Raw genomic sequence first — 144,179 nt, forward strand, 5'->3', positions numbered from 1 at the left:
CATTTTCATCTAGGAGCTTCCAAGAATATTATATAGAGAGGGAGAGAACTTCTAGGCTAAGAAAGCCATTTTGGTCAAAATCCGAGTCCCGAATCCTGAAGCTCATGAAGAGAAAAGCATTGTACGTCGCGTTGCCTACAGTTTGAGCTAAAAATAAGCCAAAATGAAGAGTGTTGACATGGTTTATGCATACATTAAGGTAAGATTAAGGTCCCGTTTCATTATTAATATGTTTATTTAGAGTTTTAACGGATTAGAACGGAGAAAATAGCGTTATAAACTCGTTTGTTGTTTTGTTGAGATTTATGGATCGGCGGCTGTTTTAGTTGGATTAAATAGATGGAATCAGCTGAGTTAGGATGTATAATAATGGTTGGTATTGTTGTTGATGTTGTTGATGATTCAATTGAATTGGATTTTCGGGATTGTCCAGTTTATCGAGGAAATGCTGCCCGAATTTCATTAAGTTTCGTTCGTACACAAATTAGATAGCAAGTGGTGTAAATGGTCTAATCGTGATATTATTGTTGTGATTGTAGACATACGGACTCGAGGAGTTGACGTTGGGTGATTAGGTAGATTGTCAGGTATGTTAAGGCTATCCCTCTCTTTCATTTTGGGATGATCCTTATCATATGAACGAACACAGTGACAAAGCGAGTTCCAAAGACTCTATTCTTATATAGTGTAGAGACATTTGTATCCTTGGCCTCCTAAGTTTTATGTCCATAACTCCCAGAGACTTATCATACTAGCTTCTTATGCCACCAGAGGAGTTTGGAGTATTCTTTTCTGAGTCTTACATGCATTTATGTATATTCTAATATATATGGATCGGGCCGTACGTTCCTCGGCATTATTATATTATATATGGATCGGGCCGTACGTTCGTCGGCATTATTATATTATATATGGATCTGGCCCGTACGCTCCTCGGCATTATTATATCATATATGGATCGGGTCGTACATTCCTCGGCACTATTATATTATATATGGATCTGGCCGTACATTCCACAACACTATCAGTTATATTATAATCTATGCCTATCATATGCCATAGAGTCAGTTTCAGTCATACAGAGTTACGCAGATAATCTCAGATATTAGTCATAGATGCATTCAATTATTGATACTGGTTTTCATGATTCATCTGTACTTGATGTTCTTGCGCTTTACATATTCAGTACATTTTTCGTACTGTCCTCCTTTCTTCGGGGGATGCGTTTCATGCCCGCAGGTACAGACACTCAGTTTGGTGATCCTCCAGCCTAGGACTTCTGCTCAGCTGCTTGGAGAGATCCATTGTTCCGGAGCTTGAGTCATTTTGGTACAGATCCTTTGATATAGACTTATGCATATCCAGGGGTACAGCGGGGCCCTGTCCCGTCATATTTTATTGTTTTACTCTTAGAGGTCTGTAGACATGTGTAGGTTGTATATGGGCCTTGGTCATCTATATCGACATAGTCCGTTTTGGATTATCCTGTATATAGTGGCAGCCTTGTCGGCTAGCATATTTTGGTATGTTTTTGTTAGCTATGACACCTCAGGAGACAGATTCATTCTGATATGTGACGTTGTGAGTCTATGGCTTGCTTTTACAAATTTCCTTACTGTCCTTAGTTTCAATCTGATTATATCTAGCAGGTTCGTATAAGAGTGTCCAGCTCGGGCACTGGTCATGGCCCATCGGTTTGGGTCGTGACAAGATCCAACTCTACTAGGCTAGGTGCCACCTCTACCAGATGTGTGGCCACCACTCCCAGTCTGAGCACGATCCCTACCATAAGATCCTCCTCCTCTAGCTAATGAAACTAGAGCCCTGGGAGTTTTGTACTGAGAACTCTAGCCATTATGCCTGAGTCAAGGACAATTCCTCTTGAAATGCCCTAGCTTGCTATACTCGAAACATCCACAGTCTAGCATAGGTCGCTGAATAGAAGCACAAGAAGTAGAATAACCACCATGGTCAGAAATTCTGGAATATGAACCCCCTGGCTGACTCAAAGAGTAATGATCGGCCCTGATGGCCCTCCAACAAAAACCTACATAGCCGATTGGATAGGGCGACCCGAATAAACTTGGGAACTCTACCCATACTGACCCTGACCTTGGGAGAACATAGCACTGAAACTACCATCATTGCGGGCCTTCTTACCTATATAGTTGTCCTGTCTCGCACCCTCAACTGTAGTGACATGATCCATCACATCCTGGAAAGAAGCTCCTGTAGTTACAAGCTGTAAAGCAGGGTTCAACCATTTCACAAACCTACGAACTCTCTTAGCCTCAGTAGGCAATAACAGTAGAGCATAACGAGATAAATAGTGAAAACGAGCCTCCACCGTAACTTGGTATCACCCAAGAGCTGGAAGGTCACAAACTCCACACCATGGCTCTCAATCGCCCCTAACTTGGGGAGCCTCTCATGACAATGAATAATAAACTCATAAACATCCTCGGACTCGGTATCGTAGAAGACGGGAGGCTTCATCGTGGTGAACCTCCAAAATAGATCATGCTCCTCACCGGTCATCACCCAGCTTGCCACTGGTCTAGGGAAAATCTCTGGTCCTGGAGCCTCATTTAAAAGTGGAGCCACAGCTGCAGCGTGCGTGCTCCTGGAATATGGAATTTGTTAGAAATCTGGTCTGCTAATCTCACACCCTGGCCATCTAGAGTAGCCGGTAATACACCCATCTTAGTCAATCCGTTCAACAAGTTCAACACACAAACCCTAACATCTAATCACACTGGAGTAGCTATAATATTTGGTTGAGCTGGTGCCGCTGTAAACTCTACCATCTCATCCAGAACTACCGGAGGTGCAGTGGAAACTAATATAGCATGAGCCTGACCAGCTGCAGGAGCCTCTCCCCTGGCTGGTTGCTCCCCATCCTCTACCAGATCCACGGACTTTAACCTGGCCTCTACCACGAGCTGCGGCCCCGAGGGCTGTCTTGGGTGCCTCATCAATGGCTGCCCTAGCACAAGTCCTCACCATCTATGAGAGAATAGAATGAAAAGTCAGATACCAATTTGAATCATCCAGATACCAATTGTAATTAATTAGCACAAACGAAAGAAGGAGTTTAAGTTTTCCTAGTGTCCCATAGCCTCTCTAAGATAAGTAAAGAACTCTCCGTACCGATCCACAAGACTCTACTAGACATGTCCTTGTACAATGAGATTGACGAACCTAAGGCTCTGATACCAACTTTGTCACGACCCAACCCATCATGATGGCACCCACACTAACCCCCTGGTGGGCCAACCATCCCTTTAACCGATTAATCATTCATTTATCAAAATATTTATCCAAATACAACTTAAAGAATAACAGAATCAATAATAATATGTCTAAGTCATGTCATACACACTAAATAAGTGCTGAATACTACAAATTACAACCTCAAGAATGAAAGTCATCATACAAGGACTCTAACCATAGTATTTTCTAAGAAATACATAAGTGTATGAATATAACAATAATGTCTGGAAATTGGATAGACATCAACTAGGAGAGATCTCCAGGCGGCATGGCATGGAGAGAAGCTTGCCCTCATATCTGGTCAGGAAGTAGCCTCAGGTTATATGCGAGTTCTAAAAGAGGACTCCGGAATGCAATCTGCTCTCAAAAAGGGTGCAACATGGTAGTATCAGTACAAACACTATGTACTCGTAGATGTCATAGGCCGACTAACATTAGTATCATGCATACATTCATAAAACCAGGAAGATAGATAGATAGGCACAAAAACACGACAACAACAACATTTCAACAATGAATCACAGGAAAGGATGGTATCCAATGCAATGCAACCAATTATAAGTATCATAACTGTACACACATACTAAAGGCCTTGTTCAGACGATAGTCATGACTCGCGAGGGCCCATGGTGTCCATGTACCACTCGCTCCTAAACTGGCCTCGGATCACGAGCCCATAACTAGGCCACATCCTCATTCCATGTCTTATATATATATATATTGTTACACCTCAAAAACAATTTCGTTGATGTACAAGTGAACAGACTAGTGAAGAGTACGAGCATACGTTAATTCAATAAGTGAGAAACGACATTCGATGACCCTAGTTAAGATTTCCAAGATGATAGAGATAGGGGAAGAAAGTTGGCCAAGAGAAGGCAAGGCATACGATAGGTATCGGAGAGGAATTACGAGTAACGAGTTAACGAGGACTTAATGATGTCTTGGATAAGAGTGATAACGTCCCTTAGATTGGTATTGAGGTGTTGAACAAGTGCTAAGAAGGTTCCATAAGGATTGGAGATCAAACGAGTCGACAAAACGAGCTTCGGAATCACTGGGGGTTATACGGCCAAACATACTGGCCGTATAAATTATACGGTCCGTATGTTGGGACCGTATAATCATCCCAGAATGTCACACCTTTCTGGACCAAACATACGGCCAAACGACCGTATGTTGGTCCGTATATATGGTCGGGGACAGTTTTGGATCATTAAATAAGGGGCCAAGTCTTATTTCATTTCACTTCCATATCACACCCCTTCTCTCTAAAACATCTCTCTATATTTATTCCACAAGAATTCCAGGGTTATTAGTGATCAACAACATAAATTAAGTGCATCAAGTGTAAGAAAACTCATTAAAGATCATTCAAGTCAAGAAATCTCATTGGAGATGAACTAGAGTTTTTGCTCAAGTGAAGTATTACCATCCAAGGCTTGTTCCTACAATATCTAAGGTAAGATTTATGATATTTCTATGTTGTTTAAGGTATTTGAGAGTTGAAATACTTGGATTGTAGAAGGATATAGAAAAATGGGTCATGAATATGGAATAGTGCCATTTTGAGAAATAGTTTGAATTGAGTCATGATTCTTGATGTGTTGTGATATAAATACGTTACAAATGATGTTGAGAACATGTGATAGGCAAATGTACATGAATGAACATAGTCATGTGTTATGACCATGGATACGGGTGATTGAAAGTAAATTGAGGAATGTGGGTAATGTGGATGAATAATGATCATTGTTATAGTATTGTGAATGTATTATTGACGTTTGGGAGTTGATGTACGCTATGGAGGAGTGTCGTATAAATAAAGGAGATGCTGTCCGATTTTCTCTAGTTTTAGTCATGTATGCTAGCTATCGATTCTAATGATAGTATGACTTTAATGAAGGTAGAAACGTGAGCTTCAGAGGAGAACGTACAAGTGGTAAATAGTTGAACGGAAAGGTATGTAAGGCTAACCCTTCTTTCATAAGGCATGGTTCTTTGGCCAGACGTCTATATCTTCTATAAGTCTATGATGTCCTTCAAATAATTCGATCTTCCGAGCTAGTAAGCTCACGACTCTTAATATGCTACGATTGTACTAAGTTCCTCAAATGACGAGTAAGCCTATAAAGATAGAGGTAACGAATGACGATAATAGTGATAATTATATTGATAACGACTATAATGGTAATAGCGATGACGATAACGATGACAATGATGATAGTGATGATAATAGTAAAGATGCTTATGAGCTAATATGTATGTGTGCCTATGTATGGCTATTATGAAACCCCGAGCTTGTATGGCCGGGTAGAATATATAGATGTATATATATATGTATATGACGATGCGCGCGCACCACTGCAGTTGGGTACGGACAACACTGAGCCTTGGTAGGGCCAGGTATGTGTAACACTGAGCCTTAGTTAGCCAGGTATGTATGATCACCGAGCCTAGCTATGGTCGGGTACGTGAAACACCGAACCTTCGTGGTAGGGTATGCTATGTAAATAATATATGTATGACATGGATATGTATGTGCTATGGATAGGTATATGAAATAGAGATGAGTATTAATACGAATATGATACGATTACGAATAAGAATAGGTACATGATATGAGTGTGAATAAGGATATGTAAATGAGTACGAATACGAATATGGATATGGGAACAGAGGTATGTACACAAATACGCATTAGAAATGGAAAGTTCCTATTAAAGGAAAGTAAGTGCTTATGACGATGATATTACTATCTCCCTTCCTATGCTATTTCTCATATTGCTTATTATGCTTCTATATTGATGTTGATCATGCTTTACACACTCAGTACATTCTTCGTACTGACGTCCTTTTGTTTGTGGACGCTGCGTCATGCCCGCAGGTGCACAGACAGACAGACTTGATCCATAGCTTCGTTCTCAGGGACTACATGGCGGGGCTCTATTTCATTCGGAGCTATAGCTTTTGTGTACTTATTCTTTTCTGTACATAATTATGGGCATAGAGGGGTCCTGTCCCGCCTATATGATATGTTATACTCTCCTTAGAGGCTCGTAGACATGTGTATATGGTTAGATATGTTTGGCCTTGTCGGCCTATATTTTGGTACATCATTTTGTTGGTCTTGTCGGCTTATGTACATTGATATGGCATAGATGCCAATGTTGATATAAAGGTGTTGTTGTCCAATGGGACTAGCATGACGGATAAATAGAAATATATGTTTAATTATGTGGCTCACCTAGATGTAAGTGTAAGTGTAAGCCAAGGGGTGCCCTGGTGGGCTAGCACCGGGTGCCCGTCGCGGCCCCCTAGTCGGGTCGTGACATATATATATATATGTCCGTACACAAGATGAATCTCAAGATATGGTTCAAGTCTTGAACCCAATATGAAGCACCACACCAATCTAAGCATGATCAATCAATAATATCAGTGCCAATGAAGTATAAGTCACAATGCCATAAGTCACAACAAGACTCAGATAAATCAACTCAACAATAGCATGAATCATACGAGCTATCTCAATGTTGACACTCAATTTTCACCTCATAAGATGCGTATTTTAGTTTTCAAGTTTCCCGGGTCAAAGACGGAGCAAAAGTACACCCTTGAAAAATTAAAATTTTAAAATCCCAAGAAAATTGCAAAAATTGACATTTTATTATTATTTCATAAAAATTGACAAATACAAGAAAATTACGAGTTATTTACTTTCACAAATATGATTTGAAAATAACATATGCATCCCGCTCCATCTAATTCGGGAAAATTGCTAATTAAAACGACGTATGAATTACGGCTCATTTTGACCACATTTTTCATATTTAAAATAATGCCCGGAACTATGTCGATATTAGGCTTGTTTTAAAGCTAATATTTTGAATCTTCGAGTTTTAAATTTTAATTAGCCTAAATAATTATTTTACTTAGTAATACGCGGTATTTATAATATGTAGTCTTTAATTGATTCATTTGGGGGGGGTTACCTTAAATATTTTTAAAACTTAAAGGGTGGGGATTTTTTTTAAAAAAAAGGGATGGAAGCTTATTAAAAATAAACTTCCACCCCCCCCCCCACTTCATTTCCCTTCCCCCGACCCTTCCACCTTTGTGAGAGCCGATTTTCAGGCGATTTAGGGTTCCGCCTTTGGTGGCTGTTCCATGGCAATTCACGGCCATTTTTGGCGGGATTTGAGAGGGCTTTCATGCCCATTCACGAGTTCTCGTGATTCCCATGTTTAATTTCATTTGAATTTTATTTTTTAGACCCGAATTGAGCCATTTTTATGGATGTTGCTCGAGTCACCCATGCGGGTGGTTGCCATGGGCGGGACCTCGAGTCCTTTACCAACTTATGCGCCACACGCAATTACATGAGCTCCTAGGTAATTTCCATGATGGTTCGTCGGGGTTAGGTACGAATTTGAGGATTCTTATCCTCTTGGTACAAAGTTGGTACAATTGTACAATATACGTGGTTCATGCTGGCATTTGTACTATCCTCGTATTTATCTGATTTTTGTGGATTTTGAAATTTAGGGTACAATTAGTAAGCATCTCATTTTGTCCTATCTGATTTGATTTTGAAATATAGATAATGTACGAATTTTGCGAAATTTTAGGGGGGAAATAGTTGTCATGTGTCCTTCTATTTTGTCCTAGGATTCCTATAGATTTGGTGCTATAAATACCAAGTTTGTAAACGAGTTATGGGTCCAGATTTTATTCCCTAAAAGAAAAACCTATGTTTCATCTACACTAGCTATACAATTGATAAATATATAGAAATACAATAAATATATAGAGAAGAATATAAAAATATAAGAAGAAAAAGGTGATTTTAAGGATTGAAGAAAGGTTTCGTGGCTTGGAGTGTTGAATCAATCCACTTTTGATCTTTAGGTTTCCCCAATAAAAGGTAAATTCTTGTTTCAATCCTTGTTATTATTTCAAGTTATGATTACCTATTGTTTGTGATGTTTGTTGGTTAGAAAAATGATTACACATTGGTTTGGTTTCTGTTTAAGTGATTAAGTGAGTATTCTGTGTCCTTATTGTTATTTTGAAATAGAAAAATGAATTAGGAAACCTACACTTGGGTAATGTTAAGTAATTTTTGGTTGCTTATGTTAATAAAAATGAAGAAAAGATAGTTTAGGTTAGGATTCTTGATATTAAGTTAAGTGGAGTTGATATTTTTGATCTAAAATAGCTGCTTTTGATGTTCTTATTAGATAACCTTGGTTGTTTGAATATAGGCCTTAGTTTGTGCTCTTATATCACCTTAAACTTTGTTTGATGGTTTAAAATTATGAGTTAGATTGGAAAACTGTTTGGAAGGTTTGAAAGGAAAATATGATTAATGAAAACACCTTTAAGTCAAAAAAGTGTCCCTTTTTAAGCCTGTTTTAGTCTCAAGTATTGAATAAAGACTTCTTCCTTCATTGTTGGGTAACTGTTTATTTGTTTCAAAAGCTTGATTTATTTAGAACTACATGATTGCTACTAAGAATGTTAAAACCTATTCTAAATAAATAAGATTCTTTCTGAAAATAGATCCTGGAGTCTTGTTTGAAGTTTAAATGCAACTTATGAAAACTTGGGTGTCTTATATGAGTTTGAGTGTGATAAATAGGACTTACAAGTCATTCTTGATTTTAAAACTGCTAAATTTGATTGAAGGTCTTATAACCTGATTTGTGATCTTGTTAGGTTCTTGTTTTGACAGAAAAATGATTTTATAGGAGTAAAAGGTATACTTGAGATGTAGTATAAGGACTTGAAGTTTAAAACTGTCTAAGTATGATTTATGGTTTAAAAGGAAGTTTGGATGCCTTATTAGTTTTTAACTTTGTCAAAATAAATTAGAAAAGGTTGTAAGTTAGTCTTGTTTGTGGATTATAAATTTGTTGAGATGCTAGACTTAACAAAGTGGGTGATAAGCTTAAGATTTTAGAACCTGTTTCTTCCTAAACTACAAGTCTTATAGTCATGTGCAGTTTTCTAGTTGTTCTTGTCTTGAAACTGTGAAAATTTTAAAATGAAGTAGGCCAGAAATGGTCTTGTTTTAATATCTATCCTGTTTTGAGGTCATTTATGTTGTAAGAAATGGAAAATTGAATTGTGTCTTTCAGAAATAGGTGTAAGAGGTCCAAACTAGTTTTAAAGATGAGTGTAGTTCCTAAATTTGTAGAAGTTGTTTTTCCTTTCTTTGTGAGCCATAATTTGTGCAAAACTGTTTGTTTTATTGCTTGAGTCCTTAAAAAACCAATTTGGCTTAATCACAGATTCTAAAGCATTCAGTTTTAGGAATTTTAACAGTCAAAAGCCTGGGAATTAAGAGAAACTGACTTAAAACTATGTGACACTTTTGCTTGTTCAGTCTGTCCTTTTTTGTTCCAAATAAATCTGAAAGTGTGTATTGTCTATCTTGTTCTGTGCTGTCTTGACTGTGTAAATCATTATCTACCCTGTTGATTCTAGAATAGGTACTATGTATCCTCTAGGAGTTCCTTCTAGTTCCTTTTGAACTGCCGAATCATTTGTTTGTGACTGCCTTTGTTGTGTGACTTGTAATGTGATAAACTTGACTTAAAATCTTTCCTAGACTAGACTATATCCCTCATTAGCCTTATTAGACACTGTTAGATCTCTTGAAACCAATATAGTTTGGAATACCTCTGTGTGTGATATTATTTATAACTAATACACTGTTTAGAGTAGTTTCACCTATTTTTGAAGGAAATGGACCTTTGTAGATAACTAGGGTCTTTAAAACTTATGTCTTTTAAAAGAAAAGGTGAAAACTTATTTTGGCATTAAAACCAGCAAATCATGAATGCAATTATGTTAAGCTGGCATTTTGTTCATTTTTCCAAATCTGAAAAGTTGAGTAAAACTATTTCCTATGCAGAGTGCCTTTGTGATTCTTGCTAAGTGATTAAGGTACACATTAAACCTAGCATCATCAATTTGTACATAAAATTTGTGAGTCTTACCTCTGTTTACTCGGATCCCGTTTACCTGGAGTCATATGGCATTTTTGTTAGCTTAAATGTGCATTACAATCTGATTTAGAGACCAAAATTTGATTTATAGGAAAGAAAAAATCTTGTATTAGTGCTTCATGTGAACTGTCCTTTCTTTTTTTCAAAGCTAGACTGGATTACTTGTTTGCTTGCTCATCTTGATTCGTCCTTCTTGACTGCCTTTGTAACAATTGGACTTTAAAATATCTTGAAATATGATTGACAAGGTGTTAAGCACAAAGACTATGAATTTTTTCTGAAAATGTGATTGTGTTAACTATAGAAGTTTAAAAGAAGGCCATGAATGTCATTGAAAAGCTAAACTGCCCTTGCTTGTTTTTTTTCACTTGGTTGTTTTCCCTTTTCTTGGCTGATGTATGATCCCTTATTGAACTTCAATAACATTGCTGAGATTCCTTTTTATGAGCCTTGTCTAAATTGGTACACTTAACTGGTTGGGGAATGGATATGAAGTTGTTATGATTCTGCCCCCCCCCCCCCCCCCCCCATGTCTTTCTTTTCTTGATGGATGTTGTTTTGTCTATGAGTAAAATCTCTTCATGATCACCTAGGTCTAAACTTACGTTGGAAACTTCTGCCCATGCCTATTTGGTTCATATTTGAAGCTGTCTGAAATCTATGTAAGTATTTTTTATCTGGAGGTTTGTTTCTAGGACCATATGTATAACTACCATTTGCCTCACTAGTATAATTAGGCAATCTTAAAATATGTTCAAAATCCAAACATTTTTCAAAACTCTTGTGAACACTCTATAGGATCTGTCACCTGAAGAAATGTCCCTTGACTTGTTTGAAGACCATGATTGTGACTCATTTTGCCTCTTATTTCTAACCCGTCAACCACTCTGTATTTCTGGAAAAAGATTTAAGATTGGACTTGTATTTTGGGATTTTGTTTGTGACTTGTTAACTGTCTAAATAATCTTTCAAAACTTGTTTAGTATAAATCTGGAAAATCTGAGAATTGAAAACTTCATTGATACTGTTTCACTTATGTTTGAATTTGCAACATGTTGGTTTTAGCTTAGGTGGTGATTCATATCTATGCTACTTTCTTGCATTAACAACTTTTAAAAAATTGTTGGACTTGGCACATGTGTAATTTGTTTGCCTATAATTTCTTGGTTTTCCCTCTTTAACCAGTTGAGTTACTCTATGACACTCCTGCTTTTGAACTTGTTGATAACTATCCTTGTAGTTACGCATTATGAGGAACTTTTTCATTGTTTGTTTAGTGTTAATTAGTAGCTAAACACCTAAGCTGGGAACTATAGCATTTGTTGGGTAGATTTGAAGTTTCTTTATGATTTAATTGTGGTGTTTGGGAGTTGATATCAGCTGAGTATATAGTGTATATTGAGGTGTTGTCACACCCCGACCTTACTAGGGTGTGATGGGCACCCGACCCCATATCTGGAACCGAGCGAACCCGCTGACTCTTGTTACATACTTAACTTTCTTAGACTCTTATATCAATAAAAATGGAAAACATAGTAAAACTTTCAAGAGATTTTTTTTTCCATCGTACTCAAGTCAAACAGAATCTGCAATCACATGGACTTTATGATACAACATATTATCGACACTCTATACCCACGACTCTGTCTGCAAAGTCTCTAACATCAAACAAACATCATGGCTCAGACACTCTGACTCGGCAGCACTCCAGAACAAGTGGAGCCTGCCAACTCCGCTGGAACATCTTCTATGATAGCTGTGGCTCATCTGGTGTACCTGCGCGGCATGAACGCAGCCCCCGAAGAAGAGGGGTCAGTACGAGTAATGTACTGAGTATGTAAGGCATGAATAGTGACATAATAAAGGAATATACAGTATGATTAATAACGGAATAGACATATGGAGATTATCTTGGACAGAAGTAACCTGTACATATGAATGCCTTTCAGGCAGTTGCCATGCATGCTTAGTCCCTTTTTCAGAAAAACAGTACTTCTTACTTACATGTACATAAAACAGAACATTTCAGAAAACGGTATCCTTTATTCACATTTACAGACGCCGAGTACATCGGCTCTCCCACCCCCCTCCCCAACAGTGTCCCAACATATTATATATAAATATATATATCACATATAAAGACGCCGTATCCGGATCTCCCATATCCCGCGTCCGGGACGAAATCCAGCTGAATCAGGTGGTGATATAACAGTGGCCCTTCCCCTTTCCCCATATACATATACATATACATGTTCATATTCATATACGTATGTCATACAATTGGCCTGCATGAGAGCCCAAAGAAAGTCATGTGTCCATCGGGGTGACGTAAGGTCGATGACCTCCGATTACATTATGGAATAATCATGGTCGCTTTGTCTCACGTTGAAGGAACGAGTATTTTAAGGCGAGACTACCAACGGAAAATAGCCTTAAGAGAGAGCATAGAATGAAATCATGGACATTATAACCGCCAATTCATATGTTTTGAGGTCTTTTAGAAACTAGTGCCATAGCTAAGGAATAGAATTGAGGTTCAAGAACTAGTATAACACTTTCACATTCACATTAGATTCTTAGCTCAAGACTCTTAGTCATGGAATCGTTCTTGTCGTACTTATCATAGGCATATTCTCTTTCTTAACATCATCATTATCATTATCATCATAGGAGTATCCTCGTTAGCATAGTTACAGTACTTGTCATTCGGTGAACGGAATAAGGATCAAAAGTTTTCTTTGGATTCTGCTTCAAACTAGATCAAACGGAACAATCAGGAAAATCCGGGGACAATGGGCCCACCTCGGATCAAATAAGGCGGCGTACCGAATTTACATGGCGTTACTTGTGAGGGCTTTTAGGGTCATCGGGTCCTATTTATGCGAGTCCTAGAGGTTTAGGACATTCTTCCAACATTTTGCACACTTTTTAATTCAATTCTACTGATTGAAAAAGGGGAAACATTAGATGCGGATTCTGGAGGGTAGACGGGTCCCCGAGGTTCTTATCCAACATATTACGTCTAAGACATGCCATAGAAAGAAGGGTGAAGCCTTACATACCTTTTCTGCTTCTTATGCGACTCCAAATTCACGTTCCAAATCCGCCAAAATCTACAAATTGGTCATGTTTACCAAAACTTGATTAGAGCCTTTAGAAGTTGATTCTTTAAATTAACACTTTGTCTGCCGAAATTTCGGCAGCATTTCCCCTGTAATATGCCACCCCCGAGAATATGGCTCGGCCCAATTCAACAGCAACCCAACCAACAACCAAGCTATAACGTCAATAATCAATTCAAGAATACATTCTAACATTAAGCGCTCTTCCTACATAGTCTGACAACATTCACAATGATTTAATACTACCCGAAAACTTCAACAAAAGTGTAACCACACATTTTTATTCTAGATTCATAACCCACATTAAAACCATGCATTGCTAACATCATATTCATACAAACATAAAGAAACATACTAATATTACATTAACTTCTCCACCAATCTACAACCAATTTCCATTTCGTTCCAACCCTTTAAACCTTCATATAATATCATAGAATCCGCAATGACATCGACTAGAATATTACATGAAATCAATTCATCATAGCTTACCACACAATAACATTCTCGGCCACAACAACTACACCCCTATTTTCATGAATTTCCATCCTTTTCCATACATTGCAACACCAACTAACATACTACATAGAATTAATCCATTCTCTTCCAAATCACACTATGACCACACGGCCACAATTACATATACACGGACAACTATTCAACATCCATATTTTCAAAATATTCATGAGTTCCATTCACGCCCACACACCACAACATATAAAACCATACATAAAATATAAAAGAAGATTAAGTTCTTACCCTTTTTCTTCAATTTCCCACTTGGCTAGAATGTTGATCTTGCAACAATAAATGTTCTACTTGTTCCAATGACCTCTTCTCCTTGCTAGGGACCTTCCAATTAGTAGAGAGTAATTTTTGAGAAATTTTTCCAAGGTTCTTGTTTCCTCCAAGCTTGGCCGAAATTGGCCCTTTGTTTTTCTTCCAAAGTGTCTTCTTTTTTTCTTTGTTTCTTCAACTCTCCAAATTGATGAATTAGTCCTCTCCTTTTATATATATATATAGTCTCCTCCAATCTTATGTGGCCACCTATCCATCTCTAGATTATTCTTAATTTGGTGGCAAAGATGACTTATTTGTCATTTTTTGTTTTCTAGAGTTTTCTTGAAATTTTAACAAAGAAGACTAATGTCTTCTTTGGCAAGCATTGCCCCTTATGTTGTTATAATTTACCATTAGCCCTTATTAATTAATAAAAATGTGGACATATAGGGGCATGCCACACGGCCAAGGGCCCTTCAAGAACATTCTTGATATTTTTTATGAAATTCCCATTTTTCCCTTAGTCCTTCGCAATATTTTCCATGAACCCTTTTCGCGAATTTTCTTTTTTACCCTTAGTCTTCCTCACTATTTCCATACTACCAATGTTCGTAAATAATATTCACAACAACTTATACATTATAATAAATTTTTGAAAATGGTCATTCCCTTTACTTCGTCACGACTACTTTGGGATATCCGAACGTACGAAATACGGGATATAACATCCTCCCCCTCTTTAGAACATTCGTCCTCGAATGTTCAACTGGTCTTATGGAGTGTCATAATATTTCGGGAGGGTCCCTTTGTAGTCGTCCTTTCCTTCACGCTCACTCCTTATCCTTTACCTCATTCCTTTTATAATCGAACTTCTCGGTTTTTACATGAATCTTCTTCCCGTGTCGTGGATTTTCTGCTTTGTTGGGCCAACGTATTATCCCTGTCTTTCTCAGATCATCTCTTTTCCGTTACTGTTTCGTGACCATATCTTAACAAAAGCCACACCTTTGGATTCTTACTACAATTCTTCTTCAGTCTCCTTTCGTACCTTCTTGATACAGGTGTACTTGTCTTTGACTTCATGTGTTGGTGCTCATTTCATTCATCGTTATTCCTTGTAAGCCTGATATGGCCTCCCCCCCCCCCCCCCTTTAAGGGGTTCCTTATATGCTGATAGTCCTTTATGAAGTCTTCGCTTATACCTTATTCCTCACCTCCTTTTCCAACTTTGTGCCTACATATCGAAAACTTCTTATCTTAAGCTCTTCTTTTACTTCCTGTCTAGGTCCTCATTTGTCCACATTTCCATGCCTTTCTATCCTTTATTCGTCCTTTCACTTGCTCAGCTCTCTTGCTCGTAATTCTTTCTTAACTACGTGTTCGTATTGTAGTTGTGCGTCCATATTGCTTAAACGTTCCGTTACTCTCTTAAACCTCTAAGCATATTACTATGGCTACATACTTGTCCTTTTACAGATCTGTCACCTCAACACCATCACCATCCTGAGCATTCCTTTTCTTACTTCACATTCCTCTACCCTGGTCACCATTCTCTTAGACCTACTTGTTGAAATCAACTCTCAACCGCTCCACATTTCTCCTTGTTTCCTTTTACCTCACTCTATCTCGTCTCACATGCCTACTTGAATTTTCATCCTAGTGGTCTCGTACTTTTACCATTAATTTCTCGCGGGGGTTTCACTTACTAAGGTTTTCTTAACTTTCCCCTTTTCCGACATTTAAGCTTCCTATCTTCCATTTACTCACACTCTCTTTCTTTTCCGAGTATCGTTATATTGGAATTTCCGACCTCAACCTATAGTAAAATAATAACAGTTCACTTGCCGCACTTGTACCATTTATTCTTGTTGTCACTCGTACTTAGGCACCTTTGCGTAATCAATACCTTTCCTCCCGTAGTCTCGGTGTTTGGGGCTCGCACGCCACCGATACAGTCGTGTGCGGGATATCTTATACATACATATTCACTGTCAACTAGTTCACCAAATACTTCCAAGCGTTGTTCAAGCCTATCCTCATCCCGGGACTGTGGTGCACTTTCTGTCCTTTCACCGAGCTAGTCTGCTTTGTTTCACGCGTCTTCTTATGGTTTCCAACCGTCCCATATACTATAGTTTTCCTTAGGTTACTCTATCTACTCATTTGTCTCTTATGTCCGCATATGTAGAATTTCCTGTAAACTTCCCACGGGGTCACCCATCATGGAATTGCTCCCACCTGAGCACGCTTAACCTCAAGACTTCACTGGAATTCGATGTCTTAATGCTGATATATTCGCGTCCGCTTCCTCACATGACCTTTATTACATATTCTGAAGCAAACCGAAGTATTACAAGCTCCGGGACATTTCCGTAACACGTCCGTTCTTTCTTAATTACCATTTTACCCTTCTTGGTTCCCATTGTTCACCTTTCACCTGTGTGTATGGCTACCTCCTGTCCTGGAATGGCTACCTCCTGTCCTGGACTTCCAGATTCCCGATAATAGCGACCCCACCTTCGTCGCCACGTCCAAGGCCATAACCTTTCTGAACTAACACATTTCAATTATTACCTATTCACAGTATCTCTTTCCCATACCTCTTCCTGTGGGACGTACCCGTTCTGGCAGAACCTCTTTTACTGTTTCTATTATTCAAAACCTGCATGCGGCCAATGTCATCAAGGCCTCACAGAACGTACGACTATATGGCACATCCCCGCCATCCAATACTTCCAGTTCAGGTAACAGAACAATTTCGTCGGGACTTACCTTCATAAGCTTCCGCAGCCTTGCTCGTTTTCTTTCGTTATACATATAGCTCATATAGGGAAACCTTATTCCTTATGACTTGGCTCTATCGCACGATCTAAGACAGAAAGAAGGTCAATATTTCCTAGATGTCCCGCAGCCTCCTGTTTATAAATGTGGCCGGCTTCACACCCATAAACAGGACTCTACTGGACACGACTTTGCAGACAACCCCTTGGACCAACCTGGCTCTGATACCACTTTGTCACACCCCGACCTTACTAGGGTGTGATGGGCACCCGACCCCATATCTGGAGCCGAGCGAACCCGCTGACTCTTGTTACATACTTAACTTTCTTAGACTCTTATATCAATAAAAATGGAAAACATAGTAAAACTTTCAAGAGATTTTTTTTTCCATCGTACTCAAGTCAAACAGAATCTGCAATCACATGGACTTTATGATACAACATATTATCGACACTCTATACCCACGACTCTGTCTGCAAAGTCTCTAACATCAAACAAACATCATGGCTCAGACACTCTGACTCGGCAGCACTCCAGAACAAGTGGAGCCTGCCAACTCCGCTGGAACATCTTCTATGATAGTTGTGGCTCATCTGGTGTACCTGCACGGCATGAACGCAGCCCCCGAAGAAGAGGGGTCAGTACGAGTAATGTACTGAGTATGTAAGGCATGAATAGTGACATAATAAAGGAATATACAGTATGATTAATAACGGAATAGACATATGGAGATTATCTTGGACAGAAGTAACCTGTACATATGAATGCCTTTCAGGCAGTTGCCATGCATGCTTAGTCCCTTTTTCAGAAAAACAGTACTTCTTACTTACATGTACATAAAACAGAACATTTCAGAAAACGGTATCCTTTATTCACATTTACAGACGCCGAGTACATCGGCTCTCCCACCCCCCTCCCCAACAGTGTCCCAACATATTATATATAAATATATATATCACATATAAAGACGCCGTATCCGGATCTCCCATATCCCGCGTCCGGGACGAAATCCAGCTGAATCAGGTGGTGATATAACAGTGGCCCTTCCCCTTTCCCCATATACATATACATATACATGTTCACATTCATATACGTATGTCATACAATTGGCATGCATGAGAGCCCAAAGAAAGTCATGTGTCCATCGGGGTGACGTAAGGTCGATGACCTCCGATTACATTATGGAATAATCATGGTCGCTTTGTCTCACCTTGAAGGAACGAGTATTTTAAGGCGAGACTACCAACGGAAAATAGCCTTAAGAGATAGCATAGAATGAAATCATGGACATTATAACCGCCAATTCATATGTTTTGAAGTCTTTTAGAAACTAGTGTCATAGCTAAGGAATAGAATTGAGGTTCAAGAACTAGTATAACACTTTCACATTCACATTAGATTCTTAACTCAAGACTCTTAGTCATGGAATCGTTCTTGTCGTACTTATCATAGGAATATTCTCTTTCTTAACATCATCATTATCATTATCATCATAGGAGTATCCTCGTTAGCATAGTTACAGTACTTGTCATTCGGTGAACGGAATAAGGATCAAAAGTTTTCTTTGGATTCTGCTTCAAACTAGATCAAACGGAACAATCAGGAAAATCCGGGGACAATTGGCCCACCTCGGATCAAATGAGGCGGCGTACCGAATTTACATGGCGTTACTTGTGAGGGCTTTTAGGGTCATCGGGTCCTATTTATGCGAGTCCTAGAGGTTTAGGACATTCTTCCAACATTTTGCACACTTTTTAATTCAATTCTACTGATTGAAAAAGGGGAAACTTTAGATGCGGATTCTGGAGGGTAGAAGGGACCTCGAGGTTCTTATCCAACATATTACATCTAAGACATGCCATATAAAGAAGGGTGAAGCCTTACATACATTTTCTGCTTCTTATGCGACTCCAAATTCACGTTCCAAATCCGCCAAAATATACAAATTGGTCATGTTTACCAAAACTTTATTAGAGCCTTTAGAAGTTGATTCTTTAAATTAACACTTTGTCTGCCGAAATTTCGGCAGCATTTCCCCTGTAATATGCCACCCCCGAGAATATGGCTCGGCCCAATTCAATAGCAACCCAACCAACAACCAAGCTATAACGTCAATAATCAATTCAAGAATACATTCTAACATTAAGCGCTCTTCCTACATAGTCCTACAACATTCACAATATTCACAATGATTTAATGCTACCCGAAAACTTCAACAAAAGTGTAACCACACATTTTTATTCTAGATTCATAACCCACATTAAAACCATGTATTGCTAACATCAGATTCATACAAACATAAAGAAGCATACTAATATTACATTAACTTCTCCACCAATCTACAACCAATTTCCATTTCGTTCCAACCCTTTAAACCTTCATATAATATCATAGAACCCGCAACGACATCGACTAGAATATTACATGAAATCAATTCATCATAGCTTACCACACAATAACATTCTCGGCCACAACAACTACACCCCGATTTTCATGAATTTCCATCCTTTTCCATACATTGCAACAACAACTAACATACTACATAGAATTTATCCATTCTCTTCCAAATCACACTATGACCACACGGCCACAACTACATATACACGGACAACTATTCAACATCCATATTTTCATAATCTTCATGAGTTCCTTTCACTCCCACACACCACAACATATACAACCATACATAAAATATAAAAGAAGATTAAGTTCTTACCCTTTTTCTTCAATTTCCCACTTGGCTAGAATGTTGATCTTGCAACAATAAATGTTCTACTTGTTCCAATGACCTCTTCTCCTTGCTAGGGACCTTCCAATTAGTAGAGAGTAATTTTTGAGAAATTTTTCCAAGGTTCTTGTTTCCTCCAAGATTGGCCGAAATTGGCCCTTTGTTTTTCTTCCAAAGTGTTCTTTTTTTCTTTGTTTCTTCAACTCTCCAAATTGATGAATTAGTCCTCTCCTTTTATATATATATATAGTCTCCTCCAATCTTATGTGGCCACCTATCCATCTCTAGATTCTTCTTAATTTGGTGGCAAAGATGACTTATTTGTCTTTTTGTTTTTCTAGAGTTTTCTTGAAATTTTAACAAAGAAGACTAATGTCTTCTTTGGCAAGCTTTGCCCCTTATGTTGTTATAATTTACCATTAGCCCTTATTAATTAATAAAAATGTGGACATATAGGGGCATGCCACACGGCCAAGGGCCCTTCAAGAACATTCTTGATATTTTTTATGAAATTCCCATTTTGCCCTTAGTCCTTCGCAATATTTTCCATGAACCCTTTTCGCGAATTTTCTTTTTTACCCTTAGTCTTCCTCACTATTTCCATACTACCAATGTTCGTAAATAATATTCACAACAACTTATACATTATAATAAATTTTTGAAAATGGTCATTCCCTTTACTTCGTGACGACTACTTTGGGATATCCGAACGTACGAAATACAGGATATAACAGGTGTATAGAGGGTATGCCCTTCATGGGTTCTTCTCTCGATTTTAGTGAGTATATCGGCGGTATATCGTGTATATCATAGTCTGACACTTAGAAAATTTTGAGGAGAGGATAATTTTGGGCCACAATTCTGGGCCTGTACTTAGTTTTGGTGATTTGATAATTATAATATTTGGCCACTGATGGGCTTTTTCATAAATTATCCACTATTTTTTTAATATAATAATTGTGGGCTTGGCCCAAAAGCATTGTAATTCATTTTTGGCTTCGTAATTTAATTACCATCCTCGATTACATCACTAATACTATGTATACTTATTTGTTGTGATTACCCCTATATGTTGGTGGGTCCATCGAGGCCCGCTAACAATTCTAGATCGAGTCTACCCATAGCATGGACGGCATAAGCATTGGAACACATTATTGGAGCGAAAAATATTAATTTGTGCATTTTATGTTGGGCTTGGTCGGCCCAACTCTGTATCCTATTTAGTTTTTGTACTTCAATTCATTTTTGTGTATGATTTGTTGGAACCTTTTAAATTATCGCACATTTAGAGTCGCAAAAACCATTTTTTGAAATATAAAAACTGTCTTTGGAAAACTCTTTTGTAAAATCGGCTTTTTGACTAATTAATTATCACTTGTATAAAGTTGAGATTTCAATAGTAGTTAAATTATGATTTTTGGGACAAAATTTGATAGACTTAATCAAAACATTATAAAGGACAAAATGATTTGGACCCGTTGATTGATTGGACCGTTTTGGCCAAAATTGGATTTGGACTATTTAAGACTAATTCCGTCAAAAAATAGCTAAAACTCTAAAGAATATAAAAATATGGTTAACAATAGTATGCCAAAAAATGATTTTTCTTAAAGCTTAACTTAAAATCTAAAAAAACTCATTTTCTAAAACTCGGGTGGGCTTACGTAGTGTTCTACTTAGGTTAACGCCTTCGGATTTTAACCTAAGTGTTCTAGGCCGAAACCCAAAACGCCCAACTTTGGGCAAAACTTTACCACTTTTATTTCTCGAAAGTGTTGTATTTAGCATGAATGACTAACCTTTATTTGCGGGAATATAAAGCAGAAACAGTTTTTATCAAAAACAATTTATATCTATAAAGCATACTATTAGAACCCGTAGGTCAACCGTATTTTACGGATTCTTTATACTGGGATGCCTAACACCTTCCCCGGGGGATCACTAGAATCCTTACCTGTACGTTGATACATATTGGTTTCTTTTAAAATTTAACCGTTTTTAATGAACCCTTTCGAAATGGTTTTCCTAACTTACATATAAGTTAGGTGGTGACACTAAAACGATGTCCATTTAGAGCACCATCCACGTAGAAGTTTATTTTTTACTTTTTCCCGGTACAATTGACAACCGTACTTTCCCGGGATACTTTCCTTTTTAAATGTGCCTGTCATGACCCAACCCCGTGGGCCATGACTAGTGCCCGACCTGGACACTCGTATACGTACCAGTTGGATATAATCAGACTGAATCTAAGAACAATATGGAAACTTGCAAAAGAACTCCAAGGTTCATAACGTCGTCAAGTATATATATCCAGATAAACTGTCTCCTGAGGAGTCACAATTAATCAAATCATAAAATGATACGCAAGCCGACAAGGCTGCCACGACACATCAATATCATATGCAAGCCGACAAGGCTGCCACTACAGACGAACATCGTATCATAGCACATCGTATAGACACAGCTGAACAAAACTTATACACAACCCACACATATGTCTACAGACCTCTAAGAGTATCGATGGTGAAATATAACGGGACAGGGCTCCGTCGTACCCCTGGATAAACATATATATACATCATAAGATCTGTACCAAAAGTCTAAACTCCGGAACAACGGAGTTCTCCAAGACAGACGAATAGGAGTCCTATGCTGAAGAGTCACCAAACCGACTATGTGTACCTGCGAGCATGAAACGCAGCCCCCCAAAGGAAGGGGGTCAGTACGGAATATGTACTGAGTATATAAAGCATGAAATACAGTAAAGAGGATCATAACTGAAATAGGGAGTACAGGAGACAAGTATAACATTCTGAATACCAAAACTCTTGCCTTTTGAAACATAAATCATGCATGTCAATATCATATATCATACCCGGCCCATTATGGGACTCGGTGAATAAAGTCATCATATACCATCCTGGCCACCATAAACATGTCATCATATCATCATATATATATATACCGTACCCGGCCATCTAGTGAGGGACTCGATGAACATTGCAGTGAAACTGTGCACGATAACATACCCGGCCCGGGACTCGGTGAAAGACATATTGAGGCATGCACGAGCAGAGTAGTGAGCAACCATATGCAAGTTAAAACACATCTAAGACTTGATAGAATAATCAAAACGAGCTATCATTTTAAAATCAAGACAATAATCACATCAAGTACCTTTCGAATGTCACTATGGATTATATCAAAATAGAATTTCTGGAATCATATACACGTATCAAGTCATAATGAAATAGCATCTGGAACTCAAGAACATTGGCCATCCTAGTGGCTCTAAGAATAGGAACTTCTTTGGAATCATATACACGACGTCTGTTTGTTTCATAAAGATCATGCCAAAAAGAAGAAACGGTTAGCTTTACATACCTGTCGTAGATCTACCATAACCAAGCTTACTTTGTCGCTTCTTTAGCCTATTTAATATGAAAGTAATGCTATCGTTAGTAAACTATACTTTCTAGCTTATAAATCTACGATCAATCGCTTATAGGAATCATTCTTTAGTTCCTACTTCCTTGGTTAGGATTTTTATAAGTTAAGAACTTAACGGAAATCGGACGGCATTTCCCCTATATAACTTGCCTAACCCGAACTTCCAATTAACCTCCTGTTATCACAGCAATACCAACAATGATAGTAATAGTAATATCCATATCAAATCCTTATAATCCAGCCCATAAAATCAACAATACAGGCAAGTGCCACTTCACTCTCTTCTCTCTCCTACGTTCCCATGCAACCCTAGCTACTAAACCCTAACTAAACCATGGCCACCTTGGCCGCTGGCCAGCCGTCACCAGTGGCTGGTCAGCCTTCACCAACGATGAACATTGTAAACTATCCTCCCCTCAATCACCCTCAATCCCACGATATTCAACCAGCTCTCCCATCCACTTCTTCTTCTCCAAATTATGCTCAAACCCTTGTGCATGGAACAGTTCCCACGTTCAAAGCCAACTGTGATCCCATACCAATGAAAGAGGTATCGTCCGTTGACGGTATTCCTGTGGTGCGTTGGGCAACTGCTGAAGTGTCTAGAATTGAGCAGATTGAAAACCTACAACATGCCATTGTTGGTAAGTTTTCTTATGGATGGCCGGAGTTGCAAGAATTAAGAACTATTATCCCTCAATAGTGTGGCGTGAAGGGAAAGTGTGATATTGGTCTCTTGAGAGATAGACACTTATTGATAAGATGTTCTCTCATGGAGGATTTCATTAATATGTCCTCGAAGGGTGCTTTTTGGTTGAAATCTAAGGATGGTTTTACGTATCAAATGAGGCCATTAATTTATAATTCTAACTTTAAGGTTGAGGAAGAAACGTCAATAGCCATGGCTTGGATTTCTTTCCCAAATCTACTTCCCACGTATTTTGTGAAAGAATCTTTATTTACTTTGGAATCTGCAGTTGGGAAACCCTTAGTATTGGACATGGCCACCATAAATAAAACTAGACCTAACTGCGCAAGGGTTAAGGTTCAAGTGGATTTGCTATCTGATCTACCTAAGTTTGTGCTGATGGAAATCGAAGATGAGAAGACTAACGATATTAGGGTGGAAAAGGTGCGCATACAATACGATTACTTGCCAAAGTATTGCACATAATGCATGTTGCAAGGTCATTCAAATGATGATTGTCGAGTACTGCATCCTGAACTGGTGGAAAACATAAATGAGGATGCAAAGAAAGAGGAGAAGGAGCATGAGAAGGGGGATGTATCAAACATGGCTACAACATCTATAGTTGGAAAAAGCAGAAGAAAGCAGGGATGGAGATATCCTATCCAAACATATGTCCCTAAAGTTCTATCAAGTGGGAAGGTTGTTACTTATCCTGGAATAAATGACAAAGGAAAAAACAAAACTAAGATGCCTGTTGAGACTGGGAACAAGAGTTTCATTGCAGTTTCTACACATAATAATTTTGATGTGTTAGAAAAAATCATAGAAGAAGTTGATAACAATGTAGAGGACAAGGGAACAGATGACAAGGTCAAGGAGGTAGAAAAGGGTAAGTTTGTTGATGACAAAGGAATGAAGGAGAATGTTCAGCATTTACTATCAAGTGTGGCAGTCAGTGATAGAGATGATCCCAACAAAATTTCAGAAACGAAGATGGACTCAAATGAAATAGGTCAGACAACAAAAGATGTGCACGAAAGTGAGGGAGATATGGTTGAAGAAGGTCTCATTGTTGTTGAGGAAATTGAACCTAACAAGAATTTAGATGGCACAACTACATGTGTGGGGTACATTATTCATGAGGATGTAACTGGTGTTGAAGCAAAAGATCCTGACAAGGATTTAGAAGACACAAGTGCAACTGTTGGACACATGATTAATGAGGGTGTCAGTGCTGCTGAGGAGAATTTTCTTTCTAAGTATGGACATGCCTCAGGATTTAGTATGGAGCAGATAGAAAAGGTTCCAGATGGTGATGATACATATGAACAGATGGAAAATGTTAATGATGTGCATGGTATAGAATCATGTGGGGTTGAAATGCAGAATGAGGCTGATAGTTTGACAAATGCCAAAGGGGATTTGGAGTTTGTAGACACAGGTCAAACATCAAATCTTCCATCATTGGATCAGGTCCAGGAATTCGGTCCTAATAATACAATGAAGGAGGGAGAGTTGAGCATTTCAATTAATGACAATGGCATTGGTTAATTTCCTCCTCAGAGGGAAGTGATCAAGGATTTGGCAGTGGCACAAGTGGAAATGGACAATGCTCAGCCACTGATTCATCAGAGAAAACAATCTCCTTTGAAGGAACTGCATGATCTGATCTCATATAATATTAATGTGGGAGCTAAGGTGCAATATGATGAGGGAAAGAACAAATTCAATGAAAGTGAGGAAGAGGTTTCTGTGGAGCAGGTTTTTAATAATGTGATCAAAGAAGCTGACATCTCACGAAGATCTAGGCAGAAAAGCTCTAAGAAAGGAAAGAAACAGGTAAACACAGATACTATTCCTATAAGAGTGGTACTAAGGAGAGGTTGTAAGCCTATTTTTAAATGATGATGAAGACACTCTTTTGGAATATCAGATCTGTGAACACACAAAAAGCTTTTCACAAAGTCCAAATGCTGTACAGACATCACAAATTTTCCATTATAGCTTTAATGGAGACTTTTCAACACTATAGGCATATTCAGGGATATAAAAGGAGATTAGGCATGCCATATGCCCACTACAACTGCAATGGTAAAATATGGTTCTTTGTAAATGATAATGTGGATGTGGAGATACTGCAGGATCAGGAACAACAGATTACTATAAAGCTATTTTTCCAAGAATGGGATAAGTCACTTATGGTAACCATGGTCTATGCAAAGTGTGATCAACTGGAAAGAATCAGTTTATGGGATAGTCTGTATAGTTTGGCTGATCAAATGGAATTGCCTTAGTTGGTAGGTGGTGATTTTAATGTCATTATGAATGAAGATGAGAAGATTGGTGGTTTACCTGTATTCCCATATGAATATGAGGATTTTGGATTTTGTATTAATTCATGTGAGCTGTTTGATATAAATTATAAGGGGAGTCTGTTTACTTGGTGGAATGGGAGGGCAGGTAGTGACTGTATTTTCAAGAGACTGGATAGAATGATTGCAAACTCAAAACTACAAGATTGGTTTGCACATATGGAGGTGCAACATTTATCCAGAACTGGCTCAGACCATGCTCCTTTACTACTTACTTGTGGTGAATCTTCACATCACATGAGGAAGCCTTTCAGATTTTTAAAATTCTGGACAGAACATGAGTCCTTTTTAGAGGTGGTTAATCAGGCATGGATCACAGATTTTGAAGGGGATGATTTTATCAGATTCAAGCTGAAATTGAAAAATGTGAAATCTGCTTTAACGGCTTGGAGTAAGGAAACTTTTTGTGATATTTTCAAGCAACTAACAGTAAAGGAAGAGGTGGTGAGAATTAAGGAGCAATGTTTTGAAGAGGATCCTACTCCTGTGAAAAGGATGGTGTTGCAGCAAGCACAAGCAGCATTGAAAAAATATGTTCATTATGATGAAGAATTTTGGAGACAAAAGTCACATATGACTAGTGTTGCTGAGGGTGACAGAAATACAAGGTACTTTCATAGTATTGTGAATGGTAGGAGAAAGAGATTGCAGATCAGAAGAATTCAGAATCAACAAGGTGTTTGGATAGAAGGGGAGTCACTGTTGGCAGAAGAAGATTGTAGATTTTATCAATAGCAGTTTTCTCAATAGGTTGACCCTTCAGATTTTCAATTGCTATAACATGTTCCTAGTATGGTGGATCAGGATACTAATGATCAGCTGGTAAGCATGCCAACTTTAGAGGAGGTGAAGAAGGCAGTATTTGAATTATCTGCAGATAGAGCTGGTGGCCCAGATGGTATGATTGGAATTTTTTATCAGGTGTGTTGGGACATTGTTGGTGCTGATGTATACAACCTAGTGAAAGCCTTTTTTGATGGCCAAACTCTTCCTAAGTCAGTCACACATACCAACCTTGTACTGATACCAAGGAAGAACAACATTGTGACTTTTGCTGATATGAGACCAATCAGTCTCAGCAATTTCATCAACAAGGTGATTTCTAGAGTGGTTCATGATAAGCTGGAAGGAATTCTACCTTCTCTGATATCTCCTAACTAGTCTGGATTTGTTAAGGGCAGATGTATCGTTGAAAATGTCCTACTAACTCAAGAAGTTGTGACTGACATTAGACTAAGAGGAAAACCAGCTAATGTGGTACTTAAGCTTGACATGACTAAAGCATATGATAGAGTATCATGGAGTTATTTGATCAGAGTCTTAAGAAAGATGGGATTTGCAGAAATTTTCATAGACATGGTTTGGAGGCTGATAGCAAATAACTGGTACTCTATACTCCTTAATGGTCAAGCACATGGTTTCTTTCATTCCACCAAGGGGGTCTAAACAAGGAGATCCTCTCTCTCGTGCCTTGTTCATCTTATCTGCTGAAGTTTTATCTAGAACATTGAATTCTTTATTTGAGAATAATGAATTTAGAAGTTATGGAATGCCCAATTGGAGTGCAAATCTGAATCATCTAGCATATGCAGATGACACATTTTTCATCTGCTAATGCTAGATCTTTGTAGTTAATTATGGAGGTACTACAAGCATATGAGCAGGTATCAGGCCAACTTTTAAATAAAGGCAAGAGCTCTTTTTATGTACACAGTAAGGTGTCTAATGGGCTGATACAACAGGTGGAGACTATTACTAGTTTTAAAAGAGGCACTTTTCCTTTTACATATTTGGGTTGTCCTGTCACACATCAAAGGAAAAGGAAGGCTGATTATAATGATCTGATCAAGAAAGTCAAGAATAGGTTGCAGACTTCGAAAGGAAGATTGCTATCATTTGGAGGAAAAACTGTTCTGATCAATAATGTATTAATGAGTATGCCAATACATCTGTTGTTAGCCATCAAACCTCCAAAATGTGTTATCAATGATATGCACAAAATCTTTTCAAGATTCTTCTGGAATAATAGTGAGGAAGGCAGAAGAAGACACTGGTCATCTTGGCTAAATCTGTGTAAGCCAAAAGAAGAAGGAGGAGTAGGATTTAGATCTTTGTTTGATGTGTCTAAAGCCTTATGTGCAAAACTGTGGTGGAAATTCAGGACAACAAATACTCTATGGGCAAATTACATGTGGATCAAATATTGCAAAAGGCACAGCCCTCAGACTGTGCAGTGGAAGGGACGTTCTCAAGTATGGAAGGCTATGATAGAGGCTAGAGATAATATAGAGCAAGAAATATGGTGAACCAAGGAGTGGAACTGCAAATGTATGGTTTAACAACTGGACAAAATTAGGGGCTCTATATCACATCATACCAGAAGATTTTGTAATAGATGAGGGTGTTCAAGATGTAAAAGAACTAATGATGCAGGGTGGTTGGAATTTAGGAAAATTGCAGGAATTGTTTCCTGTGGATATTGTGGATCATATACTAGAAGAATTGCACCTTCATGAACCAAAAGAAGAGTGGGATATGCCAAGATGGATGATGACAACATCAGGAAAATTTACTGTAGGCACTGCATGGGATTTACTGAGGAGCAAAGTAGTCAAGTCAGATGTCTATAACAATATATGGATATCATGGGTACCTTTTAAGATATCTTTCTTTTTCTGGAGGTTGTGGAAGTACAAAATACCAGTTGGAGAGGTAGTAAGAAGGATTGGGATAGATACTGAGGCAACCTGCTGTTGTTGTGATCACAGGCAATATGAAACTGTGGACCATTTGTTTGTTACAGTAAATATTGCTACAAAAGTGTGGACTTATGTTAAAACTGCTGCTGGCATCACAACACAGTTTCAACAAGTCAGGCAACTCCTTCAAGTCTGGTGGAATACAGATTGTCCCTCAAAGTTCAGACCAATCTTTAAAGTTATTCCAATGGTCACCATGTGGCAGATATGGAAGTGGAGGAATACAGTTCTACATGGAGGGAGGATGTCCATCAACAAAGTGATTTATGAGATAAACATGATCATATATCAAATTAGTAGAATGAGGTTCCCAGGGCAGCAAAACTTACCAAGATGCATACCTCAAATTCTACAAATATTTGAAGCATACAGGCCAAGAATTGTAAGCAGGATAGTGAAATGGGACTTTCCTAAGCCAGGATGGTATAAATGTAATTCTGATGGAGCTTCTAGGGGAAATCCTGGACCAAGTTCTGTGGCCTTTTGTATTAGAAATGCAGTAGGTAATCTCCAGTATGCAGCAGTAAGAAGCATACCAGATGGTTCCAATTTGATAGCAGAAGCAAGGGCACTACATGAGGGTCTTGAATACTGTGTTACATACAGTCTTCTACCAGTGGTGCTGGAAACAAATTCAATGACTATGAAAATGATCTTAACTGGGCAGTGGGAGACTTCATGGAGCATATCAATGATCATAAATGATATCTCAAGGTTGACGAGGGATAAGGAAGTGAGGGTGGAGCATGTTTTGAGAGAAGGAAATGGGCTGGCTGATTTTTTAACTAACTATGCTTTTGATTTTGCAGGTGATCATCATTTTTTGAATTTTACTTCACTTCCTATGAAAGCAAGGAAAATACTAAATACAGAAAAGTCACATATACCATACATGAGGATTAGACCAGCTAAGGACCATCACATACCTGGAGATTAATAACAATCTGGAGAGCAGCAGCAGCAACAAGTTTGCATCTCAACATGCCATGAATAGCATATGGACCTGTATGACACTATCTTTGGCAGGAGTACAAGAGTGGTATTAGCTTCTTCAAGCTCATTCTCTTGTATGACTTCTAAAGATTGTTTCAATCAGGCAATCTGAGACAATGGCAAACAATGGTTAACATTAAGGCAAGGAGATAGCAGCTACATCTGAAGGAACATGGAGGATTTCTACTCCATCCTGGAAGCCTGAATATGTATTTATTTTGACTTTGAACCATAGCACCTGGTGAGAGCTTGTAGGTGTCTGAAATGGTATCAAGGCAAGGCTAGAGGATCTGCAGCAGATTAGGCTCCATACTATTTTGGATGTAGTTCATACTTCAGCATTTTTGTTTCTTTTTAGGATAGTTTCATTTGGCTTTCTTTTCTTTTCTTTCCTACACTTGTGTACAGAAAACTTATTATTTTTAATAAAATACTGCCAAACTTGGTTTGGTGGCTTTCATGCAAAAAAATAATTAAATCCAGCCCATAAATAACTCAAACAACCCAGTAACCTTTCTTAATCCTTTTCCAATCCAAATCATTAACATTTAAGATTATACACCAAACAGACCAACATACGCTTTATATACGATACATTATACATTTCTTTATTCCAAATTTAGAAGCCACATAAACGGCAACACGACAACAACACGAACAACAACACATGCACATAATCACACTTTTATTCCCTCAATCTCAACAATTACATACAACATCCACAACTCTTAATATCAACGAATTCATGCAATTCTTACTTCCAATTTCACCTAATGCAATTTTAATCTTTCCATTATAACACCATTAATCCAATTATACCATGAAATGAGAAAATCTTACCTTAATTTAACCGGAGCAAATTCTACACTCACTTGCACCAATTGCACTTCTTCTTCTTTCTTAATTTAAATACCAAGGTTGCCGCCTCCTTGAACGTGTAGAACATCTTTGACGCTTAATTTTTTTTTTATAGAGGGCTGCCATGGCCGAAAGCAGCCATGGTCGTATGCTTCATATTTCCTTAAGCGTTCTTTTACTGAATTATACTCTTCACATGACTCTTTCGTTGGTCTATTTCCTTCAATCTATTATAATGCATTTCAGATCTGTATGTAACCATTCCCGTAATATTTCCTCCCTCTGTTGCTTCTCGAGGTAATTATTCCACGTCGTTGTCTTTACTCTCCTCTTTATTTCGCAGTCGGTTGTCAGTTGTATCGCGAGCTCTTCTACTGAAGTGTTACTCTTTCTAGTGCACTTAGTCATACCTCGACTCCTTCTTCTTCTTTAAGTTCCTCCCTTAAGATGTATCATTCAATTCGTCTCACCTCTTAATCTTTACATAAGATTTTATACCGCACAGACGTCCCTCATCGATTTATTAGACTTTACAATCCTTGGAGTATTTCATGCCTCCGGTAACTAGTAGACCCTTCGCAGACTCTACGAATAAAATGAGATTTTCCAAGGTGTAACATTATTTTACTTTAATAACCTTACATTGCCCTGCTGTTCCAGTCTATAGTCTGGAATCTTCAGCCTCAAGTATCATTTCTCAACTTTCTTTTTAACTGTCATTTTGCTTTTAGCTCTTAATCTCGATCAATAGAGTTGGCTACCAAGTAGCGCTGGAGTTCCCTCATTGTATAACTTAACATAGCCGCTCTGTGCTCTGTCTATTATCAATTGGTATAACTCCGAAAGAGTCCTTGATTTTACATATAAATTCACTATCTTCCAATAACTGGCTCGTCCTGCTCGTTTCGTTTAAGCTATTTCACAATTTCTCTTAACCCAACTTGTAACACTTTAGGCATATTCTATTGCCCCTTTACTCAGATTTTGTTTCTAATTTTCCTGTCACACATTATGTTGCAATCTTTACACGAATATGTGAAGGTGCTGAAATTAGCCCGGGAAATACCTTAGTACCATTTCACTAGTCTCTATGATTTACCTTGCAATCTTCTCTCATACATTTCAATGGTATCGGGGCTCAACTATGGCCATGTCCTATTTGCCCTTAGTATTAATCCTATCTCAGTACTTGGCTGAAACCATCTTACACCTTTCCTTAATGTATCCAAAATATCGTGACCATATTGTTATTACTGGATCCTTACTCTTCTTATCAAGTACTCACTTGGTCTTATTTTTAACATACAAATATGCCTAGATCGCATAACTATTCTTGTATAACTTGTACAAAGTACATCTAATCTTAGTCATAGTCTTTCCTTCTCCTGGTTCATTCTGCTTTACATATCTTATTTGTACTAAAACTCACTTGTTGTCTATCTTGTCGTACTCCTTTCCCTTCCTTTACTTACCATTTAATTTCCTCATATTCTACTATAGAAGATTTTCTATCCTTTCTCTTTTGCTACTTATAAGTCACAATATCATTAACGAACAACTCCATTTCCAACATCTTAGCCTCTAATCTAGTATAGCATCGCTATCCTTCGTAGTATCACTTAAGTTACTCATTACCATTCTCTTGTCGCACTCTTTCTTTTTATAGGCACCCACTTTGTAATGCCATATCATTTAAGATTTTTACCGACGCTTCTCCGCACCATCTCAAATACCTTCCTGACTTCTATCCATTCGTTGCTGGCTTTCAGATTTGTCCCAGAGAGGGATCTCACTTAAAGTTTAAGCATCCATATCAAATATTTTGCAGTACCAATTGTTTTCACCTTACACTTGTATTTCTCTTATCCGCTTCCCCCCTTTTAGGGTGTACTTATATCATTATCTATTTCTATTCTGCTCTATGTCCCCATTTCCAATTTTCAAATTCATATGATTCTTTTTCCAATACATTTGGTATACTGCACCATATCCATGTCTATTCTTTATCATCTATAACTTAGATTACCCATGTACAAAACCTTAACACAATCACGAGGCGATGAGAACTTTTCTATGTACAGTACAAATCTCATCTAACCATCTATACTCGAGTAATGCAACCCATGTAGGAACTCATCTAAGGCCACATTCCACTTACTCCAATTCGTAATTAATCAGGACTTATAGTCGTTCCAAACGCTCAATTGGTTAGCACTTATGTTCCGATGATAAGTGTCCAAAGTTCTCTTGTAGTATTATCTTTATCCCAACGGATATCATCTGTTTCCTCTAATAAATATACAATACATTATTTGTTCCTTAGGCCTACCATCCTTGTCGTTTAAGGATTTCACTATTTTCGAGGTGAAGTCATATACACGCAGTACTCCTTTATGCCTTATGCTCTTACACCCTTGTGGTGTACCCAAAACTGACTTCTAACTTACTCAAATTCATATCGAGTTCATCTAAATGACAATCTCATCTTATAACCTCACCGTTGTGCTATACTTTTAAGCTCGTAGTTATATATTTACCTTTCGTTCTATACCTATATTCAATTAATTGCATCTATCTTGGGTGCTTCCTTTAGAATTTTCTTATCATTTCTCCAGTCTATACCCATCTTTTATTCTATGCACACGAAATCATACGCTACCATTATATCCTTCGGAAAACACTACCTCTGCATAATCCCTTCCTCATTCTCAAAATATATTTTGTTCATCCCTATTTGTTCTTACCATCCCAGTCATTTCTGGCACTCATTCTGCTTCGTTGCTCATCTTTCTTTCGTTTAGTCATTCACTGTTCCGCCACTTATATTACTCGTGTCCTCGGCCATACATGTTATAACCTATTACTGCACTATTGTCTGGCTCGCTTCCTTCTTATTTCCTTCTTTTAATTAACTCCTTTTTCCTTTTTTTTTTGTGCTCGCTTTCGTTCCCGTTATCGCATAATCTTTATTCTGAACTTTCCCTATAGAACCTTATAAGTCTTTTTCATTCTTTCCATACCTTGCCGATTTCACATTTTCCTTTACACTTTAGTCGCATAGATCACGTCATATCTTTTAGCCACTTCCTCGCTAGGCTTTACTCATTTTTATAACAATCCTTATTATATTCACGTAATATCCTGTTCGTAATCAATCCAATAGTGTAACACTTCTTAACCTTATTCGCGATTCTTACTATGATTTAATTACACTCTGTGGAGTAGGCGTACATAACCTTTCACCCCTTCGGATCAATCTTATCCTTACTGTCTCGCAAGCTGTCTTATCAATATCGTCATATTTGTCGTAATTCTTCCTCCTTCGTACTTTTATCTCAATCATACTATTACTCCTTTTAACTGCAAACTCGTCGTAATTTATCTCTACTTATCAGTTCACTCGATACCTCAATATAATGTTCTGTTAAGATTTGCCACCTTTTTCTACATCATCCCTTAGTGTCACAAGCTCTTTCCAATTTATGCTAGCATTTCATCAACAACGCATGAAACATATGATCTAAGACAGCCCACAAGTTTGAGTTTTCCTTCTACAAATTCCATCTCCAATTAGTTGATTAAGAACTAATAAACTCAAGGACATAAAGATATGATGAAATGTTACCTCAAGAACACAATAACGCTCCAACTCCAAAATTACGTCACCATGAAGCATCTTCCAAAACCACCACAAGAAGAAGAACAAGAATCCGACAAGCATCACGGGACTTCTAATGCTTGATTCACATAGTTCACTTCCAGATTTATTCTTGGGTCATGAATGAACTATTTAGTTCATAAACTACTTGTTGTATGCTTTGTACTCTTCAAATAAAAGTGAAACTTAATTGTGGACGTTTTTGCTCTTCAACATGAGCCTCTCCTAAGGTGACATGTGGCTGGAAAGTATCCTGGTCCATTCAAATGAATTCCAAACTTTGCTGCTCATATATGCTTCTTCGAAATAAAATTTCCCAAATAAGAATGATGCCTCTTACGGATGACATGGAGGGTATCTCTTAAAGCTTTAATCCAACATGATAAATTTACCCTATAGATATCGACCTCATACTTACTATTGCTATCAATTCAATAGTTAACTTTATTTCTCGAAGTCAGACTTGCAACTTAGTCAAATGCTATTATTACTGTTGACATATCTTTTCAGGACATATTACAAACTTATATCTCATCCTCTTTTTATTTCTAGGAAAATTTTGGCAGAGTTTCCTATGTATTTCTTACTATCCTAGAACCTGCACGCAGGAAATACCAACAATGACTCACAGGGCCAACATATATACGTATGTATCATATCATATCATGGCCACACAAGGCTCCTAATTTCAAGTAAAAGTATAAAGATGTCGAAACTTACCTCACATATCACACCTCGAGACGTACCTGATCCTTTAATGATCTATCCTGTTATACCTTCCTATCTACCTTCATTTTCATTCTTCAACTTTACATTTCAATCATACTTCAATATTCTTACCTTATCCGACATGCATCTTTCGCACCGTTGCTTACCTGTGTACTTTGTAACTTCCAATATCATCAGCCACTTTCTTCTGTCGATGCCGTTCTTCAGCTGAAATCAACCGTTAGTATAAGGAATTTTGTTTCCTATGGCTAGGCTATATCGCACAATCTTAGATATGAAAGAAAGGTAACATCCTAAATGTCCTGTAGCTTCCTATTTATAGATGTGGTGCACAACACACCGATAAACAAGACTCTACTAGACACGGTCTATAGACACTCTGAGGATGAACCACTCTTATACCACTTTTGTCACGACCCAACCCCGTGGGCCATGACTAGTGCCCGACCTGGACACTCGTATACTTACCAGTTGGATATAATCAGACTGAATCTAAGAATAATATGGAAACTTGCAAAAGAACTCCAAGGTTCATAATGTCGTCATGTATATATATCCAGATAAACTGTCTTCTGAGGAGTCACAACTAATCAAATCATAAAACGATACGCAAGCCGACAAGGCTGCTACGACATATCAATATCATATGTAAGCCGACAAGGCTGCCACTACAGACGAACATCATATCATAACACATCATATAGACACAACTGAACAGAACTTATACACAACCCACACATATGTCTACAGACCTCTAAGAGTATCGATGGTGAAATATGACGGGACAAGGCCCCGTCGTACCCCTGGATAAACATATATATATATACATCATAAGATTTGTACCAAAAGTCGAAACTCCGAAACAACGGAGCTCTCCAAGACAGTTGAATAGGAGTCCTATGCTGAAGAGTCACCAAACCGACTATTTGTACCTGCAGGCATGAAACGCAGTCCCCCGAAGAAAGGGGGTCAGTACGGAATATGTACTGAGTATATAAAGCATGAAATACAGTAAAGAGGATCATAACTGAAATAGGGAGTACAGGAGACAAGTATAACATCCTGAATACCAAAACTCTTGCCTTTTGAAACATAAATCATGCATGTCAATATCATATATCATACCCGGCCCATTATGGGACTCGGTGAATAATGTCATCATATACCATCCTGGCCACCATAAACATGTCATCATATCATCACATCATCATATCATCATATATATATATATATATACCGTACCCGGCCCTTTAGTGAGGGACTTGGTGAACAATGCAGTGAAACTGTGCACGATAACATACCCGGCCCGGGACTCGGTGAAAGACATATTGAGGCATGCACGAGCAGAGTAGTGAGCAACCATATGCAAGTTAAAACACATCTAAGACTCGATAGAATAATCAAAACGAGCTATCATTTGAAAATCAAGACAATAATCACATCAAGTACCTTTCGAATGTCACTATGGATTATATCAAAATAGAACTTCTGGAATCATATACACGTATCAAGTCATAATGAAATAGCATCTGGAACTCAAGAACATTGGCCATCCTAGTGGATCTAAGAATGGGAACTTCTTTGGAATCATATACACGTCGTCTGTTTGTTTCATAAAGATCATGCCAAAAAGAAGAAAGGGTTAGCTTTACATACCTGTCGTAGATCAACCGTAACCAAGCTTACTTTGTCGCTTCTTTAGCCTATTTAATATGAAAGTAACGCTATCGTTAGTAAACTATACTTTCTAGCTTATAAATCTACGATCAATCGCTTATAGGAATCATTCTTTAGTTCCTACTTCCTTGGTTATAATTTTTATTAGTTAAGAACTTAACGGAAATCGGGCGGCATTTCCCCATATTACTTGCCTAACCCGAACTTCCAATTAACCTCTTGTTATCACAGCAATACCAACAATGATAGTAATAGTAATATCCATATCAAATCCTTACAATCCAGCCCATAAATAACTCAAACAACCCAATAACCTTTCTTAATCCTTTTCAAATCCAAATCATTAACATTTAAGATTATACACCAAACAGACCAACATACGCTTTATATACGATACGTTATACATTTCTTTATTCCAAATTTAGAAGCCACATCAACGGCAACACGACAACAACACATGCACATAATCACACTTTTATTCCTTCAATCTCAACAATTCCATACAACATCCACAACTCTTAATATCAACGAATTCATGCAATTTCTTACTTCCAATTTCACCTAATACAATTTTAATCTTTCCATTACAATACCATTAATCCAATTATACCATTAAATGAGAAAGTCTTACCTTAATTTAACCGGAGCAAATTCAACACTCACTTGCACCAATTGCACTGCTTTTTCTTTATTAATTTAAATACCAAGGTTGCCGCCTCCTTGAACGTGTAGAACATCTTTGAGGCTTAAATTATTATTTTTTATAGAGGGCTGCCATGGCCGAAAGCAGCCATGGTCGTATGCTTCATAGGTTTCATCCTTTCAATTCAATTGAAAGTGAAAGACGAAATGCATAACTATAAGGCTAATCATCCTTTATGACTTCAGAGGTTGCCTCACATGTGGACACGTGTCCACCCCTAGTGACTCATCAAAATTCTCTTTATCTTTTTTTTTAATTAGTAAATCGGGTGTGGCCCACTTTAATTACCTAATTAGTTACTTAATTAATAATTAATCTCCACTTAATAATCTAATCATGGTTAATTAATTCCCTAATCTCCAATAATATTTCTACTCTAATTATAATTAATTAGTAAGCCGAGCAATAATAAAATCGGGAATTAAGAGCCCCTGTCTCATATCCCAAAATAATCTTTTCCTTAAACTTATGTCGATTATCTTACGAATAATTTGACGTACAAAAATACGGGGTATAACAGTGCCAAGTGCAAATACAAATCCAAAATCATACGACCCGCTACACTCAATCAACACGAAGAGTATATATCAGCCCTTTCCTTCCAAACACAACAAGTACACCCCATGGTTCAATATATAAAGTAACAGCTACTAGCCCACATAATCAGAAGTCATACCAGCCAAGGTATATCAAACCAGACGTTGTGTCCGAAGACCTAATCATGCTTTCTCCCGTCAATTCTACTATATATACAATCTACTAATCAAAGTCTAACTCAAGTAACCCGTAACCTACCTCGAATGCAGAACTAGAACGCGAGCTACTCCAACTGAGCTTTCCCTTTGTGTAATGCCTCGGAATGCTCAAAGTCTAGCAAGAGCAATGCTAAGTAATAAACCATCTAATTGGAAGAACAATTGACTTGGGGAAGAATACCCAAAATACCCCAAACGAATCATATGTGTAAGACCGCAAATTAAGGGTAAAATTACCCTACCCTTAGTCCCAACAATCATAATCCTCAATTTCATGGGTTTCTAATCACTTTAGACCCTTCAAATCCATAAATTGGTCAAAACCACCAAATTTGGGTGAAACCCTAAGTCTCATAATTAGATTCTTAAACTATAGAGAAATTCCATCCTAGAATTTGTTAATCTACACTTCTAGATGATATAAACAGTAAGCTAATCAACAATAAATAATTTATACTAAGGGTTTCATGGTTAAGAGTCTATGTCTCAATACCCAACACTCTAGGACCTTAAGCCACCATGGAAACTCAAGTAAGGAAAGTAGATATGCAAGATAACGGTTTAGAACTTACCCTAAAAGATGATTCAACCAAGTCTCTTCAATATTCACCTCCCTAAGCTCTTAGAATTAGGTTTTAGAAGTGTCAGACCAATGGATCGAACTTAGGAATATAAAATGAGTTTCTTGTCCCGTCGATCCTCTACAGCGGTCATTAGGATTGTTACACCCTAGAAAATTTTGTGTTACTAAGGCTACATACGGCTTAATGTGTGCTCGAGGAGGAGAAAATATTACAAGTATAAAGAATGAAATTCTACTGTAGTATCATAAGGATAGCATGAGTATGATATTTGGAATTCATACAATATGATTGGAATGATACTTTAAAAGATATATAGCCCTCGTAACCGTAAGTTGAGGTGGGGCCCACATGATGGGATTTTTATAAAGGACATATGATAAGTTATATGGACAATATATGTGAAGTTAAACACAACTCAAGAAGGACCCTTGAGCCAGAGCCAAATCCAAGTGTAAGCCCTCTAAAAAGATGTTTTTAAGTTACATTTTCAGGTGATCTGACTTCGGGAGACCATAACCCCATCATTATTTGGGAATTTGGGAAAACTCCTAAACTGAAGGTTGTATATAATTGAATTATCTTTCCAACCATAGGTCGTGGGAATTTATTCGATATCGGAATCAAGAGATATGACTGTTTTACTGAACAAAGGCGCTGGCCGCAAGTAGAGAGCCTGGCACGTGGTGGACACGTGGCAGGACCACTCCACCGCCCTTTGTCACTATAAATAGACTCCAAAAAAGCCATAAACAGCATGATAATGTGATATAAAGTTCAGCAATCTTATGGAAGGTTAGAGAGAGAGGGAGGAGAGATTAGAGAGAGAAAGTGAGAGTTTGATCAAGTTCGAGGCCCCAAATCCCGAGGCCCGTGAAGAGTGAAGTGAAGAACAAGTGAGAGTTATTGATTTTAAGGATATATATTGGATGGATTGTTTCTGTAAATTAAGTATATTTTTGTGTTTTTGAGATTCATTTATTATTGTTGGGCTATTGTGGTGATATACCGAATTGGGAGATACTAATGATATAGGGGAGATGTTGCCCGTTTCGTTTTAGAATTAAGTTATTTATTAATACATATGATATACGAAAGCCTTCTTACGTCACGTGCATATTCTTACGATTATAGGTTTGGCATACTAATTGTGAAAAGTTCGTGATTAAGTTGAGTTCCTTGGACGACGTAAGGTATGTAAAGCTAACACTTCCTTCTTTTTGGCATGATCTTGATGAAACAAATAGACGACGTGTATATGACTCCAAAAAAGCTCCTATTCTTAGAGACACTAGGATGGCTAATGTTCTTGATTCCCAGGACTTATTTTATTATGTCTTGATACGTGCCTCAGATTTCAGGCGTCCTATTTTGATATAATCCATTGTGACATTCGAAGGGTACTTGATATGATTATTGTCTTGATTTTCAAATGATAGTTAATTTTGATTATTCTATCGAGTCTCAGATATGACTTAGTTTGCATATGGTTGCTCACTATTGTGCTCGTGCATGCCTCAATATATCTTTCACCGAGTCCCGGGCCGGGGTACGTTTTCTTGCACAGTTTTACTGCATTGTTGACCGAGTCCCTCACTTGAGGGTCGGGATACGGTATATATATATATATATATATATGATATGATGATATGGTGATATGATGATGTGATTATGGCGCCAAGGATGGTATGTGATGAATTTATTCACCGAGTCCCATAATGGGCCGGGTATGATATATGATATTGATATGCATGATTTACATTTCATAAGGCAAGTGTATCGGTATCTTGAATGTCATACTTGTCTCCTGTGATCTCTATTTCAGTCATGATCCTCTTTATTGTATCTCATGCTTTATATACTCAGTACATATCTCGTACTGACCCCCTTTCTTCGGGGGGCTGCGTTTCATGCCCACAGGTACATATACTCGATTTGGTGATCCTCCAGCTTAGGACTTCTGCTCAGCTATTTGGAAAGCTCCATTGTTCCAGAGCCTAGACTTTTGGTATAGATCTTTTGATGTATATACATGTTTATCCAGGGGTACGGCAGGGCCCTATCCCGTTATAATTCACTATCGATACTTTTAGAGGTCTGTAGACATATGTGTGGGTTGTGTATAAGTTTTGTTCAGCTGTGTCTATGTGATTTGCTATGGATACGTTCGTCTGTAGTGACAGCCTTGTCGGCTTGCGTATTGTATTACGTTTGATTAGTTGTGACTCCTCAGGAGACAGGTTTTCTTGATATACATATGATGACTTTTATAGCCTGTATTTTGTACGTTCGGATATTTCGAGATAGTCGTGGTAAGTTAAGGGCAAGACCATTTTCAAAAATTATTTTAATGTACAAGTTGTTATGAATATTATTTGTGAATATTATTAGTATGGAAATATTTAGAAAGGCTAAGGGTAAAAAGGGAAATTCACAAGAGGGTTCACGGTAATATTGTGGAAGGCTAAGGGCAAAATGGGAATTTCACAAAACTTCTTGAAAGTTCATGAATGCCTCTTGGCCGTGTGGTGTGTGAGAGTGGGTCCCACCCATGGCCATTTGTCCATATTCTTACTTGAGGGGCTTAAATATATATATAGTATAATGGTGGGAAAAAAAATAGAACATATTCATCTCCCCCAAATCAAGAAACTTCAAGAAAGAAAGAAGAAGTAGAAAGAAAGAGAAGGGTTCGGCCATGGCTCCCAAAATTGAGCCATGGAAAATTGACCAAGAAAAATTATTTTCTTCTAGCTTTTCTACTAATTGGAAGTTCCTCTTTAACATGGAGAGGTTGTTGAAGCAAGCAAACCATTCACTTGTGCAATTTCAACCCTAGCCGAGCAAGAAGATGGATGGGAGAAGGTATGGTTTAAGCTTCTTTTCATATGATATAGATGGTTTGTATATGTTGTAGAATGAATAAATGGATGAAATTCATGAAAATATGTGTGTGGAAGTGGTGGCCGAAAATAGGGGTGGTGTTGTGAGATGTGATGAGTTGATTTTATTTAGCATTTTGATTGTTGTTGTGTTGTGGATTTTATGATGTTAAATGAAGATTTAATGGCTTGAAATGAAGTTGTAATCGTTTGTGGATTATGGAAGAAGTTAATGTGATATTAGTATGGTTCTTTATAATTACAAGAATAGAGTTGCTAATGTGTAGGTTGTAAATGTAATTCATGATTTTGAAGGTGAGACATGTGGTTGGAAGATTGTAAGTTGGGTTATTATGTTTGAATTTGAAAGAAGGAAATGTGTTGTTATTGTCCTTATCGAATTTAGAAGGTTTCGGGCGAAGTAATGTGTTGATTGGGTTGTTTGGAACATTATGTGAATTGTTTGAAGTATTCTTGAATCATGTTAGAATGATCTCGGACTAACACTTGAATATGAGATCATTGGTATTGGCTTGATTATATGCGATTGAATTGAATATAAATGAAATGTCGTTGGATTGTGTGACGAAGGTTGTTAATGTTAGAATATATTTTGAAATAATTGTTGAAGTTGGAGATGTGATTGTTGATATTGTTGTTGATAATTTGGCCGAGTTGAATTCTCGGATTGTTGTTGATAAAATTGGCCGAGTTAGAATCTCGGGGATGGTGTATTTACAGGGGAAATGTTGCCAAAATTTCGGTAGAATATAAATAAATTCATTTGAAAGACTTAGACAAGTATATGTCAATGAATCTAATGATTAATAGGACGTGGGACAGGTATGTAAGGCTTACCCCTTCTTTCTTTTGGCATGGTCTTTGTGAAATCAATATGACAAAGTATATGTATATGTACGATTTCAAAGAAACTCCTATTCTTAGAGCCACTAGGATGGCTAACGTTCTTGATTTCCATAAGCTATTTCATATGGTTTTGATGCGTATCTATGATGTCCGAAGTTCTGTTTGATATGTTTCCGAATGGCATCCGAAAGATAATTGATATGACTAAAGTTTCGATTTTTAAATGCTAGCACGTTCGATTATTCCACTCAGTCTTTGATATATTTTGATACGTGCATATGGTTCCAAAAGCTCTATTTGATTTGATCCGTAACGATATCTGAAAGGTACTTTATATGATTGTTGCTTTGATTTTCCAAAAATGGCTTCTGAAACGTTCGTAGAAGGCTCTGTACTTCAAACGCTCATAACTTTCTTATACTAATTCGGATTGACCCGAAACTTGTTTCTGAGCCTTCAGGTGTCGGTAAGTATACTTGTCTATCGAGTCTTGATTTATATGCATATGGTTTCGCACTACTCCGTTCGTGCAAGTCTCAGTATGTCCTCCACTGCGTCCCGGGCCAGGGTATGTTCTCGTGCGTACTTCTCTGCATTGTTCACCACGTCCCTCTCACTTGCGGGCCGGGGCATGTTATATATGATATGATGACGGGGTGGTGGCCAGGATGGCATATGGTGACTCTATTCACCGCGTCCCGCAATAGAGGGTTGGGGCACGTTACATGCATACATGATACATGACATTGGCATATATGATTTCATTCACCGCGTCCCTCACAAGTGGGCCGGGGCACGTTATATGCAAATATGATACATGATGATGACATACATGATTTCATTTACCGCGTCCCTCAATGGAGGGTCGGGGCACGTTATATGCATATATGATATATGGTAATGACATGCATGAATTTACTCACCGCGCCCCTCACTAGATGGCCGGGGCACGTTATATGATATATGATGATGGCAGACATGATTTTCATTTATGATTTATGATGCCATACATGATTTTCAATTCAAAAAGGCAAGTGCTTGATGTCTTAAAAGTTCGTACTTGGTTCTGGTAAATCTCTGTTTCAGCTATGATTCTCTTTTCTGTATTCCATGCGTTACATGCTTAGTACATATTCCGTACTGACCCCCTTTCTTCGGGGGCTGCGTTTCATGCCGCGCAGGTACACCCAGATGAGTAGAAGTCATTACAGAAGATATTCCAGCGGAGTTGGAAAGCTCCATTTCCTCCTGGAGTATTGCCGAGTCCGAGTATATGTGCTATGATTTCTGATCGAAGTTAGAGACTTTGCAGTCAGAGTCGTGGGTTTAGAATGTCAATGTTGTAAGCGGCTCCATCAGCCGATGTGTCATTCTGTATTATGTGATAAATTCCATATGATTACAGATTTTGTTTGATTTGAGAACAAAGAAAAAAAACATTTCTGAAAGCCTTACTATGTATTTCATGTTTATTTGATTTAAAGGTCCAAAGAGGTTATATGTGTATTAAGAGCCAGAGCGTTCGCTCAGCTATAAATAAGGGTCGGGTGCCCATCACACCCTAGCGAGATTAGGGTGTGACAAAGTGGTATTAGAGCAGGTTGTCCTAGGGGTTGTCTGCAAAGTCGTGTCCGGTAGAGTCCTGTTTATGGTGTGAAGCGCGCCACATTTATAAACAGGAGGATACGGGGCATCTAGGGATTGTTGACCTTCTTTCTGTCTTAGATCGTGCAATAGAGTCAAGTCATAGGAAATGAAATTCCTCATATAAGCCTAACATACGACGGAAGAAGTGAGTGGCGATATGGAAAGTCACAGGGGTAAGTATTGATATATTTGTTCTGTTACCTGAAACTAGAAGCTCTGGATTGCTGGAATGTGATATATAGCCGTATGCTCTGTAAGGCATTGTTGGTATTTATTGCGTACAAATTTGAATGGTAAGAATTTGTAAAGGAGACCCGGTCAGAATTTTTCAAAATTAGGTTATTTGATCTAGAACACCTAATAGGAAGAGCGTGGAAAGGAAATATCGTAAAAGGATAATAATTGGGATGAGTTGTTTCAGAAAGGTTATAGATTTGGTATGACATGAAGAATAATAGTGAGAAAGACGATTAGCAGCCCAGAGGATTAAAATGGATAACATTCGAGGTTTAGTAAGAACAAGGTCTACTGGAGGATTCAGGGAAGGTCGACAATCAGTTTTGCTGTACATCATTATGTAAGGATGGTGAGTGGAAAATCCGAATAGGTTGATACCTAAAGTATTCATAAGTAACGGCGATGAAGGTATATTTGCTACCATCGGGAATTTGGGAATCTGGGACGAAGGATAGTTATACACATAAGTGAAAAGTGAACACTGAAAATTGAAAAGGGTAAAATAGTAATTATAATGGGAAAGACGTGTTACGAGAATGTCTCGGAATCTGTAAGACTTTGATTTGCTCCAGATCATGTAATAAAGGTCATATGAGGAAGTGGACGCGATTATATCAGCATTTAGGCACCGGATTCCATCGAAGTTTCGAGGTTAAGCGTGCTAAGGTGGGAGAAATTTTAGGATGGGTGACCCCCCTGGGAAGTGTGCAAGAAATTCTATATATTCCGACATAAGAGACAACTGAGAAGTTAGAGTGGCCTAAGGGAAACTAGAGTATACGGGATGGTTGGAGACCACAAAAGGCCATATAGGACGAGAGAGGCTAGACTGGAGAAAAGACAGAGAGTGCATCACAGCTCTGGAATTTGGATAGGCTTGAATAGCGTTTTGAAGTATTTTGTGAACGAGTTGGCATTGATTATATGAATACGCATGATATCCCCGATGTGATTATATTGACGGGCATGTGATGTGTCTCCCAGCAACCGGTGCTACGATATGGAAGACATCAATCGAATAAGGGTGCTGAAGTTCAAGTGACAGCAAAAATAGATGGTATGAGTGTTACAAGATAAGCTGCTATTATTTTTTTTTCGCTAGAGGTTAAGATGGGAAACTTTAATACAACGATATTTGGAAAAGAAAGAGTGTGAGTAAATGGAAGGCAAGGAGATCAGATGTCGGGAAAAGATGAAAGTTAAGAAAACCTTAGTGAGTGAAACCCCCGAGAGAAATTACCGGTAAAAGTACGAGACTATTTGGATAAAAATTCAAAGGTAGGCATGTGAAAAGGATAAAGTATGGTAACATGGAACAAAAGAGGAATATGTCGAGTTCGAAAACCAATTTCAATAAGTAGGACTGAAGGAATAGTGACTATGACGAGGGATGTGAAGCAAGAAAAGAATGATTAGGCCTCGCGACGATGCTAGGAGATTTAGGTCCTTGAAAGGGATATAAAGGAATAAAATGTGCAGTTATATTAATGTGGTTGCCTCGGACATGGAAACACTTTCTTAAAAGGATGACTTGAGAATAAGATGGATTTGCGCGTTTAAGGCAAAATTTCACGAACTTCAGAGCCGATGCCACAAATGGCAAAAGAAGAAAAGTGTCGAGGAGGAAGGAAAGTAAGGAAGGTTAGGGATGAAAGTAGGAAAAATATACTAACAGATTAGTCGAAGGAAGAGGAGAACCTTTGGGAGCAAAACAATTGGAAATCTTTAATTATAGGAGTACGAAGGATACTTTGACAAGTTAGTAATAGGAACCCGATTACGTATGGAGGAAAGAATAAGGATGATGGGACGACATTGTTGATTGGGAAAATCAATGGTATGGAATGGGAATTCATGTGAGGTCTGAGAGATTTGATCTTAAAGGAAATGGAATGAAATATAAGGGACGTACATGGGAGACCGCTCGGTCATAGCATCATAAACGCAGTTAAAGGTTCGATGAACAAGGATAGAGAGAGTGTAAACAGTAAGGCTTTTGTGCGAAGAACAAAAGCAGCGAAACGCTTGAGAAATATGGACGCACGGTTATAACGCGAGCGCATAGTTAAGAAGACTTACGAGTAAGTGAGCTAAATGTGCGAAAGGATTAATAGTGGATAGGAAGATATGGAAATATTGACAAGAATGATGATATAGGCGCAAAGGAAAGAAGAACTTATGGTAAAAAGTTTCGATATGTTGTGCACAGAGTTGGAAAGAAAGATGAGAGGTAAAGAAGAATCGAAGACCCCAAAAAGGGACATAGTAAATCTCAACGTCTCGATGAACTAGTGAGTCCAAGACACCGTTAGTCACAAAATACAGAAGTATGAAAAGACGAAAAGAAGGCATCGAAATTGGATGCCATTATCAGTATTCTGGTTAAATACGAGGGTGTAAGCAGCAAAAAGATAGACAGGCCAGACTATACAATAATGGAACTCAGCCTTGAGAAGAAAATGAAGGGCGGTAGGTAATTATCGAAGACAAAGATACTCGGAGATTGTGGCGTATAAGGAGCCCCATAAAAGGGGGGGGGGGGGGGGGAGAGACCATATTATATTAGGCTGAAAAAGGAATCACAACATTTTTAAGCGCCAAGAAAGGAAATTTATTAGCTCGGGACCAGAGTTCGAAATATGTCGGCACATCAAAAGGATACATTGAAGAAATAGAAACGAATTGACAATGAGTGTACCGTGTGGCCGACATAAAGGGAAAGAATGAAAGATACCTTAAGAGAATGCTTCTTGCCAACATGAATTATGATATGTTTATGTCATGATTTGAATCCCTCATATCGGGCAAACTGGCATCGTACCTAAGTACGCAGTGATATGTTTTAAAGGGTAACAAAGACAGTAAGAAAGGTCTACAAGCTAAGTGCACAAAGAATAAGGGAGAAAATGATAAGATCCAAAGGATATTTCGGACAGCAACGGCAATTATAACGAAAGTATCAACAATTGGTAATCTGGAAATTTTTGATGGAAAGAAAGAACGCGGTGCCTGTGAGTGAAATAAAAGAGGTCACCGGATACTAGAAAATAATTCATGGACCTTTAATTATACAGAACATGAAGATATACGCTATGAAATCATATGAACCATCGACGTGAAGCGGTGCTCGATTATATTTGTAAGGAATCCACACCGGAAAGCCAACAAGGAATAACGATGGCTGAAACGAGCGCCAATACGAAGGCGCAAAAGACAAGTATACTTGTGTCGAGAAATGCGAGGGAAGGAAGCAAAGAAAAAGTTGTAATAAGAACTTAGAGATGTTGCGAACTAAGAAGTTAAGTGAACTCGGATCATAACCTACCATAAGGACAACTGGACTGCGAGTCTGTCCCGCCACCAAAGTCGTCAACAACTGTACGACCTCCCTCAACGTCCTATCCTCCGCCCCTGGCTGAGGAGCTGGAGGCTCGGGCGCTGGAGCGTCTGGAGCTAATGATGGACCTGCTCCAGGCTCCTCCGGTGGTGTAGCAGAACCCTCCGACTGGGGCACAACATCGGGCAAATCCTGAGCACGAGCCCGGGTAACTCTCTGTACCTGACTAGTCTCTCCTACCACCGCCTTGCCCTTCTGGGCAGCCGTTGCCTTCTTCGGAGGCATCACTGAAAAACACAACAACCGGTCAGAAAAGAGTCATCCTAATAGCACAGCTCTATCGCACGATCTAAGATTCAAAGAAAGGTAATACCCTAAATGTCCTGTAGCCTCCTGTTTATAGATGTGGTGCACGAAACACCGATAAACAAGACTCTACGAGACACGGCCTGTAGACATTCCGAGGACAAACCGCTCTGATACCCCTTCTGTCACGGCCCAACCCCGTAGGCCGTGACTAGTGCCCGAACTGGGCACCCCAACACACTCATCCAATCCGAATCACATACAGATAGCGTATACGGGCACAAATATCACACGCTACCTCAAATTATATCAAACTGTCTTAGACACATTTCAACAAAACCATATATATATATATATATATATATATATATATCACTACAAGAAAAGTGACTTTTAGCGAAGGGATAAGCGATCGTTAAAAGTCCAAATCCGGTCGCCATTGGTCAACAACGACCAGAAAAATTTCAGTCGTCGCCGGTCACTAAAAGCTCTGTCGTTAAAACTTAATGACTGGATTTCTAATCCGGTCGTTAAAGATCCTTTAGCGACGACAAAAAATCCGGTCATTATACTTCCTTTTAGCGACTAAATTTTCCCTTCGTTAATTTTCATTGCAGTCATCAAAACCTATATAGGTGACATCAAATGTTGTTGCTATAAATGCTTTAGCGACAGGATTTTACCTTAGCTAATTATCTGATAACTAAACTATTTTGCAGATCATTATAACCTTTGCTAAAAGCTATATTAGATAATTATGTACAATTTTCTTGTATTCATATCAAAATTCAAGTCAATACAAAGAATTAACGTCTAACATTATAAAAGTATATCCCTTCAAATCATATGACATTGTATTTGTCAACTCCTACCAAAAGAGAAAATAGAATTAAAACATGTCTAAATAGGAACATCTTAAATAAACCCGTAAACAGTAGCTTTCTCCTGGGCTTCAACTAATTCTTGACATTTTTTGTGCTTCAAATTGCTCTGTACTTTTGACATTTTTTGTGCTACGAATTGCTCTGTACTTTTGACATTTTTTGTGCTTCAAATTGCTCTGTACTTTCTTAAGAGGAGATGCTCTTCCAATTTCAAATTCTTCATACTGTTAAAAAGACAAGTTCATGTCAATTTAGTAACAAAATCCAACTAGCTACTACTTCCCTTTTTAAAAATTAGGCCTTAGTCTGTGCCCTATTTCCTACAGGTATTAAAATGCAATTCGAGAATCAACATTCACTATATGACAACCCACTTAGCAACTTGTCTAATTGGAATGGTCAGATACTATTATTCAGGCCTCTTATATATGACTCATCATTTAATTGAGGAAAGCAAATTAAAACATCAAAATTTGGCAGCGCTAATGTTATAAAACTTGAAATTGTGCAATGCATGAACCAGAATAAAGCTTTTATAAATTTTACGAACAAATCAACTGATCTTACCAAAACCATTTTTAGAGTTAGCAACAAAGAAATATAAAATAATTCCATAAAAGTGCTTCTCAAAGCTAAAGAACCACCAGATAGGTAAAATTATTCTAATAACAAATCACCTTCTCCCAATCATGATTTTGAAAGCTACAACTAAAAGCTGGGCTCATGGAGAATGCAAATAAAGATATCAAATACTGCTAGCAGTGAGTTCTTCAAATTATAGGAAGGCTTTATCCTTAATAAAATATATGAAAAAAAAGCATGTGTTGATGCTATCACCTGAGAGAATTATACAAGGCTCAGTAGATGGAATAGGATAAAATTAGAATTCTTGAATTTTTTTTTGTTGTTGTTGTTTAAACAAGATATTTTATTTATATATCAAGTAGTGGGTACATGCAGATTGCTACCAGCTATGGATCCTACATCTAGGCCAACCATATCATTAGTATATTTATAGTAGAGCTACTACTAGTCTTGAAATTATTAAGGAGAACTAACAGAAAGAATGTACCATCAGAAAATTTAGCAATTGTGTTTTATGTATTATTTGATGCATTAAACCAATATCGATCAACTACATCTCAATCTAAAATCATTTAAAGCCAGCTATATGAACACACTACAATTTTATAGTAGAAAAGAATAGATATGATCTGATAAGTACCTGCAAGTCTCTGCGACTCTCAGATCTGCATCTCATAAAGCTTCCTAGTGTATTTTCACTCGTCGACCGATCCAACTGTCCTGGCATGGAATGAGTATCACCAAGCTGTAATCAAGTACCCAGAGACGCTGCAATCACATGATCAAATGTCAATCACTTTTCTTTTGTTTGTCAGTAAAACACATTTCACGTATATATACATGCTTTTTTATTTCAACAGTGTCATATCTATTTGAAGGAAAATATTAATCATCCAGTTACTCTATCAAATAAGTTGAAATTGTAATTCAAACAAAAAATACATACAAGGACGAATACCGAACCATTCAACTTTAAAAACTAGTAAGAGGTCAGTAGGGGCCAACACGAAAATAGTTCAACATTTAGTTGAATGCTGATTAAAAATTGATAGAAACAGCACCACAAAGTTTAGTAGCTAAAAATTGGCCAAAACACCCGTAGAGTTGTAGACTTGCAGTTAACAGAGTTACATTCAACCAAAGAAAAATAGCTGCATTAAGTGCCATGGTAGTTTATATGTGAAGTGTAAAGCTAAATAATAACAAAATGTTGGTAGTTCATCACCTGTACAAAGGTAGAAACTGTAAACCCAGATCTTGAATTCTGTCTTTTTATCCCTCTTCTATCAGTGGAAATTTTAGAATATGTAATAAAAAATAGAATGAGGTGGAGATCACTGCCTGTAAATGATCAACATGTGATATTTAACTTTAGCAATTTCCTAAGTTTTGTGAAAAAGAGCAAATGCCTAAAGCAATCGTTCAACAACATCTGTTCATTTATATAAGGCTATGGAAAGGCACTTTCAATAGTTAGTCCTGCAGCTCATTACATGAATACTCCAGCATGACATTTGCCTCACCATAGAGACACGGAATCAGAAACTTCAATCCTAGCCACGAATAAATACCTTCAACTAATCACTTGAAATGCATAGACTAAATTCTAAAGTGATGAGGTGTCAACATGTGGCTATTCTATTGGATGTCTGCCAATTCTAACCAAAAAGAAATTGGAAGACTAAATTGATATACAGAGTAAATGACCTCTCCCTAAATTTGCAATGACAAACCGAATTAAAACATTTATAAATGAGAGAAAAGGGCCCTTTTTTTCTATCTTACATGTCATTTGCTTACTTTTGTTGCTTCCCCCTTCCTTTTTGTTGTGCCCTTCATCCCAATAGCACCTTTAACCACACTCAATTTGAAAACAAGTTAATTGGCACATTATTATACTTTGGAACAAAAGCACATGGAGAACACTAAATTAGGTAATAAGTATGAATAGGACTTGGACCCCGAAGTAAACAATAGTTAAGTAGTTGAATGAGGATTCCAGGTGGAGATATTATGTAGATCAGCAAAGGTTAACAGACAAAATGAATATGGAGGTCACAATGAGAGGTGGAGTTTTTCGGCACATATTAGATTTAATAATGTACCATTTGTGGTGCTTGTCGTTACTCATGATTGGTGAATCTGCCTACTGTGTCAAGAAATCAACACAAGATAAAACAGAAATAAACTACCCACATACATCTTGCTTAACCAGATAACTCATTCTCTAACATCACATAAATACATACAACATCATATGAATAAGTAGATTCGTCAAAGGAACTTTACATAAGCCTCCTTACAGGTGAATTGAAAGCCAGAAGAATAATCTGCAGGCAATAAGAAAAAAATTAGCGCAGAAGTTGCAATTTCAACACTCAAATCATAAATAAAGATAATTCAAAATAAATAAAACCTCATCCCTGCGAGGTAGTCCTATAGAGAAAGATGAGCAAAAAAAAAATAGCATAAAGAAAGAAGATAAAGAAATAGAATGAAGAAGTAGAAATGGCCAAAGAACGGCTGATTAGTTTCTCACGATACATAGCATGCCTTATTGAAGATGTTCTTTATAAGACGAGCATCATCCCAAATAATCAAGATATTCTTCAAGGCCTGACAGTCGAACAAAAAATATACTGCAATACAAACAATTTGATATAAAATATAATCTCATCTGTGAAGGGTCATTTTTTATCAGTTGTTCTATTGCCTGAATTCATACTTAAAGCCTGGATAATCACAGACAGTCTATTAGTATTTTCAAATGGATACAAAGAAACATAAGGACATGAAGCAGCTTAATCCATTAAACGACTATTATGCATTCTCACATGGTTCAAAATAGAAAGCAGAACATTGTAGTTTTACAAACCTTCAGGACTCAAAATAGGAAATAGAATAGTGGAGTTTTACAAAACATCAAGAATTCTTTTCTTTTTCATCTGTGTAGAATTATCTAACTCCTTTAACTCAACATCCTTTTTTGCACGTCAAAAGAATCACGAGGACAAAACTTTCAAACAACATGCCAGCCTTCGTTAGAATGATCATTAGCATAAAATATTTCTGATGCTTGGTTGGCTAATACAAATGGCTCATTTGTTTTCAAAATTCGCTGCTGATTAACATTTTCGAATCCATATCCAACATCAATCAGATACCTAAAACTAAGAAGACATACCTTTATATGATCAGTGTTTCCGGAAATGCGAATCAAGAAAAAGCGACAAGGTCCCACTTTGCTTAAAGTGTGAAGCAAGAAGCGATAGATGGTCGCTTCTCCTCGCTTAATAACACCGACAGTGATCTTCGGTATAATTAAGAATATCCAAGTTTGAGGCAAGATTCAAGAAACAATAGTCCAGCAATGCAGGGACACAGACCAAAAAATTGAGTCACTCACTTCAATAGTAGACAAATCAAGATAAATTCAAGATAAAGAAGTCTTAAAATGTCCCATTTCCTACGCTACTAATAATTTGCCTGATTGCTTTCCTTGTTGGGTAATGTAAATAGCTCATAGAGTAAAAACAAAATGCACATTTTATATTTAGGCCCACTATTACATAGAATAGAACTATCCATTTAAATTTAGCCTTCACACAAACAACAAAAAGATCAAGGAATGATCACATTAGGGAGAAGAAAGAACCTATAAGATGTCACCTTTTTCATAAGAACTGAAAAATTCTCGAAAAGAGATTGTGCAAAATAAATTAAAGCATGACAAACCATCTTATGATGTGTTTCAACAAGTTGTAAACATGAAACATAATAATTCAGTGAAGCTAAAACTCTGAAATCAAGGATACCTAAAATGCAATAGATATAATTTTATATGATACTTCCTCCGTCCCATAATACTTGTCCACTTCCTTTTTTAAAAGTCAAACTATATAGACTTTGACCAACATTTTGAGATATATTATTTCACCATATTAATATGAGAAGAATTGTAACTTATAGTAGTACTTTTCGTGTAGTTTTTGAATATCTAAACTATAATTTTAAAATATTGAGTTGATCTAATCCAATTTAGCTCCGAAAATTAGTCAACTTGACTCTCGAAAAGCGAAACAGGACAACTAATATGGGATAGAGGGAGCAGCACCCAACTAGTTAAGCTTCCAACACCAAAACCACTATCCAATTATAAGGAAAATGTGCTTTATTCCTCTATAAGACACTAAATTTTTGCAAACCCAATTGGAGAAAAACTTGATTTTTTAAAACTTAGCATGAAACCAAAAGTCACTCCTCCATGAAGAAGTAGAAATCAAGAGTATAACACAACTAAAAAGCAGTAAGATAGAGATGATGATATGAGGATTGCACATTGAATCGACCATGCCACAATTCTTGTTTCCTACGCCCAAATTCCGAAAACCTAAATTAGGATAATTGAAATCGATAATGCCGCAAATTGTTGAACACCAACATCACCAAAGCAACACCATTATCCATATCTCTACAAGTGTGATCATAACCCTATTAATTTGAACCAAAATTAACATATGGAAAGGGTATATTTTGAATCTCACCTTGAGAAGAATCTCTAAGATGGATGCCGACATAAGTGAACCATCTTTTCTTCTCCCACACACTTATGCAACGGGTTGGTGATAAGCAGATCTCATTCTTTTACTCTTCGGAAGTAATCAGAAATGTGTGTGTTTTGACCGACGGTTAATGTTTTATTTTGGAGTGGGAGGGGGTGGGTCAGGGGAAAAGAAAAAAAAGGGAAAAAGAAGCGCGTATTTTTGTTGATTAAAAGTATTAACGACTGGTTACTATGCCTTCTAACGATGGAACATTATCCCCACGTTAATATTGAGCTAAACATTGGGTTTAACGACCGGATTCATGCCCCTTCGTTAAGAAGTGGTCGTTAAAAGTCATATTTCTTGTAGTGTATCAGAAGCCGACGAGGCTATCAAATGGCGCAACGGCCCAAAACATATACAAATGCCCGCCGACAAGGCTGCCATGGCGAGTGGGATCATACAAACACATCTGTACAGAAGTAGGCACAAACCTACATATACGTCTACAGACCTCTAAACAGACCAAGCGAATCATATGGCGGGACAGGACCCCGCCGTACCCCTGCACAAATATATACATATGCAACGAACGAATATATATACCAAAATGTAGGCTCCGGAATAAGAGGAGCACTCCAAACAGCAGAAGAGGGTGTCCTAAACTGGTGGATCACCAAACTGTGCGTCTGTACCTGCGGGCATGAAACGCAGCCCCCCGAAGGAAGGGGGTCAGTACGAAATATGTACTGAGTATGCAAATCAGAAGATACAGAAAACAAATCTGAGGCATAAACGAAATAGAAGTACAGAAAATAAGTGCAAGCCCAAAATATCAAAATGTTTACTTTCGAAATATAAGTCATGCATAGGGCACATAAAATATGGTCGCCCGCCCGTCGATGGCGCCATAACACAGCATAACACCAGAAGGCTTCAAATCTCCGTATCCCCGTCACACATCATAACACAGCATAACGCCATACACAGCATAACGCCAAATATAAGTGGAACCCGACCCTCTAGCGAGTGGCTCGGTGAATCATAAACACAGCATAACACCGGAGTATATCAAAGTGCGCACGACAACAGAACCGGTCCGGGACTCGGCGAAAGATATAACAAAACGCACGAGCAGAGTCGTGAGTAACCATATGTATAAAATCATTATCATGGACTCAATTATAAGTAAAATGACCATACTTGAGAATCGAAATAATAGTCATACCAAATTCTTTCAAGAGTCCTCCGAATTACATAAAGGAAAGTCGCGGGACCCACGGACGGGTATCGACCCGAGCCGGGCCCGCCTGTGGAAAACATACTCATCATACGCCATGCAAACTCCTACGAAAATATCGGAGCAATCCGAGCCTTTCTGTGAAAGATACGGCGTCCATAGTTACGGAATTCTTTAAAACAAAACTTTTTGTGCAACATTTGGAAATCAATTATTTCGAAGACATAAGGGTTCGTATTTCATCACATCAAACATACGAATGCCAAGAAATATATATATAAGAGTCATAACGTGCTCGGATTGCGAATTTAGAATTTCCTCGAGGCTCGTGACATAGCCTATTTATAACTAAGGCATGCCAAAAGAAGGAAGGTTTGAGCTTTACATACCTCGTACGCACTCCAAGCAAGCCCAACTCAAGCTAATCCCAACCTACGCCTCGGGCTCCTCACGATCTACAAATACGTCAACGAATATCAAACATTAGCCATAGGCACTTAGGCAATTTATTCCAAACTAACACTCAATTCTACAGAAATTTGGGCTGCATTTCCCCTGTAAATAGGCCAACCCCGAGAATTTAACTCGGCCAAATCAACAATAACAACAACAATAACCAACCTAGCAACCCCAATGACCAATCCGAAAGGCAATATAACATTAATAACTCTCTTTTACATCATTCAACAACATTCACAATATTCAATTCGACGGCTTACATTCAAGCCACATCACCGCTCATACATTTAAATACCAACCCGAACCCATACCAACAATATTCAAGGACATTTTAAACAATTTACACAATATTTCCAACAATCCAACAATTGCTCCAATTTTCCCGAAAACAGTCCCAAACCCGAGAACACAACCATAACCCATTCTTGTCATGCAATATGACCTACATTCGGCCAGACTACACATATACATATATTGATGATTCTTATTCTTTTCTCCACACTACACAACTAAATATGCTACATAGAATCAATTCATCAACTCAATCACAACACACACATCTACACGACCATACACACCATACACGGCTCACCTCTAACTTACTATATTTCACAAATTTCATCCATATTAACATACTACAACATGCATAAAACATTCACAACACATAAAACAAGATCAAATCTTACCTTTCTTCTTCAACTCCACAAATAGGCTAGGGTTTGCGATCTACTAGACGGATGGTTTGATCGCTCCAACAACACTTCCACGTTACTTAGGGACCTCCAATTGGTGGATTTGCACCAAAGAAATATTTTTGGGATGGCTAAAATTGGACTTGGTTTTTCTTGGGTTTGGCCGAGAGGTTGTTGTTGTTGCTCTTCAACTTCTTGATTTTTTTTTCTAAGTGTAGAATGATAGAAGATGACTTAGAAGTCATCTTTTAAGCTCCTAGATGAACTCTCCTAGTGTCCATGGCCCACACATGTGTTGGACCATTTAAAATTTGCCACAAAATGTGTGGGACCAATTTCAAAGCCACACGGCCAAACGGCCTATTTTTGCATGATTTTCAACTTCCAAGTATATGACTTTTGGTCCCAACTTTTCCTAAGTGTTCCATGCAAACAATTTCATGTACAACTTATGTCTCAAAATAAAATCGAAGGTCAAAAGTCCCGACTTCATGTCCCGGAATGGTCTTGGCCCTAACTTATCATAGTTAATTCGGATTGTCCCAATGTATAAAATACGGGACGTAACAACAAGTACTTAGGAATTCAATCCTAAGCTAGCATTTGTCTACAGAAATTTTGGCAGCATCTCCCCTGTAAATACAACAACCCCGAGAATTCAACTCGACCAAATTTATGAACAACCATATCAATAATTATTCCAACAATACCAACAATCAATTTGAAACATATTCTAACATTAGTAACCTGCTTTAACATAATTCAACAGCATTCCGTTTACATTCACCTCAACTACATACAATCAAACCAACGCCAATGCTCGCATACTCAAATACTAATCCAAAGTCATTTAAACAAGATTCAAGAACATTTCAAACAATCCACACAATATTCAAACAATCCAACCAAAACTCCATTCCACCCGAAACCTTCCAAATGCAACAAAAACAACAACAATACATTTCTTTCTTTCAAATTCATGAACCTCACCAACAATTCACATGCTAGCAACATTATTTCCATAAATACAAGAAATGATATTATAGTCACATTGGCTTCTAAAAGCACTCTCCAACACTTACAACTTCATCTAGAATCATCAAACTTTCATTATCAACATAGAATCCACAACAACAACAACCAAAACATTAAATAAAATAATTGAGTCATTATTCCTACACACAGACATATACACAGCCACCATACATACATCCATATTTTAATGAATTTTACCGATTTCTACATACTACAACATACACAACCATCCATAACATATAAAAGAAGATTAATTCTTACCTTTTTCCCTTAATTTCCCTCTTGGCTAGAATTATGGACTTGCAACAAAGAGAGGTCTTCTTGCTCCAACAATTATACCACGTTAAAGAGGACCTTCAAATTAGTAGGAATACTAGAATGAGTTCTAACTCTCATCTTTTATTTATCAAAGTTGGGCTCCCATGTGGGCCTTGGCCCACTTCATGTGGCCGACCACTTGGCCCCTTTTATTAAGCCCACTTCTTTTTTTTTTGCACTTCATGAAAATTTATTTTCCAAATTTCAAATTTTCCCTTAGCCTTCCTCCATATTTCCATGAGTCATCTTGCGAATTTCCCTTTTTACCCCTAGCCATTCTTAATATTTCCACATCAAAAATTTTCATAAACAACTTATGTATTAAACAAGATCAAAATATAGCCTTGTCCTTAACTTGTAGCAATTACCTTAAAATATCCGAATGTACAAAATACGGGATATAACAGTAAATCTAACCCTTCCTTCTTTTTTGCATGATTTTGATGAAACAAACAGACGACGTGTATATGACTCCAAAGAAGCTCCTATTCTTAGAGACACTAGGATGGCTAATTTTCTTGATTCCCAGGACTTATTTTATTATGTCTTGATACGTGCCTATGATTTCAGGCGTCCTATTCTGATATAATCCATTATGACATTCGAAGGGTATTGATATGATTATTGTCTTTATTTTCAAATGATAGTTCATTTAGATTATTCTATCGAGTCTCATATATGACTTAGTTTGCATATGGTTGCTAATTACTCTGCTCGTGCATGCCTCAATATATCTTTCATCGAGTCCCGGGCCGGGGTACATTTTCGTGCACAGTTTTACTGCATTGTTCACCGAGTCCCTCACTAGAGGGCCGGGATACGGTATATATATATATGGCTGAAGAAAAAAAAGCCTATGCCACTGCTATGGCGGTCAAAACCCCGCTATGGCGGTTTTTCGTAAGTCTTTCGCAAAATCTTGAAATCAATCTGAGCCCTCCCCCCCCCCCCCTACACAAACCACATATGCACACATATGTAAAAATATGCTACGGACTCACCCGTGGCTTAGGAATTTCTAACGGAGGTCTAATTTGCCAAGTCAACCCCCAAACGGATAAAATCAATTTTCTAACCAAGTACCGAAAATGCAACCAAATGCCTCAGGAATCAAACCATCCACCCAAACACGTCATAAACGACCCTCCTGATCTCACGGAATTGACAAAAATTCGAAAAATGTCCATTTACTCGAAAGTCAACTATTGGTCAAATACTTTCCCTTAAGGATTCTAAATCCTTCAGTTTTCACTGGAATCACTTATAGTCAAGGGAATTGGTCAACAGGGGTGTTATATCCCGCATTTTGTACGTTTGGATAATTCAAGATAATCGCGGGAAGTTAAGGACAAGGTTATATTTTGATTTTGTTTAGCACACAAGTTGTTCATGAAAGTTTTTGAAGTGAAAATGTTAAGAAAGGCTAGGGGTAAAAATGGAAATTCGCAAGATGACTCATGGAAATATGGAGGAAGGCTAAGGGCAAATTTGGAATTAGGAAAATTAATTTTTCATGAATTGCAAGACAAAACAAAAAAAAAAGAATAGTCTTGAATAAAAAAGCCAAGTGGGCCGTTTGTATGGCGTGGGCTTGGCCCATATGGAAGCTTAATACATAATTATAAAAGATGACAAGCTCATCACATTTTTCATCTTCAACTTAGAAAGTTCAAGAAACTTGAGGAGAAAGAGAAAAGGAGAAGGCCTATTCGGCCAAGGAGAAAAAATTGGGGTTCAAAAATTGATCAAGGAAAAATTATTTTCTTCTTGTATTCCAACCAATTGGAAGGTCCTCTTTAACATGGAGTGGTTGTTGGAGCAATAAAACCATTTATTTGTGCAAGTTCACAACCTTAGCCAAGTCAAGAAGTTGAGTGAAAAAGGTATGTATTCAATCTTCCTTTTCACATGTTATGGATGATTTGTGCATGTTGTGGTATGTGGAAATTAATAAAATTCATGAAAATATGGATGTTGTGTGGTGGCCGTGTGTGTGTGGGGTGTTGGCCGTGTATGTATTGTAATGTGTAGGGATGATGAATTAATTTTATCTAGTATTTTGGTTGTTATTGTCATGAATTCTATGATGAAAATGAAAGTTAAATGATTCTAGTGAAGTTGTAATGGTTGGAGAGTTGTTTTAGAAGTTAATGTGATTTTAATGTCACTTTTTGTAGTTATGGAAGGTAATGTTGTTAATGTGTGAATTGTTAGTATAATTCATGAATTTGAAAGGAGAAAATGTGTTGTTGTTGTTGTTATTGCATTTGGGAAGTTTCGGGTGGAATGGCATATTGGTTGGATTATTTTGAATATAGTACGAATTGTTTGAAGTATTCTTGAATATTGTTTGAATGGTGTCGGATTAATACTTGAATATGTGAGCAATTATGAATTGAACGTAAATGGAAAGTCGTCAAAGATTGTAGAAAGAAGTTGTTAATGTTAGCAAGCGTTTTGAATCGATTGTGGATTGTGATGCTTCCGGTGTCGGATTGGGATGCGTATTGATGCAGCATGGTAAGGTTATTTCATATGCTTCGAGGCAATTACGGAAATATGAGAAGAATTATCCAACTCGTGATCTCGAACTGGCTGTAGTCATTCATGCCTTAAAGATGTGGAGACATTATTTGTACGGTGTGCACGTTGATATCTATACAGATCATAAAAGTCTTCAGTACATTTTCAAACAGAAGGAGTTGAATTTATGGCAGAGGCGGTGGTTAGAATTATTGAAGGATTATGATGTGAACATTTTGTACCACCCCCGGAAAGCAAATGTAGTAGCCGATGCGCTTAGCCGACGATCGATGGGTAGTTTATGTGAAATCCCTCCAGAAAGGAAAGAGATGGTTCAAGAACTTCACCAACTAGCTAGTCTTGGGGTACGTGTAATAGATTCGGGTGATGTAGGGATTAGTATCAATGATTCCACAACCTCGTCCTTGGATACGGAAGTGAGGGAATGGTAGTATGAAAATTCTCAGTTATGTCGTTATAGAGACGCATCTCATGGGAAAGAAAAGTATCCGTTTGAAGTTTCCATTGATGGAATTCTTAGATACCGAGGCAGGCTATGTGTGTCGGATGTGGCGAAATTGCGCCGACGAATTCTAGAAGAAGCTCATTGTTCCCGGTATTCTATTCACCCAGGTGCGACCAAAATGTATCATGATCTCAAGATGATGTACTGGTGGAATGGCATGAAAAGAGACGTAGCAGAATTTGTAGCATAATGTCCAAATTGCCAACAAGTAAAAGTTGAACATCAGAAGCCAGGAGGCATATTGCAAGCAATAGAAACCCCCACTTGGAAATGGGAAGTGATCAACATGGATTTCATTGTAGGATTACCCCATTCCCGTGGCAGGTATGATTCTATATGGGTGATCGTGGATAGACTGACCAAAGCAGCCCATTTTCTTCCAGTTAGGACCACGTACTCAGCAGAAGACTATGCAAGGTTGTATCTCAAAGAAATTGTGCGAATCCATGGAATCCCATTATCTATTATCACAGATAGAGGAGCACAGTTTACAGCTAAGTTCTGGAAGTCTTTTCAAGAAGGTTTGGGCATGCAAGTGAAGTTTAGCACGGCATTTCATCCGCAAACTGATGGGCAGGCCGAGCGTACCATTCGAACCTTAGAAGATATGCTACGGGCGTGTGTGTTGGATTTCGGTGGTAGATGGGATGATCATTTACCCCTTATTGAGTTCGCATACAACAATAGCTACCATTCGAGTATACAAATGGCTCCATATGAAGCTTTATATGGAAGGAAATGCAGATCTCCAATCGGATGGTTCGAAATAGGAGAAGCGCAATTAGTTGGCCCTGAATTGGTCCAACAAGCAATAGAAACAGTTAAGGTGATCCAAGATCAGTTGTTGACAGCTCAAAGTCGCCAAAAGTTCTATGCGGACAACCGCCGACGAGACTTGGAATTTCAAATTAATGATTGGGTATTTTTGAAAGTGTCACCCATGAAAGGAGTGATGATATTTGGTAAGAAAGGGAAGCTAAGTCCCAGATACATTGGACCCTACAAAATCATTCGCAAAGTGGGTCAGGTAGCCTATGAATTGGATCTACCTTCGGAGCTTGAATCAGTCCACCTAGATTTCCACGTTTCAATGCTCTGCAAGTGCATTGGAGATCCCACCAATATTGTCCCGATAGCCGATGTGCAAATAGCGGAAAAGCTAACCTATGAAGAAGTGGCTATTGCCATCCTGGATAGGCAAGTGCGAAAGCTTCGAAATAAAGAGGTAGCGTCAGTCAAAGTATTATGGCGAAACAACAACCCGGAAGAAATGACTTGGGAAGCGGAAGAGAGTATGAATTCCAAGTACCCACACTTATTCCAACCCCCGGGAGAGATCCAAGACGAAACGTCGACGATATGAGGTATGTACGTTTTATTTTTATGCTTTTAGTCGTGTGTGGCCACGGATATGTTGATATTGTGATGTAGCCCTGTGAGGCGATGATATTATGGGTTGTTGTGACAGGTTGGTAGTGTCAAATTATAGGGGAAACTCTGGTGAAATTCCGTAGAATCCCGAGTGTTTAACATTCGAGGACGAATGTTCCAAAAAGGGGGGAAGAGTGTTACACCTCGGAAATTTCTCCGCGAACGTACAATGAAAAGTTGCAGGTTGCACTTTGACCCAGTTGGTCATAAAGTGGAATACGACCCGTAAAGTGATTTACAGACCGTAAACTGCTATCGTCCTCCAACCTTTCTAAAATTTCAACTTTCTGTCAAATGCCTCAAATGGTTAAAAACAACTTGGAATACAGACCGTAAATTGAAATACGGCCCGTAAAATGAGTCGTAAATTGCCATGATCTCCAGTATACCTTTCTGGTTTTGATATGCTTAAATACGGTCGCGAAGGACGGACCGTAAACCAGAATACGGCCCATAAAGTGGGTTTACGACCACTGTACACCTTAGTCACTGTTCATTCCGGAATAAATTTTAAGTCATCAAAAAGAGACCCAAGCCCATTCAAATCATTTCATCTTCACGATATTTCTCTCTAGAAACTCCTAGAATACCCTCTACTCTTCAATTACAAGAACTCAAGGGAGATTGGTGATCAATTACATGAGACCCACGAAATCAAGTGTGAGAATCACACTAAAGTTCATCCTTCTCAAGAAAACCCAAAAGGAGTGAAGTAGGATTTTGGTGCTAGAGGATTAAATCCATTCAAAGCTTGTTCAACCATCATCTAAGGTAAGCTTCATGACCATTTCATGTTTTTTAAGGTATTGGAAGGTTAAGATACCCGAATTGTAGAAAAGCATAGCAAATGGGTCATAAATGAGTGAATAGTGCCATGAGTGAATGGTAGTTGAATCGAATCATGAATGTTAGTGTGTTGTGAGTATGAATACATTATAAATGACATATAGACCATGATATAAGTGTGATACATGAGAAAATACGATAGCGAACCCAAAACCATAAATGTGGGATAAATGAAGAGAAAGGGTGGATCATGGTCATTGTATATGAATGATGATTGTTGATTGCTATATTGTAATTATTGTTGTGGGTGTTGGAAGTTGATATGAAATATGGGAAAAGTAGTATAAACAAAGGAAGTGCTGCCCAATTGTCTCTAGACATAGTAGTGCATTCTTATAATTGATTAACAAATGTTAGTGTGAATCCTCTTTTGAAGGTAGAGGCATGACATTGAAGGAGAATAAACGAACGCTAGATTGCTTAAACGAGAAAGGTATGTGAGGCTAGTCCCATCTTTCTAATGGCATGAATCCTATAGTGCAACTACTTTCTTATCCACGAGCCTATGTCTATAGTTAGCTACACAAGGTAATGAGTTAAAGTATAGAAAGTCTAATGACGTTATTTATCTCTTACCCTCACCTCATATGCTAATTCCTTCGAGGTGAGGCAGGATGTCAATGATTGTTCCATAATGCAATCGGGGGATCACGACCTTACGTCACCCCGATAGAGTATGGTTGATCTTGAGCCTTATGTATGTATTATGATAAGCTAAGAATATTGTGATGAGCATATGATGATATTACTATTACACCGTGCCTATTTAGCCGGGCAGTCACCGCCAAGGCGGGCAGCTATATGATACACCATAGCCAAATGGCATGGGCAGACACCACTAGTGGGCGGCATGAGATGTTACCCCGGACACGGGAGGCCTGGATGCAGGCTCATGTTATGATTATCACACCGATCCGATACGGACGGGCAGTTATACATGATGCATATATGATATGATATAATGATGAGTATGAGTAAGACAGTATGATTTGTTTTTCTCATACGTGGCAGTTAGATTCTGATGTTCCATATGAGTGTCTTCTTTACATCATTGCTTATGCCTCTCATACTCAGTACAATATTCGTACTGACGTCCGTTTTCTTTGGACGCTGTGTTCATGCCCACAGGTAGACAAGGAGGAGAGTTCGATCCAGATTCGTAGTAGCTGTCAGCTGACTGGAAGCCCTCCATTGTCCCGGAGGTGCTTATGATTATTCTTTTGTATATATATATATATATATATATATATATATATATATATATATATATATAGCCATGTATATGCATTTTTGGGCATGACGGGGTCTTGCCCCGTCCCTATGTTCAGTACTCCAGTAGAGGCTCGTAGATACGCAGTGCGGGTTAGATGGTCTCACGAGGTTGCCACTGTATATATATATATATATATATATATATATATATATATATATATATATATATATATATATATATATATATATTATTTTGATAGCCTAAAGGCACATGTATGTGAAAGTATTTTGTGTTTTCATATGAAATTTGATTTTCCTACGCTAAGAGTATACAGATGATAAAAAGAGCATTAAATGAGTAAAACGAGCGACAAAATGAGTGGTGCTCGGCGATTAGCCCCGGGTACCCATCGCGGCCCCTAGTTGGGTCGTGACATATTCGGTGCGGTGCCTCTGGGAAGATCTAGTTTTTTTTTAATACAGATATATATGTGGATATTGTGTCGGATGATTCTCAACAAATTTCTTGTAAGCTTACTTTCCAACGGATTAACAAGATCATGTTTGTCACCATGGTCTATGGAAAGTGTGATGCAATGGAAAGATTAGCTTTATGGAATAGTCTTTATGTTCTAGCTGATGGGATGGTAGCTCCTTGGCTGATAGGGGGTGATTTTAATGTGTTCTTGAATGAGGAAGCGAAGATTGGTGGACTGCCAGTATTGCCAACTGAATATGAAGACTTGGTTTTTTGTATTAACTCATGTGAACTAATTGAAGCAGGTTTTAAAGGAAGCCCTTTCACTTTGAGGAATGGGAGATCTGATGGGCAGTGTATCTTCGAAAGGCTTGATAGAATGGTATATAATAATTTGATGCTGCAATGGTATGGTCTCATTGAAGTGGACCATCTTGCTAGGACTGGTTCTGACCATGCTCCTTTGTTGTTATCCTGTAATGAACAACAACAACAATTTATTAGGCCTTTCAAATTTCTGAAGTTTTGGGCAGATCATGAATCTTTCCAATGAGTCTTAACTCAGAAGTGGCATGCAGAAGAGGAAAAGAAGGTATTCTTATCTTTTAAAAAGAAAGTGAAGAAAATTAAAGCTGTTTGATCAGCATGGAGCAGGTAGGTTTTCAGGGACATATTCAAGCAGTTGACTATTAGAGAGGACATTGTGAGAATTAAAGAACAGTTGTTTGAAGAGTCTCCTACTGAAGTTAATAGAATGGTGTTACAAAGAGCTCAAGCTGAACTTAAGAGATACTTGCACTATGAAGAGGAGTTTTGGAGACCAAAGTCTGGCTATGATTGCTTTGCTGAGGGGGATAGAAACACTAGAATTTTTCACAATATTGTCAATGGTAGGAGGAAAGAACTCTAATTAGGAGAATTCAAAATGCTGATGGTAACTTGAGAGAAAGTGCTAATAAGATAGCTGACTAGGCCATCTCCTTTTATCAGAAGCAATTAACTCAGGATTCAATACAGAACTTTCAACCTAAAATGGCTATATTGGATCATATTTCTAGTATGCTTTCACAGGAGGAAAATGCAGACATTGTTGCTATCCCAACTAAGGAACAGATCAAACAAACTGTGTTTGAACTAAGGGGATAGTGCTAGTGGTCCAGATGGACTCACAGGTATTTTTTATCAATGCTGCTGGGAAACTATTGGTGTAGATGTATTTAATATGGTGAAGGAGTTATTTGAGGATTAGACTTTGCCTACGTCTATTACTTATACAAACCTGGTTTTGTTGCCTAAGAAGAATGAAGTGGAAAGCTTTTCTGACATAAGGCCTATTAGCCTTAGTAACTTTATCAACAAAGTTATCTCTAGGGTGGTGCATAACAAATTGGAGAAGGCCCTACCTAGAATTATCTGCCAATCAATCAGGTTTTGTAAAAGGCAGAAATATCATTGAGAATGTTTTGCTAAACCAAGAGATTGCTTCTGATATAAGGTTAAGAGGCAAGCCAACTAATTTAGTCCTCAAATTGGATATGACTAAGGCCTATGATAGAGTCTCTTAGGTATTTTTGATGAAGGTTATGAGGAGAATGGGATTTTTTGAGCAGTGTATTGATATAATGTGGAGGATACTAGCTAACAACTGGTATTCAGTACTAGTAAATGGAGAGACTCATGGTTTTTTCCATTCATCAAGAGTAGTTAAGCAGGGGGATCCATTATCACCTGCCTTATTTATACTATCTGCTGAAGTACTAACAGGGGCTCTTAATGCATTATTTGATGATCAAGCTTTCAAAGGATATGGAATGCCAAAATGGAGGGCCAATCTTAATCACTTGGCTTGTGCAGATGACACCATGGTTTTTGCTTCAGCTTATGTAAAATCATTGGAGTTAATTATGGATACTTTGAAGGCTTATGAAGACAACTATGGTTAGTTGATTAATAAGAGAAAAAGTTCTTTCTACATGCTTTCTAAGATCTCTAATGTATTAGTGCAGCAAGTTGAGCAGCTCACTGGTTTTAAAAGAGGGAATTTTCCTTTTACTTACTTAGGCTGCCCAATAACTCATGCAAGGAAAAGGAAAGTTAATTATACAGACCTTGTTAAGAGGAATAGAGATAAATTGCAAGCCTGGAAAGGTAAGCTTCTTTCACTAGGAGGCAAGGCAGTATTAATCGAGAGTGTGCTTCAGAGTGTTCTTATCCATATTCTATCAGCTATAAGGCCTCCAAAGTGTGTGATCAAGGTTACTCATCAAATGTTTGCTAAGTTTTTCTGGTCTAGTAAAGAGGATGTGAAGGCTAGACATTGGGCTGCCTGGTTAAAGATGTGTTTTCCAGTTGAAGAAGGTGGATTGGGATTCAGGTCCCTTTTTGATTTATCCAAGGCTTTGAATGCTAAACTATGGTGGAGATTCAGAACTTCCAATTCTCTATGGGCAAATTTCCTTTAGAATAAATACTACAAAAAGTAGTATCCACAATATGTTACATGGAAAGGAGGATCTCAAGTGTGGAAAATGGTGCTAGAAGCTAGAGATAGCATTGAACAAGAGATCTGGTAGGAAACACAGTGGTACTTCCAATGTCTGGTATGATAACTAGACTAATTTAGGAGCATTACACTATTTTGTTCCTAATGACTTCATTATTGGTGACAGTATAGAGGATGTGAGTCACTTTATTACTGAAGATGGATGGAATGAGGAATTGCTGCATCATTGTTTTCCTGAGGAGATTGTTAATCATGTTGTAAAGGAGTTGAAAGTCCATATTAAAGAATGTCAATAGGATAAGCCCTAGTGGATGATGACAAGCACTGGCAAATTCACAGTTTCTAGTGCATGGGATTTATTAAGACAAAGAGCAAACTACTCACAGGTTTATAAGCAGATGTGGATAAAATGGGGTGCCTTTCAAGATTAATTTCTTGCTATGGAGGATGTGGAAATTCAAGACACCAGTTCATGAGGTTTTGCAAAGTATTGGTATTCCTTTGATTTCTAGGTGCTACTATTGTACTGCACATCAACAAGAAACAATTGATCATTTGTTTCCTAATGGAGAATTAGCAAGCAAAGTGTGGAAATTCTTCTCTGATGTTGCAGGGATATCCATGGTACGTTATAATGTCAAGTATGCTATTCAAATCTGGTGGGAGGCTGATTGTCACTATAAGCTGAAGGTGGTGTTTAGAGCTATTCCTGCCATGATCTTGTGGCAGATATGGAAATGGAGAAATACTACCATGAACGGGGGGACTTTGTCATTATATAGAGTATTGCATGAGATCCAGGAAAACATTCATAGGTTCTGTAGAGTTAAATTCCCTGCATGGCAGGACATACCACACAAATGGCCTGATATAGTTTAATATGTTGAAATTTTCCAACCTTGCATCACCTGTGTTGTTGTAAGATGGGACTTTCCACCTACAGGATGGTTTAAATTGGACACTGATGGTGCAGCAAAAGGTAATCCTGGTCCCAGTTTAGCTGCCTTTTTTGTGAGAAATAACTGTGGTGATCTTATATATGCTGAAGGAAAGAAACTTAATAATGATGGATCAATTTTGATTGCATAAGCTGTGGCTCTAAGGGATGGTGTTGCATATTGTGAAAGTCATATTATGTGGCCATTAATAATTTAGACCGACTCCTTATCCATGAAGAAGTTTATATTTAGTGAATGGGAAGTGTCTTGGAGCATTATCCTAATAGTTAAGGAGATCAATAGAAGAAGGAGGAATCAGACCTCACTGATTCAGCAAATATTCAGAGAAGAGAATGCAGTGGCAGATTTTTTGACTAACTGAGCTTTTAATTTTGCAGGTACAGTTCAGTTTTATAATTTTCAGGAGTTACCTAGTGTGGAAAGGAAGTTAATCAACATGGATAAAGCTCAAGTTCCTCACTTGAGAATCAGATACACAAGGGATAGAAGGACTTGATACCATAATTGCAACAAACTACTAGCAGTGCAGCATATCAACAACAGCTTAAAAACTATGTAGGCTGTGCAGCAGATTCAACAGTTTGAGTAGCTTTGCCACTTCAAATACTTATAGGGTGGCATGGCATTGATGTTGCAGCTAATCATACAACAATTTAATCAAACTTGCAGTCTTCTAGATTTGCATATTTTTTCCAGAATTCCTATGATATCCCATATCATCTCTTGTACGTTAGTTGACAGATTTCATAGAGGGTGGTATTAGTGTGTTGCATGCTCATTCCCTATGTGAAGGATGCTAACTAATACATGAGCGTATTCTTGCTTGGCATTCCCTCTTCTGAGTGCAACTTGACAACCTTAGAAGCTTGATGAAATACATACCTGGATTCTAGAAGACAATTCATAGACTAAAATCCATACACCTGGTGAGAGCTTTGAGGTGTGAATATTGGAGGAAAATCAAGTATCCAGGATTTTCTAGTTGATTAGCTTGGTTTGGTTGTTATTTCTTCATGTTTTGATCTTTTTATTTTTTTCCTTTCTTTTTCATTTTGTACAGACTCTTTTTTTTGAAAAAAATGCCAACTTTGGTGGTTTTCATTAAAAACAAAAATCGATGCAGTGTTCGGTGTCCACTTTCAAAAAATAGAACCGAAGTTTGAAAAATCCTAACCGAAGAGCCGAATGCCCACTACTACTCATGGTTCGGTTTGGATCAATTTTTATGTAAAAAATAACCAAATCAATTTAGTCGGGTTTTCAAATTGTTAAACCAAACCAAACTATTTCGGTTTTTACTATTCGATTTTTGTCGTGTTTTTTCAATTTTAGTCGGTTTCTTAAAATACAGTGTAGATACTATCTGAAACCAAACTCATTTGAAATAGAAAACTGGATATTGCCACAAAATCTTGCCACACCTTTACTAGTTATTACCTATCTAAAAAAGAAAGCTTGTCACACCTTTACTATGCCAAAGCAGCTAACAGTACTAGCTATTTGCTACTTTGAGAAGACCATTTTCAGACCATACCGCGACTGATATAGGAAACACACCATACATATGAATAAAACAGGGTTCAACACATGAATAACCTTTAAAAAGAGGGCTCAACACAAACAGAAAATAGTCATGTCATTTTCTTCATCCAACTTTAAAAAGAGTTGTATTGCAATAACAAAATCATAAGATGGTCCTGGAAAACACTCTTTCACATAACAAATTAAAACAAAATTCATTAAAAACTTCAAGCAACGAGAATATAGTAAAAGGTACTTCCATCATCCGAGCTAATCAATGCTCAAAACGTCATCGGGATATTCTGACAGAAAAGAATTAAAATATTAAGATTAAATGAATTTAGAAACTTAAACATATTCACAAAGAGTTAAAGCCATAAAATTACCTTTTTCAATTATTTCAAGTTTTTGAATTTCCTCTAGAATATCTTCATTGTTGTATCTTTCGGAGTTGAACTGAGCCATTGTTGAGTGCAAATTAGAGATTCTACAGTCTTTAGGGATTAAGAACTTTGATACGAATCAAGAATCCACCCTCCATTTCTAAAAGATGATTCGAAAGCAATAGTAGAAATAGGAACTGTAAGAACATCTTTCGCAATCCTAGAAACAATTGGATACCTTTTACTTGCATCTTTCCACCAAGCCACTATATTTAAATCTTTGGTGAACTCCATATCATCTATCAAGTACCTCTCAAGATCATTCATATTTCCAACATTATCTTCCTCTTGTAAATATTTTTCCCATTGTGATTTACATATCTCACCACTATCACTTTCAGTCAACATGTTAAATTGACCTCCCAAATTCTCAGCAGAAGTCCTAGAAGAAGAATCTTTGAAATGATTAAACAAGCGAGTTAAAGTATTCATCACTTTCTCCGATCTCAAATTTCCCACCAAAATACCATAAGAGTTGACAAAAATGAACTTCACATACCTCATCTTGTACCGGGGATCCAATACTACAACGACAAATATTAAAATATTCATATTATCAAAGTCTCCCCAATATTTATCAAACTTGACTTGCATCTTATCAGCCATATCAATCAACACCACATCATCACCATGAGAATTTTTTGTAATAAAACTAAGATTAAAAAGCTCATGGAAGAAAAAATTTGAAGTAACATAAAAAGTTCCCCAAAAATTCAATGTAATCTGATAGAAAATGTCAAGAAACTTTGTAAAACCTTTTACCTTCTTCCAATCATCCCCACTTGGATGCCCTCTGCTCCTACTCATTTCAAGACAATGCTTTTGGTACTTGTGATCATCAATATACATCCTTGAAAAGGCCTTTTCAAATTTAATAGTTTTACTTAACATCATATATGTTGAGCTCTACCTAGTTTCCACATCTAAACTCAAAAGACCATTACTATCTATTTTTACCTTGTCAACAAACAACATAAAGGAAACAAATCTTGCAGGAGAGGACTTAACATACTTCACAAAATTCTTGACCCGAGAAATGGACTCATTATGATTACTTAACATTTCTTTTAGAATTAAATTTAGAATGTGAGCATTACATCTTACATGTAGAACGTCATTTGCCAAGATGATTCCTTTCCAGTCATCAATCCTCACCTTCAAGTGTCTAATTTGTAGCATCATTGGCAGTAGCATTATCTAGGGTCACAGTGAATGGACTGTCAACCTCCCAATCTATCAAACAAACCTCGATCGCCTTTGCAACTGTCTCACCCTTATGATCTGGAACTTGAAAAAAGTTAAGAATTTTGCTTTGGCAAGTTCCAATCATCATCAGTCCAGCGGGTAGTTATAACGATATAGTTTAGGTTTTGAAGCAATGTCCATGTATCGCTAGTGAGACATATATGTTGGACTTTAATAAGCTTTTTCAGCTTTTCTTTCTATCATGACCCAACCCGCCATGACTGGCACCCATCGAAATCCTAGTGGGCGAACTAGCATACAAGACACCTATTTATTCAATCCGGTTTTATATTAACCAAGCTAAACAGTTATTACTCATTCAAACATCAAATGAACAAAATAAGTCTTGGCACAAAATACTGAAATAAGTGCGGAAGTCTAACTATTACAACCCCAAAATCCAAAATTCATCATACAAGACTCTGATCTAAAACATGTTTAAGAAACTGAAGTCTAACAATTAAATAACCATAATGTCCAGAGTACGAAAAGACATCATAGCAGGAAGATCTTCGGGCGGCCTGGCATGGAAGGAGCTCACCCTAAAATTTGTCAGCAAATGTCCTCCACGCTAGATGTGAGGGTGAGTAGCGGTCTCTATACCACAATCTGCACTCAAAGAATGCAACAAGGTAGCATAAGTATAAACACTATGTACCGGTAGATATCATAGGCCGACTAAGGTTAGTATTATGCATATTTCACAAAATCAATATAATAAAACAAGCTAATCAACAGACGTGAATATCAATAAATCACAGCAAGTCAACCAAGGACAATCATAATCAATCACCAAGATGTCAGGCATCACAATCACGTAAGCCACAACGAAAATAAATTTTCCACAATAACCTCACATGCTATCTGATGTCATAGCTCAGTAGTCATGACCTACAGAGGACCTATAGTGTCCATGTACCACTCGTTCCGGAATACTCCTCAGACCCGAGCAGAAACCTTTGCTCTGGAAAGAACCTCGAACGCGGGACATATCAACGTACCTCTTGCTACTGGAACTCACCTCGGACCACGAGCCCATAATCTAGGCCACATAAGTGCCTTTCCTTACCTCTTACAGAACAATGTTTCTTACCTTCTCCATATCAACATTCAACTTATCATTTCATGTCACAAAACCCTCGAGAAGATTATATTAGCTTCTCATCACAACATATCCACTGCAGATTCAATCACACACGAATAATGGCACGAAGCCTACACAATCACTCAATGACTTTCATATAGGAGTTTTACCACACAATATCATGTATGAAAGCTAGACATGCTTTCTCCTAAGGACATCACAAAACATACAATCAACTAACCAAAGTCTAACTCAAGTAGACCGTAACCTACCTCAAACTAGAGCTGGAAATTTGCTGGTCACTCTGCTACAACCTTTCCTTTCCTTAACGCCACAGTTCATTTATGGTCTAGTAATAGAAGGCTTAATGAGTCACATTGCTCAATTTACAAGTACCAAAGAAAGAATACCCGTCCCTTATCCCAGTCCAAGGGATGGATAATTTTCTAGGTGATAAATAACCTATCAAGGCCCCTAGTATTCATTAATCATTAATTCATAACAACATTCTATCAAATAATCTCATTACAAATAGTTTTTAGGGTAAAGACACCATTTTTATAGAACCCTAGGTCTCCAATCACTTAGTTTATGATTCTAAATGTTCAATTATGACAAATAGCAACTAACCAACACATTTAAATGATAACTAAGCGATAATAGCCATAACCCATCAAATTTAGAAAGTTTATTAACATTCTAGGGTTTCTATTTCAATTTCACTATTAAAGGCCCATGTAAAGGATTACAATAATTAAGGAGAATGGAATGATAGAATGAAAAGCAATGGAACTTACCTCATAAAGTTATCTTGCCCTATCTTGAAAATTCTCTTTAGGTGCTTGTTGGGAAGCGTGTTGCGTTTTCTGAAAAGGGAAAATAAAACTGAGTATACAAAAGTCGGGCTACTATTTCACGTCGACCGCTACAGTGGTCATCACTCCGCTGCAGCGGTACAACTGTAGCGGTCAAGTGACCACTATAGCAGCCTACCCCAAAATCGTTGTGACCGCTATAACGGTTCATCTACCGCTATAGCGGTACCGCCATAGCAGTACATTTCCCGCTATAGCGACCACCAATGAAAATTGATAGCCACTAGAAGCAGTCCGAGTACCGCCATAGCGGTACAACCGCATCAGTACGGCTGCAGCGGTACTCCTACCGTCACAGTGGCTCATTTTGGGTTGTGAGTTTGATTTTGTGCAGTTTTTACCCCTATCACCCCACATTTCATCCAAGGCCTAAAAAACGTAACACAAAACAAGCCTACATACAACAAGGCGCCCTCGAATCCACCCGCGGCCCTAGAATTCCCGACGGAGTCCTAATTTTCGATAACGACTGGAAGGGTCATTATACCAGATACGAATTAAAGCACCGTTCATCCTAGAATTGACAAGGATGAGAATCTAGGGAGGAATTACCTGACTCGGCGAAAAGCTGAGGTTATTTGCTACGCATATCTCATTCTGTTTCCCAAGTAGCTTCTTCCACAAGGTGATTCTTCCACTAAACCTTCACAGAAGCTATTTCCTTGGACCTCAACTTGCGACATCCCCGTATAAGATAGAAACGGGCTCTTCCTCATACGACAAATTCTCATATAATAGAACCGAATCCCAACGGATGATGTACCAACCATCACCGTGGTACCTCTTTAACATCGATACATGGAACACCGGATGAACGCTTGATAGACCCGGAGGTAAAGCCAACTTGTAAGCCATTTCTCCCACACATTTGAGTATATCAAACAAACCAATGTACCTCGAGCTAAGCTTGCCCTTCTTCCCAAACCTCATCATTCCCTTCATGGGTTAGACCTTCAACAACATTTGCTCTCCTTCCACAAACTCAAGATCTCGGACCTTTCAGTTCGCATACTCTTTCTGCCTACTCTACGCTGCCAAAAGCTTGACATGAATCAACTTCACCTTTTCTAGGGACTCTCTCAGAAGATCAGTACCCTACGACCTCACCTCAAACGCATCAAACCATCCAATAGGAGACATACACCTTCTTCTATACAACGCCTCAAATAGGGCCATATCAATACTCGAGTGATAGCTATTATTGTAAGTAAATTCGGCTAAGGGCAAGAACTGATTCCAATGTCCACCGAAATCTATCACACACGCATGAAGTATATTCTCAAGAACCTGAATAGTCCACTTAGACTGCCCGTCAGTCTGAGTGTGGAAGGCTGTGCTAAGATCCAACTTCGTATCTAACTCTTTATGCAAACATTGCCAAAACCTGGATGTAAAAGTGGTGCCCCTGTCGAACACAATGGAGATAGGGAGCCCCTGAAGTCTAAGTACCTCACGAATATAGATTTTAGGCAATTTCTCCGCATCATAAGTTATTTTCACCAGGATAAAGTGGGAAAACTTAGTCAACCTGTCAACAATAACACAGAGAGAGTCAAACTTCCCTAACGTCTTCGGAAGACCCACTACGAAATCCATGGCTATTCTTTCCCACTTCCGCTCAGGATTGAGCATCCTCTGCAGCGTACCCCCAGGTTTCTGATGTTCATACTTCACCTATTTGTAATTTAGACACTGAGCAACAAATCCTACTATATCACGCTTCATCCCAGTCCACCAGTAATGTTACCTCAGATCACGATACATCTTCGTGGCACCAGGGTGGATAGAATACCTCTAACTATGAGCCTCTATAAGAATGGTCTTAATCAAGTACCCACACGTGGCACACACACTCGCCCTTTTATTTGCAGCACACCTTCCTCATCTATCATGGCCTCTTTGGCCTCACCACACAATACCCTATCTCGTATTTTACAAAACTTAGCATCCTCAAACTGCTTAGCCTTAATCTGCTCTAGAAATGATGACCGAGCCTTTACACAAGCCAACACCTTGCCTGTGTTAGAAATATCCAGTCTCATAAAAATGTTAGCTAGAGTCTGAACCTCTCTAGCCAACGGACCCTCAGAAGAAATCAAACGAGCCAAACTTCCCATACTAGTCGACTTCCTGCTCAAAGCGTCAGCTACTACATTCACCTTACCAGGGTGATACAAAATGGTGATGTCATAGTCTTTAAGCAGTTCCGTCCATCTCCGCTGTCTAGAGTTCAAATCCTTCTGAGTGAACACATGTTGCAAACTGTGATAGTCTGTGTACACCTCACAATAGACACCATACAAGTAGTGCCTCTAGATTTTTAACGTAAACACGACCGCTGCCAACTTCAGATCATGAGTAGGATAGTTCTTCTCATGCACCTTCAACTGCCGAGAAGCATAAGCAATCACTTTCTTTTCCTGTATCAAAATAGCACCCAAAACAGAACGTGAAGCATCACAAAAAATAGAACGTGAAGCATCACAATAAATAACAAAATCCTTTCCCTCCACGGGCAATGCCAGAATTGGTGTTATAGTCAACAATATTTTGAGCTTTTGGAAGCTCTCCTCACACTCGTCGGACCACTGAAATAGTACCTCTTTCTGAGTCAAACAGGTCAAATGAGAAGCAATAGAGGCAAACCCTTTCACAAACTGACGATAGTAGCTAGCCAGACCCATAAAACTACGGATCTCGGTCACTGATGTGGGCCTAGCCCATTCCCTGACTACCTGAATTTTCTGAGGATCCACTATAATACCCTTTTTCAAAATAACATGCCCCAAGAAAGACACAAAAGACAACTAGAATTCACACTTGGAGAATTTAGCATACAACTCCTTCTCTCGCAATATCCTAAGAGCAATCCTCAAGTACTTCTCATGTTCTTCCTTACTTCTAGAGTATACTAGGATATCATCAATGAACACTATTACGAATGAGTCTAAATAAAGCTGAAACACACTGTTCATCAAATTCATAAACGCAGCTGGGGCATTTGTAAGCCCAAAAGACATAACCAAGAACTCATAGTGCCCATACCTGGTCCGAAAAGTGGTTTTAGGAACATCCTCTGCCTGAATCTTCAACTGATGGTACCCTGACCTCAAATTGAACACAGAAGATCCTTGTATGTAATCAAACCAATCATCAATACGGGGGATGGGATACTTATTTCGAGCAGTTACCTTATTCAGCTTAAGGTAATCAATACATATATGCCTAGACCCATCCTTCTTCTTAACAAACAGCACAGGAGCACCCCACGGAGTGGCACTCGGGCGAATAAACCCCTTACTCAGAAGATCTGACAACTGCTCTTTCAGTTCCCTAAGTTTTGCTGGCGTTATCCTATAAGTTGGGATAGGGATAAGACGAGTCCCTAGGTCTAAGTCAATCCTGAAGTCAATGTCACGATTCGCTGGCATACCAGGAAAGTCTGCAGGGAACACATCTGAAAACTCGCGTACCATTGGAACCGAATCAAGGGATGGAGTACGTGCACTTGTATCACGGATATGTGCCAGATAAGCCAAACAAACCTTCTCTACTAGCTTCCTAGCACGAATAAAAGATATTACTTTCTTGGGGAGGGGACTAAGGTTACCCTTCCACTCGAGTCTAGGAGCCCTGGGCATAGCTAATATAACAGTGTTAGCATGGCAATTAAGAATAGCATAATGAGAGGACAACCAACTCATACCCAAAATAACATCAAAATCTGCTATGTCTAAGATCATCAAATCTGCCCAAGTACTATACCCCATAAAAGAAATCGTACACGAAAGGTAGACGCTATCCACCACCACAGAATCGCCAACAGGAGTAGATATATAAATAGGGGTATCACACATCATATCCAGACCCACAGCAAAATAGGTAGATACACAGGAAAAAAGTAGAACCCGGATCAAACAAAATAGAAGCCATACAGTCATAAACGGAGATAGTACATGTGATAACTGCATCAGAGGCCTCAGCCTAGGGTATACCTGGAGAGGCGTACAAATGACTGCGCCCTCCTGTCGCCTGTGAACCACCGCGATTACCATTACCAGTCTAAGCCCCGCCCCTGCCGGGGTACTGGCAGCCTCTACCTGCCTGAGGACCGCCTTGGGTAGGCTGGGCACCACCCCCTACCGGCAGTGTGCCCCCCCCCCCCCCCCGCGCCCTGCCAGTGTGCTATCCTTACCCACTCAATCTGGTGAAAATGGAGCTCGGGGAGCCTGATACTGAGTCCCCTGCCCACTCTGTCTAAATCTGGGGCAATACCTCTTAATATGCCCTATTTAACCACACTCGAAGAAAGAATGGTCCAGTGTAGGCCGCTGAACAGAAGCTGATGAGGCAGTGTAGGCCCCATACTGACCGAAAGCCTGATAATTTACCCCTGATTGGCCTCCAGCTGACACCTGCATCGCGGACTGAACCGGACGCCCTGAATATACTTAAGACTTCTGCCCCTTGAGAAGGAGATACTGAACATCCCACCCTTACGGGCCTTCTTCTCAACCTGTTTTGCATAACTCTCCTGCCTAATCCCCTCAACGATACGGACAAGCTCTACTATCTCTTGAAATGAAGCACCAGTGGCTACAAGTTGTAGAGTCGACAATTGAAGTCCTGTGTATAACCTCTTCATGAACCGCTGTATCCTCTCCCCTTCAGTGGGCAGTAACTGAAGAGTATGATGGGAAAAGGAGTGGAAACGAGACTCATACACAGCAACTGACGAGTTCCCCTAATAAATTGTAGCGAACTCATCCTTCCTTCGATCCCTCAGAGTACGCGGAACGTACTTGTCCAAAAACACAGAGTAAAACTGAACCCAAGTCAACGGAGGAGACCCAACTGGCCTACACACCACATAAGCCCTTCACCAAAGCTTGGCATCACCCAAGAACTGGAAGGTCACAAATTCTACCCCGCACTTATCCACAGCCCCCATCTTATGGAGCTTGTCGTGATAGTCGATGATGAACTCATATGCGTCCTCCGACTCAGTACCAGAGAAAATAGGAGGCTTCATTTTAGTAAACCTCCAAAATAGATCATGTTCTTCACCATTCATCAGTGGCCCTATAACTGGCCTCGGGAAGGCCTTAAAACCCGGAACCTCATCCAAGAGAGATGCCACCACTGCTGCATGCTGAACCCCCAAAGCCTGTGCTCTTTTCGGACCTGGGGCCACTGCTTCTGCGCCCCTACCTGCTGGACCCGCTGGTATAGCTCCGGCCTGTGCTAACCCATGCAACCAATGCAACACTTGTGCCATAGCATCTGGTATACCCTGAGCAGCTACAGCTCCTGGTGGAACTGGTACTGCTCCTGGCTGGGCTGGTGCGGCTACATCTCCTGCTGCCTCTTTAGGAACAACTGGAGGCACGGGGTCAACCACTATGACGCGGCCCCCAGCTGGGGCCGCCCCTCTGCCTCTACCTCTACCTCTGGCGGCTGTCGTGCGTGTTCTCGCCATCTGCAAAAGAATAAAGGATAGTTAGAATCCAATTTGAATCAGCAGATATCAATTGGAATCAAGTAGCACGAAGAAAGAAAGAAAAGAGAGGTTTCCTAGTGTCCGGCAGCCTCTCAAAGATAAGTATAGACGTCTCCGTACAGATCTACAAGACTCTACTAGACATGTCCTTGTATGATGAGATCGACGAACCTAAAGCTCTGATACCAACTCTTTCACGACCCAACCAGCCATGACTGGCACCCATCTAAATCCTAATGGGTGAACTAACATACAAGACACATATCCATTCAATCCGGTTTTATATTAACCAAGATAAATAGTTGTTACTCATTCAAACATCAAATGAACAAAATAAGTCTTTCCATAGAATACTTGTCATGACCCAACCAGAGGGCCATGACGGGTATCCGGAGCTAGCCTACCGAGCACCACTTGCCATACTTCTTCCAATCTATCTCAGTGGACCACTCCTCTAATTATCAAATAACTCAACCTGAGTAAATGCCATTCTAAAAAATAAAACTCATTACGAAGCATTCTTCGATTCCACCTCAAACATATATATGAACAAGCCGGTAAGGCTACAAAATGGTATATAGAATATATACTAATAAGGTCATGAAACATCTACTATTCACACATATCTACGAGCCTCTAACTGGAGTACTGAAAATCATAAGGACTGGACAGGACCCCGCTATGCCACAACATGAACACAAAATAATATACCAATAAGTTGTAACTCTGGGGTAGTGGAGTGCTCCTGTATATCTGCTGATAAAGCTCCTAAGGATGTGGACCGTCTCCCTGTTTACCTACGGGCATGAATGCAGTGTCCACAAAACAAAGGACGCCAGTACGAACAATGTACTGAGTATGTAAGGCATGAATAATAACATCATAAAGAAATAAAGAAATATGAGATAAAAAGATAACCTGTAACTGATTGCCTCTGAAGGCAGATATCATGCATGCTAACTTTTACTTTTAAAACATCATAAACATATATATAAATTTCTTGTCATCATTAGCCTGCGTCCGGGGTAACCATCTCATGCCGCCCACTAGTGGTGACTGCCCGGCCAACTAGGCACGGTGTTATCCATAAGCCGCCCACTACGCCCAGCGTAGTAGTGTCTGCCCAGCTAATTAGGCCCGGTGTAATCATACATAAAAATAAGCATGCATGAGAGCCCAAGTGAAAGCGATAATTCTATCGGAGTGACGTAAGGTCGGTGACCTCTGATTTATATTATGAAATAATCATTATCGCTATATCTCACCCCAAAAGAACAATTCATAAGGTGAGATCAACAACAATGAACAAAATCAAGGAATTCATGAAATAGCTCAATAATCTCATAATGGCATCACAATCATAAGCTTTGGAATTTCTAGCATTAAAATCATCATCATCATGTTCATCATAGAAAACATCTCATCTTTGGTATCATAAGAAGCTTTTAAGAATCAAGAACTTCTAACTTTTGGGCATAAGGAAGTTATGGAAAGTATGGATAGAATCATAACATATGAATCATGCCTTTGAAAGAAAGGGACTAGCCTTAACATACCTTCACATCTCCTTAATGATTAAACGTCCTCCTGTCAAGCTCGGGACTCTACATTCAAGAGAATTCGTACTAAGGTTAGGTCATTAAAAGCATGATTAAGCTTAAGCTAAAGTAACTAAGAGCTAACGGAATTTGGGCAGAATTTCCTTTGTTTCATCATCTTTCTCCATATAGTAAACAACTCCCAAACACCAATAGCAACATCTATAATAACATAATCAAGAGGCTTCTTTCAAGTTAAATATTATTCAATCCTCAAAACTCTTTTTTAAGGTCATTCATAACCATAGCTACAACACAACACTATATTAACTTACATACAATACTTCCTCAACATCATTAGTACCACCTACAACAAGATTATAATCATAGCCTACTAAGAATCATGATTCAAATTAGTTTACTACTAAAAAATATCATTAAATTCATGTTTGAGCTTCATCTCCTACTTTCTTCCCTTATCCAAGTTATTCAACAACCAAATACTCTTAATAACATGAAATAGATGTAGAACTCACCTTTTATTGTGTAGGGATGAACGTTGGATTAGTGAATCTCACTTGAATGAAACTCCAACTTCAACACCAAAGGAAATCTTAAATTCTACAAACCCTAGAAAGTCTCTCCACACTTAATTCTCTTGGTTATTGCTACATAATATTTGATTTCTCTTGGGTTTGTGTTAATATGGTAAGGGGAAAGTTCTAGAGCCTTCAAGACTTAGGAAAAATGTAGGAACTGAAAACATAGAACAAGGGTCATATGTATACAAAAAGAGAAAAATCTAAAAATATTACCCGACCCGATTATATGGATACTTATACGGTTCGTATAACTTTATATGGTCCATATAAGTGGTCGTATAATCCCACCAGGGATTGACCCTTCTCTGGAATGTTATACGGACCGTATAAGTGGTCGTATAACCCATGTTTTTCCAAAACTTTCTCTCGTTGATTCGTCTGACTTCCAATCCTTGAGAAACCTTCTTGGCACTTATACAACACTTCATTAACCATCTAAGGAGCCCTATAGCTCTTCCTCAATTATTACGAAAACCTTCCTAAGCACAACTTATATTTCACTTCGTTCAACGAACTTAGTTCCACCGATTCATGTGACTTCAAAATCTTATAGTACACACTTTAAAGCTATCAAATACTCTCCGTAACTTCATAAGGACTTCATGTTCACCTTAAGCTCACATTAGTTTATTCACAACGCAACAACTTAAAATTTTTTAGATGTAACAATACTGAAATAAGTGCGGAAGTCTAACTATTACAACCCCAAAATCTGAAAGTCATCGTACAGGACTCTAATCTAAAACATGTCTAAGAAACTGAAGTCTAACAATTAAATAACCATAATGTCCAGAGTATGAAAAGACATCATAGCAGGAAGATCTTCGGGCGACCTGGCATGGAAGGAGCTCACCTTATAATCTGTCAACAAATGTCCTCCATGCTAGATGTGAGGGCGAGTAGCAGTTTCTATATCACAATCTGCACTCAAAGAATGCAGCAAGGTAGTATCAGTACAAACACTATGTACTGGTAGATATCATAGGCCAACTAAGGTTAGTATCATGCATATTTCACAAAATCAATACAATAAAACAAGCCAATCAACAGACGTGAATATCAATAAATCACAGCAAGTTAACCAAGGATAATCACAATCAATCACCAAGATGTCAGGCATCACAATCACGTAAGCCACAACGGAAATAAACTTACCACAATAACCTCACTCGTTGTACGCACATGCTATCTGATGTCATAGCTCAGTAGTCATGACCTGTAGGGGACCCATGGTGTCCATGTACCACTCGTTCAGGAATACACCTCGGACCTAAGCAAAAACCTCCACTCCAGAAAGAACCTTGGACGCGGGACATATCAATGTACCTCTAGTTTTCGGAATACACCTCAGAACACGAGCCTATAATCTAGGTCACATGAGTGCCTTTCCATACCTCTTACAGAACATCGTTTCTTACGTTCTCTATATCAATACTCAACTCATCATTTCATGTCACAAAACCCTCGAGAATATTATATTAACTTCTCATGACAACATATCCACTGCAGATTCAATCACACAGGAATAATTGCATGAAGCCTCCAAATCACTCAATCACATTCACATAGGAGTTTTGCCACACAATATCATGTATGAAAACTAGACATGCTTTATCCTAAGAAAATCACAAAACATACAATGAACTGACCAAAGTCTAACTCAAGTAGATCGTAACCTACCTTAAAGTAGAGCTGGAACAATATCGGTCACTCTGCTACAGCCTTTCCTTTCCTTAACGCCTTAGTACGTTCACGATCTAGAAATAAAAGGCATAATGAGTCACATTTCTCAATTTACAAGTACAAAATCAAGAATACCCTTCCCTTACCCCATTCCAAGGGGTGGATGATTTTCTAGGTGATTGTCACGACCCGACTCGGGGCCGCGATGAGCACCCGGTGCTAGCCCACCCGGGCACCCTCTTAGCTTACTCTTATGCTTACATCTAGGTGAGCCACATAATTATACATGCATTTCCATTCATTCGTCAACTAGTCCCATTTGGACAACAGCACATTTATATCATCGTAGGCATCTATGTCACATCAATGTACATGGGCCAACGTGGCCGATAAAATGATATACAAAACATAGGCCGGCAAGGCCAAACACATCTACCTACACACACACATGTCTACGAGCCTCTAAGAGTATAACATATCACATTAGCGGGACAGGACCCCGCTATGCCCATAATTATATACACAAAAGAATGAGTACCCAAAACATATGGCTCTGAAGGAAATGGAGCTCTCTATGTAATCTCTGAATAGGCAGCTATGGATCAAGTCTGTCTCCCAGTGCACCTACAGGCATGAAGCAGCGCCCACAAACAAAAAGACGTCAGTACAAAGAATGTACCGAGTATGTAAAGCATGAGCAACATCAATAAATAAGAATCATGAACAACATATGAAATAGCATAGGAGTGGGGAGACAATAATATCATCGTCATGGCGCTTACCTGCCTTTCGTAATACTTTCCATTTTTCATACGTATTTGTACACCTACGTCATCATCCGTATTCCATAATAGTACTCGTACCATACTTGTGCTTATATTCGTATACATGTCCTTATTCGTATTCTTATACATAGTCTCATCACATTCATATTCATATTATATACATAGTCATATAATATACATGGCATTTACATAGAATACCCGACCTCATAGGATTGATGTTTCATACATACTTTGCCAACCAAGGCTCAAGGTTACTCATACCTGGCCCTACCAAGGCTTCAGGGTTATCCGTACCATCTGCAGAGGTGTGCGCGCGTTTCGTAATCGTATACATACTTTATATATATTCATATACATATATCCTACCCGGCATTATAAGCTCGGGGTGTCATTATAGCCCTTCATAGGCACATGTACGTATAATAGCCCGTAGGCACCTTCAGCATCATTATTATTATCATCGTCATCACTATCATCATCATTATCGCTACATCTATATATTATGCTTACTCATCATATGGGATGCGTAGTACAATCGTAGCACATATCGAGGATCGTGAGCTTATGAGCTCGGAGTGTCAATCGTTTGAATACAACATACTCATATAGAGGATTTAAGAGTTTGGCCAAGGAAACATGCCTTATGAAAGAAGGGTTAGCCTTACATATCTTCTCGTCGGACTATTCTACACTTGCACGCTTCCTCCCAATGCTAGCGTCTATACCTTCATTAATATCATAACAATGGCCATTAGTCATTCACATTATCCACATTATCTAGATTCCTTAATTTGCCTCTAATTCACCCATATTCATGGTCATAACATCCAACTTCGTCCATTCGTCTAAAGTGTCTAGTTCATGATCTTAATACCATTTATAATACATTCATATCACAACACAACAACATTCATGATTCAATTCAAACTATTCCTCAAAATGTCACTATTCATCATTCATGACCTACATGACCATATTTTCTACAATCCATGTATTTCAACTCTTCAATACCTTAAATATCATGTAAAAATCATGAATCTTACCTTAGAAGTTGTAGGAACAAGCGTTGATTAATAATACTCCACTTCGAGCAAAACCCTAGTTTTTCTCCATTTGGATTTCTTGACATAGATGATCTTTGATGAAGTTCTTACTCTTGATTCACCTTGTTTTATGTTGTTGATCCTTAAATATTCTTGAAAACTTGTATAATAAATGTAGAGAGAGATTTTACAGAGAAGTGGTGTAATGTTGTAATGAAATAAAATAAGTGTTGGTTCCCTTATTTAATGAATTGCAAAAATCTTTGCTGGGTGAACAGTGGTCGTCCATGGAGGTTTACGGTCCGTATTCCACTTTACGGACCGTCCCTCGTGGTCGTCTTTAACAATTTCCAGAACCAGAAACTTTGGCTACATGCATGGTGATTTACGACCATGGTTTACGGGCCGTAAATCACTTTGCGGTCCGTCCTCCTGGTCGTATTTTACCATTTCGCAACTGGGCAGAAAGTCGAAGTCTTGCATGGTAATTTACGACTGCAAGGTTATGGACCGTATACCAATTTACGGTCCGTATTTTGCACTTTACGACCACTGGGCAGATTTCAAATCTGCAACTTTTCATATCTCTTAGACTTCTCATTTTAATCACCCACGTCCATGCACATGCATTGCTCACCTTATATCTCATCTTAACTTAGCCAACTTTCTCATTTCACATCGGATACCTTCGAAATCTCGCCTAAGGTCATCAAACGTCGTTTCTTGCTCATGGACATCATGCACCCATACCTATCACTAGTTCATTCACTTGCGTACCAACGGAAAAATTTTCCGAGGTGTAACATTCTCCCCCCCCCCCCCCCCCTTAAGAACATTCGTCCCCGAATGTTAAAATTTTGGCCACACATGACCCAATAGCATAAAAGGAAATATACATACCTTATGATCTTGACGTCTCATCTTGGGCTTCTTCCAAGGGCTGAAATAAATGTGGGTATTTGGATCGCATACTTTCTTCTGATTCCCATGTTATCTCCTCTCGTTTACTGCTTCTCCATAGAACCTTAACTGAGGCCACCTCTTTGTTTCTAAGCCTCCGTACTTGCTTGTCTAATATGGCAATGGGTACCTCTTCATAAGTCAATTTCTCTGTCACTTGCACATCATTTACTGGGACGATCCTAGTGGGAGCTCTAACACATTTTCGAAGCATCGAGACATGAAATACTGGATCGACTGACTCCAATTCCGGAGGTAGATCTAACTCATATGCCATTTTTCCTATTTTGCGCACAATCTCATATGGTCCAATATACCGGGGACTAAGCTTCCCCTTTTTGCTGAATCTCATAACGCCTTTCATTGGCGACACTTTCAAGAATACCCAATCCTTCACTTTGAACTCCAAGTCTTTCCGATGATTATCCGCATAGGACTTCAGACGACTTTGGGCTGCTAACAACCGATCTTGTATAAGCTTGAATTTCTCTATAGCTTGCTGGATCAAGTCTGGCCCTATCAATTTAGTTTCTCTGGTTTCGAACCACCCAATTGGGGATCTACACTTTCGCCTATATAAAGCTTCATATGGTGCCATTTGAATGCTGGAATGATAACTATTATTGTAAGAAAATTCAATGAGTGGCAAATGATCATCCCAATTCCCTCCAAAATCTATCATACATGCTCGTAGCATATCCTCAAGAGTCTGAATAGTACGTTCAGCTTGTCCATCGGTCTGGGGATGAAATGCCGTGCTAAGGCTAACTCGGGTCCCTAAACCCTCTTGGAAAGACCTCCAAAACTTAGCTGTAAACTGAGTCCCTCTGTCGGAGATAATAGATACCGGGACGCTATGAAGTTTTACTATCTCTTTAAGATAAAGCTTCGCATAATCTTCTGCCTCATAGGTCATCCTGACTGGTAAGAAATGAGCTGACTTGGTGAGTCTATCCACAATCACCCATATGGAATCATACTTACGTCGAGAACGGGGTAAGCCTGAAATGAAGTCCATGTTAATCACTTCCCACTTCCAAGTTGGGATTTCCATAGCTTGCAACAATCCACCCGGCTTTTGGTGTTCAATCTTCACTTGTTGGCAATTAGGATACTGAGCTACGAATTCCGCTATATCTTTCTTCATCCTATTCCACAAATATATAGACTTAAGATCATGATACATCTTCATCGCTCCGGGGTGAACAGAATAACGGGAACTATGAGCCTCTCTCAAAATCTGGTGGCGTAAACTTGCCACATCGGGAACACATAATCTTCCTCTACATCGGAGAGCTCCGTCTCCTGAAATGTCAAATGATGACTCCTTTTTCTGAGGGAGTGTATTTCTGTACTGCATTAGCATGGGATCCTCATATTGTCGCTCTTTCACTTCTGCCACTAGCGACGAGACTGTTGTATTCTGGATAGTAGCTCCGCTGCTACCTGAGTCCACTACTCGGACTCCTAGGCTAGCTAACTGTTGAAGCTCACAGGCCATCTCTTTCTTTTCTGGTCGTACATCACTTAGACTTCCCATCGACCTACGGCTAAGAGCATCAACCACTACATTTGCCTTTCCGGGGTGGTACAGGATCTCAACATCATAGTCTTTTAGAAACTCTAGCCATCGTCGTTGCCATAAATTCAACTCTTTCTGCTTGAAGATGTGTTGAACACTCTTATGATCTGTGTAAATATCCACGTGGACACCATATAAGTAATGTCTCCATATCTTTAATACATGGACCACCGCGGCCAATTCTAAGTCATGGGCAGGATAATTCTGCTCATCCTTCCACAATTGCCTTGAAGCATACGCAATCACCTTGCCATGTTGCATCAACACAGCCTAGCCCAACACCTGAAGCGTCGCAATACACAACGTATCCTTCTTATCCCTCTGGATGTGTCAGAACTGGGACAGAAGTCAATCGACCCTTTAACTCTTGGAAACTACGTTCGCAAGCATCTGTCAACTGAAACTTGGCTGATTTCTGTGTCAACTTTGTGAGTGGTGCAGAAATAGAGGAAAAACCTTCAACGAATCTCCTGTAATAACCTGCTAAGCCCAGAAAGCTACGAACCGCTGTAGGAGTTGTGGGTCTTGGCCAAGTTTTCACGGCCTCAATCTTTTGACTATCCACTCGAATACCATCGGCTGCCACAATATGCCCTAAAAATGCCACTGAGTTCAACCATAACTCACATTTGGAAAACTTTGCAAACAATTCTCGAGTTCGAAGAACTCCAAGGACAATACGCAAATGATCCGCATGTTCTGCTTCAGATCTAGAATACACCAAAATATCATCAATGAATACGATTACAAATAAGTCCAGAAAGGACCGGAACACATTATTCATCAAATCCATAAATACCGCTGGCGCATTAGTTAGCCCAAATGACATCACCCGGAATTCAAAATGACCATATCTCGTTCTGAAGGCTGTTTTAGGGATATCATTCTCCCTAACCCTCGCTTGATGATACCCGGACCTCAAATCAATCTTTGAAAACCATTTGGCGCCTCGCAATTGATCAAACAGGTCATCAATCCTTGGGAGAGGATATTTATTCTTAATCGTTACTTTATTCAATTGCCTATAATCAATGCACATTCTCAGGGAGCCATCTTTCTTTCGGACGAACAATACGGGCGCTCCCCACGGGGGTGAACTAGGCCTAATGAAGCCTTTATCAAGCAAGTCCTTCAATTGCTCCTTCAACTCTTTGAATTCTGCGGGTGCCATTCTATATGGAGGAATAGATATAGGTGTGGTGCCTGGAAACACATCAATGGAAAAATCAATCTCCCGTTCGGGAGGAAGGCCTGGAAGCTCTTCCGGGAACACATCCGAAAATTCGTTCACTACGGGAACTGACTGAAGAGTCTGCGATTCAGCTTCTACATCTTGAACTCGCACTAGATGATAGATACATCCTTTCGTGATCATCTTCCTTGCCTTTAGATAGGAAATAAATCTACCTTTTGGTGATGTCGCATTCCCTTTCAATTCTAAGACTAGTTCTCCCGGAAACTGGAAACGAACCATCTTCATTCGGCAATCAACATTGGCCTAACAAGAAGCCAACCAATCCATGCCCATAATAACATCAAAATCCACCATTTCTAGCTCATGCAAATCAATCATGGTAAGACGGTCACAAATCGTGACTATACAAGCCCTATATACTCGGCTAGCTATTACCGATTCACCCACGGGTGTGGACACCTCAAAAGGTTTGATCGACTCCAGCTCAACTATAAATTGACCCGCAATATAAGGAGTAACATATGATAACGTGGAGCCCGGATCAATCAAAGCATATACATCATGAGAGAATACCGATAATATACCTGTGACCACGTCAGGAGAAGACTCCAGATCTTGGCGTCCAGCCAAGGCATAAATACGGTACTGAGGGCCGCTAGTACTGGGAGCTCTGCCTCTACCTCTACCATGGCCGACTGGCGCATGTGAACTTGGCCCCGTAGGGCGTACAAATGCCGAAGATCCGGCTACCGACCCTGATGGTTGGGTCCTACCTCTACCATGTACTGAGGGTCAATCACGCATAATATGGCCTGGTCGACCACATGAATAGCAAACATCTGAACCCAATCGGCATTGACCTCAATGCGACTTTCCACACTGGTAACATCGTGGTATAGGTGGCCTTGACTGGACTGAATCACCTCTAAACTGGGACCCCGAATAACTCTGACTCGGTCCGGGATGAGTAGATTTATCAAGGCTCTGGCCTGAAAACCGTGGAGGTGCACTGGTCGTAGAATAGCCCGAATGTCTAGGAAACTGTTGCCTTTGTCTGCCTCTGGACTCACTTATTGGGCCCGAAGATTTGGCCCTCTTGCTATGTCCCTATCCTGTTCACGTTCACTTCTCCGCTGCTATAGGCTTTCCTCTAAGGTCTGAGCATGTGCCTGAATGCGTGCAATATCCATGCCGTCCTGAAGGGACGCAGTCAAGCATTTGTCCATCAGATGGGATTCTAGGCCCTTTACAAATCGGTGTACCCTGTCGCCCATATCTGCTACCATGGCCGAAGCATACCTGGCCAAGGAGTTAAAATGGAGGCTATACTCTAGGGCACTCATGCTTCCTTCCCTCAAGTTCAAGAATTTATCGGCCCTTGCTCGCCGAACTTCTGGAGGCATATAATGATGGAGAAAAACATCAACAAACTCTTGCCATACCGGGGGAGGTGCATTGGCTCCCCGTGAAGCCATCCATACTGTATACCACTTGATCGAGATATCTCTCAATCCATATGACGCTAGCTCTACCGACTCGGTGTCTGAAGCATGTATCAATCGGAGCGTCCTTAGCATACCATCGATGAAATCTAGAGGATCCTCCTCCGGCTTTGACCCAAAGAATTCCGGAGGGTTTAAAGTAATGAAATCACGGGCTCTTGCACTAACAACCCTATCACCATACCCTAAACTGTGCCTCTGAGCCTGGGCCGCAACCAATTGAGTCAATAAAGTAATGGCCCCTTTTACATCTTGGCCCGAAGCATTTAGTGGAGGAGCTGGAGGTGCTGGAGCTGGGGCTGAGGCTCCCTCACGCTCCTCAGAGACGGGCACTGACTGGGAGGACTGAGATTGAGCCGCACCCTGGGACTCACTTTCCTCTACTACCGGTGGCGGTGCTTTCTTAGCTCTGTTCTCTGCCACCGTCTTGCCCTTTCGGGATGCCGTAGTCTTTCCCTTTTTAGGCATCTCTGAAATACACAACACACGATTTAGGAGCAGGAAAATCCTACATCATAGCTCTATCACACGATTCTTATGAAGAAAGAAGGTCATTTATTCATAAAATGTCCGCAGCTTCTTGTTTATAAGTGTGGCGCGCAACACACCCATAACCAAGGCTCTACTAGACACGGCTCGTAGACACACCCTAGGACTGAACTGCTCTGATACCACTTTTGTCACGACCCGACTCGGGGCCGCGACGAGCACCCGGTGCTAGCCCACCCGGGCACCCTCTTAGCTTACTCTTATGCTTACATCTAGGTGAGCCACATAATTATACATGCATTTCCATTCATTCGTCAACTAGTCCCATTCGGACAACAGCACATTTATATCATCGTAGGCATCTATGTCACATCAATGTACATGGGCCAACGTGGCCGACAAAATGATATACAAAACATAGGCCGGCAAGGCCAAACACATCTACCTATACACACACACATGTCTACGAGCCTCTAAGAGTATAACATATCACATTAGCGGGACAGGACCTCGCTATGCCCAGAATTATATACACAAAAGAATGAGTACCCAAAAGATATGGCTCCGAAGGAAATGGAGCTCTCTATGTAATCTCCGAATAGGCAGTTATGGATCAAGTCTGTCTCCCTGTGCACGTCCACAAACAAAAGGACGTCAGTACGAAGAATGTACTGAGTATGTAAAGCATGAGCAACATCAATAAATAAGCATCATGAACAACATATGAAATAGCATAGGAGGGGGGAGACAATAATATCATCGTCATGGCGCTTACTTGCCTTTCGTAAGACTTTCCATTTTTCATACGTATTTGTACACCTACGTCATCATCCGTATTCCATAATAGTACTCGTACCATACTTGTGCTCATATTCGTATACATGTCCTTATTAGTATTCTTATACATAGTCTTGTCACATTCATATTCATATTATATACATAGTCATTTCATATACATGGCATTTACATAGCATACCCGACCTCATAGGATCGGTGTTTTATACATACTTGGCCAACCAAGGCTCAAGCTTACTTATACCTGGCCCTACCAAGGCTTCAGGGGTATCCGTACCATCTGCATAGGTGTGCGCGCGTTTCGTAATCGTATACATACTTTATACATATTCTAATACATATATCTTACCCAGCATTATAAGCTCGGGGTGTCATTATAGCTCTTCATAGGCACATGTAAGTATAATAGCCCGTAGGCACCTTTAGCATCATTATTATTATCATCGTCATCACTATCATCATCATTATCGCTACATCTATATCTTATGCTTACTCGTCTTATGGGGTGCGTAGTACAATCGTAGCACATATCGAGGATCGTGAGCTTATGAGCTCGGAGTGTTAATCGTTTGAATACAACATACTCATATAGAGGATTTAAGAGTTTGGCCAAGGAACCATGCCTTATGAATGAAGGGTTAGCCTTACATACCATCTCGTCTGACTATTCTACACTTGCACGCTTCCTCCCAATGCTAGCGTCTATACCTTCATTAATATCATAACAATGGCCATTACTCATTCACATTATCCACATTATCTAGATTCCTTAATTTGCCTCTAATTCACCCATATTCATGGTCATAACATCCAACTTCATCCATTCGTCTAAAGTGTCTAGTTCATGATCTTAATACCATTTATAATACATTCATATCACAACACAACAACATTCATGATTCAATTCAAACTATTCCTCAAAATGTCACTATTCATCATTCATGACCTACATGACCATGTTTTCTACAATCCATGTATTTCAACTCTTCAATACCTTAAACATCATGTAAAAATCATGAATCTTACCTTAGAAGTTGTAGGAACAAGCTTTGATTAATAATACTCCACTTCGAGCAAAACCCTAGTTTTTCTCCATTTGGATTTCTTGACATAGATGATCTTTGATGATGTTCTTACTCTTGATTCACCTTGTTTTATGTTGTTGATCCTTAAATATCCTTGAAAACTTGTATAATAAATGTAGAGAGAGGTTTTAGAGAGAAGTGGTGTAATGTTGTAATGAAATAAAATAAGTGTTGGTTCCCTTATTTAATGAATTGCAAAAATCTGTGCTGGGTGAACAGTGGTAGTCCATGGAGGTTTACGGTCCGTATTCCACTTTACGGACCGTCCCTCGTGGTCGTCTTTAACCATTTCAAGAACAAGAAACTTTGGCTGCATGCATGGTGATTTACGACCATGGTTTACGGGCCGTAAATCACTTTACGGTCCGTCCTCCTGGTCGTATTTTACCATTTCTCAACTGGGCAGAAAGTCGAAGTCTTGCATGGTAATTTACGACTGCCAGTTTATGGACCGTATACCAATTTACGGTCCGTATTTTGCACTTTACGACCACTGGGCAGATTTCAAATCTGCAACTTTTCATATCTCTTAGACTTCTCATTTTAATCACCCACGTCCATGCCCATGCATTGCTCACCTTATATCTCATCTTAACTTAGCCAACTTTCTCATTTCACATCGGATACCTTCGAAATCTCGCCTAAGGTCATCAAACGTCGTTTCTTGCTCATAGACATCATGCACCCATACCTATCACTAGTTCATTCACTTGCGTACCAATGGAAAAATTTTCTGAGGTGTAACAGTGATAAACAACCTATCAAGGCCCCTAGTATTCATTAATCATTAATTCATAACCACATTCTATCAAATATTCCCATTACAAATAGTTTTTATGTAAAAGACACCATTTATATAGAACCCTAGGTCTCCAATCACTTAGTTCATGATTGTAAATGTTCAATTTATGACAAATAGCAACTAACCAACACATTTAAATGATAACTAAGAGATAATAACCATAACCCATCACGTTTAGAAGGTTTATTAACATTCTAGGGTTTCTATTTCAATTTCACCATTAAAGACCCATGAAGAGGATTACAATAATGAAGGAGAATGGAATGATAGAATGAGAAGCAATGAAACTTACCTCTCAAAGTTATCTTGCCCTAGCTTGAGAATTCTCTCTAGGTGCTTGTTGGGAAGTGTGTTGGGGTTTTGTGAAAAGAGAAAATTAAATTGAGTATACAAAAGTCGGGCTACTGTTTCACGTCAACTGCTACAGCAGTCATCACACCGCTGTAGCGGTACCGCTATAGCGGCCTACCACAAAATTGTTGTGACTGCTATGGCGGTCCATATACCGCTATAGCGGTACCGCCATAGCGGTACATTTCCAGCTACAGCGGCCACCAAGGAAAATGGATGGCCGCTGGAAGCGCCATAGCGGTACCGCCGCAGCGGTACTCCTACCGCCACAGCGGCTCGTTTTGGGCAATGAGCTCGATTTTGTAAAGTTTTTTGCCCCATCACCCCACATTGCATCCTAGGCCTCAAAAACACAACACAAAACATGCACACATATAAAATAGCGCCCTACGAATCCACCCGCAGCCCCGAAATTCCCAACGGCGTCCTAATTTCCCGTAACGATCGGAAGAGTCGTTACACTTTCTCCTCATGATAGATTCTCAAACATTGTCTAGCAACATTCATATGACAGGACAGCACAAAATTAGGAAAAATAAGTGACATTAATCTCTTAAAACCTTCCCCTTCGACGAATCTAAATGGTTGTTCATCAATGATAACAAATTCAGCAATATCCTTTCTCAGTTTGTTGATATTAAATACGACTTTTTCCATCTTACCAGTACCACCATTACCTCCTTGTCCCCCTCCTTCAATAATGTAAGACCTGATTGTCCCTTGCTTCCTGTCATTGAATCTAAAAGGGGACTTTTTACAGACAACATTCAAATGATTCCATAAGGTAGTTGTCCCATTTGTCCTACCATCAGAAGCCAACTCAACTGGCTCGGTCGCAGAGGCCTTAATCAAGTGTAACGTGCGCCGCATCTATCTGATAAACTCCTTTGGATCCTCCTCGGACTTTGTCCCGAAGAACTCTGGTGGGATACAGGTCAGGAACTCACGAGCTCTCGAACTGTCACGCCTGTCTGCACGGTCACCTCCCAATCCGTGCCTCTGAACCTGCCCTGCTACCAGTCTGGTCAACAACTGGACCGCATCTCTCATAGCCCGATCCTCAGCTCCTGGCGGTGGAGCTGGAGGCTCAGGTACTGGAATCTCGGAAGCTGGCGGTGAAGCCGTCCCCCGATCCGCAGCTGCTGCAATCCCCTCTGGGTGTGGCGGTGTAGAGGAGCCCTCTGCCTGGGGCAAAATCTCAGGAATAATATATGCACGGGCCCTGGTAGTCCTCTGGGCCTGGCTAGTCTCCCCCGCTGCCACTGACTTGGCCTTCTGGACTGCCGTCGCCTTTTTCGGAGGCATGACTGCAAATGTAACAATTCGTTAGGGAGGAATCATCCTGATAACACAGCTCTATCGCACGATCTAAGACAAGAAAGAAGGGTAACATCCTAAATGCCCTGTAGCCTCCTGTTTATAGGTGTGGTGCACAACACACCGATAAACACGACTCTACTAGACACGGTCTGTAGACATTCCGAGAACCAAACCGCTCTGATACCACTTCTGTCACGACCCAACCCCGTAGGCCGCGACTCGTGTCCGAGCAGGACACCTTACGTACCCAATAACCCCAAACCAACACATAAATTAGATACGCATATATAAAAGCCAAACGGAGTCGCAAACTATCGTACATAAGCAGATGTAGCGCACGAAAGCCAGGCCGTCACAAAATACATATTCTCAGAACATATATACACAACCCACGTATGTGTCTACAGACCTCTACAAACAATACTAACAGAAACATAAGACGGGACACGGCCCCGTCATACCCCTGAACAAACATATACATATGTGATAGAAAAGTCTATACCAAAATATGGCTCCGGACAAAGGAGTACTCCAAAACAGCAGAGCAGATATCCTAAGCGGGCGGATCTCTGAAGTGGGTATCTGTACCTGCGCGGCATGAAAACGCAGCCCCCGAAGAAAGGGGGTCAGTATGGAATATGTACTGAGTATGTAAAGCATGAAGTACAGTAAACAAAATCATAACCGGAACATAAAGTACAGAAAATGAGTGCAAAGTCCGGAATATCAAAATTCATACTTACAAAACATAAATAGTGTATGCAGAAACATATATCAAATCCGGCCCCAATACGGGACTCGGTGAACAGAACGTGGCGCCACCCCATCACTGGCGCCACAACACATCATACTTCAGAGTAGGGAATAGCTCCGTAACATATCATAACATATCAGATGGCCATATCATATCATATCATATCATATCACCAACATCAGAACATAGATGTACATGGCACATCATACTCCGGACCCATGTACATGTCATACCTGCCCCCTCACATCGAGGCACGGCGAACAATGCAGTGGAATACGCTTGATAACAAATCCTGGCCCGGGCTCAGTGAAAGAAGCATTGAGGCATCCACGAGCAGAGTAGTGAGAAACCAAATGCAGGGTAAAGTATAAAAACATTTACACACACTCAATCGAAAAACCCAAACAACAGATCATTAGAAAGACGTCAGACGATAATCGTAGTGCATACCTTTCGGATGTCACCGTGGATTATGTCAAAACAGAACTTCCAGATTCGTGGTACATATCAAAACATTTCATAGGACTTAATGGAATATTTCAAACAGTTGTCGTTTCGGAATTAGAAGAGCAGCCAAGCGTTTGCTTTAGATATCGTTCGGAAACAATTCAATAGCACAATAGAAGTTGATTCGGAAATAGTGGGCCAGCCTCGGGTCAACCGAGGTGGCGGGCACAAATTATGTGTAATAAACTTTATGGAGTCGCTTATGAGGGTTTTAAGGTAATCGGATTTTATTTACACAAGTTCTAGGTATTTACACAACTTTTCTAACCATTTGCAACAAAGTTAGTTCAATTCCACTGAATGGAACAAGGACAAGTTTAGACGCAGGTTCCGAAGAGTAGAGTAGTCCCCGAGGTCCAAATTCAAACCTAATACATCTAGGACATGCCATGAGAAGGAAAGGTGGAGCTTTACATACCTTTCTTGCCTTTTACGCTCGCCAAACCTCAAATCCCGTTTCGTCCGAAACCTACAAATGGTCACATCTACCAAATGTTACTATAAGGCTTTTGGCATCCAATCTTGAATTAGTACTTGTCTACCGAAATTTCGGCAGCACCTCCCCTATAAATACGACACCCCGAGAATTCAACTCGGCCAAAATAATTCAACAACAACCCAACAACAACACCACCAACAACAACAATCACTACAAATCACAATATGTCACAATTAGACTTCTTTCCAACATAATGCAATAGCTTTCATTCCGACTTCGCATTTTCAAATCAATACCAACATGCTCATATTCATTACTAATCAAGATCACTACAATATAATTCGGAAACATTTCATATCATTTCTACAATATATTCACAAGATATACAAAATATACAAACTTTCCACCAAAGTCATAATTCATCCGAAACCTCTAATTTTCGACATAAATATCCATAACACATTTTCATCATCCAATTTCATTAACAATAATCATAATTCGTGCCTTAACAATTTCATTTTTCATAATTACATAAATTTACCATAAAATCACAAAGCTTCCCATAATAACTTAACAACCAATCTTTCATGCTAATATGGACTAACATCCTTCTAAATTCACCAACCAACATAACAATTCACATATCGCTATTTCATAATTTTTATTTCCGTAATGAAGTCAAAATTAATACTAACAACATCAATAGCAACATCCTCCACATTCTACAAGTTAACTACATTTATTTTCATCCAAAATTCTCTTCAAATCTCATTCCATAATTCACAATACCAACGGACGAATTTATATCGCTATTTTTCCCGTTCTAATCCGTTAAAACTTTAAATAATCTTGTTAGCAATGAAAAGGAGCCTTATCCATACCTTAAGAATTCAGCCACCACGTTATCACCCTCCTCCTTGGTTGATTTTTACCTCAAATTGAAGACAACGCGACATACAACACTTTTGTCTTCATGGGCTTCGGGATTCGGGGCTCGGATTTTGATCAAAATTGATTTTTCTTCTTTCCAATGCTCTTTTCTCTCTCTCTCCAGAACTTTCTGGTTTTCTTTATATGAATAATTAGGAGAAAGACCTGAAATTTCATTTAAAAGGGTGTGGGTAATGGGCCTAACCCGGTTGGGCCTGAGTTGGGCCTAGCCCACTGATATTAAAACGTCCATATCTCCTTGTACCGACGTCACCTGGGAACCCACGACCTATGGTTGGAAAGCTAATTCAATTATTTACAACTTCTATTTCTTGGTATGTTTCCAAATTCCAAACTTATAATACCGTTTTAGCCCCTCAAAGTCAGGTCACCCAAAAACGTTTTCTTAAAAATATTCGTTTGGAGGGCTTCCACTTTGATTTGGCCCAAGGGTCCTTCATGAGTTGTATTTAACATTACATATGTGATTCATATAACTTGTCACATGTCCAAAAAAATATCAATGTGTGGGCCCCACCCCAGCAAATAATCCAACGTTCAAAAATACCGGATATAACATCCTCCCCCCCTTTAGAACATTCGTCCTCGAATGTTCAACTGGCCTCATGGGGTGTTATAATACTTCGGGACGATCCCTCATATAGTTATACTTCAAGAGATCTCTTTCTTTCCTTCAAAAATTTTCAAATGTTACAATTGCCATCCCCTTTTTCGTACTCACTTTCTCTCCATTCCCGAACATCGTGATACTAGGACTTTCCAGCCTTGACTAGTGGTGGGGCTAGTATCAGTCTACTTTGTAATATTTGTACCATGTCTTTCGCTTTGTTTCTCAAATTCAGTTCAGTTAATATCTTTCATACCTTGCGACACTGGCTGCTGAGGTCCACCTGCTGGTCGGTACAGTCATGAATGGGGTGTCATATGCACATTTATACCTTTCCTACCATTTCGCTTACAAAACATTTCCGAAACGCTTATTTAAACTTACTCTCATTCCCAAGCTGCATTGCACTATCTTCTTCCTTACCGGCTTATCTTGCCTTAATCTACCCGACTTCTCGAGGGTTTCTAATCACTTCACATATTCTAATTTCTTTTAGGTTACCCCAAATTCCCATCTGTCTCTTATACTCACACTTACGAAAATTTTAGTATACTTCCCAGGGGTCACCCATCCCAGAATTTCTCTGGCCCTAGCACGCTTAACCTCGAAACTTTAGTGTTTTTCGGCACGTTAACATTGACATAATTGCATCGACTTCCCCACACAACTTTTCTCACACAGTCTAGGGCAAGCCGGGGTCTTAACAATTTCCGGATAATTATCGTAGCGGGTCCCACTCCGCTCTAAAGACGGTCTTTTATTTCTCTAACTTAAGGAATTACCGAATTAGTCCTTTAAATCCTCAACATTCACCTTTTTATCCATAGAAATAGTTACCTCTCACGATCCTATTGCTTCGAATCTTATCCAGATTCTATCAGTAATTAGGAGGGAAAATATACCACAAAATAGAGCCTAAACCTGTCAATGTATATATATTTCGAGAAAAGACCGATAATATACCTGCATTCGCGCTGGTGGCGCCTCCGGGTCCTGTCGACTAGTCAAGGCAAAGATGCGATGCGAAGGGCCGCTGGAACTGGGAGCTCCGCCACGGCCTCTACCGCGGCCTGCTGGTGTCGGTGTACCTTGTCCCGTGGGGCGCATAGCCACAGATGAAGATGATGAACCAACAGCTAACCCCGTAGGCTGAGCCATACCACCCGGGCCGCCCCTATACGGACACTCTCTCACATAGTGGCCTTGACGGCCGCACGAAAATCAGGCACCTGTAGCACGATAGCACTCTCCAGGGTGGTGCCTTCCGCAATAAGAACATTGAGGCATAGGTGGCCTCGACTGGCCAGAACCTCTGTCCGTTCGTGAGCCCGAAATCCTGGAGCTCTGGCCTATCCCTGAATGCCCTAGGCTATCAAACCTCCTGCCTGAAAACTGTAGAGGTGTAGAGCAGGACACCTTACGTACCCAATAACCCCAAACCAACACATAAATTAGATACGCATATATAAAAGCCAAACGGAGTCGCAAACTATCGTACATAAGCAGATGTAGCGCACGAAAGCCGATAAGGCCGTCACAAAATACATATTCTCAGAACATATATACACAACCCACGTATGTGTCTACAGACCTCTACAAACAATACTAACAGAAACATAAGACGGGACAGGGCCCCGTCATACCCCTGAATAAACATATACATATGTGATAGAAAAGTCTATACCAAAATATGGCTCCGGACAAAGGAGCACTCCAAAACAGCAGAGCAGATATCCTAAGCTGGCGGATCTCTGAAGTGGGTATCTGTACCTGCGCGGCATGAAAACGCAGCCCCCGAAGAAAGGGGGTCAGTACGGAATATGTACTGAGTATGTAAAGCATGAAGTATAGTAAACAAAATCATAACCGGAACAGAAAGTACAGAAAATGAGTGCAAAGTCCAGAATATCAAAATTCATACTTACAAAACATAAATAGTGTATGCAGAAACATATATCAAATCCGGCCCCAATACGGGACTCGGTGAACAGAACGTGGCGCCACCCCATCACTGGCGCCACAACACATCATACTTCAGAGTAGGGAATAGCTCCGTAACATATCATAACATATCAGATGGCCATATCATATCATATCATATCATATCACCAACATCAGAACATAGATGTACATGGCACATCATACTCCGGACCCATGTACATGTCATACCTGCCCCCTCACATCGAGGCACGGCGAACAATGCAGTGGAATACGCTTGATAACAAATCCTGGCCCGGGCTCAGTGAAAGAAGCATTGAGGCAGCCACGAGCAGAGTAGTGAGAAACCAAATGCAGGGTAATGTATAAAAACATTTACACAGACTCAATCGAAGAACCCAAACAACAGATCATTAGAAAGACGTCAGACGATAATCGTAGTGCATACCTTTCGGATGTCACGGTGGATTATGTCAGAACAGAACTTCCAGATTCGTGGTACATATCAAAACATTTCATAGGACTTAATGGAATATTTCAAACAGTTTTCGTTTAGGAATTAGAAGAGCAGCCAAGCGTTTGCTTTAGATATCGTTCGGAAACAATTCAATAGCACAATAGAAGTGGATTCGGAAATAGTGGGCCCGCCTCGGGTCAACCGAGGTGGCGGGCACAAATTATGTGTAATAAATTTTATGGAGTCGCTTATGAGGGTTTTAAGGTAATCGGATTTTATTTACACAACTTTTCTAACCATTTGCAACAGAGTTAGTTCAATTCCACTGAATGGAACAAGGACAAGTTTAGACGCAGGTTCCGAAGAGTAGAGTAGTCCCCGAGGTCCAAATTCAAACCTAATACATCTAGGACATGCCAAGAGAAGGAAATGTGGAGCTTTACATACCTTTCTTGCCTTTTACGCTCGCCAAACCTCAAATCCCGTTTCGTCCGAAACCTACAAATGGTCACATCTACCAAATGTTACTATAAGGCTTTTGGCATCCAATCTTGAATTAGTACTTGTCTACCGAAATTTCGGCAGCACCTCCCCTATAAATACGACACCCCGAGAATTGAACTCGGCCAAAATAATTCAACAACAACCCAACAACAACACCAACAACAACAACAATCACTACAAATCACAATATGTCACAATTAGACTTCTGTCCAACATAATGCAATAGCTTTCATTCCGACTTCGCATTTTCAAATCAATACCAACATGCTCATATTCATTACTAATCAAGATCACTACAATATAATTCGGAAACATTTCATATCATTTCTACAATATATTCACAAGATATACAAAATATACAAACTTTCCACCAAAGCCATAATTCATCCGAAACCTCTAATTTTCGACATAAATATCCATAACACATTTTCATCCTCCAATTTCATTAACAATAATCGTAATTCGTGCCTTAACAATTTCATTTTTCATAATTACATAAATTTACCATAAAATCACAAAACTTCCCATAACAACTTAACAACCAATCTTTCATGCTAATATGGACTAGCATCCTTCTAAATTCACCAACCAACATAACAATTCACATATAGCTATTTCATAATTTTTATTTCCGTAATGAAGTCGAAATTAATACTAACAACATCAATAGCAACATCCTCCACATTCTACAAGTTAACTACATTTATTTTCATCCAAAATTCTCTTCAAATCTCATTCCATAATTCACAATACCAACGGACGAATTTATATCGCTATTTTTCCCGTTCTAATCCGTTAAAACTTTAAATAATCTTGTTAGCAATGAAAAGGAGCCTTATCCATACCTTAAGAATTCAGCCACCACGTTATCACCCTCCTCCTTGGTTGATTTTTACCTCAAATTGGAGACAACGCGACATACAACACTTTTGTCTTCATGGGCTTCGGGATTCGGGGCTCGGATTTTGATCAAAATTGATTTTTCTTCTTTCCAATGCTCTTTTCTCTCTCTCTCCAGAACTTTCTTGTCTTCTTTGTATGAATAATGAGGAGAAAGACCTGAAATTTCATTTAAAAGGGTGTGGGTAATGGGCCTAACCCGGTTGGGCCCGAGTTGGGCCTAGCCCACTGACATTTCGACCTTAAAATGTTCATATCTCCTTGTCCCGACGTCACCTGGGAACCCACGACCTATGGTTGGAAAGATAATTAAATTATCTACAACTTCTATTTCTTGGTAATTTTCCAAATTCCAAACTTATAATACCGTTTTAGCCCCTCAAAGTCAGGTTACCCGAAAACGTTTTCTTAAAACTATTCGTTTGGAGGGCTTCCACTTTGATTTGGCCCAAGGGTCCTTCATGAGTTGTGCTTAACTTTACATATGTGATTCATATAACTTATCACATGTCCAAAAAAATATCGATGTGTGGGCCCCACCCCAGCAAATAATCCGACGTTCAAAAATACGGGATATAACAGATTTCGTAAGTACCTTAAAAATGGTTTTCTTAATTCAGCAACAAAATTAAGCAGCGAGTATGTTATTCACGACAAAGAGTCAAGTTATGAAACATTTTTAAACAGTTTAAAAGTGAATCGTAACAGGTACAATGTTATTTATGAACACAAGTTCACCTTTTACAATAATGAGTGATCGGATAAATAGCTGCTCAAGTAGCAAATGATGTATGGGGTATCGCAAGTATTATGATCTTCACGTTTGCAGTGAATTGTTTTCCTATATAATTACATTTCTAAGTGTAGCTCTTGTACAACCTTGATAAGTTTGCAATACTATAGCTCTATGTATAAAATATACTCATAGGGCGCACCAACTACTTATCAGTACGAAGAATTATTTTTATCAACATAACATTAAATGGAGTCTAGCCCATCATGTATGAAGTGGGAGATGTAGTTAATTTTGCTGGAGTCAAAATTGGGTCTGATATGTGAACTGACCCAATCCTTTTAGGAAGTTAAATTAGAGATAGCTACCATATGATTACCATTTTATAAGAGGCTCTCTTCTTTTTAAAGAAGTAGAACGCTTTCGGTGGATAATTTTTGCTAAACAAACCAAAGAATAATAATAGAAGATTCTCGTCTTCTTACTCTCCTACTTGATATCTTAATCACACAAGACTCATTTTGTTCGTTGAACAAAATCATGTTTCCTAATAAATTAGAGAACTTGTGGAAATCTCATTGGTGGTGATCTACTTCAAATTCTTTGTTGCGAAAAAAGTACGCAAATTCTACCTCTATTTTTGTGCTCATAGTTGGAATTTCACTTTAACTTACTACAAATAAAGAGGCAAAGATCATCGATCTAGAGTGTAATAGACATTTTAAAATTCAATTGAGACAAGCGAGGGAGAGAGTCTATTAATCAAAGTTAGTGGTAAAGTTCGAATTAGTTGAAGGTTGAAAATGATTTTTACCCTTACGCTACATGTTTTTGACATGGAATAACTCTTTTATTTATTTTTTATTTTAAGCATCTAGTATATGGTACCCATTGGTACGACTTGGGTTGTGTAAGACCCATTAAAGGAAAAACACTTTCTATTCAACAAAATTGTATCTTCATAACTTGAACCTAAAATCCCTAGTTAATCATAGAGGATCCAACCCGCTGCACCACACCCGTCGTGGTACATAAAAACACTTTATTTAAAGGTTTCATGTTTTTGAATTAAATTCCAAGCAAATATCAAGTTTCACATTTAAGCATTGACTCATGCATGCTAAGTAGAATGAAATTGGAATCTTAAAATTAATATATCTCTCTTAACAGTGAGATTCATTTAGAACCGTTGATAAAAAAAGATTACATTACATAAAATTAATTTCTCTACTATTTTAGATATGCATAAAATCTACCAAACCAAAAAAAAAAGTGTTTAAGGAGGAGAAAGGTGCACAAAATTATAAGAAAATTTGAAGAAGGAAGTAAAGAATATTCGAAGCTATTTTGTACATGTCACAAACTATGAAGGATAAATCTCCAGTTGTGAATATTATGAAAATAAATTAATTTAACTTAAAGCAGCAAAACCACCACCTCCCATCATCATCTGCTTAAATTCCATAAAGTTAACCCTTCCATCTCCATCAACGTCGACTTTGTTGATCATCTGCCTACAATCCTCAGCAGTTCCACCTTGTTTGAGTCCAAGGGATCCCAACACTGATTTTAATTCATCAACAGTGATAAACCCGTCTCCATTTTGGTCAAAAACATTGAATGCTTCTCGCATGTCGTCCTCATAATTCGTCTCTTGATCTGTTAAAATGGTCTTATAAAGAGAACCAAACTCATCAATGTCCATATATCCGTCACCATTCACGTCGATTTTTGCTACCATCTGGGATAGCTCAACATCCGGAATGAATATATTCATATTCTCTAATGAATCATTTAGCTCTTTCTTGGTTATCCGCCCATCGCCGTTCCTGTCGAATATTTGGAACACCCGTCTAAGCTCGTCCGCATCCATTCTTTTGTGGTAACGGCAATGACGACGAGGATAGTTGTTGTTCTTAAGTTTTATTTTTTGAGAACCTATTAGGAGAGAAGATTTATGTTAAAAAAATGTACTTAGCATTGTCTTTGGAGTTTGTTTTGTGTGAAAATGAGCGCATGACTAATAAAATCTGATGGTTTTGCCTTGTTTGATTGAGAAAATTCTGCAAACAAACTCGGGGAAACTTTCGGGAGGATATATGTATATATGTATACGTATAATATATTTTACCCTTGTTCCGAAATGTGAAATTTTAAATTGGGACTAAGTCACTTATTAAATTGGGATGGAGGTGTTATATGAAAAGTTTGTCTCATTTTCTTAATACAATTATTTCTAGCTTATATATTATTGAGCTATGGCAGATTTTTACTAATTCTACCCAACTCCATCTCAATTTTGTGCGCTAATTTTAGCATTCTGATAGTCGATAGTTATATTCCTCTCATTTCACTTTGTTAATTGTAATGTTGGTATAAAATTTACTAAAAACATAGAAAGGCTTTTGATATATATAAAACTTTATTCCATAACATTTGTGTGGTTATAAAAATTTTGAAAATTTTAATCTTAAACATGTCATAACATGAACTTGAGAAAATGCTCTATAGAGAAACCCTAATCACCGGCGGCCATTCCGGCCATGGCCACGGCCAGCAGTGGCTGGCCACCCCTTCCTGGGGGTGATACGCAACCCTCAGATGTAGAACATACAGAAATATTGTCAAACCTACTATCGAATCAAACCTTACAAATGGATAGGGCCTGAACTGGAAGAACTTCGTAAAATTATTCCATTGCAATGCGAAGTGAAATCTGAATGTAAAATTGATTTCTTGCGAGATAGGCATTTGCTCAACAGACGTCAACTCCAAATCATCTCAAAAGCTAGTTTCTCAACCAACCATTGAAATCACACCCGAAACCTCTCAGGAACTGAACCAACGACTTGACTAATTCATAATTCACATTCCGGACCTAATGGAATCGACAATACTTTGAAAAAAGACTCATTTACCCCCAGTTGACTTTGGTCAACCATTCTCATTTCTTAACATAAGGATTTCAAAATATCCTTTTCCTTACCCATAACTCACTCGGACGCTTCGGGAATTGAGTCATCCATTCTCACTAGTCATAAACTTCAATATGAAAATAATGGAACAAACAAATTTCTAATCCAGGTCTTATCTTGTCACGACCCAAACCGGAGGGCCATTACGAGCACTCGGGCCCTACCTGCCGAGCACTGCTAATCATACTTTCACCTCATAATCATAAACAAGGGTAGACCACGAGGGTCATAGGATGGAAATCTGCTAGATCATAAGAGAAATATGCTAACAAAGGGGATGATCCCGAAAAAACATACTACATAACTATGTTGGACAAAACTGTGTAAGCTGACAAGGCCATCATGGAGTACTATACAGCAAATATAGGGCGAGGGGCCATATAACATCTACCTAAATCATGGCTGTCTACAAGCATCTACTGGAGTATATGACGTAATAAGGTTGGGACAGGGCCCCGCCATACGCGTATGTACAAAAAAATATAACGTACCCAAACACAACAACAACTCTTGAATAAGGGGAGTGCTCCAATATCAGCTGAACAACAACCTATAGAGGAGGATCATCAACCTGTCTAACTGAATATACAAGCATGAAACGCAGCGCCCCCAAAAAAGGGACGTCAGTACGGACAAAGTACTGAGTATGTAAGACATGAAAGTGACATGAAAAAGACATAAAGTACATAGGATGAAATCAATGCAACCTGTATGTCTGGACTGGCTCCTAGGGCTAATGATATGCATAAATATTGTGCATGCATATATATATGTATCTAATGCTGGGTCATATATATATATATATATATATATATATATATATATATGCGTATATAACTCCTGTCAAGCCTCTATGGGCATCCCATCGTATCATATCAGCTTCTGTGGGCATCATCATCATATGACCAGCTGATCAGGTGGTAGTGCGTATATAACGCTGTCACCTTCTCCATACCCCATATATATAATACATACTATATGCGTATATAATATATGCAAAATACATCAAATCACCCCTAAACTATAATCAAAATGTCGATATCACACCTAAACTATACGAGCGACCTATTACACACCTAAACATCTTAAAAGTGAATTAAATTTTCCCTCCACAGACCAAAACCCCCAATTACTGAAGGGCGTGGGCAACACTCGCCCTTGGGTGATGCCATATATTAAATGAACTGATTTATTTTCTAATAATACCATTATAATATATTTAATATAATAAACCTATTTTAATACCCAAACCCATTTTTAACACCCCATACCCATTTTTAACACCCTAAACCCGTTTCAATCACCCAAACCCACATCAGACGCCCAAATCGTAATTGAAGAAAACCAAACAACACCACAAATAACAAATCATTCAATATTGGTCCTAAATCATTTTTTTAAGTTTACCTGCTCAATATTGTCAGATTTGATAGAGTTTTTTTGTTTTTCTGCATCTTAAACCTATAATCGAAGTGTTGCTGATTTTTTGAACTTGGACGATTCGAATTTGGATTTTTTGTTGACGTTCGGAGGACAATCATCGTCTGTGTTACTAAAAGGTTAGTCCCTTCTCTCATTTTGTTTTTGTATTGTGCAATTAGAACTAGGGTTTTTTGCGTCTTTAATTATTCTACAAATTTACAGTGTAATTGATTGGGTAAATGCTTGAATATGTAGAAATCAATTGTTGTGGCATGTGTTGTTGTCGATTTGGTTGTTGTCAAGTGTTTGACTATGAAATTGAGTATTTGTACTATTTTCCGGTCGAAATATGTCTTATGAACTGATTACTTTGTGATTTTACCATGGTGGGAATTTAACGACTGGCAAAAATCCCTACGTTTGGGGACAAGTAACTGAATTTACACGTATGGATTTAGATAGGTTTTGTTACTTTGAATTGCTTGATTGTGTGAAAGAATTAGGGTATGACCCTGGTAAATGCACCATTTATCTTAAATTTATCGATAGTGTGGTATTGGTAGAAATCAAATGTGATAGGGATACAACCCGAGTTACTGCATGTTTGGGGGATAGGGATATTTTGGAGGCTTTTGTGTATCACATGGTTAAAGAGCCCCTAGTAATCCCACCCTTATTAGAATATGTAACCCATGTGGAGGGGGAAAGTGATGTGTCCTTTGATAAAGTGACTGGTCAAGACATTGGGGGTAGTGGTGTTGCATCTTTTGATGCCTTTGATGCTGATTTAGAGGCATTCAATGAACCTCCTTTTGAACCAACTCAAAATACCGCCCCTCTCCAACCTAACCCTCCAACTTCTGCCCATTGTACTCCTCCACCTGTTGACGATAATGAATCAAATCCTGCTCCTAATACGGCTGCTGCTGCATCAAATACTGCCTCTAATAGTACTACTGAACCAAATCCTGCCCCTAGCACTACTGCTGCTGTATCAAATCCTGCCCCTACTACTACTAATGAATCTATTCCTGCCCCTCGTACCACTGCTGAGTCAAATCATGCCCCTCATACTACTGTTGAATCAGATTATGCCCCTTATACTACTGTTGAATATTCACAAACTAGGGCTGTCCCTAATTTTTTTGAAACTAGTAGTGATTTAGATTCATACCTATATGGATTGTTTGATGAAGGAGAAGTACATAGTGAGAGTGATGTAGATGAGGAGCTAAGGGGTTTTAGGGAGGAAAAGAGAGCTGGAAAAAGAAAAAGAAGGAAGAGGGGTGAAAGAGCTCCTATCCCTGAACATGTTAAGTTAGGTTCAGGACCAAAAGGGCCAGATGTGGGGTATGATAAATCTGAAAGTGGTAATAGAGACAACATGGAAGGTAAGTTGGCTAGTGATGAACCTTATTACCCCTCAGATGAAGCTGCCAGTTTTGAGACTAATCCAGATGACATATCTGATGATGATGAAGGAGTAGTTCAATAAAGAGTAAAAGCAAAAATAAGGAAGGTGACAAATAGAGTTCTGTTTGATAAAACCTCTAAGAAAATAGTGTGGGAAACAGGCCTCCAATTTGAAAGTCTTAATGAATTTAGAACTGAAGTTACCATGTATGCAGTCCATGAGCATGTTGCCATTGAAAAATATATTAATGAATCTACAAGGGTAAGGGTTAGGTGTGTAGAGGGTTTTCCTTAGCTTTTATTTGCTAGTCTTGACTCTAAGACTAACAACTTTGTCGTGAAAGACTATAATCCAATTCACAAGTGTCACCCTACCAATAGGAACAAGCTTTGCAATACCAAATTCTTATATAGTAACTATAATGAGAGAATAAAGGAACAACCAAACATTAGGATTTTTGAGTTTCAGCAGCTCATTAAGAAGGAGTTGGATCTTTATGTTGGTAGAACTGTGTGTATAAGAGCAAGAAACAAGGTTTTAGCTGAGTTGATGGGTGACCATGTTTTTGAGTTTGGGAGGATTTTAGATTATAGGGATGAGTTGTTAAGATTAAATCCAGGTAGTACATGTGTAGTTAGGCTTAGTGATGAGACATTTTAAGGTGGAAAAAAATGTTTAAAGGATTCTACATATGTTTTGATGCAATGAAGAAGTCATACTTAGCTGGTTGTAGGAAGTGCATTGGTCTGGATGGTTTCTTTTTAAAGGGAATCTCAAAAGGTCAATTACTTGTTGCTGTTTGTAAATATGGAAACAATTAGATGATGCCACTGGCCTGGGCAGTAGTTGAGGTTGAGAACAAGCACAATTGGACTTGGTTTATTAGAATTTTAAAAGAAGATCTTTAGCTGGGAGATGGGACAGACATTGTTGTTATAATAGATATGCAAAAGGTAAGATTTAAGTGTTGAATTCAATCCATTTCATAACTCTTTACACTAATGTTATTTTACTTTACTAATTGCCTATTTTTTTTATTACTCACAGGGTCTTGAAAGTGCCATAAAAGAGCAGCTGACCAATGTTGAACATAGAATGTGCATGTTTTAGCCAAGTGGTCCCAAAAATACAGAGGCCTTGAGAGGAAGAATTGCTTCTTGAGGTATGCAAAGTAAACTTTTGAGTCTCGGCTGAAAGAGAGCTTAGACTACATGAAATTGTTGGGAGAAGAATGTGTTGATACGTTGATGTACTACAAACCTAAAAGGTGGAGCAAGGTTTACATAAAATACCACAAAGTGTGACATTATAGACAACAACATGGCTGAATGCCTCAACTCTTGGATACTGGCTGCAAGGCACAGGACTGTAATAACTATGCTTAAAGAAATAAGAGTCAAAATGATGAAGAGAGTAGGACAGAAGAGGGAGTTTTGTCACAGTTGGATACATGACTTTTCTCCAATGGCATTGAAAGTTCTGACAGATCACACTGCAGTGTCTATGACATGCAGTATTGAGTGGAATTCTGATACAGGGTATGAGGTTCTTGCAGGTCAATTCAGACATTTTGTGGATCTGCCTAGACAAACTTGTTCTTGTAGAGCATGGATGTTGAAAGGCATCCCATGTCCTCATGCAATTGCTGCTCTTCACCATAAGAGGTTGAACCCAATGGATTACATTTCTCAGTGGTATTCTAGAGATACCTATATGAAGACATATAGATACTTTATTCAACCAGTTCTGAACATGAAGATGTGGCCACCAACTACAAATCCTACTGTTATACCACCTAAAGTAAGGAAGATGCTAGGAAGGCCTAAGACTGTTAAGAGGAAAGAGGCAAGTGAACCTAAAAAAATAGGAAAACTCCCCAAAAGGAGGGTTCAAATGACCTGCAGCAAGTTCCATACCCAGGTCACAATAAAAGGAGATGTCTTAGAGAGACTACAACTACTGGCCCAAGTGCAAGTGCTTCTGCTGGCCCAAGTTCAACTTCTGGCCCAAGAAAGGCACCTGCTCCAACTGGTAGAGTAAGGGGTAAGCCAAAGGGATCAACTGAAAAGGTAAATAATTTCACATACTTCATGTATAGTTTAGTGCTGAATTAGTTGCTAATATTTTGGTATAATTTGTAGAGTGTTGCTACTAATAGGCCAAAGATGGTTGGAATGGGAGTGTTGCACACACAAAGTGGAGCAATTATCATCAATGTAAGACTATTCTATGTTTAACAATTAAATATCATTTTATGAAATTTGGTACTACTAACAAGTAGTTCTATTCATTTGAGCAGCCTAGATTGCCTACTCAAAGGTTTAGAAACATCAAGTCAAGTGCAGTTGTCATTGGAGAACTACAAGACAAAGCAAGTGGTGGTGTGAAATGGCATGGAAGACAAGCTATGACCTCCAAGCAGCTTCAACAAAGAAGGCAGAAAAAGCATACTCAAACCAGGACTAAGTTGTACAAATGAGCCAATAAAGTACAACTGCGTTGTGAAATTGTCTAAGTAGTGACTGTATTATGAATTTGACCATTCTGGCTTTAGTTTATGTATCTACTGGTATAGTTTAAGACTATGTTTTGGGCAGTTGTGACTGCTTTGTGAATTTGTCTATCTACTTGTTTTTTTAATACTTTGTTTTGGCAGCTGTGACTGCATTTGGTTGGGGTTAACTATAGGCAAAATACATCAAATCTACATTTTGGGTACAGTTTAAGGATGATTTGATGTATTTTGCCTTAACTATATGTAGTGGTTTGGTAGATATTTAAGTCTGTTTTGGGCAGCTATGACTGCACTTGAATTGGCAGCTATAACTGCATTTAACATTATTTCTTGTCTATGTAAAGTCACTCTCTTTTGATCAATGGTTATACAGATGTGACTACATTTAACATATTAGTCCTAATATGTTTTGCAATGTATAATATGTTTTGAATTTATGTCCAACCTTGTTGGCAGTTTTGTTAGCCTTTATTGTTGGGTTGAATGGCACTGATTTTGTCTAGTTTTGATCAAGTCTTGGTACACTTTTTGAAGTCCTTGTAATCTGTTTTTCGAATTCATTTCTGGTCAAGTTTTTGACCACTTCCATTGGCTTCTTTAAGTGTCACGACCCGACTAGGGGCCATGACGGGTACCCGGGGCTATCCACTGAGCACCGCTCATTCTGTTACTTATCATACTCGTTAAACGTTTATTCATCAAATTCATACTCAAGTCATAGCAAAATCGTTTTTCGTTTGGAAACATAATTACCTTTATATACATAAGCCCTTCGGCTATCAAAATAATACACACGTACATATATACATATATACGCTTATAAAAACTCGTGAGACCATACTACCCACACATACGTATCTACGAGCCTCTACTAGAGTACTAGACATATGGACGGGACAGGACCCCGTCATGCCCAAAACATACATGTACTTAAAATAGTAACTCAAAGGCACCTCCGGAATAATGGAGTGCTTTCAACACTCTGCTTATCGACTTCTACAAATCTGGGTCTCCTCCCTGCTTACCTGTGGGCATGAACACAGCGTCCAAAGAAAACGGACGCCAGTACGAATATTGTACTGAGTATGTAAGGCATGAATGAAATAAACATAATAGAGAATCATAAGACTTAAGATGAAGACATAACCTGCTTAACTTTTAAGGGAGGATACCTTTCATGCCTATATCATATACTACCACGGTACATATATCATCATAGCTGATACATCGTCGTATCACACACACACACACACACACACACACACACACACACACACACACATATATATATATATATATCATAACACTGCATCCGCTCATACACATTAACGTTATCCGCATTCAGCCACGTAGTGGCTCGACAGTATCACCTACATATTTTCCGGGCTTTTCATACATGCATCATATATATAATCATAGCATATACATATTTATATCATATACTACCTGGCCAACCAAGGATTCAGGGTTATTACTACCTGGCCCTACCAGGCTTCAGGGTTATTACTACCTGGCCCTACCAAGGCTTCAGGGTTATTACTACCCGGCCCTACCAAGGCTTCAGGGTTATTACTACCTGGCCCTACCAAGGCTTCAGGGTTATTACTACCTGGCCCTACCAAGGCTTCAGGGTTATTCATACCCAACTGCAGAGGTGTGCGCGCGTTACATAAATATATACATATTCTACCCGGCCTTATAAGCTCGGGGTTTCATAATATTCATACATAAGCACGCACACACACACACACACACACACACACACACACACACATATATATATATATATATATATATACATAAAAGCCCATAAATATCTTTAGCATCATCACTATTATCATCGTCATGATTATCATCATGACTATCAACATCGTCATCATTATCATCACATATGTCTCATAAACTTATCATAACCTTTCATGGAGCATACATGTGGATTTAAAGACAATCTATGAGAATCGCATCGTATACGAAGCTCGTATCACTATCATCACTATTATCATCGTCATCATTATCATCATCACTATCAACATCGTCATCATTATCATCACATATGTCTCATAAACTTATCATAACCTTTCATGGAGCATACATTTTGATTTAAAGACAATCTATGAGAATCGTATCGTATTCGTAGCACGAGCTTCGTTATAATATCGCATAATAGCCTTTATAATCTCTAACTTAGGCTCATCGTTACCATCGTCATATCTATAGCATGTCTCTTACCTTTATCTCATGTGAAATCCTCTATGAACATAGACTCGTAACTTTTCGGAACATTGGTCATAGGACATTTATTAGAGCTTATAGACAATCTATACATATATCGGGGTGACATAAGGTCGAGAACCCCCAACTACATTATGGAGTGATCATATACATCATATCTTACCTTGAAGGAACTAACATTTTAAGGTGAGTTTACACCATGAACAACATCAAGGGATCGTAAGTAGGATCATTAACTTCATAGACATCCTATCTTGCTTTAGAATCTCTAGGCTTAAACTTATCATCATTATTATCGTATTCAAGATATATTTCTCGTCTTTATCTCATAAGAAGCTCTTTATCAATATTGCCTCATAGTTCCCGGAATGTAAGAAAGTCATGGAGAGGTAGGGAAATAATATCATAGGAATTATATAAGGATCATTAGCTTCGTAGGAATATCGTATCATGAACTTTAGGACTTCTAGACTTAGATTCATCATCGGTATTGTCATGCTCGTAACGTATCTCGTTTCTTTATCTCGTATGAATATCTTTATACTCGTAGATTCATAATTCCCGATATGTAGGAAGATCATGGAAAGATGGGAGGATTCATACCATAAGAGTCATGCCTTAGAAATAATGGACTAGCCTTACATACCTCTTTCATTTAACAATTTCCATCGCTTGATTGTTCTCCATCAATGCTCACGTTTCTACCTTCAAGAGAATTCGCATTCACATTAGCTAATCGATTATATGAACGTGCTTACTAAAGCTAGAGAAAATTGGGAAGTATTTCCTTTGTTTATACAACTTTCCCCATATTTTATATCAACTCCCAAACTTTGATACCAACATTCACAATATCACAAGCAACAATCATCATCCATCTATATTATCCACATTTCACAATTTCACTCCAATTTCTCCATAATCATGGTCATAATTCATTATTTCATTTTCTCACATATAATATTTCTTCCATGTTCTAAATGTCGTTCATAACATACTTATAATCACAACATATCGATAATCATGACTCAATCCAAGCCTTTACCCAACAATGACACTATTCCCACATTTATGACCCATTTCCTATATCTTTCTACAATCCAAGTGTTTCACCTTTCAAATACCTTAAATAACATGGAAATACCATAAATCTTACCTTAGATGATGTAGGAATGAACCTTGGGTGAAAAATCCTCACTTGAGCAAAACCCTAGTTTCACCTTTGCTTGGATTCCTTGCCTTGGATGAACTTTAATGGGTTTCTTACACTTGATTTCCTTGGTTTGATGAATTTTATCACTAATATCTCTTGAATTATTGTGGGAGAAGTGTTCTAGAGAGTTCTAGAGAGAAGGAGAGTGAAGGGGAAAATGAAATGAAATGAACTTGGCCCCTTATTAAATACCCAAAATCGGTCCCAACACATTTATACGGACACACATACGGTCCGTACAATTTATACGGTCTGTATGTGTGACCGTATAATGGTTCCAGTGGAGGTTCTTCTCTCGACAGTTTATACGGCCATACTTACGGCCCGTATCTTTTGTACGGTCCGTATAGTGGACCATACAATCCGCAGTTTTCCGAAACTCGTTCTCATCGACTCGTTTGATCTCCAATCCTTATGGAACCTTCTTGACACTTGTTTAACACCTCATTACCAATCTAAAGGGCATTATATCTCTTCTCCCAAGCATCATTAAATCATCATTTACTCGTTACTCGTAAATCCTTTCCGATACATCTCGTATGTCTTGCCTCCTCTTGGAAACTTTTTTATCTTACTTTGAATGTCTTTGAAATATCATTTAGAATCATCAAATGTCATTTCTTACTTATCAAAACATTGCATACGTCGTACCCTTTATCAGTCTATTCACTGTGCATGAACGAAAATTTTTTTGAGGTGTAACATTAAGTGAGGTGGTTGGTGATTAATGCTTTCACTACTCAATTCTTATTAAATCACAGTTCTTTCACTACTTCTCATTGCAACCCCTCAAACAAAAAATGACTACCATCCTTTTGAGAAAAAGTTAACGAAATCATACGTTGACAAGGATGACTTCATAGTTCCTTCCCATACTTTCCAATTCCTTCCAAAACATGATCGTGAAGCGGTTGTTCTTCACAATGCTCACGCCTACTATATGCAATATAAAGTGGGTGCATATAAGCATCTTTTCCAAGGATGGAAGGCGTTTGTTGATGACAACAGACTGCAAAAAGGAAATGTTTTGGAATTTCAAGCTTGCGAGGTCGACGGGCGCATATGCTTCTTCGTTAATAAGAAGGCACCGGAGATCGTAATTATAGAATAGGTCTCTTTATTTCATTTCATGTTTTATGCCATTGATTAATGAAGGTTCTTTCAATGTTAAATGAAATTTCTTACTGTTTTATGCCTTATACTTACTAATTTTGCAAAGCAATTGCACAAGACTAAGAATTGCACAACAACAACATTACAGGCAATATTGCCAATTCATTAAACAAAATAAGAGTAAGGGTCCATTTCAAAAGTGCAATTGCTAATTCATTCCCCAAAATGCCAACACTAACAAGTTCTTTACAATACTAACAAGGGCAACCCCCCTAACAACATGCCAAAAGCACCGAAGCACCTACGAAATAACCCCTAACAACATGCCAAACTAGAAGAAGAGGTTAGGGCAACTTCATTGAAACACCTCTAAAAAACATGTTTTGAAACAGAAAACTTACTACTACAATACAAATACACAATAAGGAAATCAAAAGAACTTTCTCCCTTTTCTTGGACTTAGCCAACTTGCTCTTCCACTTCTTCTCTTTTTTCCTTCATCTTCTTAATGTCTTATCCAAAATTTTCTAGTTGAATCTCCATGTTGTTCATATCAATTTTTCTTTCCACGGAGTTTGTTGATAGAAAAGGCTTGTAATCATCTTTCCCAAAAGCCTCCAATGATGCTTCAAGTTCACCAATTCTTCCCACCAATTTAGGAATAACAAATTTGGATTTTGGATCAATGTCAGCATCCTTCCAAAGATAAAAATCACATGATCTAGCACCCTAAAATGTAATAAAATCAAGAAAAAAAATCAGTCTTTTAACTCTTCAAAGTTCAATATTTGAAATCAAATTCACTTCTTCAAAGATCAATTTTTGAAATAAATTTCACTTACACCATAATATGGACAACTCTAATATCTTCTACCAGGGTTCCTTGGGGTCCAAGAAGTTTACAATGGCAAAAGAAATTCATGTTTGCATTGCACATCCTTCAACTTATGATAATCCTCTTTCTTACAAAACTTACTCAAACCTATTTTAGCCATTGTATGACAATCTTTACCAGAAAAAAGAAAAAAAAACAAAGCAAATTAAGTAGTGCTCCATACGAAAGATTACAGACAAATGCAAAAAAAAAAAAAAAAATGAATCCAAGCGATTTTTACAGCTAAGAAACACAACAATACTTGAGCTTATACAGTAGAACAAGCTAAATAAAGTTGAATTTAGTTACCTTTGATTCAAAACAACTTAGGTTGAGCTTCGATTTGGGTGTGTTCTTCATCAATTTAGGGGAGTTAGGGTACTAAATGTTTAGGTCGGGTATGGGTAAATGTGGGTGGGTGAAAAATTGGACTTAACCGTTGGGATTGTTTAATTGATATTTCATTTTTTTTTTAAATTCTAATGGCCTTTTTTTTCCAGCTCCAATGCGCTAAACAATATGGACAAATACGTGGCTGGGTTTCGGTCTATGGAGGGGTAATTTAATTCACTTTTAAGATGTTAAGGTATGTAATAGGTCGCTCGTATAGTTTAGGTGTGATATCAACATTTTGGGTATAGTTTAGGGTGATTTGATATATATATATATATATATATATATATAATGTCGTGCATGAATATGATAAAACTACATCCTGCATCTGTCGGAGTGACATAAGGTCATTATACCTCTGAGCATCGTTATGAGATAGCACTTTCATCAACAAGTGACTCTATGAATCATACTGAATCTGAAAAAGGACTTACTGGAAACAACATTCTAGAACATGAATTAACATGGAACATCCCTAGCTACTAAAAATAGAATCATTATGGAATAGTGTTATGTTTACGTTTCGTTCATAAGGATCATGCCAAAAGAAGAAAAGTTACTCTTAACATACCTCAAGTCATCAACCAAAATTCCACAATGAAACTGTCGGGCTAGTATTCCAATCTCCTTAGTCACTATAGTAAACCTAGCAGCCAACAACACAACAACACAACAACAACCTTGTATAAGTATCTTTAATGTGACATCACTACTCACCCCAAGATTTACATCAAAACAGTCCAATATACGCTTTGTATGCAACACTTATACACTTTCTTCTTCCAATTATACCAAGTATAACATCCTCATTAAAATATCAACTCCAACTACTATCCTCACAACAAGGTTTTAGCTTAAAAACATATTAAAAACATGACACAAGTTAGATTACATCTCTACATATACTCAAATTCAAGTTTTAAACTTTCTTCCAACTCCTTTCCCTCCAAACCTAGCATAAGTATTATATAAACTCACAAACATGGAGTTATGATAAAATCTTACCTCAAAACTCAAGAACACATCAATTCCAAGAGTGCTTCACATTGAAATGTCCTCCAAAACCACTAAGAAGTGGAGAAACAAGCTTCCATGATCAGTTTAGACCCTTTAAACACTTAATCTTCTCTTTGGATCCTTGATTTTTCTCAGGAATTGATTAGATATTGTTGGAGAGTGTTTTCTAGAATGTTGGAGACCAGGGGAAGTGGAGAAATGAGTTAAAAAGATAAGTATACTAATTATATATAAAAAAATAACTGAAGCCGACATAAAAATATGGTCATATATACGGACCGTATTTCATATATGGTCCGTATTTTGGTCCGTAATTCTCTAGCTGATAATCACATACTCTGTCCAAGGAAATACGAATCATATTTCCTAGTACGTCCGTATTTCCCAAATACTGTCCGTATTAAACTTGCCAAATCAACTTTCGATGAAGCGCATTCTCTTCGATTCGTTCATCCTCTAATCCTTCCAACACTTGCCATACATGAACTTGAAACTTCGTATACTCAAGATGAACACGTCTAATCTCACATATCCTCAACAATAACTCTACTTTCGAATCTATAGCAACCAACTCATGAAGACACTTAACGTATAAAAGTACGGGGTGTAATAACTGTCACACCCCGACTTTACTAGGGTGTGATGGGCACCCGACCCCATATCTGGAGCCGAGCGAACCCGCTGACTCTTATTACATAGATAAACTCTTGTATCAATTAAGAAATAAATACATGGTAAGCCCTCTAATATTTTTTTTCATAAGTAATGTCTATCATCATATGGGACCCGCGGCATGAAACGTAATAACATTGTGACGGTTGAAGCCGTCTACCAAGCTGACACTCTATACTCATGACTCTGTCTGCAAAGTCTCTAACATTGAACAAACACCATAACTCATATACTCTGACTCGGCAGCACTCCAGAACAAGTGGAGCCCGCCAACTCCGCTGGAACATCTTCTATGATAACTGTGGCTCAGCTGGTGTACCTGCGCGGCATGAACGCAGCCCCCGAAGAAGAGGGGTCAGTACGAGTAATGTACTGAGTATGTAAGGCATGAATAGTGACATAATAAAGGAATATACAGTATGAATAATAACGGAATAGACATATGGAGCTTATCTTGGGACAGAAGTAACCTGTACATATGAATGCCTTTCAGGCAGATGCCATGCATGCTTCGTCTTTTTTTCAGAAAACAGTACTTCTTATTTACATGTACAGAAAACAGAACGTTTTAGAAAACGGTATCCTTTATTCACATTTACAGACGCCGAGTACATCGGCTCTCCCACCCCCCTCCCCAATAGTGTCCCAACATATCATATATAAATATATATAACATATACAGACACCGTATCCGGCTCTCCCATATCCCGCGTCCGGGCATCCCGCGTCCGGGACGAAATCCAGCTGAATCAGGTGGTGATGTAACAGTGGCCCTTCCCCTTTTCCTCATATACATATACATATACATATTCACATTCATATACATATGTCATACAATTGGCATGCATGAGAGCCCAAAGAAAGTCATGTGTCCATCGGAGTGACGTAAGGTCGGTGACCTCCGATTACATTATGGAATAATCATGGTCACTTTGTCTCACCTTGAAGGAACGAGTATTTTAAGGCGAGACTACCAATGGAAAATAGCCTTAAGAGAGAGCATCGAATGAAATCATGGACATTATAACCGCCAACTAATATGCTTTGAAGTCTTTTAGAAACTAGTGTCATAGCTAAGGAATAGAATTGAGGTTCAAGAACTAGTATAACACTTTCATATTCACATAGGATTCTTAGCTCAAGACTCTTAGTCATGGAATCATTCTTGTCGTACTTATCGTAGGCATATTCTCTTTCTCAACATCATCATTATCATTGTCATCATAGGAGTATCTTCGTTAGCATAGTTACAGTACTTGTCATTCGGTGAACGGAATACAGATCAAGGGGTTCTTTGGATTCTGCTTCAAAATAAATCAAACGGAACAATAAGGAAAATCCGGGGACCATGGGCCCACCTCGGGTCAAATGAGGCCGCGTACCAAATTTACATATGTTACATGTCATGGCGTTACTTGTGAGGGTTTTAGGGTAGTCGGGTCCTATTTATGCGAGTTCTAGAGGTTTAGGAAATTCTTCCAACATTTTGCACACTTTTTAGTTCAATTCTACTGATTGAAAAAGAGAAAACTTTAGGCGCGGATTCCGGAGGGTAAAGTTATTCCCGAGGCTCATATCCAACATATTCCGTCTAAGACATGCCATAGAAAGAAGGGTGAAGCCTTACATACCTTTTCTGCTTCTTATGCGACTCCAAATTCACGTTCCAAATCCGCCAAAATCTACAAATTGGTCATGTTTACCAAAACTTGATTAGAGCCTTTAGAAGTTGATTCTTTAAAGTAACACTTTGTCTGCCGAAATTTCGGCAGCATTTCCCCTGTAAATATGCCACCCCCAAGAATATGGCTCGGCCCAATTCAACAGCAACCCAACCAACAACCAAGCTATAACGTCAATAATCAATTCAAGAATACATTCTAACATTAAGCGCTCTTCCTACATAGTCCGACAACATTCACAATATTCACAATGATTTAATGCTACCCGAAAACCTCAACAAAAGTGTAACCACACATTTTTATTCTAGATTCATAACCCACATTAAAACCATGCATTGCTAACATCATATTCATACAAATATAAAGAAGCATACTAATATTACATTAACTTCTCCACCAATCTACAACCAATTTCCATTTCGTTCCAACCCTTTAATCCTTCATATAATATCATAGAATCCGCAACGACATCGACTAGAATATTACATGAAATCAATTCATCATAGCTTACCACACAATAACATTCTTGGCCACAACAACTACACCCCTATTTTCATGAATTTCCATCCTTTTCCATACATTGCAACAACAACTAACATACTACATAGAATTAATCCATTCTCTTCCAAATCACACTATGACCACACGGCCACAACTACATATACACGGACAACTATTCAACATCCATATTTTCATAATCTTCATGAGTTCCATTCACTCCCACACACCACAACATACACAACCATACATAACATATAAAAGAAGATTAAGTTCTTACCCTTTTTCTTCAATTTCCCACTTGGCTAGAATGTTGATCTTGCAACAATAAATGTTCTACTTGTTCCAATGACCTCTTCTCCTTGCTAGGGACCTTCCAATTAGTAGAGAGTAATTTTTGAGAAATTTTTTCCAAGGTTCTTGTTTCCTCCAAGCTTGGCCGAAATTGGCCCTTTGTTTTTCTCCCAAAGTGTCTTCTTTTTTCTTTGTTTCTTCAACTCTCCAAATTGATGAATTAGTCCTCTCCTTTTATATATATATATAGTCTCCTCCAATATTATGTGGCCACCTATCCATCTCTAGATTCTTCTTAATTTGGTGGCAAAGATGACTTATTTGTCATCTTTTTTTTTTTTTTTTTTTTCTAGAGTTTTCTTGAAATTTTAACAAAGAAGACTAATGTCTTCTTTGGCAAGCTTTGCCCCTTATGTTGTTATAATTTACCATTAACCCTTATTAATTAATAAAAATGTGGACATATAGGGGCATGCCACACGGCCAAGGGCCCTTCAAGAACATTCTTGATATTTTTTTTTGTGAAATCCCCATTTTGCCCTTAGTCCTTCGCAATATTTCCATACTACCAATGCTCGTAAATAATATTCACAACAACTTATACATTATAATAAATTTTTGAAAATGGTCATTCCCTTTACTTCGTCACGACTACTTTGGGATATCCGAACGTACGAAATACGGGATATAACAATAACCTCCCCCCCCTTTAGATGCATGCATCCTCGAATGTTAGCACTCTTAGGAGTCTACAAACATTTTGGCAAAGTATCCTCTATAATAACCCTACTACCAACTTGCTAAACAGCCCAACAACACAATACAATGTCGCGCATCGCTATAACAATCAATAACAACAATGGTCCCATACGACTAACAAGAGTAACTGATAAATAATACATACCTGAAGATGATGGTGTCGTAGTTCGCATCTGCTCTGGGACCGAGAAAAAATGTGAATATCTATACTTCATGTCTTCCTCGGCTTCCTAAGTCATCTCTTCTTCATTCTTATTTATCCAAAGTACTTTTACAGCATGAACATCTTTGGTTCGCAACCTACGAACTTGGCGATCTCAGATAGCAGCAGGGACTTCCTCATATGAAAACTACTCTGTACCGTGAACATTATCTATGGGCACAATCCTAGAAAGATCTCCGATGCACTTGCGGAGCATAGATACATGAAAAATTGGATGTACAGACTGCAAGTCTGAAGGTAAATCCAACTCATAGGCTACTTAGCCTACTCTATGCACAATTCTGTAAGGACCAATGTATCTAGGGCTAAGCTTGCCCTTTTTACCAAATCTCATAACACCTTCCATAGGTGACACCTTCAGAAACATCTACCTGGAACTCCAAGTCTCGTTGTCTGTTATCTGTATAAGACTTTTGGCGACACTTAGCTACTCGCAATATTTCCTGAATGAGCTTAACCTTCTCCACTGCCTATTGAACCAAATTAGGCCCTATTAAATTTGATTCTCCGACCTCGAACCATCCGATAGGAGATCTACACTTCTGCCCATATAGGGCCTCATATGAGGCTATCTGGATACTGGAATAGTAGTTATTATACGCAAAATCCATAAGTGGAAAATGATCATCCCAGCTACCTTCGAGATCTATCACACATGCTCGTAGCATATCATCGAGCGTCTGAATAGTACACTCAGTCTGCCTATCTGTCTAAGGATGAAATACTGTACTGAGGTTCACCTGTGTCCCTAAACCTTTTGGGAAGGATCTCCAGAAGTTAGTTGTAAACTATGCACCCCTGTCTGAAATAATAGATACTGGAACACACAATCAACTTCGATACCTTAGGAATCCATCTCTAGAAATATCAAAGGGTGACTTCTTTTTCTGTGGGGCTATTTCCCTATACCGATGTTACACCCCTCATCTTCATAATGGTAGAACTTATGATTTCCTAGTTGGGTATGCCTTGGGAATTGAGACTCGAGTCCTAGTTTTGGAGAAAGAAAGTGTCCTACCCCGTGTGCAATCGTATTAGCAGGAATTCCTGGTGAACTACAGGGTTAGAAGTTGAACGAATCAAACGCGATCTGAACCGAAATGGAAATGTCTGCAGACACCCGTAAAGATCGACGGGTCATCGAACCTGTCGACGGACCGTCGTTGTGGGGCGTCGACAGGGTTCCGCAGCCCTGCGTTCTGCAGGCGCAGGTCGACGAGCACGTCGGCAGGTCGTCAACCCGCTCGTCGAACTGGACCACTGAAGCATTTAATTCTCTAAGTATAAATATGTGGTCCACAACTTTATGTCTTATTTCTGTCATTGCTAGATCAGAAAATCCAAATATTTTGCTCTCCCAACATTTATGGCACAGTAGTGAAGATTTGACAAGACCCGGACCCCGTAAACCCGAGCTTGTGAAGAAGAAGGTTGGTTCTAGGGTGTCTCTAAGAATGGGAAGCTTAGGAAGTTGAAGTTAAAGTGATTCTTGGGATTCTTGGCCCCTCAAGGTATGTAAATGATTTCTACCCTTGTATTTAAGTTAGTTACTAAGAGTTTTGGTGATTCATGTGAAGAGAAGATAGCTATGAAAGTGATAAGTTAATGAAAAGTTAAATAGTGCTTTTGGGGTTATGTCAAGAGATGATTGAGGGATGTGTTTGGGTATATTTTTGTATGAGAGTGTTGCCATTAATGTTATTCTTGATATTGTAGTTGAGATTGGATGGAATTAGGAGTTGAGGGTTTTCTACGTTTTCAAGAGATATGTTGTCCATAGTAGTTAAGCTCTTTTGTAATTATAATGATAAGTGAGTAAGGTGAATAGCCTAATTAAGGCCTATGTTATCTCAATTGTAGACTTACGAGTTCAAGGAATAAGAGTTGGATGATTGTATATATCTCCAGGTATGTTAAGGTTATTCCTTTTTTTTTTTTTGCATTATCCCATGATATGAACCGATAAACGAGTAAGAGAGTTTCCATATTACTCTATTCTTATAAGTACTAAGAGAAATACAGTTTTGATGTCCCCGTACCCTGGTTGTGGTATTTTCCCCATATACTGATCTTATGATTTCCTGTCCTAGTAGTATGAGATCAATAAGGCCCATGAGAGGTAAACTATCATTTTATTGTTTGAGAATCCTGTCATTCAGTTTTACTTGTATTACGCATTCACTTCCAGTTCTCAGGGGTATGAGTGAGAGGCGCACTTGAAAGTGGGTGGAGGTGTGACCTATGATATTTTCGCTGTATATGTGAAAGGCACGCTTGACAGGGGGTGAAGGTGTGGCCTATGAGTGGTCTAGGAATGATCTATGATGTTGGAGTATGTACATGAGAAAGACACACTTGACAGGGGGTGAAGGTGTGGCCTGTGATGTGACAATGAGGTGTGTACCTCCTAGATATATACATATATGCATGTCCGTGTTTTCCGACATACAGATTCAGTCAGATGCAGACAGATACTAGTTCATACAGATTTATGTAGATAGTCATTTTAGCTTATGAGTTTAGATCTTATTCATGATTTCTATACATATATACATGTTGTCTTTATGCCTTACATATTCAGTACATTATCCGTACTGAATTTCCATTGCTCGGGGGGCTGCGTTCATGCCCGCAGGTACAGGTAGATAGGGAGGTGGTCCAACTTAGTAGGACCCTTATCCAGCAGCGATCGGTGCACTCCATTCGATCCGGAGTTTCAATCTATTTTGGTAGGGTATTCTTTTGAGATGTATATAGATGGGTACGACGGGGCCCTGTCCCGTCCTTTCTACAGCTTTATTCGAGTAGAGGTCTGTAGACAGTTGTTTTTAGTAGTCAGATGTTGTAGCTTTGTCGGTTTATATTCTTTTGTGTGCAGTATATATAGCAGCCTAGCCGGCTTGCACTGTTCTTCCGCATGTTGTGTATATATATATATGTAGGTTGTAAACAGTTCAGATGCTTCCTCTTTATGAGATTAGTTTGTGCCATTTATAGGCTATTGATGTTCATCGTGTTTTAGATAAGCGTTTAGGGGTCAGACTCCCATCACGGCTCATCGGGTTGGGTCTTGACAGAAGTAGTGTCAGAACAATTCCATCCTACTGTTGTCTACAGACCGTGTCTAGTAAAGTCTTGTTTATGGGCGTGTCTTGCACAACACTTATAAACAAGAGGCTACAGGACATTTAGGATGATGTCATTCTTTCTCTCCTAGATTGTGCGATAGAGCCATGTGTTAAGCGTTCGCTTTCTGATGAGTTGTTATGATTTTCACAATGCCTCCAAAAAAAGCTACAGCTATCCAGAAAGGCAAGAAAGCCACAGGAAAGGCCACTAGCCGTACTCGGCAGGCCACTAGGGCTCAGGATGAGATTCAGAGTGAGAGCCCATCTGAGACATTGCATACACCGTCTCCAGCACCCTTCCCAGTTCCTCAGCCAGATGCGTTAGGCCAGGATGTGCGGGATGCTGTACAGTTATTGACCAGATTAGTAGCCGCTCAGGCTCAGCGGCGGGAGCTGGTAGTTCGAGGGTTATGACCTTCCTTGAGTTAGATCCTCCAGAATTTTCAATGATAAAGCAGAATATGGATCCCCAGGATTTCATTGATGGTATGCAGAGGACTTTGAGGGTTATGCATGTAAGTGAGGTTGAGTCGGTGGAGTTAACTTCGTATAGACTGCGTGATATTATAGTGCATTGGTATCAGACTTCAGAGTTATCTAGAGGAGAGAATGCTCCTCCAGTTGTTTGGCGAGAGTTCGCAGATGCTTTTATCCGCTATTATTTGCCTCCTGAGGTCAGGCGAGCCCGAGCCGACAAATTTCTACGTATTGAGCAGGGCAGCATGAGTGTCCAAGAGTATTGTGTGTATTTTTATTCTATGGCTAGATATGCCCCAGCCATGGTAGCTGAGATGGAGGACAGAGTTAGCCGTTTTGTGGCTGGTTTAGGGCCACATTTGATAATTCTTGTACAACTGCTGCATTACAGCCAGGCATGGATATCTCCCGTATACAGGCATATGCACAGAATCTAAAAAATCGCAAGCGTCAGAGGGGGGCAGAACGTGACCATGATCGAGGCCACGGTAAGAGGGCTAGATCTATCAACATTGGAAGTGAGTCCAGGGGAGAACAGAGGCAACAACATTCCCAGTATTCATATCATTCGGTAGGGAGTGCACCTCTGTGGTTTTCAGGCCCAAGGTTTGATCGGTCTTCTTATTCCGGAGCGGCCTAGAGTTCTAGAGGATCAGGCTCCCAGTACAGACCAGAGTCAGGACAGATGAGGCCACCTTTACCACGGTGTGCCCAGTGTGGTAGGTTGCATATCGAGCAGTGCCGATTGGGATCGAACGCCTGTTACTCTTATGGCCGACCAGGTCATATGATGAGGAATTGTTCGTTAGGAGGTGGCATGGGCACTGTTCAGCCTACAGGGTCTATAGCTAGTTCTTCTTCTTCTGCAGTGCGCCTTTCGGGGAAATCTTTTCAGTCACCGACCGGACGAGGTATAGGGAGGAGTGGAGCGTCCAGCTCGAGCGGCCCTCAGCACCGCATATATGCATTAGCTGGTAGGTAGGATCGTGAGTCGTCTCCTGATGTTGTCATAGGTATATTATCAGTTTCCTCCTATGATGTGTATGCATTGATCGATCCAGGATCTACTTTATCATATATTACTCCATTTGTCGCTGGTAAGTTTGGGAGAGAGCTCGAGTCGATTAAACCATTTGAGGTGTTTATGCCAGTTGGCGATCCGGTTATAGCTAGGCGAGTATATCGGGATTGTGTTGTTATAGTTTATGATCGCCACACTGTAGTGGATTTGATTGAGCGAGATATGATTGATTTTGACGTTATTATGGGAATGGATTGGTTGGCTTCCTGTTATGCTAATGTTGATTGCAGAATAAAGATAGTTCGATTTCAGTTTCCCAGCGAGCCAGTCCTAGAGTGGAAGGGTAATGCTGTTTCGCCGAGGGGCAGGTTTATTTCCTACCTTAAGGCAGAGAAGATGATCAGAAACGGGTGTAGTTTTCACCTAATTCGAGTTCAAGATGTGCAAGCAGAGTCGCCGACTTTTCAGTTTGTCCCTGTGGTTAATGAGTTCCCCGAAGTGTTTCCAAATGAGCTTCCATGCATTCCCCCAGAGAGGGAGATTGACTTTGCTATTAACCTATTGCCAGACACTCAGCCAATATCTATTCCTCCTTATAGGATGGCACTTGCGGAGTTGAAGGATTGAAGAAGCAGTTGAAAGATTTGCTTGAGAAGGGCTTTATTAGGCCTAGTACATCGTCATGGGGAGCCCCGGTGTTATTTGTGAGAAAGAAAGATGGTTCTTTGCGAATGTGTATTGATTATAGGAAATTGAATAAAGTGACTGTAAAGAATAAGTATCCGGTCCCGAGGATTGATGATTTATTTGATCAGTTGCAAGGTGCCAAGTATTTCTCGAAGATAGACTTGAGGTCAGGATACCACCAGGTTAGGGTGAAGGAAGAGGACATTCCGAAGACGGCATTCCGGACTAGATATGGCCACTATGAGTTCCGTGTTATGTCGTTCGGACTAACTAATGCCCCAGTCGTATTCATGGATTTGATGAATCGTGTATTCAGGCCCTTTCTAGATTTGTTCGTGATTGTGTTCATAGATGATATTCTGGTTTATTCGCCGTCAGAGGCCGACCATGAAGAACATCTGCGGACAGTGCTTGGGATTCTTCGAGGTAAAGAGTGGTATGCAAAGTTTTCTAAGTGTGAGTTCTGGTTGAACTCTGTGGCTTTTCTAGATCACATTATTTCAGAAGAAGGTGTTAGAGTGGATGCTCAGAAGATTGAGGCTGTGAAGAATTGGCCAAGGCCCATGGCACCAACGGATATACGTAGTTTCTTAGGCTTGGCAGGTTACTATAGAAGGTTTGTAAAAGGATATTCCTCTCTTTCAGCCCCATTGACCAAATTGACTCAAAAATCAGTTAAGTTCCAATGGATAGACGCTTGTGAGCAGAGCTTTCAGATGTTGAAGGATAAGCTAAGTTCAGCACCAATTTTCACTCTTCCAGAAGGAGTAGATGGCTATGTGGTATATTGTGATGCTTCAGGTTTTGGATTTGGCTGTGTATTGATGCAGCACGGTAAGGTTGTCACTTACGCTTCTTGATAGTTGAAGAAGCACGAGAAGAATTATCCAACCCTTGATCTTGGGTTAGCAGCAGCGATTCATGCCTTGAAGATATGGAGGCACTACTTGTACGGTGTCCATGTTGATATCTATACTGATCATAAGAGTCTCCAGTACATCTTTAAGAAGAAGGATTTGAACTTGCATCAGAGGCGATGGTTAGAGAGGTTAAAATATTATGATGTGGACATTCTATATCATCCCGGGAAGGCTAATATGGTAGCCGATGCCCTCAGTCGCAAATCTATGGGTAGCTTGTCTCACGTATCACCAGAGAGAAGAGAAATGGTCTGTGAGGTTCATCGATTGGCTAGCCTCGGAGTCCAATTACTAGACTCAGGTGATGCAGGAGTTACTGTTCAACACACAGCGGTATCATCCTTGGTAGTTGAGATAAAGGAGCGTCAGTACGAGGATCCTGTTCTACTTCATTACCGAGATATAGCACCTCAGAAAGAAAAGATACCCTTTGTGATCACAGGTGATGGGGTACTCAGATATCGAGGTAGATTTTGTGTCCCTAGTGTTGCAGGACTCCGTCAGCCGATTATGGGAGAGGCACATTACTCCCGCTATTCCATTCATCTAGGCTCAACAAGATGTACCATGATCTCAAGGAAGTTTATTGGTGGGATAGTATAAAAAGAGATATAGCAGAATTTGTCGCTCAGTGTCCAAATTGTCAGCAAGTCAAAATAGAGCACCAGAAGCCTGGAGGCCTATTGCAGGCTATGGAGATTCCGACATGGAAGTGGGAGGTAATTAATATGGACTTTATTACAGGTTTACCCCGTAATCAGCAGAAGTGTGATTCGATATGGGTCATAGTTGATAGGCTCACAAAGTCAGCTCACTTTCTGCTTGTCAGAACTACTTATGCAGCCGAAGATTATGCGAGGCTTTATCTTAAGGAGATTGTACGACTCCATGGTGTTCCTTCAGCCATTATTTCAGATAGGGGAGCACAGTTCACAGCCAGATTCTGGAAGTATTTCCAGCAGGGATTGGGGACTCAGGTGAGTCTTAGCACCGCATTCCACCCGCAGACGGATAGGCAAGCAGAGCGTACTATACAGACCCTTGAGGATATGCTTAGAGCTTGTGTGCTTGAATTTCAGGGTAATTGGGAGGATCATTTGCCTCTTATCGAGTTCACATATAACAACAGTTACCATTCCAGTATTCAAATGGCTCCATATGAGGCCTTATATGGGCGGAGGTGTAGATCGCCCAAAGGATGGTTTGATGTTGCGGAGAATCAGTTAGTATTTCCAGAATTAATTCAGCATGCAATTGATAAGGTGAAGATGATTAGATAGAGATTGCTAGCAGCTTAGAGCCGACAAAAATCATGTGCAGATAATCGGCAACGTAAGCTAGCGTTCAAGATGGGTGACTGGGTGTTCCTTAATGTTTCACCTATGAAGGGAGTGATGAGGTTTGGCAAGAAGGGTAAGTTGAGCTCTCGATATATTGGGTAATATAAAATCATTCGTGTAGTGGGTACAGTGGCATATGAGCTAGAATTGCCTTCTGAGTTAGAATCGGTACATACGGTATTTCATGTATCTATGCTTCGTAAGTGTATCGGAGATCCTTCAAGAGTTGTGCCAGTAAATGACATCCAAGTGACCAAGCAATTATCGTACGAAGAGGTTCTAGTGGCTATATTGGACAGACAGGTCTGTCGGTTGCGAACCAAGGATGTAGCCTCTGTTAAAGTCTTGTGGAGAAATAAAAATGTTGAAAAAATGACTTGGGAAGCGGAAGACGCGATGAAGATTAAGTACCCGCATTTGTTCCTTGCAGTACAGGGGGTGCAGTCGGAGGCATCTCTTTTCTCAGGTATTATTTCCTTTCAGTTATCGTGATTGGTAGTATGTGGCCCTGTGAGGCATTATTTTGGGTTGTTGTGTACAGGACAGATTGGTAAAAATACAGGGGAAACCATGCCAAATTTTTTATAACCCAGGATTGTTTGAACATTCGAGGAGAATGTTCCTAAGGGTAAAGAACATTCTTGACCCTCAAGGTATGTAAATGATTTCTACCCTTGTATTTAAGTTAGTTACTAATAGTTTTGGTGGTTCATGTGAAGAGAAGATAGCTATGAAAGTGATAAGTTAATGAAAGGTTAAATAGTGCTTTTGGAGTTATGTCAAGAGATGATTGAGGGATGTGTTTGGGTATATTTTTTTTTATGAGAGTGTTGCCGTTAATGTTATCCTTGATATTGTAGTTGAGATTGGATGGAATTAGGAGTTGAGGGTTTTCTATGTTTTCAAGGGATATGTTGTCCATAGTTGTTAAGCTCTTTTTTTAATTATAACGATTAGTGAGTAAGGTGAATAGCCTAATTAAGGCCTATGTTATCTCAATTGTAGACTTACGAGTTCAAGAAATAAGAGTTGGACGATTGAACATATCTCCAGGTATGTTAAGGTTATTCCTTTTTTTTTTGGCATGATCCCATGATATGAACCGATAAACGAGTAAGAGAGTTTCCATATTACTCTATTCTTATAATTACTAAGAGAAATACAGTTTTGATGTCCCCATACCCCGGTTACGGTACTTTCCCCATATACAGATCTTATGATTTCCTGTCCTAGTAGTATGAGATCAGTAAGGCCCATGAGAGGCAAACTATCATTTTATTGTTTGAGATTCCTGTCGTTCAGTTTTACTTGTATTACACATTCACTTCCAGTTCTCAGGGGTATGTGTGAGAGGCGCACTTAACAGTGGGTGGAGGTGTGACCTATGATATTTACGTTGTATATGTGAAAGGCACGCTTGACAGGGGGTGAAGGTGTGGCCTGTGAGTGGTCTAGGAGTGACCTATGATGTTAGAGTATGTACATGAGAAAGGCACACTTGACAGGGGGTGAAGGTGTGGCCTGTGATGTGACAATAAGGTGTGTACCTCCTAGATATATACATATATGCATGTCCATGTTTTCCGACATACATATTCAGTCAAATGCAGACAAATACTAGTTCACGCAGATTTATGTAGATAGTCATTTCAGCTTATGAGTTCAGATCTTATTCATGATTTCTATACATATGTACATGTTGTCTTTATGCCTTACATATTCAGTACATTATCCGTACTGACTCTCCATTGCTCGGGGGGCTGCATTCATGCCCGCAGGTACAGGTAGACAGGGAGATGGTCCAGCTTAGTAGGACCCTTATCCAGCAGCGATCAGTGCACTCCATTCGATCCGGAGTTGCAGTCTATTTTGGTAGGCTATTCTTTTGAGATGTATATAGATAGGTACGACGGGGCCCTATCCCGTCCTCTCTATAGCTTTATTCCAGTAGAGGTCTGTACACAGTTGTATGTAGTAGTCATACGTTGAAGCCTTGTCGGCTTATATTCTTTTGTGTACAGTATATATAGCAGCCTAGCCCGCTTGGACTGTTCTTCTGCATGTTGTGTATATATATATGCAGGTTGTACAGAGTTCGGATGTTTCCTCTTTATGAGATTAGTTTTTGCCATTTATAGGCTATTGATGTTCAGCATGTTTCAGGTAAGCGTTTAGGGGTGCTTGGTCGCTAGAGGTCAAACTCCCGTCATGGCTCATCGGGTTGGGTCGTGACAACCGAATCAAAGAAGGATCCTCATACTGGTGTTCTTTAACCTTAACTACTAAGGATGATATCGCTGTATCCTGAACTGTAACTCCTGCATCACCTGAGTCAAATAATCGAACTCCTAGGTAGGCTAACTGATGAAGCTCGCACGCTAGCCCCCTTTTCTCTGCTCACAAGTAAGAAACACTACCTATAGATCTGCAGCTAAGGGTGTCGACTACTATATTTGCCTTCCCTAGATGGTATAAAATATCAACATCATAATCTTTCAATAGCTCCAACTATCGCCTCAGCCGCAAATTCAATTGTTTCTGCTTAAACATCAATGTGAACACCATATGATCCATATAAACATCAATGTGAACATCAATGTGAACACCATATAAATAATGTCTCTAAAAATTTTGTGCATAAATCACCGCAGCTAACTCCAAATCATGCGTCAGATAATATTCTCATGCTTTCTCAGCTTCCTTGAAGCATAAAAAATGACCTTACGTGCTGCATCAACACACAACCCAATCCGATGCCCAAGGCATCACAATAGATAGCATAACCCTTTGATCCCTCTGGAAGTCTCAAAACCGGCGCTGAAGTTATTCTGTTCTTCAACTCCTGAAAACTCCGCTCACAATCATCTATCCACTGGAAATTAGCTCTCTTCTACGCCAATTTTGTCAATGGCGCTGAAATGGAGGAGAAGCCCTCTAAAAATATCCTGTAATATCTTGCCAACCCCAGAAAACTACGAACCTCCGTCAGTGTCGTGGGTCTACGACAATTCTTCACGGCCTCTATCTTCTGAGTGTCAACTGTAATGCCCTCATCAGTGTTACACCTCGAAAATCTTCTGTTGATGCACAAGTGAATAGACTAGTGAAGAGTACGAGTATACGGTATTTCAATAAGTAAGAAACGACATTCTATGACTCAAGATAAGATTTCAAATATGTTCGAGATAGGGGAAGAAAGTTGCCAAGGGAAGGCAAGGAATACGAAAGGTATCGGAAAGGAACAACGAGTAACGAGTTAATGAGGATTTAATGATGTCTTGGAGAAGAGTGATAACTTCTCTTAGATTGGTATTGAGGTGTTAAGCAAGTGCTAAGAAGCTTCCATAAGGATTGAAGATCAAATGAGTCGACGAAAACGGACTTCGGAACACTGGGGATTATACGGCCAAACATACTGGTCGTATAAAATATACGGTCCATATGTTAGGATAGTATAATCATCCTAGAATGGCATACTTCTCTGGACCAAACATACAGCCCGTATAAAATGTACGGACCGTATATTGGTCCGTATACCTGGTCGGGGACTGAATGGTTCATTAAATAAAGGATTCAAGTTTCATTTCATTTCATTTCCATATCACACCCCTTCTCTGTAAAACATCTCTCTACATTTATTCCACAAGAATTCAAGAGGTATTAGTGATCAACAACATAAATTAAGTGAATCAAGTGCAAGAAAACCCATTAAAGATTATTCAAGTCAAGAAATCTCATTGGAGATGAACTAGGGTTTTTTCTCAAGTAAAGTATCACCAACCAAGGCTTGTTCCTACAACATATAAGGTAATATTTATGGTATTTCTATGTTGTTTAAGGTATTTGAGAGTTGAAATACTTGGATTGTAGAAGGGTATAGAAAAAAGGGTCATGAATGTGGAATAGTGCCATTTTGAGTAATAGTTTGAATTGAGTCATGATTCTTGATGTTTTGTGGTATAAATATGTTTAAAATTATGTTGAGAACATGGGATAAGCAATGTATGTGAATGAACGTAGTCGTGTGTTATAACCATGGATATGGGTGAATGAAAGCGAAGTGAGAAATATAGATAATGTGGATGAATAAAGGATGTTGTTATGATATTGTGAATGTATTATCAATGTTTGGGAGTTGGTATACGATATGGAGGAATGTCATATAAATAAAGGAGATGCTGTCCGATTTTCTCTAGTTTTAGTCGTGTATGCTAGCTATCGATTTCTAATGATAATATGACTTTAATGAAGGTAGAAATGTGAGCGCGGGAGGAGAACGCGCAAGTGGTAAAATAGTTGAATGGAAAGGTATGTAAGGCTAACCCTTCTTTCATAAGGCATGGTTCTTTGACCAATCATCTAAATGTTCTTTAAGTCTATGATGTCCTTCAAATGATTCGATCTTCCGAGCTATTAAGCTCACGATTCTCGATATGCTATGATTGTACTAAGTTCCTCATATGACGAGTAAGCCTATAAGGATAGATGTAATGAATGACGATAATAGTGATAATGATATTGATGACGACTATAATGGTAATAGCGATGACGATATCGATGACGATGATGATAGTGATGTTAATAATAAAGATGCTTATGAGCTATTATGTATATGTATATATGTATGACTATTATGGACCCCGAGCTTATAAGGCCGGGTAGAGTATGTATATGATTATGTAACGTGCGCACACCTCTGCAGACGGTACGGATAACCCTGAAGCCTTGGTAGGGCCAGGTATATGTAACCTTGAGCCTTGGTTGGCCAAGTAAGTATGAAACACCGATCCTTCATGGTCGGGTATGCTATGCAAATGTTATGTATATGATATGATTATATATATGATATAGATATGAGTATGAATACGGATACGATACGAATATGAATAAGACTATGTATATCGATGAACGCAACGTAAATGGGTACGGATATGAGTACGGATGCGGATATGGATGTATGTACACAAATACACATTAGAAATGGAAAGTTCCTACGAAAGGCAAGTGTTTATGACGATGATATTGCTATCTCCCATCCTATGCTATTTCTTATGTTGTATATTATGCTTCTATGTTGATATTGATTATGCTTTACATACTCATTACATTCTTCGTACTGACGTCCTTTTGTTTGTGGACGCTGCGTCATGCCCGTAGGTGCCCAAGGAGATAGACTTGATCCATAGCTACATTCTCAGAGACTACATAGCAGAGCTCCACTTCGTTCGGAGCTATAGCTTTTGGGTACTTATTCTTTTGTGTACATAATTATGGGCATAGCGGGGTCCTGTTGTTATATCCCGTGTTTTTGCATATTCGGAAAATTTGAAATAATTTTGACTTGTAACGAATGAGGCCATATGTGGACCTTACTTAGTATGAATGTGTCGGCTATGACAACATTGGTGTGGAAATACGGGAGGAGGCCAAGGGAAAAATTGGAATTTTGGGAATTTATTTCGGGAATTACAAAACAAGGTTTGTAGCCAATTGGGCTAAAAAAAAAAGAAAATGAGGCCCAAAAAAAAAAGGAGAGCCCAACCGGCCATAGGGCTTGGCCCAACCCATGAAAATTGGTCATGTGACTAATTAATAAAGTGGGTATTATATATGTGTGCTTATCCTTAGAAGCTTCAAGAAAACAAAAGTAAGAACAAGAACAAAAAAGAAGAGAGGCAATCGGCCAAGGGAAAGGGAAAGAGAAAAAGAAAAAAAAAATCTTGTAGCCTTCAACTTTGATTCAAGAATTATAATTCCCTTGTATTCCTACTAAGTTCAAGATTCTCTACAAAGTGGTATAATTATTTTGGCAAGAAAGTGACTTTGGTGGCAAGAAGAACTTATTGGAAAAAGGTAAGGATTTCTTGTTTCTTTTATGCTACGGAAGATTTATAGATGTTATAGTATGTAGAAATGAATGGAAAGTATGAAAATTTTGTGTGTTGTGGATGTGTGTGTTTGGCCGTGTGCATCAAATTGGAGGGGGAATATGAATTAAATTATTTAGTATGTTAATTGTGTTGTTGTAGCCTTGTGATGAAAATAGAAGATAAATGGCTCTGGTTGTTAGGGAAAATTTGTCGTAAGGTTGTTGTAGGAAAATATGCAATTTTATTGTAGTTTATGTAAATATGGAAATGAAAGTGGTAAGGTGCAAATTATGATTGTTGTAAATGAAATTGGAAGATAAGAATATGTTGTGGATGTTTATGTTGAAGATTGGAAGTTTAGGTGAATTATGGTTTTGGTGGAAGTTTGTATATTTTGTATATTTTGTGAATATTTTATAGAAACGATATGAAATGCTTTCGAATTGTATTGTGATGATCTTGGTTGGGAATGAATATGAGAATGTTGGTATTGAGTTGAAAATGTGAAGTTGGAATAAAAGATATTGCGTTATGTTGGAAAGAAGATTAGTTATGCTATATTGTGTTTATAATGATTGTTGGTGTTGTGGGTATTGTTGTTGGTTTGGTTGTTGATATTTTGAGCCGAGTTATATTCTCGGGGCAGCGAAATTATAGGGGAAATGTTGCCCAAAATTTTGTAGACAAGTAGTGAATTAAAGATTTGAATGCTAAAAGCCTTACTATTGACAATTGGTAAATATGACCATTTGTAGATTTTGAGCGAAACGGGAATCGAATTTGAGCGAGCGTAAGGCGCAACTAAGGTATGTAAAGCTACCCTTTCCTTGTCTTGGCATGTCCTAGGTGTACTAGATTCGGATTTGAGCCTCGTGGGTTATTCTGCTCATAGAAATGCGAGTCTGAATTTTGGTACAATTCATTCAGCACAATTGAATTATAGCCCTTAAGTTTTGTTGGAAAACTGTTCAAACATCCATAACCCGTACAGATGTGATAGACTCGCTTTGAAACCTTCATGGATGACTCCATAGAGTCCAATGTTTGTAATTTATATCCACCACCTCGACTTGACCCGAGGTGGGCCCACAAGTTCCGAAACTTCCTTCGTTTGTCTCACTTGAGCTATTCTTGTATGATATAAAAGTAAGTATTCTGATATTCTGGATAAGCTACTTACCTTCTATATTTTTCCTGATATACGATTCTTGTGTGATGCATGATTCTGGCTTGGGTGATTTATGTTTGGAAAGTAATAAAGTTGGCATTTATATTGTTGTGCGCACTATGTGATATTGACCGCTGGATTCTTGACCGCGGTGTGTGCGACATTGACCGCTGGATTCTTGACCGCGGTATGCCGCATTTGAGATATTGACCGCTGGATTCTTGACCGCGGTGTGTGCGACGTTGACCGCTGGATTCTTGACCGCGGCATGCCGCATTTGTGATGTTGACCGCTGGACCCCTGACCGCTGTATCTGCGACATTGACCGCTGGACCCCTGACCGCGGTATGTCGGGTTTGGGATGCTAACCGCTGGACACTTGGTCGCGGTATGCGTGATAGTGACCGCTGGACGTTTGGCCGCGGTAATTGTGTGTTTGATTTTCTGTGTGTATGAGACAGAAATGTTTTTCAAAGGAAAGCAAAGTATTTTGGAATTTTGATTGCCGTATTTGTCTTCCAGAACCTTTTATGTATGATTTGTACGTCAGATGCAACACCTTGGTATTTTGGCTATTGTGCTCACCTTCTGTACATTTTACTTCGGTTATGTCTTCGTTTTCTGTACTTCATGCTTTGCATACTCAGTACATCTTTCGTACTGACTCCCTTTCTTCGGGGGCTGCGATTCATGCCCGCAGGTACAGATTCACGTTTTGGTGACCCACTGGCGTAGGATTTCCCTTTTGCGGTTCGAAGTGCTCCCTCTGTTCCGGAGCCGACGTTTTGGGTACATACTCTTCCGATGTATATGTTTATGTTTATTCAGGGTACGGCGGGGCCCTGTCCCGCCATCTGATTCTGTTGTTCCGTGTTAGAGGTCTGTAGACATAGACGTGGGTAATGTACATTTTTGTTTGGACGCGTTGTGTGAATTGTGTTTGGGCGGCCCATCCGCCGTGGCAGCCCTATCGGCCGCGTGTATGTATGCTTTAGTACGTTATGTATAGTATGATAGCCTTGCCGGCTTCTATGCAGTATATATGGTTGTAGGTACCAGTGTGGAGCCACGTCTTATATTCATTTAATTGTGTACGAGTCGTCTGTATGCTGAATCTGGTAAATGAGCGCTTAGGGGTGCCCAGTTCGGGCACTAGTCACGACCTACGGGGATGGGTCGTGACACCTGTCCCACTTATATGATATGTTATACTCTCCCTAGAGGCTTGTAGACATGTGTATATGGTTAGATATGATTGGCCTTGTCGGCCTATATTTTTTATTTCATTTTGTTAGCCTCGTCGGCTTATGTACATTGATATGGGCATATATGTCAATGATGATAAAGGTATTGTGGTCCAATGCGACTAGTATGGTTGATGAATAGAAATGTATGTCTAAATATGTGGCTCACCTAGATGTAAGTGTAAAGGCACTCTAAGGGGTGCCCGGGTGGGCTAGCACCGGGTGCCCGTCACGGCCCCTAGTCGGGTCGTGACAAAAGTTGTATCAGAGCCGTTCTATCCTAGGGTGTGTCTACGAGCCTTGTCTAGTAGATTCTTGGTTATGGGTGTGTTGCGCGCCACACTTATAAACAAGAAGCTGCAGGAGTTTTATGAATAAATGACCTTCCTTCTTCATAAGAATCGTTCGATAGAGCTATGATATAAGAACTTCTTGTTCCTCAACCGTGTGTTGTGTATTTCAGAAATGCCTGTAAAGAGAAAGCCTACAGCAGCCCAAAAGGGCAAGACGGTGGCAGAAAAGCGGGCTGAAGGAGCACCACCACCGGTAGTAGAGGAAAGTGAGTCCCAGATTGCGGCTCAATCTCGGTCCTCCCGTCAAGTACCTATATTAGAGGAGTGTGAGAGAGCCTCAGTCCTAGCTCCAGCACCTCCGGCTCCTCCACCGGATGCTTTAGGCCAAGATGTAAAAGAGGCCATACATTTGCTTACTCAATTGGTTGCTTCTCAGACTCAGCAGCAAAGTGCAGGGCAAGGTGATAGGGCTATCAGTGCAAGGGCCCGTGACTTCATTAGCTTGAATCCTCTGAAATTCTTTGGATCAAAGCCGGATGAGGACCCTCAAAATTTTATTGATGGTATGTTGAGGACGCTTCGATTGATACATGCTTCGGACACCAAATCGGTGGAGTTAACGTCATATAGATTGAGAGATGTCTCGATCCACTGGTACACGGTTTGGATGGCTTCACGGGGAGCCAATGCACCTCCCCCAGTATGGCAAGAGTTTGTTGATGCTTTCCTCCGACACTGTATGCCTCCAGAAATTCGGCGAGCTAGAGCCGATAAATTCTTAAATTTGAGGCAGGGTAGCATGAGTGCTTTAGAGTATAGTCTCTGCTTCAATTATTTCTCTAGGTATGCTTCAACCATGGTAGCAGATATGGGTGACTGAGTGCACCGATTTGTGAAGGGCCTAGGGCCACATTTGATTGATAGGTGCTTGACTGCGTCCCTTCAGGACAATATGGATATTTCACGCATTCAGGCCCATGCTCAAAATTTGGAAGAAAGTATACAACAACAAAGAAGTGAGCATGAGCATAATAGGGGACATAGCAAGAGGGACAAATCTTCGGGTCCGATGAGTGATTTTAGAGGCGGGCACAGACAGCAGTTTTTTAGGCATTCTGGCCATTCTATGACTAGAGCGCCTCCACGATTTTCAGGCCAGAGATTTGATAGATCCACTCATTCTGGGTCGAGTCAGAGCTTTTCGGGATCTCAGTTTAAAGGTGATTCGGGTCAGGCGAGGTCACACGTGTCGCGATGTTCCAGTGTGGGAAGTTACAAGGGTCCATGCCGATCGGGTTAAGATGTTTGCTGTTTATGTAGTCGACCAAGCCATATTATGCGTGATTGCCCCTCAGTTCATGGTAGAGGTAGGACCCAACCATCAGGGTCGGTAGCCGGGTCTTCAGCATCTGTACGCCCTATGGGGCCAGATTTACATGCGTCAGTCGGCCACGGTAGAGGCAGAGAGAGAGTTCCCAGTTCTAGCGGTCCACAGCCCCGTATTTATGCTTTGGCTGGACGCTAAGACCTTGAGTCTTCTCCTGATGTTGTCACAGGTATATTATTAGTATTCTCTCATGATGTATATGCTTTGATTTATCAAGGCTCCACATTGTCATATGTTACTCCATATATTGCGGGTAGATTTAGAGTCGAACTGGAGTCGATCAAACCTTTTGAGGTGTCTATGCCCGTTGGTGAATCGGTAATAGCTAGCCGGGTATATAGAAACTGTATAGTTGTGATTTGTGACCATCATACTATGGTTGAATTGCATGAGCTAAAAATGATGGACTTTGATGTCATTATGGGCATGGATTGGTTAGCTTCCTGCTATGCCAATGTTGATTGTAGAATGAAAATGGTTCGTTTCCAATTTTCGAGAGAACCAGTTCTAGAATGGAAAGGGGATACTGCGTCACCAAAAGGTAGGTTTATTTCCTATCTAAAGGCAAGTAAAATGATCACGAAAGGATGTATTTATCATCAAGTTCAGGTTCAAGATGTAGAAGCTGAATCGCCAACTCTTCAGTCAGGCCCTGTAGTAAATGAATTTTCAGATGTGTTCCCGGAAGAGCTTCCAGGCCTCCCTCCTGAGCGGGAGATTGATTTCGCTATTAATGTGTTGCCGGACACCAAGCCTATATCTATTCCTCCTTATAGAATGGCTCCCGCAGAATTGAAAGAGTTGAAGGAGCAATTGAAAGACTTGCTTGAGAAAGACTTTATTAGGCTTAGTTCAACCCCGTGGGGAGCACCCGTATTGTTTGTCCGAAAGAAAGATGGCTCCTTGTGAATGTGCATCGATTATCGGCAATTGAATAAGGTGAAGATTAAGAACAAATATCCTCTTCCGAGGATTGATGACTTGTTTGATCAATAACAAAGTGCCAAATGGTTTTCAAAAATAGATTTGAGGTCCGGGTGTCATCAAGTGAGAGTTAGGGAGAAAGATATCCCTAAGACAGCCTTCAGAACAAAATATGGCCATTTTGAGTTCCGGGTGATTTCATTTGGACTAACTAATGCACTGGCAGTATTTATGGATTTGATGAATAATGTGTTCAGGCCCTTCCTAGATTTGTTTGTGATTGTATTTATCGACGATATCTTGGTGTATTCTAGATCTGAGGCAGAACATGCGGATCATTTGCGTACTGTCCTTAGAGTTCTTCGAACCCGAGAGTTGTTTGCAAAATTTTCTAAGTGTGAGTTTTGGTTGAACTCAGTGACATTTTTGGGGCACATTGTTGCAGCCGATGGTATTCGGGTAGATAGCCAAAAGATTGAGGCCGTGAAGACTTGGCCAAGGCCCAAAACTCCTACGGTGGTTCATAGCTTTCTGGGCTTAGCAGGTTATTACAGGAGATTTGTTGAGGGTTTTTCTTCTATTTCTGCACCACTCATAAAGTTGACCCAGAAATCAGCAAGGTTTTAGTGGACAGATGCTTGTGAACGTAGCTTCCAAGAGATAAAAGGTAGATTGACTTCTACCCCAGTCCTGACATTTCCAGAGGGATTGGAAGGATATGTTGTTTATTGTGATGCTTCAGGCATTGGGCTAGACTTTGTGTTGATGCAACATGGTAGGGTGATTGCGTATGCTTCAAGGCAATTGCAGAAACATGAGAAAAATTACCCAACCCATGATCTAGAATTGGCTGTAGTGGTTCATGCATTAAAGATATGGAGACATTATCTATATAGTGTCTATGTGGATATTTATACAGATCATAAGAGTCTTCAGTATATCTTCAAGCAGAAAGAGTTGAATTTGCGGCAACGACGATGGTTGGAATTGCTAAAAGATTATGATGTTGATATCTTATATCATCCCGGAAAAGCAAATGTCGTGGCTGATGCTCGTAGCCGCAGATCTATGGGAAGTTTGTGTGATGTACGACCAGAGAAGAGGGAAATGGCTCGTGAGCTCCAGCAGTTAGTTAGCCTAGGAGTTCGAGTAGTGGACTCAGGTAGCAGGGGAACTACCATTCAGAATTCAGCAGTCTCGTCACTAGTAGCGAAAGTGAAAGAGCGACAGTACGAAGATTCCATGCTAATGCATTACAGAGATACACTCCCTCAAAAAGAGGAGTCATCATTTGATATTTCAGAAGACGGAGTTCTTCGATGTCGATGCAGATTATGTGTTCCCGATGTGGCAAGCTTATTCCATCAAATGTTGAGAGAAGCCCATTGTTCCCGTTATTCTGTTCACCCCGGTGTGACGAAAATGTATCAAGATCTTAAATCTATATATTGGTGGAATGGGATGAAGAAAGACATAGCGGAATTCGTAGCTCAATGTCCCAACTGTTATATCCCGCATTTTATGCAATCGGATAATTCAAGACAAATGCGGGAAAACAACAAGCAAGGCAATATTTTATTTTGTTTGGCACATATGTTGCTTATGAAGAGTCTAGAAGTGGAAATATGGAGAACGACGAAGGGCAAATTTGGAAGTTGGAAAAATTGTTTCCATTAATTACAAGAACTAGCTAAGAATATAAAGTGGGCTTGACATATTTTGTTTAAGGAAATTTGAGGCCCAAACGTCCATGCATATGGGTCAAGCCCATAGTGAATAAAAATTTGGTCAATAAAAAGATGACTAAGTCATCTTTATCACAACAAGCTCTAGAAATTTCAAGAAAAACAAGAACAAAAGAAAGAAGGAGAAAACCCTAAGGAATTTCGGCCATAGTAAAATTTCCCAAGGAAAATTGATAAAATTCTTCCAAAAATCATTTCCTACCAAGCTAAAGGTGCTTAACAAGGTGGAGTTGTTGTTGGAGCAAGAACAACTCATAATCCTACAAGTTGCCAAAAGATAGGCAAGTGAGAAGTTGAAGAAGAAAGGTGAGTATTGATCTTTTTTTATGAGTTATGCATGGTTTATATGTGTAGTAGTATGTTAAAATTGATGAAAATCATGAAGGAGAGGAATATGAAGCATGGCCGTGTATGTATATGTATATATATATATGTGTGTAGAAAGTGTGTTTTAATTATCTTGCCTAGTGTTGGTTGTTATGGTTGTGAATGAAATGTGGAAAATGGAAGTTGAATGAATTTTAGGAGAGATTGTAGTATGCATGCATGTGGCCGTGTGTTGTGTGTAGTGGTGTGGCCGTGTGGTTGTGGTATAATATGGAGGAGAACGAGTCAATTTTATGTAGTGCTTTGATTGTCGTTATGTTGCGGATTCTTTGTGTTAATGATTATCTATGAACCTTAGCAAAGTTGAAATGGTGGAGACTTGCTTTAGAAGTTAAACGAATGGAATGTAATGTTTCTTTGTATGCATGAAAGACTATATGATTAGTGTGATGTCGTTGGAACGTATACATGAGCTCGTTATTGATTTTATTGAAGTTGGACGGTTTTTGAAAAAAAAAGTAGTGAATTGTTTGAATATGGAAGTTGCTAGTGTAGTCGTTGAATTCATATCGATAGTTTGGCCGGGTTTGAATTCCCGGATTGTGATTGATGCGAATTTGAATATGTTGAATGTCGAGGATGGTATAATTACAGAGGAAATGCTGCCAAAATTTCGGTAGCCAAGTGTTTCCTTAAGATTCTAATTCAAAGTGTACTAATGAAAGTTTTGGTAAAAATGACCAATTCGCAGATTTCGACGAGATTGTGACGTGAATATGGAGTAGCTAAAGGAGCGGAAAGAGGTATGTAAGGCTTCACCCTTCTTTCTATGGCATGTCTTAACTAAAAGAAGTCGGGTACGAGCCTCGGGGACAACCCTAATCCCTGGAATCCGCACCTAAAGTTTTCAACTTTTCGTTCAATTGAATTGAAGTAGAAAGTGTGCAAAATGATGAAAAGACCTTCTAGACCCCTATAACTTGCCTAAGTGGGACCCGATTACCCTAAGACTCATACAAGTAACGTTATGACACGTAATACGGGTAAATTATATACGCTACCTCGTCCGGCCCGAGGTGGGCCCGTTACTCTCGGATTTTCCTATAATCTTGGTTAACGTACTTGAAGTGAATCAAAAGGGGGCCTTTGATCCCGATTTCGTCACCAAGTGATAAGTACTATGACTACTCCAGCGGGAGTGTTTCTATGATGATAATGATAATGACAATGTCGGACAAGAGAATGTAGCTATGATAAGTACGACCGGAACGACTCTACAGCTAAGCCAAGTACCTAATATAAACATGAAAGCGATAAACTAATTTTTGAATCATATTTATATTTTCTAGCTATAACTTTATTTTCTAAGATTCCAAAACCTATGACTGTCATCTAAAATGCTTAAGATTTCGTTTTCGGTTACTGTAACACTATTCTCCGTTGATAGTCTCGCCTTAAAATACTTGTTCCTTCAAGGTGAGACGAAGCTATCACTAGCATTCCGTATGTAATCGGAGGTCTCCGACCTTATGTCACTCCGATGGATACATGATTTTCCTTGGCTCTCTTGTGTGCTTATATGATATAGGTACATAAAACGGGTATACGTGTATGGGTATGTATATATATATGGTAAAGTAAATGTATATAAGACATGTATATGCATAAAAGATGAGTAAATGTATATGTATGTGTATGTGGGGAAAAAGGGAAGGGCCACTG

General features: G+C 39.1%; 3 protein-coding genes and 1 long non-coding RNA gene across 42 annotated transcripts; all 4 read right to left on the reverse strand.

Annotated features, from left to right (window-relative positions):
- Positions 1–11,854: 11,854 nt before the first annotated feature.
- LOC132599673 (uncharacterized) lies at positions 11,855–14,394 on the reverse strand. The gene is made up of 3 exons (XR_009566935.1): positions 14,171–14,394; positions 13,352–13,402; positions 11,855–12,065 (listed from the first exon to the last, which is right to left on the reverse strand). It is a non-coding gene; the product is annotated as an uncharacterized LOC132599673 (long non-coding RNA).
- Positions 14,395–22,001: 7,607 nt separating this feature from the next.
- LOC132643705 (uncharacterized) lies at positions 22,002–54,447 on the reverse strand. 39 transcript variants are annotated; one of them, XR_009583714.1, is made up of 9 exons: positions 54,219–54,415; positions 52,859–52,984; positions 51,964–52,004; positions 51,460–51,524; positions 50,900–51,015; positions 50,315–50,442; positions 47,888–48,186; positions 36,870–36,916; positions 35,744–36,145 (listed from the first exon to the last, which is right to left on the reverse strand). XR_009583714.1 is itself a non-coding variant. In XM_060360243.1 (7 exons), the coding sequence occupies exons 1-6, from the start codon at positions 54,249–54,251 to the stop codon at positions 50,359–50,361; spliced, it is 465 nt and encodes a 154-aa protein (XP_060216226.1). In that variant the 5' UTR covers positions 54,252–54,408; the 3' UTR covers positions 48,951–49,313; positions 50,315–50,358. The 39 variants fall into 39 exon arrangements, 2 of the variants coding, with proteins under 2 accessions (XP_060216226.1, XP_060216227.1); XR_009583715.1 differs by lacking the exon at positions 47,888–48,186 and having other exon boundaries at positions 54,219–54,418; XR_009583713.1 differs by lacking the exon at positions 36,870–36,916.
- A 16,017-nt stretch (positions 54,448–70,464) lies between these two features.
- Positions 70,465–71,253, reverse strand: LOC132643987 (zinc finger BED domain-containing protein RICESLEEPER 4-like). The gene has a single exon (XM_060360517.1). The coding sequence runs from the start codon at positions 71,251–71,253 to the stop codon at positions 70,465–70,467; it is 789 nt and encodes a 262-aa protein (XP_060216500.1).
- A 32,558-nt stretch (positions 71,254–103,811) lies between these two features.
- Positions 103,812–104,576, reverse strand: LOC132599674 (calmodulin-like protein 3). Its single transcript, XM_060312958.1, has one exon. The coding sequence runs from the start codon at positions 104,501–104,503 to the stop codon at positions 104,042–104,044; it is 462 nt and encodes a 153-aa protein (XP_060168941.1). The 5' UTR covers positions 104,504–104,576; the 3' UTR covers positions 103,812–104,041.
- Positions 104,577–144,179: the final 39,603 nt, after the last annotated feature.

This window comes from Lycium barbarum, chromosome 6 (genome assembly GCF_019175385.1).
Source record: "Lycium barbarum isolate Lr01 chromosome 6, ASM1917538v2, whole genome shotgun sequence".
Classification (NCBI taxonomy): Eukaryota; Viridiplantae; Streptophyta; class Magnoliopsida; order Solanales; family Solanaceae; genus Lycium; species Lycium barbarum.

Coding starts and splice junctions, on each gene's coding strand:
- LOC132643705 (XM_060360243.1), bottom strand. CDS start 54,251: ATGTCGGCATCCATCTTAGAGATTCTTCTCAAG. Junction 52,985..54,218: donor TCTTAGAGATTCTTCTCAAG/GTGAGATTCAAA, acceptor ATTATACCGAAG/ATCACTGTCGGTGTTATTAA. Junction 51,016..51,459: donor CAAAAGTAAGCAAATGACAT/GTAAGATAGAAA, acceptor GATCATTTACAG/GCAGTGATCTCCACCTCATT.
- LOC132643987 (XM_060360517.1), bottom strand. CDS start 71,253: ATGTATATTGATGATCACAAGTACCAAAAGCATTGTCTTGAAATGAGT.
- LOC132599674 (XM_060312958.1), bottom strand. CDS start 104,503: ATGGATGCGGACGAGCTTAGACGGGTGTTCCAAATATTCGACAGGAAC.